Source organism: Phodopus roborovskii, unplaced genomic scaffold (assembly GCF_943737965.1).
Source record: "Phodopus roborovskii unplaced genomic scaffold, PHOROB, whole genome shotgun sequence".
NCBI lineage: Eukaryota > Metazoa > Chordata > Mammalia > Rodentia > Cricetidae > Phodopus > Phodopus roborovskii.
Genome location: NW_026126480.1, coordinates 54,815,197 through 54,934,776, shown reverse-complemented (window position 1 = coordinate 54,934,776; position 119,580 = coordinate 54,815,197). Strand labels below are relative to the sequence as shown.

Genomic DNA, 119,580 nt, shown 5'->3' with positions numbered 1-119,580 from the left:
TCCTAATGGTGCCACTCCCTATGGGCCTATGTCAAACTGCCACAGTGGCATACCTCTGTAAGATCCTTGTTGCCCTTAACAATCCATTCAGCAAATGTTATGACTATCTCTGGCCTTTAATCAGCAATGAATGGCAAGTGACAAAACCTATACCAAAACCCCAAGCAAAAATGGGAATTTGTTAGCTAATGTAATGGAAAATGCTTTGGGTATAGCTGGGACCCAGGAGCACAAGCAATGTCATAGATTCATTTTCTTGGCTCTGCTTTATTTGGAGGGGAGAGTGGGTTGGGTTTTGAGTAGTCCAGGTTGACCTTGAACTCCTGATCTTCCTGCTTCCACTTCCTAAGTACTGGAATTATAAATGTACACTAACAGAAAATTCCTCCGCTTTCCCTATGTTGTTCTTACTCTTAGGAAGTCTCTTCCCTTAGGGTAGCAAAGCTGGCCACCAGCATCCCTGGTTTTGGCCTTTGGAATTCTCACAGTCCCATGAAGTTTCCAAGCTCATGTTTACTGTTAAACCATTTCTGCCCCTGAACTATTGCTATGGCTCAGACTGGCCAAGTACAAGCCTCAAACCCACTTTTAGAGTTTGAGGTGTGGGGTCAATCACACTGGAGCCTGCAAAGTTGGGAAGCAGCCTCCAGAACAAGAGTGACAGGGCCTGTGCACAAGGAAAGACCCCATCTCCTTTTTTGTTTTTTTTTTTTTTTTTTTTGTTTTTTTTTGTTTTTTGTTTTGAGACAGGGTTTCTCTGTATTGATTGAGAGCCTGTCCTGGACTAGCTCTGTAGACCAGACTAGCCTCAAACTCACAGAGATCCACCTGCCTCTGCCTCCTAAGTGCTGGGATTAAAGGTGTGAGCCACCAACGCCCAGCTAAGAGCCCATTCTGCTGCTGTGATAAAACAATGTGGGGAGGAATAGGTTTATTTTGGCTTACACTTCTAGGTCACCGTTTATCACTGAGGAAAGTCAGGGAAAGAACTCAAGCCACAGTAGAATACAACCAGCTAGCTTTCCTATACAGCCCAGTCCCACGTGCCAACCCAATCAATAGTCACGGTAGTCTCTGGCAGACATGGTCACAGGCCAGTCTGACCTGAGCAATTTCTGAATTGATGTTCCCTCTTCCCAGGATTCTTTGTTACATCAAGTCAACAACAACAAAAAAGCATAGTACTTCATCTCATGGTCACACCCTGTATGTGCCATGTCCTCTTGGTCTCAGTCTACCCGGGCTTCCTCCTGATCCCCATGGAATGTCCTTCCTTTTCTCCACCGAACAAATTCCAACTCATCCATTTAATACCTGCTCACATGTTCCCCTTTCCTTGAAGCCTTGCTAACTCTCTTCTTTTTTCCTCCACCTCTGGCAACAAATCTATCTCTATGGTTCTTCTTAAGATTTAAAAAAAAAAAAAAAAAAAATGATCATTGGTGTTTTGCCTACATGTGTATCTGTGTGAGGGTGTCAGAAGCCCTGGAACTGGAATTACAGAGAGGTATGAGCTGACATGTGGGTGCTGGAAATTGAACCTGGGTCCTCTGGAAGAGCAGCCAGTGCTCTTAACCACTGAGCCATCTCTCCAGCCCTGTGGTTCTTTGTAGTGTGTGTGTGTGTGTGTGTGTGTGTGTGTGTGGTGTATGTGTGTGTGTTTTCGTGGAGCATATGTGAAGAGGACAACTTCTTCCCTTCCACCATCCATCATGTGTGTTCTAGGTACTGAACTCAGGTTGCTAGGCTTGGTGGCAAGCATGTTTATTTACTGAAGCATATTGCAGGGCCCCCCTTTATCCTTCTTTTGATTGTCAACCACTGGTGGTGATGCTGTCCTGAGGACTTTGTGACATCACACCCATGTTGATTTAGAATTGCTGCCCTTTCACCTTGGGTTATTTGTTCCAGAGGTTGGCCTAGCTTGCCCACTGTCTTGTCTAGTCCTGAGATAAAGATCACATGCAAAAATGGCTTTTGGGGCCAAGCATGGTGACTCATACCTTTATTAGCACCTGGAGACAGAGGCAAGCAGGTCTCTGTGAGTTTGAGGCCAGAGCCTGGTCTAATCAGTGAGTTGCAGGACAGCCAGGACTATATAGAGAGGCCCTGTCTCAGAATACAAACAAAAGTCTTTTTAGGATGGTATGTTGGCACACATCTGCAATACCACCACTCAGACAGTGGAGGGAGGATTGAAAGTTTGAAAACAGCTTGAAATGGGAAGGCTTTTCATGATAATAACAAGGGACCTAGGAAGTCCTAGGCATGGGAAGTCCTGAAGGCAAGCTCTGCTCATCATATAACTTATTTCCTATGCCAGTGACAGCCATGGGGCCAGAACACTCCCAAAGGCTTCTGGGAGGAAGTGCCTGGGCTTGTCCCTATTAGGACAGGACTGTCACCCCTCTGGAAAACCCCATGGCACTGGGCTAGAGGCCAAAACTCAAACTTAAAGGAAAGTCCCCCTACCACCCAATTCCCAAGGAGGGCTCCATGGTAGAGGCCACCATCTGGGGGAGACACCGTGGATGACTGCATCTGGAACCCCAACCTTGGATGGTCAGGTTCTCCAAAAGGGGTGAAAAGGGAAGAGGGGAGGACAGGGCTTGGCAGGAGTCCTAGGGAGGAAGGAAACACAAAACAAAACAATCAAGGAAAAACACTCCAGCCAAGGCCTGGGATGGGCTCAGGTCCCAGACACTGCAGGTGGGGCTGGGCTGGGGCTTCCCAGGGGTGAATACAGCTCCTCCATCACTCCCAGAGTGACCTAAGAGGGGAGCTCACATACCTCCTGAGACCTCCATCCCTTCCCAGTGCTTTCTCTGGATGCCCCCAAGGTTTGTCCCTGTTATCTGTCATCCTTCCTCTCAGGGTCCTGAGTCCCTAAGGCGTGGAGAGCTGGCTGCAGCCAGTGGAGAGAAGAGGGATTTCATGTTGGTCTCTTCATTCTGGCCACTCTTTGGGGGTGGTGGCTTCTGGCAGTATTCTGTAGGGCCCATCAGGTCAGGGCCCAAGATGAGGGCAATTTCCAGGAAGAGGTGGCAGGCAGGGGAAGGAAGGACTGAGTCAGTCTATGTGGTCATCTCCATGGGGGAGGACACTGTAGGGCTGGACCTGGCAGGCCCATCCTGGGTCAGGGAGGCTGTGAGCTGAGACAAAGGCCAAACCCCCTCTTCTAGTGTAGCCACAGCCCTCTTCTGGACCCTGCCTCTCAGCCACCCCAGTACTCAAAAAACCATCCCAGTGGACATGTTCTATAGCTCAGGATATCTAACTTGAACACAAGGGCAGACTGGGAGCTATAGACACTTACCTGAGTGTGTTTGACAGAAGTGTAAGCCTCCCAGGCTGTCCCCAAAGAATTAGGCCATTCCAGCCTCCACCCCTCCACACGCCTGGTCTTTACGTGTTGCCTGAGGAATTGTGTAAAAAGTTAGCTTAGTAACTAAAATCTTATTTTTTTTTCTTTTGTTTTGAGACAGGGTATTACTCTGTAGACCTGGCTGGTCTGGAACTCAATATGTAGCCCAGGTTAGTCTAGAAATCATGGCAATCCTCCTGTCTCAACCTTTTGAGTGCTGGAATTATAGGCACATACCACAGTGCCCAACTGGAAATTCCATTGTATAAATGATTAACTGTGAGATTCCAAATGGCAACACCAGGTATGTATACACAACCCCATGTGTACACAATCCCATCCACTGGGAATCTCCTCTGTGAGTCTGTGTCTCTAGCCTGTTCGTAAATGGAGGAAAAGCTGAGTTGTCCTGCTCAAGCACTCGCACAGGCAGAACTCAGGGCCAGGCCATCCTGGGTGCAGACCAGGTCATTGTTTTCTCAGGATAAGAGCAAGAACCAAGGAGCCATCCAACCAGCATGGACAGCCTGTGCTAAAGGATTTTCCCATCCAGGCAGGGTGGCTGAAAACAATCCCCAGAGCACAGGTGGCAGCTTCAGTCTGCTCTGCTGTTCTCTACATACCCCCTCCAGCCCCGCCCCCATTACCTCCACTACAGACTGGCTGCTTGCCGGCAGGCAGTCCGGCACTGTGGAGGAGAGCTTATGATTCCCCCAACCCTCCACTCCTGTTAGTTCCTGCTTTGTTGCCAGCTCTAGTGCTGGAGGCTGGAATGTCTCAAAACATCTGGACACCAGCTGGCATCTGGTGAGGGTCCTCAAACTTTCATCCCCTGGCAGGAGGCAGAAGAGAGCGAGTGTGTGGGGAGAGGAGAAAGTGGGCTTGGATCCTCCAGCCCTTCCATAGTTGGCACTAATCCTTTTGTGGGCTTAGAGCCCTCTGACCTAAACAGCCTCCAGCAGGAACCACCTCCCAACGCTGTTACTGTGGGGTAAATCTCCAACAAATGGCCTTTTGGGGGACATATTCTCTACCCCTATGACAGTGTGGCCCAGGTTCCTTTCCAGGACTGTGCTGTTTTCCTCTAAGCCACCCAGGCCAGTCCTGACCTATCCTGGGGCACTGAGCAAGGGGTCCAGCCATCTGAAGATTAAATCCCGCCAGGTATGGTGACACACACATTCAATGCCAGCACTAGGGAGGCAGAGGCAAGGAAGATCTCTCTGAGTTTGAGGCCAGCCTGGTCTATGTAGAGAGTTTCAAGCATAATTGGGGCTTCATATTAAGACAGTGTCTCACTGGGCAGTGGTGGCGCATACCAAGGCAGAAACAGGTGGGACTGTGTGAGTTCAAGGCTAGCCTGGTCTACAGAGCTAGTTCCAGGACACAGAGAACCCTGTCTCAAAAAACAACAAGGCTGGTAGCTTAAAAGAATAAAAACTTCCCCACACAGAGGCAGACATATACACATATACACATAATTTTAAAAGAGACACCACACAAATTCATTACCATGTTGTATAGGTCAGAAGTCCTGTGACATTAAAGTCAAGGTGTTAGCACAAATGTTCTGAAAGCCCCAGAAAAGTTTGCTTGTCCTTATCTTCTCCAGCTATTGGGGCGTTTAGAGTTTCTTGGCTTGTGGCCTTTCTTTGACCTCTAAGAATAGCACCATAGTATCTTTCTGGCTTGCCCTTTTCTTCCTTTCATTAAAAAAAAAAATAATTGTTTATTGGTATGTGTAGAGGTGGGAATGAGTTCTCCCCTTCTATCCAGGTCTTCAGGCTTGGGGATAATGTACTCTAGTTCATGGGGATAATGTACTCTAGTTCATGGGGATAATGTACTCTAGTTCATGGGTGCTTAAGTAGCATGTGTGAGGCCCTGGGTTCCATCCTCAGCATGCATAGGCAGGATGGATGGTGCAAGTCTGTGATCCCAGCACTCAGAAGGTGGAGGCAGAAGGATCAGAAGCTGAACCATTTCATTGTTAACTCCCACCCCCTATCGATTTTCTTGTTTTTGACACAGGATCTCACTCTGAAGCCCAGGCTGGCCTGTAATTCACTGTAGCCCAGGCTGGTCTCAAACTTGAAAACTTGAAGTAATTACTCTGTCTCTATTCCCTCCCCTCTAGTGCTGGGACCGCAGGCATGTACTTGTAATTAAACTTGGCCCATTGAGAACAATCTTTATTTCTTCAATAATTGACTGCAGAGGCAGGTTCAAGGCCGGCCTGATAAACATAGTGAGTTCCAGGACAGCCAAGGCTATGTAGAAGAACCCTGTCTCAAAGCAAAAATATGAAGACAAAACCAACAGAAACCCAGTAACAACAATAAAACTACATTGAGCCAGGCACAATGACCTTTAATCCCAGCACTGGGATGCAGAGGTAAATTGATCTCTGTGAGTTTGATAGGGCTTTCTCTGCATACTGAGCTTCATCCCAGCCAGAGCCACAGAGTGAGACTCTGTCTCAAAATATAAATTACAATGATTTTTGTGGAGGTAGGAGGCATGCATTTTGCTGTGGTTGGACATGGAGATCAGAGAACAACATTTAAAAGTCAGTTCTTTCCTTCTTCCACTATGGATGCCCCAGAAATCAAACTCAGGCTGTGATGCTTGACAGCAAGCACCCTTAGCTACTGAGTCCTCACTCATAATGACCCTTTTATTTTTGGACTTGAATTAACTTTATGGCTGAGGAGAATAACTTTGAACTCCTGATCCTCCTGCCTCTACCTTCTGAGTGCTGGGATCACAGACTTGCACTATCCATCCTGTCTATGCATGCTGAGGACAGAACCCAGGGCTTCACACAGGCTACTTAAGCACTCACGAACAAAATAAAGTATATGCCTAGTCCAGATAATCTCTATTCTAAAGTCAATTGATCAGGCATGGTGGTTTACATATATAATCTCCACTCTTTGGGAGACTGAGGATGGAAGACTACTTAAGCTCAGGAGTTCTTATCATAATTCCCCCTTCCCATGTAACAAGCAGTCATAGGTTCCAGAGGTTAAAATGTGGAGAACTTGATCTAGAGATGCATGTGTAAATGTGTGTGTGTGTACATGCATGTGTGACTGGGGATTAAACAAAGGGACTTACAATACAGGGAAACTCATGGATCGCCTCAGAACTGTATTTCTCTGCACAGAACATGGACATCTCTAGGGAAGTGTGACTCATAGTCCTTCCCATTCTCCCCTCCCTCCTGGCTTGACTGACACATTCCCCCACCCCAGCATTCTTCCCTCCCATACACATACCCCCTTCCTCCATTTGCTTTCTGGAAGCCAAGCATTCTGGTTTCTTTCCTCCCAAAACTGTGCACCTTTTCTTTTGCCTCACTCTTTTTAGCACTTATCCACCTGAAAAGGGTATATCCTGTGCCTGGGACCTTGAATTTCTTGCATCTTGACCCCTCAGCCTGCCTAACCATAAGTAGACACTCAACAAAGTTACTGCACTTACAAAACGGAGCAATGACAAGTTCCCCCTGGCCTACCCTTCAATAACTGTTTCTGATCCTGTGTGCCTGTATGAATGAAAAAATCTCTGTACTAGCCCAAACCCACCTCGGAAATCACCTAGCAGAACAGCAAACGCAGGCATGCCCAGTCTCTTTTCTCGGTCTGTCTCAGTGTTTCTGTTTTACTCTGCGCTGCCCTCTTCCCGAATCTTTCCCTCTCCTAGTTTAGAGCAAACTCTTCAAAGCGCTCCTGAGTTTATAAGGCGCTTGCAAAACCCAATTCATTCCCCTAGAGTCGCAGAATACACTAGTGCGGCCACCTCCCGGGTCTCAGAGTCCTTCTGGCAAGGAAACCCATCCAAGGAGATTTCTCAAGAATTCTTTCTTCCGGCCTTTGCTGGCGCAGCGCTTCTTGTAGCCTGAAGTTTTGACTCCAACATGCACAGCTGGCGTCCTCGAATCCATCACTGCAACTCGTTGGCAAGTGCCCTGAGCTGCTGGAATCTAGGAGCAGCAGAGTCTGCAGAAGGAAGAACCTGGGCGGTGCCGCGGTGGGTGGGGATGTGTGGGAGGGACTGGAAAGGAGCAGGCCGGGATTGGCTTCGGGCGTTGGGGGCGGGGCTTAGGGCCTGAGGTCCTCACTGTAAGTTCCCAGGCCCTCCCTGGTGCTCTATCCCTGCCGCGAAGCTCTGCAGCCTTGCCGGCGCTCCTCAAGGTGAGTTTGGGCTGAGGTTTATCAGGCCTCAGGTGGCTTCTTGGAGAGTTCCATCCAGGGTGGCGCTTGGTCCTGGCCCAGATCAAACCCCTTAACAGGCACCTAGGTCCCCACCCCCGTACTCATGACCTCCCACAGCGCTCAGGGCCCGCGCTGTCAGTTTCGTAGCTCCCGGCTGCTTGCAGTGTTCTGTGCTGGAACTCCAGGACCAGGGAGCATCTTCTTCTTGGCCCGTGTATCCGCTTGGGCTGGAGGCTGTATTTTTAGCGGATGGTGAGGTGTTCTTCTATCTTTAGCTGCAATGTTACTGAAACGGATCTGGGCCGCACTGGGCAGCACCTTGGCTGGGAAACTGGAGGGGTCGGCGCGGGAACACGAGCCAGAGCTGAGCAGCCCGACTCGCGGGAGGGCGGGGGCCTGCACGTCCGAAACCTGGCGGTGCGCCAAGCAAACACTGAGACCACACTCAGGCCGGGAAGCTCAGGCAAGGCTCCTCCCAGAGCTTGGGGACCAGGACAAGGTCCCCGATCGTCGCAGTTCTACTCTCACCATGGTCTGATTGTGCGACCCAGAAAAAAAAAGGCCCTATGGATGATACACCTCGGGCACTTGAGCGCACAGCTCCTCGGAGGGCGTCAGCCTGGAGCCGGTGTGCTCCGTGGGACCCTAGAACGCTGGGTGATAGCGGGGGAGCGCGCGCCACCTAGCGACCACGGATCCTAGCGCTTCTCTGCACTGGGATCCAGGGAGGGAGTCTGCTGTAGGAGAAAGATTCTGTCACAGCTGGCAAGAGGAGACCCATGCCTGGGGGCTGAGTTGGGTTCGGTTTTTTGTTCTTTTTGTAACCAAGGAGAGCTGAAGGGATTGAGAAAGCCTCTGCAGATATTTGCTGAATGTCCTTTGATAGTGATTGTTCACACATCTATTTATGCAGAGCCTCTTGTTTCCAGTATAGCAATGGGTCAGTCAGCCCATTTTAAAGATGGGGAAGGTGAGTCCAGTCCCAGAGAGGAAAGGTGTGTTGCCCAAGGTCACAGAGTCCCAGGTGGAACTAGATTCCAAACCATTCCTTCGGGCTGGCAAGATGTCTCAGTGGAAGTCACCTGCTGAGCAAGCTTAAAGATGAGTTCTGTCCCCAAAACATGTAAAGATGGAAGGAAGGAACCAACTCCACAAAGTTGTCCTCTGACCTCCACACACATGCCATAGTACATTATAAGCTTGTGCATGAGCTTGTGTGCTCCTGCGCAGACACACATATCACGCATATACTCACACAATAACAATAAATAAAACTTTTAAAATTTTGTTTGCCTGTTTTTTAGAGACATTTTTTTAGTTCTTAGAGGCAGGCAGATCTCCAAGTTGGGTTGTCCTGGTCTACAGAGTGACTACCAGCCAGGACAGTCAGGACAACTGGTTATACAGAGAAATCCTGTGTGTTGAGGGGGGAGGGGGAGGGGGAGGGAACAAAAACAGAAAACAAACAAAAATCCTTTTTTAGTAAGCATTTAAGGGAAGGGACAAAACTCACACCCAGAACTGGGCATGGTAGCATTCTTTTTTTTTTTTTTTCTTTTTTTTGAGACTTGAATGTTCAACAGGGACTCACTATGTAGCCTTTGCTGTCCTGGAACTCACTATGCACACCAAGCTGGCCTTGAACTCACAGAGATCTGTCTGCCCCTGCCTCCCAAGTGCTAAGATTAAAGACATTCAACACCATGCCAGGCCAGGTGACACACTTTGTTTTGTTTTGTTTTGTTTTTTGAGACAGGGCTTCTCTGTGTAGCAGCTTTGGCTGTCCTGGAACTCCCTCTGTAGACCACTCTGGCCTTAAACTCACAGAGATCTGCCTGCCTCTTCCTTGCCAGTGCTGGGACTAAAGGCATGTGCTACCACTGCCCAGCTTCAGGTGGCACATTTTAATCCTAGTACTTGAGAGGTGGAAGCAGGCAGATGTCTGTGAGTTTAAGGCCATCCTGGTCTACATAGTGAGGCCCTGTGACCAAAAAAAAGAAAGGAAGGGAGAAAGGACAAAAGAAAGTCATTAGTTTTGAAGTATGTATGGAAGGAGGGTAGTTTCCATGAGCATCCAGAGTGAGCAGGGCTAAATATTCTCCATGACCAGAGGGTATCTGCCTCCAGGAATTCATTTTCTCTGAGGGAGGCCCAGTGTTGCTGTCCAGGGCACCCACAGAACTGGGATGGTTCCCATCTGCTCCTCCCATTGTTGAGGAAGCTCCTCCTAGCAGCCTTGTCCTAATCAGAGCTCATTCTTGTAGCTCTGACAACTTGCAAGTTGGGGAAGTGGCCGCCAAAGGATATGACTACACAGAGGAAGCCTGTAGACTTGATAATTTCTCTTCTGTTCCCCATCCACATCATTACTGGTATGGCCCTCTGCCTTGAAGCTACATGGCAAGCCTTGGTACCAGTGCCTTTTCTTCTAGCTGGATGGCCTTGATAAAGTTCCTTAATATCTCGGGGATTACACTCCAGTGGCTCTCTAGGACAGTAATGGCACTCACCACAACGTGGCTTAGAGAGTTAGTGTATAAGGAACCCCCCTGGCAGGCTAGAGCCTCTGATCCTGTGGTTGCTAGGATGCTGGTTGTTATTCCCAGCTTTCTCTTGGGTGGTTGTTGCTGGCCCCACCCTTCCCTTCAGCCTCTGTTCTCCTCACATCTGGATTTGGGTGGGTACATCTGGCTCAGAGTGAGACAGCTGTCAGGGACGCCCAATTTGCTGTGGAAACACCCAAGCCGTCTTGGAGCTCTAGTGAGATGGAGTGAGGGTGGGGGCTCTGGGCAGATTTCACCAATCATCCCAACTTACCCTTACAGCATAAATCAGTGATGGGATTCCAAGACTTAGGGTGCATTTTCTTCCGACAGCTCCTCTAGGATTAGCTGGAATCTACCACGAGAGTCATTCCTTTGTTTCCTGTTGGCTACAGGTGCTAGCTATGGAGGCTAGGGATGTCCAGCCTCCATGGTTCAGCATGACTGGCCTAGGGTGTCCGGCCTTGGGGTGGAGTTTCCTGAGCAAGGGCCTGTGCTGGGATGGTGTCACTTAGGACTGTGCCCTGCCTGCATCCTGCTGCCTTCTTCCTGCCCTTCCTGATTACCCTTAGCCTACCCAGGATGGAGACTGAGGCAGAGGAAATGGGGGTTGTTTCTTTTGCTCAGGTGTGGGCTGGCCTAGAGGTGGCTTAGTGTTGGAAAATAGGCTCCTCTGACTTCAACTCTGGCCCTGCCCCTGGCTGTGATCTGAGTTTGGATAAGTTTCCTTGCCTTTTGTACTGGATTCTGCACTTGGAGTCCAATGAGCTTGTAGGGGATCAGTCAGGCCCTCCACACCCCCCCCACCAAGGGACTGAAGGGTTACTTGCTCCACTCCTGCATGATGCCCATTCACAGTGTGCTTTTCCACCTTAAAAATAGTTCTGCTTTTCTTCCCTGGCTACAGAAACAATTAAGAAACTGATGGCTGAGTTTTTTTTTTTTTTTTTTTTTTTTTTTATTTTCATTTACTTGTGTTTTTAGACAGCACCTCAAAAAAAGAAAACTGCATTTATATAAAAATGAACAAGTGCTCACTGTAACAGCACATTTACTAAATCAGAACAATACAGAGTTGGTTAGTGTGGTCCCTGTGCAAGGGTGACACTCAAATTTGTGAAGTATCCATTATTATTATTATTTGTTCTTTGAGACAGGGTTCTTTGTGTATACCTGGCCATCCTGGAATTTTCTCTGTAGACCAACTCAGAGACCCCCATCCGCCTGCCTCTGCCTCCCTAGTGCAGGGGTTAAGTCGTGTGCCGCCACCGCCCTGCGCTCACTCTCTCTTTTCCCAAGATTTCTTATTTTATGTGTAAGTGTTTTGCCTATATATGTTTGTGTGTTCCTTTATGCATGATACCTGCAGAAGCCAGAAGAGAGCAGCAGTTCCCATGGTTACTTATGGTTGTGAGCTGCCATGTGGGTGCCGGGAACTGAACTCAAGTTTCCTGGAAGAACAGTAAATGTTCTTAACCACCAAGTCATTTCTTCAGTGTCCTCCACCGTATTTTTATTTTTTTAAGAATCTGGGAATTGACCTTTAGTTCCAGCACTCAGAAGACAGATACAGACAGTTTCAGTCAGGCAAGGTGAGACTCAGTCCCCCTCAAAAATGTCTAAACAAGAGAGAGGTCAGCCTGAAATTATACCATCGCCAGCATTTAGGCCAATACCCCTTCACACACATGTATATTACAGATCACCTGCTGGGAACACCTTTCCTTCCAAAGCAGTGACCATACACCACCTCCCTTTCAACTGTTATAACAACCTTCCTGATGCTTTCTCATTTCTCATGTTAAGACAGGATCCTATACAGGCTGGCATATATGGAGTATGGATGTCAGGAGCATTGATTGGTCAATGCTTTTAATAAATGACACCCTCTTGGGCCTGGAGAGATGGCTCAGTAATTAAAACACTTGTTGCTATGCAGAGGTTGGGTTCCCAGCACCCACAAGGTGACTCACAACCAACTGTAACTCTAATTCTAGGGCATTTGATGCTCTCCTCTGACCTCTATGTATACGAGCCATGTATATTGGCGCACTCATATGCTTGCAGTCAAAGTACTCATATACATAAATGAAGCTAAAAAAAATTATTGGCATCCTTTTGACCACTTTTCCACATTTTGCTTGCCTCTCTCGTAGTGTCTTGCAGAAATCCAAACTGTTCTTGATCCTTTCCATTTGTTTCAGTTTGTTTCTCGTGCTAGGTAGGTATGTACTCTGCCAGGAACTACATGGCAGCCCCGAAAGTTTTAATATTCAAATGGGGATCATAGGAGGTTTGTGGTAACATGTTGGCAAAGCTCTCAGAAGAATGCCAATCCCAAAAATGTATTGTATATCCTGCTCCATCTCTCTCGAAGCTGGGGCTGGGAGGAGGGGCAGGGGGCAACGAGAAGTGTCAGACAAATACACAAGACTTAGCCTCTGCTCCTCATCAGACAGATACACTGGACTCAGCCTCTGCACCTGACCTGAGGGAGGAGGAAAGGGAGACCTCCAATGGGAGATGATGGATCCAGTATGAGGCATTGACATTCAGCATTGTTGACTGTGTTCCCACCACTGTACCAGGCCTGGGTCCTCCGTTGAGTAGGGAGTTGATACCTATGGTGAGACTAACATACAACGAGGCACTTTCCGTGTGGCAGAACATAGCTGATGGAGGTCAGGAATAAGAGTGAATACCTGGGCATGAGCAATGAGCAGAGCCAGGAGTTTGTAGGTGTCTAAGGACTTACTGTTAAGATTCTGGGTCTCTGTTTCCCTCTCAAGAGACTTGGGGAGGGGTGTTGTCTCTTACAATTTTAATTCCAGCACTTGAAAGAAAGATAGGTTGATCTCTTTTTAGTTTCAGATCAGCCTAGTCTACATAATGAACTCTAGGTCAACTAGAGCAATATAGTGAAGCTATTTAAAAACAAAAAACAAAGGGGTGTGGGTGGCCCACATCTTCAATCCCAGCTCTGAGTTCAAGGCCAGCCTGGTGTACAGTAAGCTCCAGGATAGCTAGTGCTACACAGGGAAGCCTTGTCTCGAAAAACAAAAAAACAACAAAAAGACAGAGCCTCATTACATAGACCAGGCTGGCCTCAAAGTCAGAGATCTGTCTCTGCCTTCCTTGTGCTACAATTAAAGGTGTGATCCACCAAGCTCCACGTGAGAGTTGACTTTTTAAAAGTCATTATTACTATTATTGTGCTTTTATGAGTGTGGGCACATGCCACTGCCTGCATGAGGTGGTCAGAGAACAACTTTCAGAATGCAGTTCTCTCCCACCGTGGCCTCTGCACATCAAACTCAGGTCTATAGGCTTCTACAGCAAGTGTTTTACCCATTGCGCCATCTCACTGCCCCCTTTCTCTATTTTTTTCCACTTTTTTTTTTTTTTTTTTTTTCAAGGCAGGGTTTCCTTGGACAGCCTGGCTGTCCTGGAACTAGCTCTGTAGATCAGGCTGTCCTCGAATTCTCAGAGGCCAACCTCTACCTCCTGAGTGCTGGGATTAAAGGTATATGCCACCACCACTACCAGCTATTTTTCTTTCTTTTTGTTTTGTTTTTTCAAGACAGGGTTTCTCTGTATTGCTTTGGAGCCTGTCCTGGAACTAGCTCTGTAGACCAGGCAGGCCTTTAACTCCCAGATATCCGCCTGCCTCTGCCTTCTGAGTGCTGGGATTAAAAGCGTGCACCACCAATGCCAGGCTTTTCTCCATTTTTTAAAGACAGGGTCTTAAGTATCTGAGGCTGGTTTCAGTCAAAACTTGGTATGTAGCCAAGGATAACCTTGAATTCCTGATCTTTTCTACCTTTCAGGTGCTGAGAATACTAGCTTTACACATGCATGCATGTGTTTATAGAATGCTGGGGACTGAACTAGGGCTTCCTACATGCTAGGCAATCACTATAACTGAGCTACATCCCCAACTCTTTTTTGTTTGTTTTGAGGCAGGGTCTCATGAGCCTAGGCTGGCCTTCAACTCTTGATCCTTCATCTTTGTCTCCTGAATGTTGGAATTATTGACATGCACTTCACCTCAACTTAACCATTGCTTTTTGTCTGTGTCTTTCTGTCCCTGATTTATGTGTTCTTTCATTTCAGGTTCTCAACCCTGGACTAAGAAAAGAATCGTGGAACAGAGGAAAACACATCACTGCTGACAAGACCTCACCTTTCTGCCTTCCATTCTCCAAAAGGCTTTCTTCCTTTTGGGAAGAAAGTGAGGTGTATCCACATACCCTGTCTTCGTTGGCCTTTAATCTAACTTTTCTAATTCCTTGGGACAACTTTGACCACTAATCTTTAGTTTTTGTGTGGACATCTGACTACCACCCTCTGGAGCCAGTGTTTAGGGCTGAGGGTGCTGAGAGGGTACTGAGGACTGAGCAGCCAGGGCTGTGTGCTGAAGTCACCATGTCCACCAAGGTCCCCATTTATCTGAAACGTGGCAGCCGCAAAGGCAAGAAAGAGAAGCTCCGGGACCTGCTGTCCTCAGACATGATTAGCCCACCACTTGGGGACTTCCGTCACACTATTCACATTGGCAGTGGTGGTGGTGATGACATGTTTGGGGACATCTCCTTCCTGCAGGGCAAGTTCCACCTCCTTCCAGGAACAGCAGTGGAGGCCGAGGAGGATGGCAGCTTTGACCTTCCCTTCCAGTTCACCCGCACTGCCACAGTATGCACGCGCGAGCTCCCTGCTGGGCTTTCACCTCTGCTCAAAAATGCCATCTCCCTTCCTGTCATTGGTGGTCCCCAGGCCCTCACCCTGCCCACAGCCCAGGCTCCCCCTAAACCCCCTCGTTTGCACCTGGAGTCACCACAGCCTTCTCCAAAGTCCTCCACGCAGGAGGCAGGAAATGTGGACATCTGGAGGATTCCAGAGGCCAGCTCGTCACACAATGGGATGAGCCCAGAGCCAGAGGCTGAGGAGCCTTTCCTGTCCCATGCCAGCTCCCTGCTGTCTCTGCACGTGGACCTGGGGCCTTCTATCCTGGATGATGTCCTCCAGATCATGGATCAGGACCTAGGCCATGTACAGATCCCCACATAGGACTCTTGGCTGACCAGACAGGTCACCCAAGCTATGGTGATGCCTGGAGATATCTATGGACATGGCCCTGATACAGGAGTCAGGAGCCCAGGTCCCACCTATGGGTGCTGGCCAGTGACTGTCATTTTGAGCCTTCACTTCCCTCCTCCCAATGGACAGTGTGCATCTTTGCTTTCCTTTAACACTCCCAGAAGACCCATGCAAAAGTTGCCCCAGACACTCATGAGCCTCTTAGGTCATTTGGACTCTCACTTCCAATTGTCTCCTTTCCCTCAAGTCCTATTCAAGGGAGACTCTGTCAAAATGAATTCCACCCCCTTTCCAATTACCTTCCACTTCAGCATCATTTGATACCCTTCCCAGCTGTCTCTGTGTCCTGGTCTGGGGGCATGTTGTCTATAACCAGACATGTTATACCTTGTGTCCTATCCGATCCCTTTTTCACATGACCAGGGAATTCTGGTTGCAATAAAACATGCTGCTGCTGGTGGCTCAGCATCCTGTGCCCTTGTTCAAGGTTTCCTTCCAAAAGTGGGTAATCCCAGCACTCGGGAGGCAGAGGCAGGCAGATCTCAGTGAGCTTGAGGCCAGCCTGGTCTACAGATTGAGTTCCAGGACAGGCTACAAAGCAATGCAGAGAAACCCTGTCTCAAAAAAAAAGTAAGCTATTCCATGAGCAGTAGGCTTATATGAGCAAAGCCACACCCTAGAAGATTCCAGAGTCTGGGCCTTCCCTTCAGGAGGTTGTCTTAAGTCTGCACCCACAATGAAAATGAAACAAGAATAATCTGCATTGGATACTTTGTTGCTAAGACAAAATACCTGATCAAAACAGCTTCAGAGAAGTTTTATCTTGGTTCACAGTTCCCAGGTACAGTACAGCCCATCACAAAGAGAAATATGAGAGCAGGAGCTGGAAACAGCTGATCATGCTGTGTCCATAGTCAAGAAGTGAAAAGCACTTTCTTTTATTCAATCTGGGACCCCAGCACATTGGATGGGCCACCCACAGTGAGGGTTTTTTCATTGCCATTAACTAGCTCTAGAAATTCCTTCATAGACCCCCCCCTCCAGACTCTAATTTTATCAAGTTGATCACCAAGATTAACTACCACACTGACCAAGTGTCCATGGTGGCTACTGGACACTGACTTAGGTATCTTGCAGGGAGGGGCTGGAAGGGCTGGATATATGGTTCACTAGATAAGAATGTTGGCTGTTCTTACAGAGGACCTGGGTTCAGTTTATATGGTACTGTGGATTGAACCCATGACTTCTTGCATACTAGGTTAACACTCTACCAACTGAGCTACATCTTTGCCTTTCAAGTAATGCTATAATATAGTTTCTATATTGCAAAAGATTGAGATTAACTAGTAAAGAGAATGGACACAGGAATGAACATAAATTCTGTACTTGGGAGTAGATGTGATAATAAGACTTTGCATTTTCTAACAAAAAGAGATGCTATGTATAACTGGCCCTTTGTATCCATGGGTTCTACATTCATGAATTCAGCCAATCATGAGTATAATATACTTTTTAAAAATTGCAGGAGAATAGAAAGATGGCTTAGAGGTTAAGAACTGGCTGCTCTTCCAGAGGGTTTAATTCCCAAAACTCACAGCACAGCTCACAGGTATCTGTAACTTCAGTTCCTGGAGATCTGATGCCCTCTTCTGGCCTCACCCTGGCACCAAGTACACATGTGCACAGACATACTTACAAACAAAACATAGTTTAAAAGTTAAAAGAAAATTATACCTGAGGGCTGGAGATATCTCAGTAGTTTAGATTATTTGCTGCTCTTCCAGAGAACACATATGGAACACATTTATGCACATACACACAAATCTTTTTTAGTTTGTTTTTTGAGACAGGGTTTTCTGTGTAGTTTTAGAACCTGTCCTGGAACTCACTCTGTGAGCCAGGCTGGCCTTGAACTCACAGAGACCTGCCTACCTCTGTCACCTGAGTATTAAAGAATGTGCCACAATGTCCAGCTTGAGATTCTGTCTCAAAAACCAAAACAAAAAATACAAATAAAAAAAGACAGTGTATCACAGGGACACTTGACATTGTTGGTTGTTCAATAATGCCTCTTTCTACTTTAAGACTTCCTTTGATTATGGTATCTGAGGGATATGGGACCTATACCAGCTAAAGAGGGAAGGGCCTTACTTCTACCCCTAGCTCTAGCTACCTCAATGTAAGGAGGTGCCTTAGCTTAATTAGTACAAAGCCTCGGGTCACCACTCTCACATGGCAGCCCCACTTGTGGCTGGTATATGACACAGGGGTCCAAAATCCCAACACAATAATGTCCTCTTCAGTGGCTCCTCTAGCCTTAGCTGGGTGAATAAGGATAAGGATGTTAAGAATGGTTGCCTTTCTTGCTGTCCCCGACACCAACAGACAGAGGCTACCTCAGCTCTGAAGCTGCAGGTGAGAGAGTATAACAGCCCTTAGCTCTTTGCACTCTGCACCTGGTTTTGTATGACAATTTGACAACTGAGGAAGCCTCAGTTGAGAAAATGCCTCCATGAGATCCAGCTGTAAGGCTTTTGTCAATTGGTGATTCATAGGGGGGGCTTAGGCATAGTGGGTGGTGTCATCCCTGGGCTGCTGGTCCTGGGTTCTATAAAAAGGCAGGCTGAGCAAGACACAGGAAGCAAGCCAGTAAGCAGCACCCTCCATGGCCTCTGCATCAGTCCCTGCCTCCAGGACCCTGCCCTGTTTGAATTCCTGTCCTAATTTCTCTTGACAATATAGAAGTGTAAACCAAATAAACCCTTTCCTCTCCTCCCCAATTTGCTTTTTTGGTCATGGTATTTCATCACAGCAATAGAAACCTTAAGTAAAGCTGGGCAGTTGTGGCTCACGCCTTTAATCCCAGCACTGAGGAGGCAGAGACAGGCAGATCTCTATGAACTCAAGGTCAACTGGTCTACAGAGCAAGTTCCAGTTACACAGTGAAACCATGTCTTGAAACTACCCCCAACCCCCCAAAAAGAAACCCTAACTAAGACAAAGGAAGAGGCAATTGCAAGCGTAGTAGGACAGGGAGGCAACAGTCCATGGGCCATACGGTATGGTAGACTAAATGAGAACAGAGAGTAAATCTCTATTGAAACAAAGGTCATAGTGACTTTGGTAGGAGCTGTTTCAAAAGGTCTGGTAGTAACAAAACACTCAGTACGAAAAGAGCTTTAGAAACAAGACAGAATAGGAATGAAAAGTCTGTTTTGAAAGAGTGAGAGAGAAATGGGGTGAAAATGGAATGCAGATGAGCTTGAGGAAGTCTTTTTGGGGGGGACACGCTTGATTATAGGTTTAGGTAACTTGATACTGAAGGAGAAATAAACGGAATAGAAGTGAGAGGAACAATCACACCAATAAAAATTTTCAATACGGTGAATGAGCTTAGGAATAGCAAAGGGCTAGTGGGATGTCTCAGCGGCTAAGGGCACTTGCCACCAAGTCTGACAACCTTGACTACTATCCCCCAAACCCACAAAGTGGAAGGAAACAACAGACAACTGCAAATTGCTGTCTGGCCCCCACACATGTGCCATGGCACACGTACGCACACAGAGTCATACACACCAAAGGAAAGCATTAAAACAATGTTTTTTTTTTAAACAGCTCTCAGGAGAGAAGAGGTAGGTAGGTACCAGTGAAGTTCAAAGACTAGGATTACTGACAGGAAAGTGTGGTAACTGTCAGAACGCGAGAGTAAGGCCAAAGAACATCCTTTTGTGGGAGTTTATTTTTAAAACCGATCCATGTTTGGGAACAAAGAGGTACCTAGAGACTTTTCACTGCCCAACTGTCCCTCCCTGTGAGTCAACCATGTGGCTAACAGTCATCACCTGTCTACGTAGCCTTTTCACCTACCCTTCTTACTTTTCAGCCACGGCCGACCTCCTTTCTGAGGCTCCGCTAAATGGAGGAGGCACAGCTTCTAGGAGAAGCAGAACGCGAGTCCGTCTCTTCAGTTGCGCCTGCGCACTAGGCTCCCTCACGCTCGGTTCCCAGCTCTTGAGGGGGTGGGCCAGTGCATGCGCGCACCCTCGGTTGCGCCTGCGCAGAGGGTTGAGGGCCGAGTGCCCAGAGTAGGCTTAGCGCCTGCGCACTGCAGGCTTCGGGGCCTCCAGGCCTGAGGGAGAGGAGCAGGGAAGATGGCGGCTGTGGTGGAGAATGTAGTGAAGCTGTGAGTGGCCTTTTATTTTTTTTCTCCCTCCTGGACCAGAGGTCTTGTAAAGGGGCCTGGGACTAGAGAGGGGGGTGCAGGAAGAGACAAGACAGAGAGAGGACATGCCCGGGAAGTCCTTGCTGAGCGACTCCTGGTAGGGAGGGCAACGGCAGACTCCAGAGAAGACGCCGGGCTTCTTTTGGAAACTTGTAGAGGCCGGGAGGGGGGCACACGGGAGCCCCCGACGGGCGCTCTCCTCGCGGGCCGAGTCCCGAGCGGAGCTACGGGCTGTGATCGAGAGGCGCACGGTTCCCGGCCCCTCTCCGGAGACGCGTCAGTTTTGCGGAGCCGACGGAGGCCGGGTGGCCCCTGGAGGTCGCGGTCCCTTCCCCGCCCACCGCCCTCTGAGGCTACCGGCTCCTCGGTTCCTGCTGGGATCCTAAGACTTAAGCAGTCCGGTGACATTAACTAGAAAATCCGGGGTACCGGAGACTAAAAGTATTATTGGGAAGAATTGGTCCAAGAGTACATACGGAAGGGAAAGAACTTCGGGGAGTGGGGAACTAGACCGGAACCTGATGGCCTCCTAGTCCGCAGGAGTCCCTAGGTGGGCATTCTCTGTACCATAGATGCCATTGTGCTGATGTTAACGGTTGTTGGGAAACTGGGTTATGGGGATTGGCCTCTTAGCCGCTTCCCATGAGTTAGAGATGTTTGGGTGTTTGATGCGTTTCATCCTCTTTCCTCCTTGAAGGAGAATCCGAGCGAGTTTTGGAATGGGATGGTTATGCCCATTAGACTTAAAAATGACCTTCTCTTTCTTTAATGGCCATGTTGGGCGTGATACAAGGGTGGAAAAATTGAAGTATTCAGCCGTCCAGTCAAAGCTTTTGGATTCTCAATGACAAAGTTAAAGGTTTGGGAACTACTCTGGGGGACTTTCACAGTTTCTCGTTTGTCTTTGTCATGGGCTGACTCCCAGTCGTCACAAGAGCCCCCCCTCGCCTCTAAGGTTAAGTTACTTCTCCCCCGCTGCTTGGAGCCTTTTTCTTCGAAAATGCTTTCCCATTTCCATTAAGCTAAGTGCCTTCTCTTGTGGCTTTTTTTTTTTTTTTTTTCTACTTTGCTTTTGGCTTTATCCTGCTGCCTCTTTCAACCCCCCCCCCTCCCAGCACTATTATCTCTCTGATCTGCCCACTCCAGTTTTCCCTGCCCTCTTCAGGCTGGCATCTCCCTCAATTCTTAACATTTTTATAGTTCTCCTTCTGGACTCAGATGTTAGTTCTTTGTTATCCTGCCTTTTTCTTTGTTGACTTTCCCTATTTCAGTGTGTGTGTATATGGGGGTTGGGGGTGGGTACACAAGTTTCCTGTGGGGGGGGGAGAATCACAGCTTTTACCCTGGAAAACTTACTGTTCTAGAGGAATGTGCTTACCTAGGCTTTCAGAATTGCATGTTAATGGAGCTCTTCGTGTTGAAAGATGGTCTTCCAGAAAATGAAGTTGCCAACCCATTGGTGTAGAATTTTAAGTGCTGGTTGCCCATTCCTCTTTAGCCAGCCACTGGTTCCTGAGTGTGAGCTTGCTTCTCCCCAGTTAAGGTGCAGAAGACTATGGACCACCACTATTTCTTGACTCTCAGAGCTTTCCCTTACAGAGGGGTCTTTTAGTCTCACACCATTCTCACCCTGGAAAGATGCTTTTGTGGTGCTTTTGTTTTGTTTTGGTTTGGTTTGGTTTTGGTTTTTTGGGACAGGGTTTCTCTGTAGCTTTGGAGGTTGTCCTTGAACTCCTTCTGTAGACCAGGCTGGCCTCAAACTCACAGAGATCCACCAGCCTTTGCCTCCCTAGTGCTGGGATTAAAGGCAAGAGCCACCAACACCCAGCATTCTGGTGACTTTTTTGATTATAATGTGCTTGCATCTTCTGTCAGCTGACATCACACATTGAGAGCAAGACCACTGGCTCATCTTTTCTTTCACTTTGTCCTGTGAGAAGACTTCCATTTTATTTATTTTATTTTATTTTTGGTTTTTCAAGTCAGGGTTTCTTTGTATTGCTTTGGATCCTGTCCTGGAACTATCTCTGTAGACCAGGCTGGCCTTGAACTCACAGAGATCCACCTGCCTCTCTCTGCCTCCTGAGTGCTTGGATCAAAGGTGTGCACCACCAATACCCGGCAATAAGACTTCCATTTTAATGATCTGTTTTTCTCAAATATGATGTCATGATTGAAATAGTCTTGATGGTGGTCTTATTAGAATAAATACTAGTCTAAAATAACCATGGCTGTTAACTAGTTTTAAAACTTCATGAGTTAGGTAAATAGAATGTCCTTAGTTCCATAGAATAACAGAAGCTTGAAATTTTTTTTTGCCACAGGAGTCTTAAATTTATAAGTATATTCCCCCTTTTGCTCTCCTAACACACACACACACATACATGCATGCATGCACTCACACACGCACGCGCACACACACATACAAACAATCACTCTCTCACATATGCTTCATTTCTGGCCATCTTACCTACTAGACCACTTGTTCCACCTTCTAGAGCTGCACGTAACATGCAAGAGCCCTGACCGGACATCTCAGTCATTCTTCCAAGCCTCAGCCTCCTTGCTCTAGCTTTACAGCCTTTAGCCCCAGTGGGCTGGTCCTTCTTTCTGTTTGACTTCCAGTGTCAGTATCAATTCCCATCAGCAGAAACAAACAATTCCCATCAGCAGAAACAAAGGAGCTGCTGCATTCAGCCTTATCTATCCAATTTTCCTGTGTGGTAAGGACACGGCTGCCTCCTAAAGGCAGCAGATGTGAGCTTACTCTCTTTTTGTGCTGTGCTTTCCAACATATTCGTACCTTAATTACAGTCATTATTGCTCATTGAATTGAGTCAGGCTGTACGTGTAGTATTGCTGTATGTGGTGTGTGTTCTTTTCATTTGCTAGGAACAAACTAAGCTATGTAGTGGTCTATTGTGACTGCTCAGTGAGAGTCCCCATCAGATTCTACATTGGGGCTTGTTGACATAACATAGCTGTAGTGGTAGGTATAAGTCTCTATGACTTATACTCCCTTCTGCTTTTTATGCCTCCTTACCCTTACTGTCACCATCAGAATTCTGGCTGGTTGGAGTTCATCTAGTCTAACTGCCCCTCTCTGTAGGAGAGAAATGGAGGTTCACACAGGTTAATTGCCTGTCTGTGTCTATGTGGTAACTGTAGCCAAGCCAGTCTTTTTACTCTCAAATCCATCCTAATGTGATCTTGATATCTTCATGGGTAATGGGGATGCTATGGGAAAGAAGTCTCTTCTGCACTCAGTATGTCTGTTTTAAAGGTTTATTGAAGGCTAGGAATATAACTCAGCTGGTAGAGTACTGCTTAGCATACAAGTGATCCTGGTTTGATTTCCTAATACTACATAAAACAGATAGAGGCAGGAAAATCAGAAATTCAAGGTCATTGTTAACTGCATATTGGGTTTGAGTCCAGTATGAGCTACACACACCTCTACTTTAAAAAAAAAAAAGAATGTTTGGCTGGGATATAGCTCAGTGGTAGAATACATTTAACATTTGGGAGGTCCTGAGTTTAAACCCCAGAATAAGAACAAAATGGCTGATTGATTAATTATAAAATAAGTCCTTTCAGTTAGTTTACTCTCCTTTACCAAAACAGTGTTGGGTCACTGAACGTGCTTGCAGTTTCCTATTTTCTTAAATACTTAGGGAATCCCCTTCAGAGTTCAAATCAGATCTTCTAGGACCAGAAAACTCTGGGTGTCAGCTGTGTCAGTTAGGAAGGACCTGAGATGGGCCTTTTAGTGTAAACAGGCTTTCTGTTAGTACTGGTGCTTTGTGAAAGCTTTGAGGGACTCAGGGGATTTCTCTCCTTGGAACACTGCAAATTCTTCTTCTTTTTTTTTCCCTTTTTGTTTTGGTTTTCAAGACAGGATTTCTCTTTGTAGCTTTGGAGTCTGTCCTGAAACTCACTCTGTATACCAGACTGGCTTCGAACTCATAAAGATCACCTATCTGTTCCCGCCCCCCCCCCCAGCACTGGCAGTAAAGGTGTGCAGAAACTGCAAATTCTTGCTTGCTCACCTTGTGGATATATGAATATCCTGTCATATCCTGTGACACCTTTCAGCACTGTGGTCTTCTCCCCCTAGTTACCTCTGGATTGTTTGTACATGAAGAACATTTAATTTTTTAAAAAAATGTATTTGTATGAGTGTTTTGCCTATATGCATGTGTACCACATGTGTGCCTGGTGTCCTCAGAGGTCAGAAGGAGGAATTAAATCCTATGATTGGAGTTAATGGATGGTTGGGAACCACTATATGGATGCTGGGAGCCAAGTCCAGGTTCTCTAAAATAACAGTTCTTAACTGCTGAGCCATCTTTTTTTTTTTTTTTTTAAAGAAATGGTTGCACCATGTAACTCTCTGGTGGGCCTCAGACTTACAGAGAGCCTCCTGCCTCTACCTCCTGAACACTGGGATTAAAGATGTGTGCCACCAAGCCCAGCTCAATAATAGTTTCTTGTGGTTTTGTTTTGTTTAGTCTTATATAGTTCAGGCTGTCCTTGAACTTGCTGTTTAGTTTAGCATGACTTCTGCTTATACCTTCCATGTGCTGGAATTACAGGTGTGTGGCACCATGAGTGGCTAGTTTGGGTTTTGAAGCAAAGTTTTGCTTAATCAGCTCAACTGGCTATGAAGTCAGGATAGTATGTTTGTCTGAGTCTTTCTATTAGAGGTGTGTACCACCATGTCTATTAAGAGCTTTATTTTTTAGAACTGAATAGCATTTTGTGAGATCGATCTAGTTTACTAGAAATCTTGTGGTAAGTCTTCTAGCTCTTGTTCTCCCCATGTGTTAGAGGAAGTTAATATATACAGTAATTCTGCAGCTAAGGTTAAGAGAAGTAACGTGTTAACAAGTATGAGTCGGGCACATGAAAACCACAGAATGAACAGTTCATTTCTTCCCTGTTCCTCCCTCCCCCATACTAGGGATTGAATCTGGACTGGAGCTTTGTGTGGACTGAGAAGCACTACCACAGAGCTATTTCCTCCTTCCTTTTCACTCTATGTGGATTAAGATTAAAGTTTGAGCCAGGTGGTGGTGCAGCCCTTTTTTTAATCCCAGTACTTGGGAGGCAGGGCCAGGTGGATCTCTGTGAGTTCAAGGTCACTCTGGTCTACAAATCAAATGCCAAGACAGCCAGGACTGTTACACAGAGAAAACATGTCTCGAAAAACAAAGACTTCAGTTTGACTTGGGAGGCTGAGGCAGAGGGATTTCTTTGAGTTTAGTGCCTGGGCTTCAGAATGAAAGACCTTGTCTCAAAACAAACAAATATTTGAAAAGGCTATGTCTGATTCTATACATGATAAAATCATGCCTTACTCACGGTGATGGTTTATTATTTATTATGCAGGGCTGTGGCCCAGCTCATGGTAACTTGTCTTTCCTTGTGTGATGGCTTGGAGAAGGTTCTTTATGCCCCTTGAGCAGAAAAGGAGATGAATAACAGAAGAGAAAGTCTCCCAGACTCCTGAATCTTCTAGAGAAGCAGTTGACAGGGAAGGATGACTTGACACCCCACCCCTCTATATCTTACCTTCCTGCAGCCTTGGGGAGCAGTACTACAAAGATGCCATGGAACAGTGCCACAATTACAATGCCCGCCTCTGTGCCGAGCGTAGTGTGCGCCTGCCTTTCCTGGACTCACAGACTGGAGTAGCCCAGAGCAATTGTTACATCTGGATGGAAAAGCGACACCGAGGACCAGGTAAAGTTGCAGGCTTCAGGAAAGTGACTCGGGAGCACAAGGAAGTGTCTTTTCTCACTTAAGTGGGATAGTGTGAAGTTCCTCTATTGCTCACACTGGTAGAGGAATGTGGTCTTGTGTTAAGTGGAGAAGATGAAGCAATAGTGCCTTTGTTTTCTGGCCTCTGAAACAGCTCACAAAAACCACAGACTTATTAATTGTGAAGACTCGGCCTTTGCTTAGGCTTGTTCCTCACTAGTTCTTATAACTTAAATTAACCCCTATCTGTGTTCTTTTATGTGGCTCCGTTACTTTTACTCTGTACTGCCCATCCTGCTTCCTCAACACCTAGCTGGCGACTCTGCTTTCTTCTCCCAGTCCTGTCTCTGTTCAGAAGGCCCGCTTGTGCCTCTTGCCTAGTTATTGGCTGTTTAGCTTTTTATTAAAGCAGTCACAGTGACACATCTTCACACAGTGTAAAGGAATTTTCCACAGCACTGAATCAAGTACGGTCTTCTAGAGGACTAAGTGACTTAAGTTCACATCTGTTTTTCTTTTCTGTGAAGTATCTCACCCAACCCAGGCTCACATGTTCTTTACCACTCCCTTGGTTTAGAGCTCAGTAGAGTATTTGCTACCATTTCTAGGACTGGATTAGGGTTTGATTGCTCTTTTTTTCCTTCCACAGGATTGGCCTCTGGACAGTTGTACTCCTACCCTGCCCGGCGCTGGCGGAAAAAGCGTCGAGCTCATCCTCCTGAGGATCCCAGGCTTTCCTTTCCATCTATTAAACCAGGTAGAGAGGCTGGAGATGTATCTCAGTTGCTAGAGTGCTCGCCCAGTATGCACAGGGCCCTGGGTTTGATTCCCCAGCTTTACATAAACTAAACATGATTGTGTATTCCTACATAATCAAAGCATTAAAGAGGTTGAGGCAGGAGGATCAGAAATTCAAGATCGTTCTCTTCTACATAGGGAGTTTAAGGCCGACCTGGGCTACATGAGAGCCTCAAAATAACAAATATGAAATTAGCCAGGCAGTCGAGGCATATACTTTTAATCCCAGCACTTGGGAAATAGAGGCAGGCAGAGCTCTGTGAGTTTGAGGCCAGCTTGGTTTACAGAGTGAGTTCCAGGACAGCTAGGGCTACACAGAAACCCTGTCTTGAAAACCCAGAAGAAGAAAGAGGGGGGAAGCTGGGCATTGGTGGTGCATGCCTTTGATCCTAGCACTCATGAGGCAGAGGCTGGTGGATCTCTGTGAGTTCAAGGCCAGCCTGGTCTACAGAGATAGTTCCAGGACAGGTTCCAAAGCAATACAGTGAAACCCTGACTTGAAAAACCAAAAAATAAAAATAAATAAATAAAAAAGAACAAAAGCAAACATGAAATTGTCTCAAAATAATATGGGCTAGAGAGATGTCCAAGTTCTTCCTGTGTGAGCTAAGGCCCTAAATTCTAATCTAGCGTTCATATGAAAAGCTGGTGTGGCCAGCATGTTTCTGTAATTCCAAAACTGTAGAGCACAGAGCTGGGGCTTGCCAGCTGCCAGCCTAAATCAAAGTTCCAATGTCTTTCTCCAACATGTGTGCCTACATGTGTTCATATACCACATAGATGTATATCACACACATATGCACAATAATCATGAGCAAGTAAATACCCCAAGTAAGGGGCCCACTTCCTAAGCAGGGCCATGGTCTACCACATGGCAAGAAGTTTGCTGATAGCCAGGCATTGGTGTTCCACACCTTTGATCCCAGCACTTGGGAGGCAGAGGCAGGTGAATCTCTGTGAGTCTGAGGCCAGACTGGTCTACAGAGTGAGTTCTAGTACAGGCTGCAAAGCAACACAGAGAAACCCTGTCTCTCAAAAAAAAAAAAAACAAAACAAACAAACAAAAAAGTTTGCCGATCACCTGCTATTCCCAGGCTCTGTGTTAGCTCTTGCACATACTAAATTAAATGAGGTATGATTCCATCCTTCAAAGAACTCACTGTGTTAGGGAAATCAGGTAAATAGCTGTATTCCAGTGCTGGCGGAACCAAGATATAACAGAAGTTAGTAGCTGACTGACTTAGGTTATCTTAGGCTCATTTTCAGCCCTTCTGAGTTTACTTTCTTCTAATTTGTTCCAGACACTGACCAGACCCTAAAGAAAGAGGGGCTTATCTCTCAGGATGGCAGTAGTTTAGAGGCTCTGTTGCGAACTGACCCTCTGGAGAAACGAGGTGCTCCAGATCCCCGTGTTGATGATGACAGCCTGGGCGAGTTTCCTGTTACCAACAGTCGAGCACGGAAGGTATGTTATCCCTGTGTCTAGAGGACTTTAATAAGGACCAGCCTCTTCCTCCTGGGTGGGGAGGGTGCACCAAGTTAGCAGAACTTTCTAAGATCCATGGTAGAACCCTTGCTTGTTGGTGTGTGAGCCCTGGCACAAAAAATAGAAACAGCCGAAACAGAAGCTGAGGCTGCCCTGCAGTCCTGTGGCTCTACTGACCACTGCCTCTGCTGCTGTCTAGTCTCTCACTCCTCTCCCACTTCTCAGTACAGGCTGAACTCATTCTCTTTCACACAAGGATTTTACAAGGATTTTGTTAGAAACTTTAGGTGCCTGGTGTTACATAGGTGAAGCACACCTGGCTCACACCTATCAACTGGAAAGTTAATGCTAAGTTTAAAGATGAGAAGAGCTACAGATAAGCCAGGTACTGTGCTAAGTGCTTTTCCATATGCTTCCTCCTGAACAGCCTTATGAGGTAGGTCCTGTGGTTCCCATTTCACAGACAGGGAGGCAGAAGCAAAGCAGTTACCACTTCCCTCAGCAGCAAAACTCATTTAAACTAGGACTTGAGTATTGGGAGCAGAGCAAGCAGGACAAGGCATGGCTGCCTGGGATACCAGAGAGAGCTTTATGGAAACAGAGATGGGGGAAAGCAACTTGAAGAGGCTCCGAGGAAAGGAAGCAGGAATGGGATTGTAGGGTGAAGAATGATTATAGGTAGAGTTAAGCTCCAGAGAAGCTTCTGGGCAATTCCAGGTGGCTAATTGTATATCATGAGGGAGTTTTTGGATGTGCTTGACTTCTGCTCATTCAAATCTTCTGGTCCACTCAGCGGATCCTTGAACCTGATGACTTCCTAGATGATCTTGATGATGAGGACTATGAAGAAGATACTCCAAAACGTCGGGGAAAGGGAAAATCCAAGGTAAGGAGCCAGTATGCTCCCTGAAGGATGTATCAGGCTGCTCCAGGAAGGCCAGGCTTTGTTTCTTGTAGTTGCCTTTCTCTTCTTGCCTAGACACCTTAGTAATGGCATCATTATTTTGCTGTTCTTGGCAGAGTAAGGGTGTGAGCAGTGCCCGGAAGAAACTGGATGCTTCCATCCTGGAGGACCGGGATAAGCCCTATGCCTGTGACAGTGAGTGCCTCCTGAGGGGTGGGTAACTCTTGTCTTGGACCCTGCTCCTGCTCTGGATGTGAGAGTAAGGGGATCATGTTCTTGCATTGAGTGGTAAAAATAAGCCTGGGTTCTTACTCTGCCTGCCAACCTCTGAGAAGCCCTGGCCTTTGCTTCATAGTGGGTGGGACCTGCATGCTCTGGGAGAGATTTCTGTGGCTTCTGGGGTGGGAGGATGAGGGAACTCAACAGCAGGCAGGGTTGGCCTCATAGTGGGCAGCATCCAGATCTGCTGACCCATCAAGGCAGGGCACAGGGGGCCAGCCCTGAGGGTCAGTGTCTGTTCTCTTTCCCTTTGCTTTGGCTCACCCTGCTTCCGTGCCTCCAGCCTGTACCACCGCTGCTGGGGTTCTCTCTCATTTGCTCTTGTTTTCCTGCTGTTGCTGCCCTGTCTCAAATGTACCAAGGCCTTCTTCTCATGACTTTTCTTTCTGTCTTTCAGATAGTTTCAAACAAAAGCATACCTCGAAAGCGCCCCAGAGAGGTAGCTCTCTCAACTTTTCAGCCTTGTGGTTTTCCTGTCCCTTTTCCCTCTTCCCTTGTTCCTCCTGCCTTTCTCGTTTCCTGTGACGCTAGCTTTGGAATCTCTGCAATGGTATGATGGTAGTGCTGTGGAGCCCCAGTTGTGCTCCACTCTCAGAGTCCTAGCAGCTGCCTTTACCATTGCTGTCTCCCATAGTCTTACTTGGCCTAGTGTGTGGGGTACCTTCAAAGTCTTAACAGGAACCCATTATTAATAGATTCATCTGATGCTCCCCCAAAAGACACCAGGTGGTCAGCGAATATTCCCACCATCATACCACCACCACTCCCGTCCTCCTCGTTCCTTTCTGCTGGCCCCCTTGCCCTCTTGGTGTCATCACTCAAGATAAGATGCCATGAATCTTCCCTTGCTGGTTGGCAGGGGCTGGACAGGACACTAGTATGGGAATGTATCTCAAATTCTTTGGGAACAGTTATTCTGGCTGGTCAGTTGGTAGGTGTTCCCTAAGAAACTCACCCTCAGCCCTTTGCCTATTCAGTTGGGATTGGCTGCATGATATACATGGGGTGGAATGAGTGTGCCACATTTATATAGCAGAAAAAGAGTCTGACATCTCCTTATTACCTTTCCCTATTTGCCACAAGGCAAGACCATAGAACTTTCCTTACCTGGAGCTCCCAGACAGTTGCTATTCCCAGGGCTAGTTTTTGCAGTGTGGGCTGAGTCCTTCCAAAAACAAAATCCAATCCAGAGAAATATTAATAGCTGTGGGGTTGTGTTTTAGGGAGGGAAGAGAATCCTAGAAACTGGAGAGGTCCAGGACCTGATGCTCTTGGATAAGGGGAAGGAAAGGGCCATCACTAAGGCTTGTCCCAGATTAGAAATGCTGGAGACATAAGTATTTTTCATGTGCCTCAGATGATGCTTTATAGCTTGTCAAGAGTGGGTGAGTAGCGCCTTCGTGTCCTAACATTTCTCTGCAATCTTCTCCCACCCAGTTTGTGGAAAACGCTACAAGAACCGACCTGGCCTCAGTTACCACTATGCCCATTCCCACCTGGCTGAGGAGGAGGGAGAGGACAAAGAGGACTCTCAACCACCCACTCCTGTTTCCCAGAGGTCTGAAGAGCAGAAATGTAAGCTGAGGGGTCAGGATGGGCAAACCCTCCTTGGGGAGGAGCTTGGTTCTGCCTCATCTTAATGTACCAAACTGTGTTGACTCCCAGTAGGAGCCTTTACCTATTGGGAGGAGTGGATGAGGAATGGGCTGGGAGGGGAGGCAAGGGGGGCAGGAGAAGGGATGGGAGGGAGAACTTTGGTTGGAATGTAAAATGAAATTTTAAAAATATTTAAAAGTCTTCCTTGTAGGGAATGTGGGGTAACCCAGAATTCCCTTGAGTGTCTTCAAAATTCCTTTCTTTTTCCCCTATAGCCAAGAAAGGACCTGATGGATTAGCCCTGCCCAACAACTACTGTGACTTCTGCCTAGGGGACTCAAAAATCAACAAGAAGACAGGGCAGCCTGAGGAGCTAGTGTCCTGTTCTGACTGTGGCCGCTCAGGTACCTCCATTCTCAAAGAGCAGGCTGCATTCAGTGCCCAGGAAATTCTTGGCCTGCTTACTTCAGTGCTGTCTAGTCAGGCAGCCTCCCTTACCCACTCCCCACCCGGTTTCCAGCTACCTGTTTGACTCACCTCCCCCACAGGGCATCCGTCCTGCCTGCAGTTCACCCCTGTGATGATGGCGGCTGTGAAGACCTACCGCTGGCAGTGCATCGAGTGCAAGTGCTGCAACCTCTGCGGCACTTCGGAGAATGACGTGCGTGCCGTGCCCTCTCAGCCTGCCTGGCTCTCCCCTCAGCTTCCTCCCAAGCAAGCTTTCTGTCAGAGCAAGCGAGGGCCTCCCCACATGTCCTTCCTTAACCTCTCCCTGGGAACTTGACCCTTGTTTTTAAAAAATGTGTTTCTTGAGCACCAACAGTCAGTGTTTTTGGCTCTCAGGTCACTAAGTAAGATAGAGAAAGAAGACCATCCTTTTATCAAATTTGTATACTTGGATAACAGAGTTTTGTATGATATACATTTATAAGCCGAAGAGTTAACTGGTTTCCAAAGCTAGTTCCAGGACAGGCTCCAAAGCTACACAGAGAAACCCTGTCTCAAAAAACAAACACACAGTTAGTTAACTTGGTAATGATAGAGGTTTCTAGTTAGATTTGGTTTTGGAGGAAATGAAGTTGGTGTTGGAGTTTTGGTAATACAAAGAGCCAGTCCAAAAAGGTATGGAGTGAGTGTATTTCCAAGAAGGTATAGCCAGTGCAGAGACCTTGGGGTTGACAAGCCAACTGTAACAAAGCCATTGCTACCACTAGATGTTTTCTGTGTGAGGGAGGTGAATCAGAGAGATGAGCATCGTTTCATCTGTGGGGTCTTGTGTCCTTTTGTGAGCAGTGAGGAATCCTGGAGATTGACTTCAGCACCTGGTGCACATCAAGCATGAGCTTTGCTGCTGAGCTCCACCCTGTGCTTGGACCTTGGGGATGTTGTCAAGGCCTTTTATTGGGGGGGGGTTGTATGATATCATCTGTCTCATATTTTCAGAAGGTAACTGGCAGCTTTGTAGAGAAGGGCTTGTAGGGAAATAGTAGGCTTTGTGATCAGTTAGAATCTGGGTAGGTTGAGATGGGCAGGTCCCTTTTTTAAAATTTCATTTCATGTGCATTGATGTTTTGCCTTCATGTATGTCTGTGTGAGGGTGTCCCTGGAGCAGGAGTTACAGATAGTTGTGAGCTGCCACTGCCATGTGGGTGCTGGGAATTGAACCCTGGGGCCTCTGCAAGAGCAGTCAGTGCTCTTACTGGCTGAGCCATCACTCCAGCACCTCTACATCTGTTCTTAGCAGCTACCAGTCCCTCATGGAAGTAGCAGCAGTATCATAACTTAGGTGCATAAGCCTTTGGACCCCTGTTCTTTCTCCTTACCTTCTGCAGGACCAGCTGCTCTTCTGTGATGACTGTGACCGTGGCTACCACATGTACTGTCTCACCCCATCCATGTCTGAGCCTCCTGAAGGTAAGTGGCCCACATCTACTCAAAATACTTTATCCCAGAAGGATCCATAACACCCAAGTAAAACATTGACAATGAATTTGTGACTCATTACAGGTCTTAATTTTGTGGGTTTCAGCAGTTTTTGTTTGTTTTTCTCAAGACAGGGTTTCTCTTTATAACAGCCCTGGCTGCCCTGAAACTCACTTTGTAGAGCAGATTAACCTCTAACTCACAGAGATCTACCTGCCTTTGCCTCCCGAGTGCTAGAATTAAAGGCGTGCATCACCATTGCCTGGCATTTTAATTTAAAGAACTTAATGTTTGCACTTTGTCATTAGTGATACTTAGAGATACAGAAAATTACCAACAGGAAAAAGAACTAGCTGAGCAGAGAACAGTCAAAGAGAAAGCTGTCTTCCTTCATGTAGTCCAGAAATTCAGTTGACAGCTTCTCTGACATGACACTTCTATTGTGTTTCTCTCCCACTCTGATGGATTGTTTCTTTCCTCTCTTCCCCATTTGGGAGGGAGTTGACTCTAGAGCCTGGGGTATCTTTCTGCATCTCTTGTGGTTTACTTAGTAATGGTCCAAGTTCATGGAAGGTGCTTCAGCAACACAAGTGGTGGCATCAAGGAGTGGTTCTTTTCCACAGGTCCCTTCCAACTGTGTTTCTGTGCCTAGCTCCTATCTGTCTCTAAGGTAGTAGTTCTCTGTCTGTGGGTCTCAACCCCCCATAGGGGTCACATATTGGATATCCTGCATATCAGATATATATGTTACAATTCATAATAGTAGCAGAATTACAGTTATGAAGTAGCAATGGAAGTAACAATGGAATAATTTTATGTTTGGGGGATCGCTACAACATGAGGAGCTGTATTAAAGGGTCTCAGCATTGGGAAGGTTATAAACCATTGCAAGGGTCTCAAAGCTTGTCTAGGATAGGAGCCAGTCTTCAGGTGGGAGTAGTTTACTGTTTCCAGAAACTGATGTGTAATGTAGGTCAGATTGCAGAGAATGAGGCCACTAGCAAAGCTGGTGAGCACTTTAACAGCTGCAGGGGTGCACATTGCTACGGAATGCCACATCCATCTCCAAATCAGCTTTGAAGAAAGTAGTGTCTTGTGTTTTGTTTAATGATCAAATAGCACCTTAGAGACAGAACTTGCACTGATGGCCCAAGGGCTTTCCCATTAACATTTTGTGAGACACTGGGGTAGTGGAGAGCTGCAGGCCAAGCACTTTCTTAGATAGAACATCAGGTGGCCTTCTGCTGTAGGTCATGGTTGGCATTAGTATGCCTTATGGGCCACATCTAGCTGTATATAGCTTGCAAGTCAACAGTGACTTTTACATTAAACAAGTTTTGTTTTGTTTGTTTGTTTTGGTTTAGTTTGGTTTGATTTCTCTGTAGTTTATAGTCTGTCCTGGAACTGGTTCTGTAGACTAGGCTGGCCTCAAACTCACAAAGATCTGCCTGCCTCTGCCTCCTGAGTGCTGGGATTAAAGGCGTGTGCCACCATCGAGCAGCTCTTAGAAGTGGATTTTTAAAGGAACATGAAGATAAGAGACTATGTGGCTCATAAAGCTTAAATATATAATGCTCTGTTTGGCTCTTTGTTGGAACACTTGCCAACCCTAGCATATTGGCCTTAGGGTTAGAAAGTCTCTTTCATACTTTTGGATTATTTTAATTTTTTTTCTTGTTTTCTTTCATTTTCTTTTTTTTTTTTTTTTTTTTTTTTTTTTTTATGGTAGTTCAGATAGAATCTAGAGTCTTGTACATGCTGGCCAAATGCCTTCCCACTGAGCTATATCCTTATATCTCTATTCTTTTAAGAAAATCCTGTTTGAGGCCAACCTGATCTACAGAGAAAATTCTAGGACAGACTCCAAAGTGACACAGAAAATCCCTGTTTCGAAAAACCAAAAGAAAAAAGAAAGAAGTAAAGAAAATTATTACGAGAGCTGTTGCAGCTGAGCCATAGCACTTATTTATTGGTCAGAAGATAACATTTAGAAGTCAGGTCTGCTTTCTCCATGGGTTCTGGGAATCATATTCAAGTCCTCAAGCTCTGAGCCATCCCTCTGTTCCCCACACTTGTATTTTCTAAGATAGGGTTTCACTAAATTGCCTAAACTAGCCTTGAACTAGCTCTGTAGCCCAGTTAGCCCTTGAACTTGCAATCCCCATGCCTTAGCCTCTAGAACAGTCAGTGCCCTTAACTGCTGAGACATCTCTTCAGCCCCTAAGATCTATTTATTTTTAGTGTATGTGTATGAGGATTTCGTCTGCATGTATGTCACTGCACTACATGAGTGCTTAGTGCCCTTGGAGGTCAGGAGAGGGGACATCAGATCCCCTATAACTAGAGTTATAGATGGTTGTAAGCCTCCATGTGGATCCTAGGAACTGAACACAAATCCTCGTAACTGCTGAGCCATCTCTTCAGTTCCAAAGTTCATAGCTTTAAAAACCAAGCAGTTTCCTTCAGCTCAGGAGAACCATGAAGTTGCTGCTACAGAACTTACTCTGCCCTGCCTGGGGAGAGGTGTGAAGAGTTGGAATACAACAGATGGGTTTCTTGTGGGATCCACCCTAACCACTCTGCTTCTCTGTAGGAAGTTGGAGTTGCCATCTCTGTCTGGATCTGCTGAAGGAGAAAGCATCCATCTACCAGAACCAGAACTCCTCCTGATGTGCCCCCTGCTGCCCACACATCTAAGGCTGTTGCTCTCCTTCCTATACCTTGGTTTTCATACCCTCTTCTTCTTTCACTCTGGTAATCCTGCCAACCTGCCTTTGGCAACAGCACAGGGAGGTGGCGACTCTGACTGCCTCTGGTCCCAAGCCCTCAGGGAGTAAGAAGCAGCATGCTGCCCCAGGGCTGACCTGTGGGCCCAACTTCTCTGCTCTCCAAGAAGTGCATTCACTCTGCTTGCCTTGGGCCCAAGTCCCTGGTAAACACAGGGTTCAAATGGGTTCCTCTAAGAAGGAATATGAGAGCAGATCACTTGTCTCAAGCTTGGCCTAGCCGCCCCCACCCCTACCCTCACCCCCACCCCAGAGTTTCCAGAGTTTTACCCCAGGGGTGAGCCAGGCCTGGCCTTTGCTGGAGCAGCTGGAATGATCAGGCTGAGGTGGCACTTGCTAGGACCTTTTCATACCCCTTGTTCTGCTTCACTTTGCCTCTGCCAAAGCAGTCCTGTGTCTTTTGTCATGCTACATGGGGTCCTGTGCTTTTAATTGGGATGCTCTCAGGCACCTCCTGGCTCTGTCCTGTTCTACCCAGTCCCACAAAGAGACAAGCAGCTTCACCTGTCCTTCCTGTGCTTGGCTGGCTCGCTCACAGGTTGTCTCTGGCAATCTAAACATTTCCCATCCTCAGAACTTTGAGTCTTCTGCCTCCTTCCTTATTCCCTTTGGTTTTGTGGAAGAGAGGGACAATGTCAGGGGGCTGTGCCAGCAGCTTGGGGCCATAAGGAAAAGTTGGATAATGTGCCTGTTTTTTAACTCGATAAAAAAGCCTACCTCCAAAATCTCCTTTTCGTTCTTCCTGGACCTGGGCATTCAGCCTCCTGCCCTTAACTGAATCAGGAGCCTCTGCCTCCTGCCTGTGTATCTTGACTCTGGGTCACAGGGAGGTCCCCTTTCCTTGCACGCTAGCTAGCAGCTGGTAAAGTCTTCACACCCTGATTTTTATGTTTCCTGCTTAGTGGCACTGACATTAAGTAGGAGGGGACAGTTCATGCCAGAACACTTTGGAATGGCCTTTCTCCTTGGCTGTGGGCAGGCCCTGACTTGTTTTCTGCAAAGTTGAGGCCCCCTCCTCCCATCTTTAGTTCCTGTATTCAAAACATTAGTAAAAATAAACATTTTTACACAGAGGCCTCTAATGGATGGTTTGTCTCCTAACTGCTTGTTGAAAAATCCTTTCATTTCCTCCCCCCCCCCCCAAACCAGTTTCTCTGTGTAGCTTTGGAGTCTATCCTGGCACTCCCTCTGTACACCAGGCTGGCCTCGACTCAAAAAGATCTGCCTGTCTCTGCCTCCCAAGTGCTGGGACTAAAGGCATGTGCCGCCACCACCTGGCCTGAAAAGCCATTTCATTTCAAACTTACTTTCTTAATTAGAGTGGTTTTTTGAAAAATTGAAACAACCTTTTCTCCCAAAATCAAAATTTTTGCTGAGCTCCACCATATAAAATTTTTGTTAGTTTTGGTATAAATTCAAGCTTACAACCATTTATTATTATAAAGAAAAAAATGAAGCTGTTTTGATTAATACAAAAAGTGAGTTAAAATCAACTTTAGCACCCTATTTATTTCTATGCCTTGGATGGTTGGGAAGACAGCTGTGTAGATGGAGGTGTGGCAAGTCTATGGCATTGTGATGTCAAGTGTTGAAAGTGGGCATCAAAGCTTGTTAATGGTATAAATGCAAAGGAATTTTGTTTTGGTTTTGTTTTTCCGAGACAGGATTTCGAGACAAGCTTTGGAGCTTGTCCTGGAACTAGCTTTGTTGTAGATCAGGCTGGTCTCCTCCTGCCTCTGCCTCCCTGGTCCTGGGATTAAATGTGTGGGCCACCAACACCTGGCCAAATTCAAAGGAATTAAAGGAGGACCTGGAGGCCAGCTCAGCAGGCAAGTCTGCTTATTGCTTTTGCAGAAGTTAGCACTCATATCCAGTGGTTTACAACCAACCATAAATCCAGTTCCGGGGGTGGGGGGAGTGGGGGGGTCTTATTTCCTTTGGCTGGGCTGGTCATCTTCATTCAATGTGCAAAATCCCCACACTCTGGGCTCTATACATATGCAAACCAGTTATGTCTTCCTGGGACAAAGAAGGCTTTTAGATGATAAGGGCAGCCAGGAAGAGAATAACCTCAAGTCTTGTCATGTGATACGCCTTTTCATTGCCTGCAGTACTGCTAAACCAGAACTGTCCATAACGTAGCCTTCTAGCATTCCCAGGCTATTTATATACTGACAGTAAGTCACACTAGTACTTTTGTGGTACATAATGGATCTTGTATGGCTTGCTTGACTATATATTGACTTTTTAAGAATTATGTGAGCTGACCATGGAGGCACAGGCTTAAATCCCAGAAATTCAGAGGCAGGGGGAGGTGGACCTCTGAGCTCAAGGCCAGACTGGGCTACAGAGAATTTCAGGACAGCTAGGCTACACAGAGTGACATCCCCTGGAGCTGGAATTACAAGTAGTTTTGAGCCACTGAAATGGATGCTGGGAAGTGAACTCTGGTCTTTGTGGAGGTTTTTTGTTTAGTTTGAAGTGTTTTGCCTACATGTATGTCTGTGTACCAAGTACACAAGATAACCTGGAACTGGAGTTAAACGTGGTTTTGAGTCACCAAATGGATGCTGGGAATGAAATCCAAGTCCCTTGAAAGAGCAGCCAGTGCTCCTAACAGCTGAACCATCCCTTCAGTGCCTCAACTCAGGTCTCCTGTCAGTAGTACACACTCAAACTGCTGGTTTTAATTCTGTATAACTGGGAGATGGCTCAGGCAGTAAAAGCACTTGCCATGTAAGCCTGTCCACTTGAATTCTGTCCCAGCATCCCAGTTAGGAATCTGGGTGCTGTATTATGTGTCTGTTATCCCAGTACTCTTAGAGAGACATAGGAGGCAGAGACAGAATCTAACATCCAGCTGGATTGGAGTGTGCCACACTGCAAAACCCTACCTCAACAAGGAAGAAAATTTCTCCCAAAGATTGTCCCCTTATTTCCATGCTAGTACCATGGCATGTGTGACCTACACACATGCACATATTTGATTTTGGGGTGGGGGTGGGGCTTTGGGTTTTTGTCATGTAGCCTAGGATGTCCTCGAGTGTGAAGCCTCATGCTTGCCTTTTTTTTTTTTTTTTTTTTTTTTTTTTTTTGTTAAATCTGATTCACTTAAATACTTGTGTGTCACCAGATTTTTCTGGTACATCCTGAGGTCATTGTTGCCTATTCAAAAGCTGAGCTCTGCATTTGGTAAATTGGCAGAGTGCTGTGGGCTCTGAGATGTGCTCTACATGTCCTGCTAACTGAGACATAAGTAGAGGGAGCCAGGCAGCAACTGAGTACTTTTGAGGGCCAGGAAAGAAATGTGCAAATGAGACCGCTGAAATAAACTTAGGAGGAAATGCTGGTTTTCCAAGAAGCACTTGGAGAAACTGAAAATACAGAAAAGTAGGGTCTGGGCTAACCAAATGTTAAGGAAGGAAATAACTTTGGAGGCACCAAAACTGGTTTTAAAAAAAAAAAAAAAAAAAAAAAGGTCTTTTCCCGTTCCCTCAGGCCTGTTTCTAGCAGGTTAGTGAGACCGAAGGCCAGCACTGTCCATGGTAACTGAGTTTTGTGGGTTAAAGCTTACATGCGTTCGTTTTCTCATTTCATTTTGTTTTCAAAACAACTTTGGGAGGGCCGGTATCCCTGCTTGGCACCCCATGGGGATGGGGTTGAAGCCACCTGGGTCACTGCCTTGGGACGCCGGATAATCGGCTCCGAGGCCGGGTCCTCCCGCTAGACCCTTGGTCGGGTTCCCGCCCCTCAGCGCGGGAGGCTCCTCCTCCAGGGGGCCGACGAACCGCCACTTCCTCAGCGTCCAATGAAACGCAGTCGGGGGCGGGACAAGTGAAACTGGTGGCCAATCAAGCTTGTCAAGGTGGGGCTGCTGAGGGGCCCAGCCACGGTTTTCCCAGCCTTGACAGAGTTCGGCGCGCGCGGGTTCCTGTTGTGTGCGCGCCTGCTGCCCGTGCACCTCCTGGGAACGCTCTGCCCTCGGGGTCTCGGCGCCCGTCCCTCTCTGGTTCTGCGGTAACCTAGCACACCCGGGCCCAGGAGCCTGGCTGGGGCAGGAACGGGAGGCGCAGAACAGCGCCTGGAGGTGGGTGCGGAGCGGGAGTCCGGGCTGGCGGGCGGGCGGGCTGGATCGATGCCTGGGTCCGTCTATCCGACTGACCCGCGGTCAAGGCGGGGCGAGCCCGGATGCAGAGGCAGCTGGGGCTGCCTGCTCTCGACACCTGCTCCCTGATATCCCTCCAGACTACCTACCGCCGGCGGGAGACATTCCTCCCCTTTTTGCTGCCCGTAGCCTCCTCACACACACACACCCGTCACCCTTTGTCGCCTTGGCACCCTCACTCTCCTCCCTGCCCTCCACTGCTCTTCAGGCTGAACTATTGACTAGCCTTACCATCCCGCCTCGCCAGCACCAAATCAAGCCCCATCCATTTGGCTTTGTCATCTGTATCATCTCACCTGTTCACTTCAACTCTGTCCATTCAGTCTACCACCCGTCTCCACTCAGCAGCAGCACCAAAATTCAGCCCAGACCTTCCTCCCCCATCTTCTTCAGGGGTTTCCTCCCTGGCCACTCTGAATGCCCTCTACACCTGCATTACTCAGCGTTAGCCCCAGGCCTCTGTCATTGCTCCTTTGTTGTCTATACAGCTGTCCCCTGACAGTCCTTATAGCAATCCCCTGATCTCTAGTCATATTTTTCCACCCCATCAGTGACAAACCCTAACCCAGAATTCCCTCTGCCTCTGACCAGAGACACCGTGCCAGATCTGTTCTGGCAGTCTCCCTCAGCCTATCTTCCAACTGGTCTGGTCTCACCTACCTGTGTGCATCCCAGCAGAGTGCCTTGTCCTATAACGTCCTGTGGCACCCTCTCCCACTTTTGTTCCCCAGCAGGTGCCCTAAAGAGTCATGGAGCTGAGCACAAAAAAGAAGCTTCACGCCCTGTCCCTGGCTGAGAAAATCCAAGTGCTAGAACTCCTGGATGAATCCAAGATGTCCCAGTCAGAAGTGGCCCGGCGCTTCCAGGTCTCCCAGCCCCAGATCTCGCGTATCTGCAAGAATAAGGAGAAGTTGCTGGCAGATTGGTGTAGTGGCACAGCCAACCATGAGCGCAAGCGGAAGCGTGAATCCAAGTACAGTGGGATCGATGAGGCTCTACTCTGCTGGTACCACATTGCCCGAGCCAAGGCCTGGGATGTAACAGGGCCCATGCTGCTCCACAAGGCCAAGGAGCTGGCCGATATCATGGGCCAGGACTTTGTGCCCAGCATTGGCTGGCTGGTCCGCTGGAAACGCCGAAACAATGTGGGCTTTGGGGCTCGCCAGGTCCTTGCCCCTCTGTTCCCTCCTGAACCACCTCCCCCTGAACTACCATTCCAGGTCCAGCCACCTCTTTCCCTTAAAGACTTCTCACCAGAAGATGTTTTTGGCTGTGCTGAAGTGCCCTTGTTGTATCGGGCAGTGCCTGGCGGAGTGCTGGCATGTGATCGCTTGCAGGTACTGCTGTGTGCCAACAGCAGAGGCACAGAAAAGCGAAGGGTATTTGTGGGTGGGCTCCAAGCTGCCCCAAGATGCTTCTTTGGGATCAACGGTGAAGCACTACCCGCCTCTTACCACCCTGATCTCGCCATCCCTTGGTCAGAATGGCTGGCACAGTTTGACCAGGACATGGGACAGCAGGGCCGGCAGGTAGCCTTGTTACTGGCTGCGGGAGTGTCCATGGAATGGGCCTGCCTTCCTGAACTCCACCATGTGCGACTCCTGCCTCTCTCTGCCTCCAGCACCACACCCTCCCTGCCTGGCTCTGTGATTTGGGCCTTTAAGGCCCATTACCGTCACCGTCTGCTGAGCAAACTGGCTGCCATGCAGAATGGGAGAGGAGGCCCCTCACTGGCTGAAGCCAGGGCCAGCATCACAGTGTTAGATGCTCTGCATATGGTGGCAGCAGCTTGGGCCAAGGTGCCTCCTCAGCTCATTTTGAGCAGCTTCATTCAGGAAGGGCTTGCTCCAGGCAAAACACCACTGTCTCTGGACAAAGACTCAGAGATGTCACCAGTCCCAAGAGGGCTGAGTCAGGAGGAGTTTTCCCACTTTGTGGACCTAGAGGATGAGGACCCACGGCCTAGAGTATACAAAGAGGAAACTGGTACTGAAGACGTTGGGAGGGAAGAAGACTTGGAGTCCCTGCCCACCAAAGCTGACGCCCTGAGAGCACTGTGCACCTTGAGGAGGTGGCTTGAATGTAACAGCACCTCTCCAGAGCCCTTTGGAAAATTCTATGATTGTGAATTGGAGGTGGAGCAGCTGTGCTGTGTGTGAAGAAACGTGGCAGCCTGCAGAATTGTCCTCTCCTGTTTCCCATGGAAACCTCTCCAGAGGCAGACTGGCTCTTTCCTGTGGAAATAGCGTTTGGAGGGTGTAGAAGGGAAGGGAGTTGGGACAAAAAGTCTAAGGTCAGTTGCCTTAGCCAACTGAGAATCTGGGCCATGTAGCTTCTAAGCAAGCTCTGGGGGGCAGTTAGTCTAGAGAGGCTGGAACCTAGAAAGTGAATTATTTTTTGTTTGTTTTTTGAGACAGGGTTTCTCTGTGGCTTTGGAGCCTGTCTTGGAACTAGCTCTAGTAGACCAGGCTGGTTTCGAACTGAGATCCACCCGCCTCTGCCTTCCGAGTGCTGAGATTAAAGTTGTGTGCTACCACTGCTCAGCAAAAGGTGGACTTCTAACAGATGACCCCACCCCTTAAATTTTGTGTCAAAACCAAGTCTGTTTCTGGAAATAAAATTTTTAACCAGAAAGGGTCAGAATGTGGATTTTTCTTTTTTCTTTCTTTATATTTGAAATGGGATCTCATGTAGTCTGTGAACTTGCTGTGTAACTGAAGATAGTTTTGAATGTTTTAATCTGCTTGCCTCCCACTCCCGAATTCCATGATTATAGGAATTTGCCACCATACCCTGATTGATGTGGTGCTGGGGATTAAACCCAACCCAGGGTTTTGGGGCATGCTGAGCTAGTCTCTCAGGGCGTGGTTTACAGGAGAAAGAGCTGGAGTCTGAAGACTTGACACAAGGGGCCTCCTCGTGGGCCACACCTATGAGGAGGAAAGTGTGGTGCACTGGCCAGGATCTGGATTCATTCATAAGAATTTTTCATCCACTTTGGTCACCACAGTTGCTTTTTCATCAAGGCCTTCTATGCGAGAAGATTGCAAAGGGGACATCTTTGCTAAGCAGGACTGGAAAGTCTATGACTGACTTGTGCAGAGTACTTTGGCCCCAAAGCTGGGTGAAACCACTAGAGGTGAGCTGCTTTTGTTGTTTGTGTGTGGGTGTTGTTTTTGTTTTTGAGACAAGATTTCACTCTGTAGATCAGGCTGGCTTTAAACTAGAGATCTGAGGGTTAAAGACATGTGCCACTGTGCCCAACCTTGTTGTTTGTTTTTAAATTTTTAAAGTATGTATGATGGAGGAGGTGTGCGCACACACATACACACATGCTACCATGCATGTATGGAGGCCAGAAAAGAACTTTGTGGAGTTGCTTCTCTCCCTTCACCTTTCTGTGGGTTCTGGGAATTAGACTCAAATATCTAGGCTTTTGTGGCAAGTGTGCTTACCATTGAGCCATCCCACCTACCCAGTGGTGAGTTTTGATATGTAGACCACTGAATAGAGAGAAAAGAAGGATGACAGGCCAAAAGACCAATTGGGGGTGAGGGAGCACCCCAAGAGTATGGAGTTGCCACAGACTGCTCAGTGGGCAACGGGTCTGTGTGGAGACCAAAACTTGGATGACCAGGTCAGGAATGGCTTCAGCGTGACAGACAAACACAAACACACTGCGATTTTTACTTTAGAGTATTGGGTTTTTATGCAGAAAGTTCAAGGAACAGATCTTTGGCCACAGTTTAAAAATTTACAGACATTCTATAGAAATGTTAGTAATTTCCTTGAAGCATGAGATCATAAAAACATCTAAGTAAGTGCATAACCAGAAACCTCTTTCTAATTTGGCCTGCCTGTGGTCAGCGTACCAGAGATTTGGTTCACTGAGTTTAGAGAATAGTCATTGTCTCTGACCAGTAAACTTTTAACAGCATTGATAAGAACTCTTGTGCCGTTTTACTGATTTTAGAGAATAATCATTGTGTCTGATCAGTAAACCTTAACAGCATTGTTTTAGGGGCCCTAAGATCCCAAGTTTAGAGTTTTGTAGTAAATCCCACAGCAGCTTTGCAGGGTCACACTGTGGGCAAGTTCCTACAGCTTCATCTCTATTAACTTATCAGGCCTTGGGCTGTCACCTGGAGTCTCAACCTGCGCCGTAGGTTTTGTAATTGAGGGCACAGAGGACAACATCCATCTGCTGATCGCTAGTCTGCATCTCTTTCAGTTCGTGAAACTACATCTAAGTGTTCTCCAGGCTTCTCTGAACTAACAGTGGAGCTACAGGCCAAAACACCCATGACCAAAAGCATTATTGTTATCATAGCACAAAATACACCCAGCACCCGTTCCATTCAGCCAGCCAAGCAAGCACCTGCAAGGACCTGGCCACTTCTTCCCAGGGGGCGAAACCACTTGTGGTTCGAACCTCTGGAAGGGTAGCCATTCGAGATTCTTCTCAACCATTGCTACACCGTTCCCACTGGAGCTGGTGTGGCATGGAGTTTGAAATGTGTGAAGGGGGTGAGGGAGCACCTGAGTATGGAGTATGGAATGTGTGGGGGCAAGATGTTGTGAGAGCACCCAGTCAATTGAACAGCTAGTAAGCCTGTCTTAACTGTGGCTAGCTGTGAGTGTTTACAGTGTGACACTCTATGGTCACTTAACTGAGGGCTATTTGAGGTCTAGCACTCTGACCAGGTCATTCTTTATACTGGAAACTTGTTTACATTGGCAGACACCCTGTGGCTCTTATCTGTTTTGTGTCTAATTCATCCATCACTGTGGCACTAGGAGCTAGACTGTGTTCTCCCTGTGAGTAGAGAGGACAGTCTGGGGACAGCATACACTAGCATGACATATAAGAGAACAGGATGCAGATCAACTCATTCATTCATTCAGTGTTGGAATGAAACCAGGACCACTAAGTCCTTTTGCTTTTGTCCTTTGTTTGTTTGTTGTTTAAGATTTGGGAGGTTGCCTGGCGTGACACCTTTAATCCCAGAACTGGGGAGGCAGAGGCAGGTGGATCTTTTTGAGTTCAAGGCCAACCTGGTCTACAAATTGAGTTCCAAGACAAACAGCCAGGACCGTTACACAGAGAAACCCTGTCATGAGAACCACCCCCCTCCAAATTGGGAGGTTTTGCTAAAGTTTTAAGATTCATTTTTATTTATTTTTACATTGTGTACTGAAAAAAGTGCCCAATAATTTGAAACCTGCAAGTGTGCCCATATTGTCTTGTGACCAAAGTTATATAATGGATGGAAAACTTCCTCAGAAAAATAACTATAAATCATAAAAAACAATCACTGTCTCTACTGAGATTTCTTCAAGGTCTGGGTACCATCAACAAATACTAATACATCCTACTGTTATCCTAGATACAGTGATAAACAACTATTACATTGTAATGTTTACCCTAGTTACAATGATTACTAGATTCCCACTACAACTCACTTATTTCTCTTATAATTAATAATGTTGAAAACCTTTTAAAATACCTGCATCCTTGTGTTTGTTTTCAATCCTGCTACAGTATACAGAATAGTGGGTTACAGGTGTGTACTATGTTTTAAAATTTTATTTATTTTTATTTTATGTGCATTGGTGTTTTTCCATGGATGTCAGGTCCAATGGACTGGAGTTACAGACAGTTGTGAGCTGCCATGATGGTGCTGGGAATTGAATCTGGGTCCCCTGTAGTAAATCCCATGCCTCTGGAAGAGCAATCAGTGCTCTTACCTGCTGAGCCATCTCTCCAGCCCAGGTATGTACCCCTTTACTGAGTTCTTTTGTTTGGTTGGCTGATCAGTTTTAGTTTTTCTTGTTATTTGAGTAGGGTCTCACCATGTACCTCTCATTGGCCTGGGACTGACTATGTAAACCATGCTGGCCTGGAACTCACAGATCCTCCTGACTCTGCCTCCCGGGTGTTGTGATTAAAGGTGTGTGTGCAACTCCTTGTCCAGCTTTTGCTGGCTATGTCTTTTTTGGGGAAAATGTCTATTCAGAGCTGGGTGTGACACTGTGTCTCAAAGAAAGATAGATGGCTGTATATCTAAGGACTCTGCTCATTTTCATCTCGTTTATTATGTTTGGAGAAGTTTTCACCTTTCAGACTTAAACACACACTATGTTGTGTGCCAGCTCACTTCTAGAAAAAATGTGTAATTGCTTTCTCCGGACACAAGGGGGCACAAAGAAGACACAATGTTAGCTTCTCAGAGGCGGGCTCCAGGAAACAATATGGTTCCCAGTTCTCTGGGGAAGCCAGACCTTACTGTCTGGAAAAAAGCAATTTTCTTTTCCTGGTGGCTGGAAGTTTTCCAGTTCACCTCTTTACTGGTGGAGCCCCCTGAGGTTCTTGACTCAGTTTCTGAGTCTTGGATGCAGCTTCCCCATGCCTGACAACTCAAGGGTAGCATGCTATTCCCAGGCTCTCCGAGGCTTTCAGCTATGTATGTAATAATTATCTGGAATCTAGTTGCTTATAGAGAACAGTGCTATTAGAGTACTGGCCAGAGAGGAAACTGGGACAACCAGTTTTCTTTCTTTCACTCATTTTGTTAAACCTTTTTTGTTTTTGTTTTTTTGAGACAGGGTCTCTTATCTAGCCAAGGACAACCTTAAATTTCTGATCTTATTGCCTCCACCTACCTAGTACTAGGGTTACAGGTGTAAAGTCATCGAGTATGTGATACTCGATGCAGAGTTTTTTACATAAACACAGGTCCTCTACCCCCTGAGCTGCATCCCTAGGCTCCAAAACCATTTCTTGGACAATCCTCTATGCAACTCTAGTTTCGATGAAAAGCAATTAGGAGTGGAATCTTTGCTCCATGGAGTTCATGATTTAGAGGGAAAGATAGAATCACACGGAAAAGACACTCCGGAGGGGAACATGTAATTACAGATCGAGGAAAAGGGGTGGCATGAAAAACATGCCAGTGGCTCTCAGTGTGTTGCCCACACCTTCAGTCACATCTGAGAACTTACCCTCCAAACACCTGAGTCAGAAACCCTGAAATTTGACTCAGCAAGCTGTACTTGAACAAAACCCACCAAGTGCTTCTGAACCATGGGTACAGCCCAAAGAAACTGTAAGATGTCTCAAAGGAGCTTAGAGCTGGAAGGTGATGGGGAGGTACACCCTCAGTGAGAAGAGCCTGTGCGAATGTCTTGTGGTAGGAGAGAGCCAGGTGTGTTTAGCAGAAGTAAGTTAAGACCTTCATCACCAGGTGGTCATGGAGCACACTTTTAATCCTAGCACTTGGGAGGCAGAGGCAGGCAGATCTCTATGTGTTCGAGGCCAGCCTGGTCTACAGGCTCCAAAGCTACACAGAGAAATCCTGTCTCAAAAAACAAAACAAGAAAAACATTCATCAACAGCAAATGTCTAAGGACCTTCCCTGCTGGGAGAAGGAATGCTAAGTAATGAGAAGTCATGAGAGAGTAAAGTGACTGTTTAGGTTTTTGAGGCAGGGTTACTCTGTAGCCCTTGCCTTGTAGACCAGGCTGACCTTGAACTGAGAGATCCGCCTGCCTCTGCTCCCGAGTGCTGGGATTAAAGGCCAAGTTTTTTTTTTTTTTTAATATTTTTATTATTTTGTGTGGGGATGTTTCCCTCCCAAGTATGGATATGTACTCACATGCAGTACCCACAGAAGTCAGAAGAGGGCACCAGATCCTGCAGAGCTGGATGTTGTGAGCTGCCCTGTGGGTGATGGGATTTGAACCTGAATCACTTCTTAATCACTGAGCCATCTCTCCAGCCCTTCAGGCAGTTTTAAAATCTAATTTGGCAACTGAGATGGATAATAAGACAAATGTAAGGAAGGATGTGGGCAAGGAGAGACATTCTAGGAAGGAGCCAGGACTAGGGGTTGGAAGGTTCAGCAGACATGTGTGGTCAGAGCAGAGACAGAAAGGGACCATCAGTACTTCATCAAATGAAACTTTATTGCATGTATCTGTTCAAGAGACAAGTACATCCTTACCACAAGACTCACAGATTAATGACTCAGAGGAGCAAAACAACTAACCATGAAGCATCACACAGAGCTATGATTGAGGTAGGCAGGGGCTGGGGTTCCTGGGTACTCACAGTCAGGGCTGGAAGGGCCCAAGAGATAGAGCTCTGCCTGGGTCTGAGAGGAGAGTAGGCCACTGGAAGGACAATAACTACACCCCACTGAGCACTCCTGGGACATGAGGGACCACAGCAGGAAGTGGCCAAGAGAGAGGACCACTTAATGGGGCAGGACAGCCAGGAGCTAGGGACCTGGGTTTCCCTGGAGGTAATGGAAACCACTGAAGGATTCTGTACAGGAAGGAGACAAGTCATTCTCCTGTCTAGGGGAATGGTTTGAGCCCCATGGCTGGGTGGCACCAGGACAGTGACTGGTCCCTGAGAGCTCTTTCAGAGGGGCAGTTGTGACATGGTGTTCTGGCTTATTTGTATGTGCCTTGTGCCCCTGCTTTCTGAAATGAGGTGGACTGGAGATGAGTGTGACTTGGAGCTGTACAGGGCCAGATTCATCGGTTTCTTGCAAGTTGGTTCCTTAACTCTCTGGGTGATGTATGGCACCTCTTGCTTTTATACCTGCAAGCTGGGTTCTTTAGCTTGATTTTCCAAGCTGCTGTCAGCCATGACCCTGCTGTGGAGTTGCTGGCATGGCGTGGCATGGCCTGGCCAGGCTCATCTCCACAAGCTCAGCAGATATTCATAGCTAAGGAAGGTGGCAGCATTGACAGGAAAGGCACGGGCACTATTGAGGGTCATGCCCTTGAAAAAGACTCCTATTCCCTCCTGCTGGAAGCTGCTTGCCATACAGTCCAGCATCCCCCGGTACTTTCTCCCCTTCAGCCCGTCCATCTGCATCCGGGACTTGATCACATCAAAAGGCGTGGCTGTGATCCAGGAGGCTATGCCTGCAAAGCCCCCTGCCACCAGTACTGTGGCAGAGCCTGGGGCAGAGAAGTCAGGGTGGAGTCAGTCTATAACAGAGCATCTCCCCAGCCCTTAGTCCCCACCCTAACCTCTGCTGTACCCCCACCCCACCCCACTTACTGGGATTTTGGCCTTCTGGTGTGTACTGGCGACATAGCCCTTCATAGGTGACAAAGTACATTCCCAACGTAGGGGTGTCCCTCAGCACCAGGGCCCAGGATCCTCTAAACAATCCCTGTGGTCCTTCTTCTCTTAAGATGGAGGCTGCACAGTGTACAGGACCCCGGTACCGGGGTTCAGAACTCCCTATTTGCATCCTTGGCTCTGTCTGGTTTTGTAGCCGGACTTTGATGAGGTCAAAAGGAGCCAGGCAGTAGGCCTGTGGAGAAAGACATGGAGGGGACTGGGTGGAGCTTATGCCTGGGAAAATCTGCTTATCATCACAATAGTGCAGAGAGGCTCCTGCTACCAGCTCCTAGCCTCCCACATACATGGCTTGGTTTGGCCAAGTATCTGGGTACAGTTGAGAACAGACTGCCTCCCTTACTATCAGGCCTGATAAGCTCAACACTGATCCCTCCCCCTGAGATAGCAGGATAGCAGACACAGGAGCTCAAGGACAAGTAGGAGTGGGCTTCTGGGCTCCCTGACTCCAGGGAGGAGCAAGTTTGCAGTGGCTGGTTCAGCCCATAAGCATTAAGGGTGAGGAGCTGATGCTGCAGATGAAGGCACCGGCATTGTTCTAAAACAGACCTAACATCATAGCGTCTCCTTCCTCCCTTCAATACCATGCCTTTGAGGCCCTAGGGAAGCCCTCCCTGCTTCTGACCAAAAAGACTGTTAAGGATGAGATGGTCAGTAAGGTGGGATTTCATAGGCCCTAGAGTCCTTGGAGAGCCAGGATGCAGACCTGGGGTGGATTGGCCTGGGCTGGAAGGATGTGGGGAGGAGGAGGTCACCACACCAGTGAGGTGTGTATCTCTGTCAAGCAGCTAGCTGGTCAGGGTGATCATGCATTTAATCTCAACATTCAGGAGGCAGAGGCAGAAGTAGGCAGATCTGTGAGTTAAAGGCCAGCCTGGTATACATAGCAAATTCCAGGCCAGCAAGGGCCACAAAGTGAGGCCCTGTCTCCAGAAAAAGTGGTAGCAGCTGCTGAAGCTCAAGTGAGGTTCCATCTGGGTGTGTTGGGATCATGCCTTCAAAGAGAGTACAAAGAGTTCAAGACTAGCCAGAGCTACACAGTGAGTTCCAAGTCAGGCAAGGCTGTAGCAGAATGAAACAGTCTCAATAAAACAGTCATGGGGCTAAACAGATGGCTCAGCAGTTAAAAATACTGGCTACTCCTACAGAGGACCTAAATTCAATTCCCAGCACCCACATGGAGCCTGTAACTTCAATTGCAGGGGATCCAACACTGCTCTGTAGACAACAGGGTTGTACATGGTACACAGACATGCATGCAGGCAAAAACATCCATATACATAAAATAAAAAATAAATTAATTAAAAAACACTTATTAAAAAAAGAAGAAGAAGAAAACAACCAGGGCTGGAGAGGTAACTCGGTAAGAGTGAATACTGCTTGCCGAAAGGACCTGAGTCTGGATCCCAGCACCCATATGGGGCAGCTCACAACTGCCTGTAACTCTAGCTCCAGGAGATCATATACGCTCATCTAGCCTCCACAGGCAGAATTTAAATTTAATTTTAGGATTAAAATTACTCTTTTTTAAAAAAAGAATCAAAACAGCTGGGCATTAGTGGCGCACACCTTTAATCCCAGCACTAGGGAGGCAAAAGCAGGCAGATCTCTGTGAGTTCAAGGTCAGCCTGGTCTACAAAGCAAGTTCCAGGACAGCCTCCAAAGCAATACAGAGAAACCCTGTCTCAAAAAAAATCAAAGAAAATACCAGATGATGGTGGCACACATGTTTAATCTTAGCACTCAGGAAGCAGAGGCAGAGGCAGGTAGATCTCTTGAATTCAAGGCCAGCCTGATCTACAGAGTGAGCTCCAGGACATCCAGAGCTATACGGAGAAACCCTGTCTTAAAAAAACAAACAAACAAAAATCAAAGAAAACTGTTCACAGTGTCACATACTATCATCTGAGCCTTTAGGAGGAGGAGGCAGGGTCCTGGCTGGAGATGACTTGTCACTGGTGTGCATTTGGTGTCTGTCTGGCTAGAAGCACATGTATCCTGATGTTCAGCTCTAGACCTGGTTGGTAGAGGGGCTGGCAGTGGGCTTTAGCAGGTACAGCCCACACTGCACACTTCTGCCTAAGTGGAAGGCGGAGCCCCTTTACAAGATGGGGCTGATGCTCCTCCCAGAGCAGCCAGCAGGGCTGAGCTGAAACTTTCAAGGGGGTGGACTCGCAACATGGAGCTCCAGGCCTGAGTCAGGAACCATGGAACATAAAGGGTTACTAGTTAGGGCAGCTTTGATCAGGCCACAAGCAATGTGCCACCAGAAGCTGTCAGCTCCTGCCCTACCACATCACCGGTACACAAATGGCTTCAAAACCCTGTTGACAGATGATCCAGTAGACCCTGGCTTCTAGCAGGTTCCTGGACCAAGTCACCATTTATGGACCTAACAGTCTCTGGTTCTTCCTTTCCAAGAGATGAGGAGAAAGTAATTGAGAAGTAGTGTCTGACTAGGCCTAAGTCAAGTCACTTTCCTGAGGGTCTTAGGTCTCTTACTATATTTGAGGGGTACAGGCCTCAAGGCATCAGAAATATGTGGGCACATGTCAGTATAATAAAGAGACATAAAGCTTGGTTTGGTAGCATATAACTAATTCCAGAATTTGGGAGAGAGGCCAGAGGATTGTTATAAATTTGAGATTCGTCTGATCTACACAGTGAATTGCAGGAGGGGGTTGGAGAGATGGTTCAGTGGTTAAGAAAACTCATTGCTCTTGCAAAGCACTGGAGTTCTGTTCCCAGCACCTACATGGTAGCTCAAAACCATCTGTAGTAACTTTCGTTCCAGGAGATCCAAAACCTTCAGGCCTCTGCAGGCACTGCACACACATCACACACATGGTACTCATACATGTATGTAGGCAAAACACTCATACACATAAAATTTTAAAAAAGGGGTCTAAAGAGATGGCTCAGCAGTTAAGAGCACTGGCTGCTCTTCCAGAGGTCCTGAGTTCAATCCCCAGCACCCACATGGTGGCTCACAATCACCTGTAATAGGATCTGATGCCCTCTTCTGGAGTGCATGAAGACAAGATAGCTCACTCATATACATAAATAAATATTTTTTTTTAATTTTTAAAAAATAATTTTTTAAAAAATAAATGGATGAAGCAAGAGTGGGGCAGGCGGTTCACGCCTTTAGTTCCTGCACTTAGGCAGAGGCAGGCAGATCTCTGAGTAGGAGGTCAGCCTGGTCTACAGAGCGAGTTCCCAGGACAGCCAGGGTTACACAGAGGAATGCTGTCTACAAACAAGACAAAATAAAACCTACAAACAAATAAGTAAAAGGAGGTGCAAGAGAAGGAAGAAGAGAAGAAAAGCCAGGACTCTCTGGGGTCTCTTTAATCATTAACCACTGGCATGCACACCCTGACTTTGTCCTCTGATCCTGCTCTCTGCCCCATGAAGTATCAGTGGCATCAGGGCAGGTACCCATTAGAGGGTCACCCAGGAGCCTATCTGGGGTGTAGGGTTGAACTGGCATCTGTCCCTTTGTCCCTTTCTGCTCAGATACTCCCTTTAGCTCAGGTCCCCTCTAGGGCCTGGAAGCTCTTCTAGTCTCCACCACATCCCACAGAATGGGGTGACTTGATGATTGGCCGACCCTGAGGGCTTAGGCAAGGCTCAGAGATTATGGTTACCCATGTACTGCAAGCAGAGGCCTGGCTGAGCAGGTAGAATGGACTAGGACCACCTCAGGATTACTTCAGGGTAAAACGCAGCTTTACTATGGATGACAGTTCCTCAGGATCAAAGATCATCATACTGCATAACCTTCCCGCAACTCGGGCTAGTAGATCCTTCTGAAGGTAGTCAAGCCCAAGAGAAGACATTAGCTGCGTCTACATAGCAGTTTCTTCACACTGCCCCCAACTCTTTGCTTTTTATCTCCCTGGTCTCCATGACCTTCCACCTCCAGGCCAGCACAACATGGCTAGGTCAATTAGAGCAATGATTACAAGTACTCCTTAGGAAGGCCTTTCATGCACTGCTGGGAGCCCCAGGTGTGTGTGTGTGTGTGTGTGTGTGACTTGGATCCATCACTGTGCCACCTGAACACATGCTCATACATGACCCTCTCACCTGCAGGAGGCCCCCAGTACAACCTGCTATGAAGATGTTTGTGTAGCTGGGTGGCTGGGCCCGTCGCTCCTGGTGGGAGGTGGCTGTGAGTGCCAGCAGGGTGTTGCTATACACTCCAAACAGAACAGAGTTGACCAGGGCCACACTGGCAATGGGGAAGCTCATTCCCTTGAAGAAACCCAGCACCTGCAGAGCAACATAGTGATACTGTACAAGGCATGGTAGGCCTCCTCATCCCATGTCCAGTGCCCAAGCCCTGTCCCAGGCAGGCAGAGCAGATGGGGGAGGCTGTGAGGAACCTCAACTCCACTTTTGGGGTGCCAAGTGACTGCCAGGCAGAAACAGGCACTATGTGCCCAGATAACTCCTACCCCCAAGAAGTGGGCTACCTACCGACTCATGGCGGTAAGTCTTGAGTATGCAGTCCACAATGCCCTGGTATGTATTCTGGGTCTGTAACCGCACCTGGATGGAAAGGACTGGGCATGTGAGGCAAATGGGCAAGCTAGGGCAGCTAGCTCACCCACACAGCAGACGCTGGCAGGCACATGGGTGAGCCAGCCCAATTAGCTGGTCTCATAGCCAGGTTCCAGACAGAGCATCTGCTCCTCAGGTACCTCTGCTACACTCACCTTTATAGTGTCAAATGGGTGCCCCAGGACCAGACCCACAGCTCCTACGGTGACAAGATGACAAGAAGGTGCCATAAGTAAAGGTCTGTGTGTCAAATCTAAGGAGTAAGTCTCCACTAGAGGAAGGAGGGATTCAGGGAGGAGCAGGAAGGCTGAGTATATTCAGACACCCATAACCCACATTCTTGGGGCTCCACAGAGATTCCAGCTGCCCTACCCCAGCACACCACACCTGGCATTGGGCCACAAAAGAGCTGGGATAAAGAAAGCAGATCTGTACATGAGGAACTGTATTAAAGGAGCAAAGCATTAGAGGGTAGAGAGCCACTGATCTAGAAGGAATGGGTCTATTTCTAGCTGTGTCAGCTGTTCTGCCTTCCTCTCAGAATTCTGGGGCCTTGAATGAAAACAGGCCCTGCTGGCCCCTTCTGCCTTCTACCTGTCAAAATTATCAGTGCAGAGCTGGAAGCCCTTCTCAGAGTCCTGAGGCCCTAGGGGAGAAAGCCACCAACTATATATAGTCTTATTCGCCACAGAAAATGCTGAAATGTGGGGTGTATCACCAGGGGCATGTTCATGGTGTCCGTTCTTAAGGCCCAGGAGTGCCACCCATTGCCAGTTAGGGCAGATTTCCAAAGGGGAAGTCAGGACAGCTGATGAGGTCAAAGGTGAATGGTCTGGGAGAAGGGGCTTGGGTGAGGTTCCCTGGCTGTCAGGTCCTTAGTGTTCTCCGGTAGCATGGCCTTGGGATGCAGAAGTAGTCTCTTCTTGTCTTCTTTCCCCTCTGCTTCTTTTGCCATTCCCAGAAGGCTCTGGGAACAGGTAGCTGCTGGGTACTCCAGAGGGAACAACTCTTGACGGCCCATCCTCCCCGAAAGCAACCCACCCTTGGGGGTGATATGACAGAAAGAAGAAGAATGTCTCACCAGAGATCCAGCCAGCCACGAACTCCTCCACAGGCATTGTATGGGCTCGGGTGGGAACTGGTGTTCCAGGCAGGGCCGCAGAGAGGACTGTTGCAAGTGAAATCCCCACCCCTTTTCCGAACCCGATAACCTCCCACTAATGTTTAACCCTGGCTGGAGGGTGAGAAGTGGCCCAGTGCCCAGACCTCAGGCAACCATTAGTGACAGTGAGCCAACTTCAGTGACCCTGAGCCTGGAAGAGGTCTACGAAGTATGAAATCTCTAGGGACAGGTTGACAGACACAGCTAGCCTGAGTCTTGTCCCTGGACAGTGACATCCATACTGTGTGACAGAGGATGGCAACTGAGTCCTAGCCTGGTGAGCCTCTCTAAGGCTGCTTTATTGAGTGAGGAGCAAGGGCCAGCCTGACGAGCCAGTCCAGAGCAAATTCCCATTCATTCCTAAGGAGCACAAGCCTTATATCTACCAGGACATTCCATAAAGCTATGTAAAGTAAAATGTGGCCACCAGGTGGCAGTCCTGTGCTACAGTGGCCTGCAGCAGCCACCTGAGCCTAAGGCAGGATGAGATCTAGCCGAAAAAGAGAGGCCCCTGCCCCCAGAAGTGACTCACCAGGCCCTGAAGCCTGTTTGTCCGCTCTCTCCGGAGTTGTTTACAGCCGTGAGTCAGAACCGCTGCCTCCTCTTCCCCAGGGGAAGGAACAATGGGCTTTTGACTACACAGAGGCCAGCCCTACACTGCATCAAAACCAAACCCTGCTCTCCTGGCCTCTGGCCTCTGCTTCCAGATGCCAGACCAGGGAGGCCCTTACCAGATGCCAGGGCCTAGATTTTGGACTTCCCTGTCTCTAAACTGCAACAAACAAATTTTCTTTAAAAATTAAAAAGAAAGAGGCTAAATCGCTTCTATGCTGTCTGAGCCCTCCTGGTACCGCCCTTCCCTCTGACCTCATGTCCTGCTTCCTCCTCCACTGTAAACAGTCAGAGAATTTCTGCCTGAGGCCCTAAAGCTGGCTTGGATTCTTCTTCATGGATGTAACTCTCTGGACTCCTTCAAGCTGAGGCTGAAACATCACCTTCTCAGTGAGACAACCCCCACAAATCACCTCATGGGCAACTGAAATCACCCTGAAGTCTGCATCCCTCCCTCCTCAAGCTTGTCTCTGACCTGTTTCATGCAGCCAACTGGTTGTTTGTGCAATCAAGGGCCTGTAGGGACTTTATCCACTAACATGCTTAAAGGATTAGAGAATGTGGTACAGGGTAGACATAATGCATATGCATGCTAATGAATGGTGAATGGATGAGAGTCAGTGCATCAACAGAGGAGTGGACAAAGACAGCGTGGTACATGCACACAATGGAGTTTTAAGGTGCAGAGAACAACAAAATGACATCATTTACAAGAAAATGAATAGAACTAGGAGATCACCATGTTAAACAAAATAAATGGGCCTCAGAAAGACCATGATCAAATTTTCTTTCATGTGCGAATCTAAAATTAAAAGTAAGATGGGCAGTGTTGGTGCACACCTTTAGTTCCAAAACTGGGAAGCAGAGGCAGGCAGATTTCAGTGATTCGGAGGCACCCCGGTCTACAAAGGAAGTGCCAGGACAGTCAGGTTAACACAGAGAAACCCTGTTTTAAAAAACAAAACAAAACTTTACATTTTTAAGATTTATTTTATATGCACCAGTGTTTTCCCTACATGTATGTGTTTGTACCATATACATGCCTAGTACCTGTGCAGACTACAAGAGGGCACCAGATTCCCTGGAGCTGAAGTTAAGGATGGTTATGGGCTAACATGTGAGTGCTGAGAATCAAACCCAGGTCCTGTGCAAGAGTAGTACATGCTGAGTTCGAGGCCAGCCTGGTCTACAAAGAGACCCTGGAGGCCCCTTGAGCAAGCCTGAAGCTGTTGGCTGGAACTCCTTGCCCCAAACCTGTTGTTGGTACTCTTCCCATTTTGATAACACACACGTTGTGACACCACACACCACGTGGGGAGGAGCTAAGCCTAAAAATCCTGTAATTTTCCACTGTGCTGTAAGTCAGTATTTAAGCCCATTCCATCCCCTCAATAAACGGCATTCGGCGTTCGGCGTTCCGACATTGCCATTGAATGAATGACCCGCTGTTTTGTCTCTTTATTTCAATCTTTAGGCCTTTGTCCGATTCGTGGAACAGATCGTAGCGCGGGTGCTACAAGTTAGGGCTACACAGAGAAACTGTCTAGAGAAAAAAAAAGCAGCCTCAGTATTCATTTATTTTTATGTGTGTATGTTTGTGCACCTGAGTGTGTATATGTGTCCCACCTGTGTGCATGAGCTCTTAGAGGTCAGAAGAGGGTGTCAGGTCTTGTAGAAAGCAGAATGCAGTCACAGGGGGTTGTGAGTTACCACATGTGTGCTGGGAACAGAACCCAGGTTCTCTGCAGGAATAGTCAGTGCTCTTAACCAGTGTCATCTCTCCAGGACCATGTTTTTAAAACACTAATTAATTGTGTGTTCCAGAGACAAAGAGCAAGAGTGTGCACACTTGTGGCATAGCCCTCATAGAAGCAAAGGACAACTTTTGGGAGTAGGTTCCTACCTTCCACCTGGTTAAAACAGGCATCTTCTCTTTCTGGTGCCCCGATGCATGCTCTGCCTGCTTTCAGGTGATTCTACTGTCCCCACTTTCCATCTGGCTGTATAAGTGTTTTGACTACAGATGCCTGACATCGTGTCAGCTTGAGTCGTCAGGAGTGTGGCAAGCACTTTTACTCACCAAGCCATCTAGAATAAATGTGTGTGCACATAACACACATGCACACATGTACATACATACACAGAGAAGACATGAAAATAGGAGAGAGTCTATATGGGGAGGGAAAAGTCTAAAAAGTGCCGGAAAAAGAGGCAGTGATGGAGGAGGAAAGAAAGACAAAAGGATCTACAGTTTCTCTCAGGTGTGGTCCAGGATTAGAGTGCTTGCTTCAGGTGCAGAGGCCCTGGGTTTAACCCACGTCAACACACACACACACACATACACACACACTTTTAAAGTATCCAGCACATAAATGTTTCCATTCAGAGTCCATACAACATGTTCATGAGACACACAGGAAAGGGCTTGGCCCACCATGTCCAGCACATAGTAGGTGAGCAGGAAGTGAAGACCTTCCCTTCTCATCCTACGGTGTTGTTATCTCCTGTAGCGGTACTGTAACTGTCTGTTAATATTTATTGTGGGTTTTTGTTTTGTTTGAGACAAGAGTCTCATATGGCCCAGGCTGACTGGCCTAGCAATGTGGCCAAGTGTGGCCCTGAATTCCTACTGATCCTCCTGCCTCCATCACCCATGTACACTAGGATTACATCGCTTACCGTCATGGTTGGCCCACCTACTGTAGTTTTAGGTTTTTTGTTTTTTGTTTTTTTTTTTTTTTTTTTTGTTTTTTTGGTGTTTCATTGTACAACTCTATCCTGGAAATCAAAGCTGCTTCTGCCTCTGTCTCCCTCTGCTGGGATTAAAGGCTTGGGTGCCATCAAGTTTAGTCTTAAATGAATTAAATTGAAAAGCACAACAAAACAAAAACACTGAAGACCAGCCAGGAGCTTACATCCGCTTTCCAGCAAGGAAATCAGGTGACAAAGGGAACTCAAGTCACTGTTACCACCTGGAACAATCTTGTTCCTGTGACTAGAGGAGGGCCCACGGACTTGTTTTTCTCCGCACATTCCAGGACTCAGACACACACAAGCTGATTATGTCAGACCTCGGGGCCAGGTGATTTTGCATTTATCTCTTTGGGACGGCAATGCCTCTACGTCTTGGAGGTTATGTGTCTATGACAGCCAGGCTTATGTGACTGCACCTTGGAAGCATAGCAAGTCCTGTGTTTCCTACAAACACACACAATATGAGGGTAAAGGTATTACTGAGAACCATTCAGCCCAACTTCTTCATGTTACAGGTGAATGCAGATTTAGAGGGCAAGGGCCCTGACTCCTGTCCAAGGCCAAGGGACAGTCTCCCTTAGGGGATGGAAGGGCGCTTCAGTACAGTCCCAGGAGGACTGTGCGACAACACACACTGCTCAGACAAGCATTGGTCCCAGGGAAGCATCTCCATTTCAGAGAGGGGCCGGATTAAGTCACACATAGAGGTAGCGGCACAGCTCGCTTCTTGATCCTTGGTTTTCATGGCCGCATCCTATCAAGGGTCTTGTGCATTGAGCAACACAGGTCATTCAAGTAGGCGGCTGTGCGGGACACAACAAAGGGTGTGGCTAGGGTGGGCTCCCGCCAGGGGGCTTTCAGATGTACAGGACCCCTTGAGTTGGGGGGCGGGCTGGTGGAAGGAGCCTAAGGACGGAACCAGTGAGCGCGCGTGCGCCGAGGCTCCGGGCCCCGATTGGCTCCCACGGTCGGAGAGGCGACGCCTCGGTTCCGAACTTCCTCCCACCGTAGCTTCCGTAGGTCGGCGTACCGACCCTTAGTGGGAGTCTGAGGCTCCCCTGGCGGGCGTGGTGGTGGGTCCAGAGTTGAAGTCCAGGATCGGGTGGCGTTCTGGCAGAGGCAGCGAGCTCTGCGACCCTGCGAAGTGAGAGTGCGGCCACTCCCTGCCCGGGTCCCCGCCCTAGTCGGGGACGCGCCTTGACTTGCCTGGGCATCCTTTGCAAGCGACCTGCGATCCCTGCACCTGACGGTCACTACCCTGAACCAGCACCACCCCAATCTGCACTCGGCCGAGGGTCACACTTAATCCCTGTACATAGATTAAGACCTGTAGACCGAGCCCGGGACCCCTTTACTTCTTGCCTAAAAGCTTGAGGAGACCATCTGCCTAGGTTCCTACTGCGGATGGATGGGGCAGAAGGTAACACAGGGCAGCCTGGCCCTGCGGAGCGGTCCCATCGAAGCAGCGTTTCCTCCGTGGGAGCCCGAGGTAGGTCTCTACCCTTTTTTTTTCGTGTCTTCTGTACCCTTTTTGGTCCCAGCCCTGGGGACGTGGTTCCGGTTTGTTCTCTTTTTCGGTAAGTTAATGTTATAGTAAGTAAGAAATAAGATGTAACAAACTCAAAGAAGTGAAAGGACTTGGCTGGGTTCTGTCTCTAGCTTAGTGACCAAGCCATAGTCTTCTTGAATCTTCTCTCATTTGTGAAAATGCGTGTGTTCAAATGAAGACACACGAATAGAATGTGACATCACTCGTTTTTAATTCTCTTCCTCTTTGTTTTATTGGAAGGCAATTTGGCCCCAGAGAGGTTGTTAGGTCCCAGACTATTGGAACCAGCCAGAGTGATCATGAACTTGAGCCTTCAGGGCCCTGTTTTCCTGCCTATAAAATGGATCTGAACCTCGGTCTTTTGGAGGAGACTGTTTGATCTCTTAAAGTAGCTGTTGGAGCAGAAGAGACCAGAATCTAAAAAGTGTCTTCCTTGTGTTAGCTGTACACCATGCTCAGCACATTTACAGGCTTCACTGGATCGGTGGTGACTTTTGAGGAAGTTTTTAACTGTTTTTACAGATTTACAACTGACACAGAGTCCCACTGGACTCAGCCAATAAGTGGAGAGCAGACAAGGATTTCAAACTGGGAATTGGAGCACCTAAACTCAGTGTTCCTTTGCTGGGCCTGTGGTACCCTGTCCTGCCAAGCGTCTCCCACTGGCTCTGGGCTTCAAACCCCAGCTTGTTATATGAGAAAACTTGGCTATTTGAGTTGTTTGGGTTTTTTTGTTTTTTGTTTTGTTTTTTGTTTTCTAGTCTACTTAAAGCTTTCTGCAAAAGCCACAGTATTGATCCTTAGAGTTCTGAAGAATCCAACAAAGCTGAGAATCTGCTATAACCCGGGGTGGCCTTAGATATGGCCATTGCCCTCTTAGTCTGATCCAGACAGAGTCAGAAGGTCACTAGTTGGCCTTGCTCCCGGCCTGATAGGGAACTGTGACCTCAGGATGGGTTGTCCCTGTCCTACTTTTCCACCTGAGAAATACTATTGGGCATACAGCAATATAGATGCTGCAGAGGAAGTCGGGAGGGGGTTTTTATGATAAGCTATACTTTTAGGGTCTTAGGGGGTGAAATGGGCTGGTATCTGGACCACAGTTTCTGAGTAATTTGAGTTCTCAAAAAGTCCACGAAGGCAGCACTTTTAATTAATTGTTTATTTTTAAGATATTGGGTCTTGCTATGTAGCCCAGGCTGGCCTAAAACTTGAAATACTCCACCTTCAGCCTTCTGAGTCCAGGGCCTACAGGTGTATGCTCCCATACCTGGCCATAGGCATTGTCACTGTTAATGGGATCTTGAGGGGATATGTCACTGTAGCTCAGGTCATAAAAAGGTGGAGAGTGCCTTATTGGCCTGGTGGTGGGTGTCCGTCAACTGACCCTTCTGTTCCAACAGCTGATGTGCTGGTGTACCTGGCTGATGACTCAGTGGTGCCACTGGCTGTGGAGAACCTGCCCTCCATTAGTGCCCATGAGCTGCACCGTACACTCCATGAAGTCCTACAGCTCCCAGATGTGGCCCTGGAGGCCTTTGCACTCTGGCTTGTCTCCCCTCTTCTAGGTAAGGTCTGGCAGGGGTGCCGGCTGGGGTGGAGGGGGGTGGGAGGGTGAGAAGGACAGTAACTGATGCAGAGAGAGGGCTTAGCTATCAGAACCTGTGGCCACTGCCTTTCAGGGAAAGATGGGAGCTGGTGTGTCCCAGAGCCCTGAGGAGGTTGCTGCATGCCTTTTTTCTTGTGCTGGTACACTACTGCTGGTGTCTTGACCTGACCTTCAGAAGAGCAGAAGGCCCCCTTCTTACAGAGCGTGCAATCTGGGCCACACCCTGGGAGTAGAACTTGAGTGTTCCCCCATGGCTCAGGTCTGCCCAGGAGTGTGAAGTCCTGATATCAGGAGCAGTGGGCTAATGGGTGTCAGGACCAAGACTGACCAGCGTCAAGCTTCTGGGCTGCTGGCAGTAAGGAAGATACAGACATGGCTCAGCAAACGGTCCTGGACCGGGACGCCTTTGCTTAGGCGTGGGGCTGTGAGAAGAGGAACATGGCTTTCTCCACCCTACCTGGTTTCTGGCCCTGTGACCACACACTTCCTGCCCTTGGAGGCTGGCGCCTCAGAGTGGGATGGGGATGGAGACAGGGTTTTATAGACTCTGGGCCGGTGAATAAAGTCCCTCATTATGGTCGCTGAGCCTGTTGACATAGAAGGAAAGTAGCTAAAGGAGGATCATTGTCATCATTTGAGGAAATAAATCAGTGCTGGCACCAGCATGTTTTCTGAACTTAAATTTTCCTTTGAGGGCTGGCAAGGTGGGTCAGTGGGTAATGGCACTTGCTGCTAAGCCAGATGGCCCTAGTTTGATCCTTGGGACCTATGAGTGGAAGGAGAGAACAAGTTCCTCAAGTAGCACTCTTGACTTACACATTCATGACCGCACAGGTACACACAATAATAGTAACAATATTTGAAATAATAACAATTATTATATTATTATTATTTAGGTTGAGCCTGTACCAAAGTATGTCTTTGAAAAAAATTCCCCTTGAGGGGAGGGATACAGCTCAGTAGTAGAGTACTCACCTAGCCTATGCAAGGCCCTGGGTTCAGTCCCGAGTCTTAAAAAAGAAAGTGACTATTCCCCTTGTTGTGGAGGAAGAGGGTATTTGGCCTCAAGAATTTGAATGAGACTTCTGGCCCCAGGGATTAGAATTAGTACCTTCCTCTCCTAGGGTCTCTGCCTCTATCCTGTAGGAGGAGCTCCAGCCCCAACCCTTGCTCCTCCCTGCCCACTAGCTTCCTGTATTTGCTGTCCCCAGGCTCACGCCCACCCTCTTCCTGATGGCCCAGCCCCTCTTTTGCCCTCTGAGCTGCTGGTCAGGGCTGTGGGCCCCTTGGTTATGTGGAAAGCTAGGGATAGCAGGTCCTAGTGGGTGGCCCCTATTCTGCCACAAGAGGCTTCCTGTGCTGCTAGGCAGCCAGCTCCTCCTCCACTTTCTCCATCCCACTCCCTCACATTCCCATAGCTTCCTAGTGACAAGAATTGAATGCATTGCCTTGTGGTGCAGCTGTCCAGGAGGAGAGTGCCTGAGGCTGCAGTACGCTTAACACCCACGTTCTTCCCAGGCTGGGGTAGGAGGCTGAAAGTCTACTTCAGACCCCCAGGACACTTCCCCTCCACACACACCCATACTAAGCAGAGCAGTGACCTGCCTTCTCAGCTGTGAGTGCCTATGAGATATAGGCTTCATGCTCCTCATTTTGGTAGGTTTGGCCTTCTTCCCATCATATGCATAGAACTGGCTCCAGGATCTGTTCATCTTACTTGGATGATGGTCACTAGGGAAGATGGTTCCACCTCAAAGTCTGAGGCTGTGGTGTTGGCATAGCCCTAGTCTGATGACTTGGGAGTAAAGGTGTGAGGAGCACATTTCTGTCCCCAGGTCTACCACCCCACTCTGGACTTTCTCAGTGCTGGGACAGCCAGGGAATCAGATGTGTACTGAAGGGAGGCTTGGGAAGCTAAGCTCTGGTCCCTTGTAGCCGCTGTGTGTAGCCCTGGAAGTTGCCATCCCTCGGGGCATTAGGTAAAGGAGTAATCTTGTAGCTCCATAGCCCCATCTTATGAGCCTGTGGATAGTGGGAGGGTGGGAGAGGTGGAGGAAAGTAGACCCTGTCTGGGAAACTTGGGTCAGAAAAATAGGACAAGAAAGGTCTGGAGCTGGATGCAGAGGTTGGATGGAAGAGGCTAAGGGCTAGAAGCCCACTTGGAGGCTGGGACTGCTAATCTGGTCAAGATCTGGGTCCAGAAGGAAGGTCTAAGTGGTCCAAAGAACCATTGGTATCTGTCTGGCACACATGTGGTGGCACCTTTACCATATATCTCAGCACATCCCTGAGTGAGCCGGACACCACCCCGCCTCTCAGGCAACATCTCAGGGGACCACCGTTAATAGTTCTTAGGGCCCCAGTGTACCAGCTGCATCTGCCATGCTGTGAGACAGGTGGCCTAACCCTCTGAACCTGGGTCTCTCCAAATTAGAATGGAGGTCAGGGCTGCTCTAGGGTGAACACACTTAAATTGTCTGATGTGGCTCTGGGCCTGCTCGGTTGTTGGTTGTGACTGTCCTCACTGTTGGCGGGCAGTATGATGAGTGATTAGGCACCATTGGCATGGTCAGCAGCTTCACAGCCATCTTCTCTCTTACCCTGCAGAGGTGCAGTTGAAACCCAAGCACCAGCCCTACAAGCTGGGCCGCCAGTGGCCAGAGCTGCTGCTGCGCTTCACCGATGCCTCCGATGATGAAGTGGCCATGGGTCAGTGTTGCTGGGGCAGGGGCTCCATCTCCCCGGCGTCTGTCAGCCACCCCTGACAGAAGAACTTAAGGCATACCTGAAGGGAGCCTTGGGAGGGCTAGGCTGGGAGAGGCTGTGAACAGAGATGCACTGTGTGCTCACTGTCTAGTCAGCACCCTCCATTAGGAGGCCTTTCTCCGGGGAGAAGAATGAGGTTGGGAACTAGGGTGGGCCATTTAGGGCAGGGCAGGGTGGGGCTGTGTAATGCAAGTGGACCAGGCACTGACTCTAGCCCCTGCCCCCAGATGAGCCTTCCCTTCAGTTCCGAAGGAATGTGTTCTTCCCAAAGCGCCGAGAACTCCAGGTAAGGTGCCCAGGGCCCGGTCCCCCGAACCCCTAGACAGTCATACCTTGCCCAGTTCCTCTGAGCCATCATCTTCATGCCACACGGGCCTGCAGATCCATGATGAGGAGGTCTTGCGGCTGTTCTATGAGGAAGCCAAGGGCAATGTGCTGACTGCTCGATACCCTTGTGACCTGGAGGACTGTGAGGTGCTGGGCGCCCTGGTGTGTCGTGTGCAGCTTGGCCCTTACCAGCCTGGCCAGCCTGTTGCCTGCACTCTGAGGTAAGAACAGTGAGACTTGAGATGGGTACCCAGTGGGAAAGTTGCTGTGCAAGAGTCTACCTATAAGGGGTTCTGAGTCCTGCAAGCTGGGGCAGTCCTGAAGTCAGGCCTCTGATGCACTCATGCTCACTGGGTGGCCTTGGTGAGTTCTCTACTATTCTGAGCTCCCTTTTCCTCATTCTGTGGGCAGTGGATATTCATGAAATGATGTCTAAGAGGCATCCTCAGCACAAGGGGCCACAGAGACATGTGGATGGAGCCCAACTCTAGCTGAAGTCTGGAGGGAGTTGTGCTTTTATTCTTTTAAAGTCACAGCCAGGAAGTAATTATGTGACATCCCCCCTCCCCCCAATAACCACTAACAGCTGAGCTAATCTCTAAATCCCAAGAATAGAATCTTGTTCCCCAGATACTCACCAAGCTTCTGCCTGCTTCTGGTTCATGTCTAGAAAGACAAGAATTGAGTCTGCCATAATAGCAGACCGGGTCATTCTCTGCTTCCGTAGAGGGTTAGAAATAATTCCAAGGACAAGATCTGGTTCACACCTCTAATCCTAGCACTTGGAAGATTGAGACTGAATTACCATGAGTTCCAAGACAGCCTGGGCTAAAGAGTTGTGAGCCAGGCATGGAGCCTCATGCTGGCAGTTTCCATAAACACCCAGGGAAGATCAGGAGTTCAAGGTCATTCTTAACTACATAGTGTGTTTGAGGCCAGCCTATTTCTAACCAGAGCTGCTTGTTTTCCTAGTCCTGCAATGCATGGGTAAATCAGCAGAGACCCCATGCTGATGACTGGAGCTTGGCAGGACTACCTGGGTTCAAAGTCCCCTGAAAGCCTACAGCTGAGCTGTCTAAAGCTGGTGGCCATGGTGTCCTGAACCTCAAGATGAGCAAGTCTGTTCTTCTTGTACCTGAAAAGAAGCCCAGCCCTGGGGCTGGAGAGATGGTTCAGTGGTTAAGAACTGGCCTCTCTTCTAGTGATTCTGAAAGTTCAATTCCCAGCAGCCACATGGTGGCTCACAACTATCTATAATGAGATCTGGTGCCCTCTTCTGGCACCTATTCTGGCCTGCAGGCAGAGCACTCATACCTTTAAAACAAACACACACACACACACACAAAGAAGCTTAGCTCAACTCATTTGTACAGGAAATTCCTTTGTTCACTCCTGTGACATGCAAGCCCAGGTCAGGGTGTCCTGGGCTGAGCTCAGCTCTGTTCCACACCCTGTGCTCCTTGCCATTCAGCTGTTGTCTTCTTGCCTCAAGCATATTATTACCTTGTGGCCAAGAGGCTGTAGCAACTGTTGCAGAGGAGAGGTGCCACTTTGCTTACACAGCTAGCGTCCCCAGGCTCGCTCTCGTGGCGTGCACATAGCTTATTCGAGGTCCACCAGGAGGAAGGAAGTACAGTGGCTAGGCCACTGATGGGCTGCGGCTGTGTCTTCCATGGATGCCACTCTGAGCCTGCAGGGTTTCCATGACATGTGGGAGCTGGTCGGGGATGGGACACGGATGGTGAAATGGGTTCCTTCCTGGCCTTTTCCTTGGAGCAGCTGCCCCTCCCCGTGGTCTTGGTGTTTAGATTCCAAAAACCCAGCAGGACTCCTCTCTGGAGAAGGTGACACCATGGAGGTTTACAAAGTTAACCTAAAGCTGAGGGCCCTGTTGGGCTCTTTCTGAGCCTGGGGGAATGTATGGTTCTGTTGTAGACAGGGCCTATATGTAAATGCTGGTTTTGAGAACTCAAACTCAGAACTCTGCATATGATCTGCTGGGGTGCCAGTTCTCTGCCAGCTGGAGGCCAGGTGGCCTGTGTTGGAAGATGGTCACTGTTATAGAGAGGCCTCCTGCCCTCCTGTGTTCTGGGTGCATGGGACTTTTTCCACCAAAAACTGATATGGATGGTGTGAGACTCTGTGCTGGCTAGTTTTATGTCAACTTGACGTAAGCTATTATCATCTGAGAGGAAAGACCCTCATTAGAGAAAATTATTCCAGACGATCAGGCTGTAGGCAACCCGGTAGAGTGGACCTGGGACTAGGCTGTGAGCCTGGGGCTCTAGCGGCTGCGTAAGGAGGGTGCCCTATTTTCCAGGAATCTATAATGACATGGTTAGTATTGGGCCATTCTTACCTTGCTGAACAGGACACTGAGAGAATGTCTTAGTTGGGTTACTACTGCTATGGTGAAACATCAGGACCAAAAGCACTTTGGGGAGGAAAGGGTTTATTTGGCTTGCACATCCTGAATCACTTCCATTGAGGAAAGCCAAGGCAGGAACTCAGACCAGGTGGGAACCTGGAGGTAGGAGCTGATGCCCAGGCCATGGATGGGTCCTACTTACTGCTAACTGCCTTCCTCCTCATGGTCTGCTCAGTCTACTTTTGCTCAGTCTGCTTTCTTTTTTGTGGTTGTTGTTTTGACAGGCTTTCTCTGTATTGCTTTGGAGCCTGTCCTGGAATTTGCTCTGTAGACCAGGCAAGCCTCAAACTCAGAGATCCTCCTGCCTCTGCCTCCTGAGTGGTGGGATTAAAGAGATTAAAGGCATGTACCACCATACCTGGCTTCAGTCTGTTTGCTTTTTTTGTTTGTTTTTAATATTATTTGTTTATTATGTGTTCAGTATTCTGCCTGCATGTATCCCTGCAGGCCAGAAGAGGGCACCAGATCTCATTACAGATGGTTGTGAGCCACTATGTGGTTTCTGTAAATTGAACTCAGGAACTTTGGAAGAGCAGGCAGTGCTCTTAACCACCAAGCTGTCTCTCCAGCCCTAGTCTGCTTTCTTATAGAACCCAGGACTATCAGTCCAGGGGTGGCCCCATTCATAATGGGCTTAGTGCCCCCCCATCGGTCACTTATGAAGAAAATGTCCTACAGGTTGGCCTACAGCCCAATCTTATGGAGGCATTTTCTCAATCAAGGTTCCCTCCTCTTGGGTGATTCTAGCTTGTGTCTAGCAAGTGTATCACGCCATTGATATCATTTGGGTGGAAAAAGTCTCATTCACTCAGAAAGCTCAATTGTTCAGCCTCAGGACTTGGACATTGCCCTGATATCTGCAGACTGTCCTCTGCCCTTTTCTGGCTTCCCATCCTGACCAGAGCACCTCCCAAGCCTCCCTGCTCTCCCCTGGTCCTGAGTGTCCAGGGTTTTCCACAGCACCCAGCACACAGTAGGTATTAAAAATGTTTGTCCCTTCTCTCGGGTGAAGATTGGTCCTGGTGACACCCTGTCTGTAAAGTATTCTCTTCAGTTTCCTGGGCGAACAATGGTGCTGACGGGGAGGGGGCAGGAGAGCAGATCAGAATGTGGCCTTAGATGGTGACCCTAGCCTGTCCTTGTGTGACCTCCTCCCCCAAGTCCGGGGCCTAGGCTTGAGGAGCTCTGCAGATAGGCAGGTGCTCCTGGCTGGCCTCACAGTGTCCAAGCCTGTCCTGATCACACGTGTGTCTGCTGCTCTGGACTCCCCCACGAATCCCTTGGTCTGTTATCCCCTCCATGTCTTGGATGTTATTACAAGATCCCTTCCTCTGTGAACTCCATTTTTGTCTTAGAGAGGAAGAGCATCCTACCCCCAGCTCAACAGTGGGTCTTGCATGTCAGGCAGGTATGGCCCTGAGCCACACCGGGGACAGTGGGGAGTCTCTGCAGTTCAGCACCTCTGTCACCCTACTGTGTTGTGGGCTATCTGTACACTGTGTGCAAATATATTGCTGTGATTGGTTTAATACAGAGCTGAACCACCAGTAACTAGGCAGGAGGTATAGGTGGGCAGAGAAAGAGAGAAGAAGTAGGAGATGAATCTAAATGGGAATCAGACACCAAGGAGACATGGAGGGAGTCGGACATACAAAGTGAAGGGGAGGTAAAAAGATTAATAGAAGCAGGTTAATTTAAGTTATAAGAGCTAGAAGGACAACCCTAAGCTAAGGTTTCCGTGTTGTTATTTGGGAGCTGGTGGTCTGGTGAAAGACTTGGCCACACTACTGTATAGCAGAGGGCCTTGAGGGTTGCTAAGCCCTGCCACCTACCAAGCCTTGTCCACCCTATGAGCAAGGTACTTAGCCCCGGGAGCTTAACTCCCCTAGAAGAGCTACATCTGCCCCATTTTCCTTCTCCTCCAGGGAGAAGTTGGACTCCTTCCTCCCTGCCCACCTATGCAAACGAGGCCATGGCCTCTTTGCTGCCTTTCGGGGCCGTGGGGCCAAGACTGGATCAGGTGAGCAAGGTCTGTTGAATGCCTACCGCCAGGTAAAGGAAGCCACAGGCCATAACAATGAGCATGAGACCACCTTGGGCTCCCACTATCGCGCCTACCTCCTCAAGTGCCATGAGCTGCCCTTCTATGGGTAAGTGGTACATCTCCAGAGCTCCTGCCCCCACTTTACCCTCCAGACTGCCCCCATGCTTCAGTGTGGCCACAGGAGACCCACCTGTGCCCCAGTACCACCATCCTTGTCCTAGTGGAATACCTGCTCTTTCTCCTGTTTCCAGCCAGCACTCCTTCCTTGGCCCTCTCCTACTCACCCCGTCCACCTATTGGCCCGGCTGATTGCCCTTTCAGCTAGTGCGCTTTGTTACACACTGTTACACACGCAGTGTGTAACAGATAGTTCTCTCTTGCTGGGCATGCCCCACACAGTGAAGAAGCTGCCCTTTGAGTGGGAAAACAGAGGCTGGGAACCACTGTAAATAGCAGCCAGGAGAGTAGAGGAGCTGGGAACAGTAATCTAGACACAGGTGGTGTTCCAAACTTCTAGCCTGTAGTCTGGACCAGTCGTCCTTTGCTGGGATGCTGGCTTCAGTGGAGAAGGTGGGAACTTGGTTTTGGATATGCCGGCTGAAAGATGCCTATTAGATGCCTGAGTGGCGATTCCTGGTTTAGGGCAGAAAAAGTGATTGGTGAATTGCTTCAAATCTGGAGCCCTGAAAATGGCCAGGAAGATGAGTGGAGAGAGGAACAGTGTGGAGGACACTGTCCAGGCAGGGGTGTCTCTTCATGCCAGGTGCCACATGCTCCAGTCCTCCGTCTCCCTTTCCATTTCGTCCCATTGAGCGCATCTTTGTATCTTTGTGCTGTGGTTTGGCCTTAGCCTGCTGGAAGTAGGAGAGCAGGTGGATCTCTTGAGTTGAGGCCAATGGGTCTGCAGAGTAAGGAGTTCTAGGACAGCCTGGGCTATTACACAGAGAAACCCTGTCTCGAAAAAACAGGCTGGGGGTGGGGGGGCTGTGATTAGTTTTTATGGAGTTTTACTGGACAATGGTGCAGGAGATGTAGGCCTAGCACGGCTGCCACTATTCTAGGCAGCCCTCACTTCCCTAGTGCCCCCGGCAGGTCCCTGCTGCTGAAGGAGGACAGTGCAGCAGGCTCAGCCTTCCCCCTCATCTGAGGCACCCAGGCTCCTCGGGGTCCCTAATGCAGCTGGCTCTTTCCAGGGTTTGTGCTTTCTTTCTGCCCACAGTGCCCACCCTGTATTATCCAGGTCCTCTTTCCACCCGTTCAGTCTAGTCCTACACAGCAATCAGGTGTTGCCACCCCCAATACCTTCCTGTTTCTGCACCTTACTTCCCCCATCCCCCCATCCTATCCCCCATTCTGTCCCCCCCAGGGCAGGTTTTCCCTTCAGTCACCCAAACAGTTTCTGGGTACCCAGAGTAGTGTTTCCGTGTGTGCTGGATGCTGGAGGGAGCAGCTGACAGACACGAGCGCCCTCTCCAGGTGTGCCTTCTTCCATGGTGAAGTCGACAAGCCAGCCCAGGGCTTCTTGCATCGGGGCGGGCGCAAACCAGTGACCGTGGCCATCAGTCTGGAAGGTGTACATGTCATCGACAGCAGGGAGAAGGTACCACCTCAGTCTAGCTCCTCGGGGTGGCATTCGCTCGCCCTTGGTGGGGACAGAAGGATCCGTGTCTCCTTGGTTCCCCTAGACAGGCATCCTAGGGACAGTATTGAGTAGACTGTAGGTGACTTTGCATCCCTCAGATGTCCCTGGAGTTGTGCTCAAACATTCTGGGACCTTCTCTGAGTCTGTTCTGGTCCTGCTCTTCAGCAGCTGGGGTTCTGACTCTGAGTGTAGTGTCTGGCAGCACCTTGCTGCTGCTCCTGGCCAGTGGTGGAGACTGGCTGGCCATTTTCCACAAAGATCCCTGCTGGGAGCTCCCTGGGCTGGCCAAGAGCTCCCTGGTTTGGTGTGTGCCTTACCTCTGGCTTGCCATGTAAACTGTGCTGTCGGCTGCTTTCCTTGCTCTGTAGTTGCCTGCACCTGTGCCCTGGCATGCCGATCCCAGCTGTTCTCAAGGCAGAACCCCTGCTGGCCCTGGCCATCAGGGGCCTAACCTGCATTGAAGAGTATAGATTCCTGGTGTCTTGCTAGAAGAGATGCAGACTTAGCGTGGAGACCTGGGGCTCTAGTCAGTGGTAGGATTCTCACCTTGTGTATATAAGGCTCCTAGTTCAGTTCTCAGAGCCATAAAGCAAACAAGAAAATAAATATCCTTTAATCCCAGCAAAGGGAGGAAGAGGCAGGCAGATCCCTGTGAGCCTGAGGCTAGCCAGTGCTACATAAGGAGACCCTTTCTCAGAAAGGAAAATATACCAGTGTGAAGAGGCAAGCACCCTGGTTGAGTTGTCCCCAGGTAGAGCCTGATGGGACCCAATGGGAAGTAGAAGATTAAGCCTTATCCTTTGTTTCCCACTGCCCAGCATGTGCTGCTGGGCCTGCGCTTTCAGGAGCTGTCTTGGGACCACACTTCCCCTGAAGAGGAGGAGCCTGTCCTGTGGCTAGAGTTTGATGGTGACAGTGAGGGCACGCCTGTCAACAAGTTACTGAGGATCTACTCCAAGCAGGTAGTGATGTGTGGTCACGCACACTTAGACAGAAAGGTTGGGTCCAGTGGATCCCAGGATGGAGGCTGGAGTGTTCCCCAGGGCCTGGGAGCAGGGTGTCAGGCCTGAGCAGTCCCGGTGAGCTCTGAATCCTCTGGTGTGGTGTGTGATCCCAGACAGCTGCAGGCTGGCCCTCGAGGGCCAGCCCATGATGTCTGCACAGCCATGCCATCACTGTGCCCTAGAGAGTACAGCTAAGGGACAGGGGCAGAGAGGCAAGGCCCCAAGGGCTGTGTTAAGGAGACCCATTCTTTCTGCCCACCACCCATTCTTCTCTTCCTACTCAGACCGCGTCAGAGCTGTCGCTGCTCTGAGCCTTTCTGGGAACTGTTCTTGCCTCTCTTCCAGGACTCCTATCATTGAAAACACATGTCCTCTCCCTCTGTTCTTCCAAAAAATTGAGTACCCAGATACCTACTAAGCAACAAATAGAGACACAAGTTGTATTGAGCCCTTTACTATGTAATGTGGCGGCCACTCAGGGCGACTGCTTTTCACTCAACAACATGCTTTTAGATTCATCCGTATTGTGTGCTGTACCTGTTCATTTTTTCTCTACTTTTTGCTGCTGAGGATCAAACCCACGACCATACACATGAGGCAAATCCTCTATCACTGAATGGCCCCCACCCCCAGGTCCTATTCATCCCTTTTTAAAATTGTTCCGTGGTCAGCTGTACAGGTGCACAGCTCACCCGTTGAAGAGCATGTGAGTTGTTCCCATTTTGACTTTTACCGGTAAGCTGCACTGGTCATTTCTGCATAGGGTTTTATGTGGATACAGACCTCCTTTTTTAAATTTTCTGCGCATCAGTGTTTTGCCTGAATGTATGTCTGTGTGAGGGTTTTGAATCCCCTGGAACAGGAGTTATAGTCAGTTGTGAGCTGCCATGTGGGTGCTAAGAAATGAACTCAGGTCATCTGGAAGAGCAGCCAGTGCTACCAACCTCTGAGCCAGCTCTTCTTCAGCACCCCCCCCCCTTTTTTTTTCCTTTCTGAAACAAAGTTCGATATGTAGTCCTGCTCTCCTGGAACTTTCTCTGTAGACCAGACTGGCCTCAAACTCAGATCCACCTGCCTCTGAATGCTAGATTAAAGGTATATACCACTAAGTCTGACTGGCTTTTCTTTCTCTTTCTTTCTCTCTCTCTCTCTCTCTCTCTGTGTTTCTGGAGACATATTTTCTCTTCAGCTCTAGATGTCCTGAAACTTGCTTTGTAGACTCACTGACCTCAGACTCACAGAGATCTGCCTGCCTCTGCCCTCTGCCCTCTGCCTCTGCCTCTGCCTCTGCCTCTGCCTCTGCCTCTGCCTCTGCCTCTGCCTCCGGAGTGCTGGGATTGCAGACATGAACCACTGTACCCTGTTTATGTGATGCTGAGGATGAGCCAGGGCTTCCTGCATGTTAGGAAAGCATTCTGTGATCTGAGCTACATCTCCAGCCCTGCTTTTTTTTTTTTTTATTATTATTATGTACATTGGGAAAATTCTTGTGTGTATGTCTGTGTGAGGGTGTCAAATCTCCTGGAACTGGAAATACAGACAGCTGTGAACTGCCATGTGGGTACTGGGAATTGAACCTGGGTCCTTTGGAAGACCAGCTAATGCTCTTAACTGCTGAGCCATCTTTCCAGCTCCCTGGTGTTTGTTCTCACTATATAGCCTTGGGGCTTAGTATATAGGCCGTATTGGCTGTGTGCCTTCTGATTAGCACGTCCCTCCTTTCTAGACCTTACCTCTGAAGTCACATCAGAGACTTCCCTGCTTTCTAGGCCTTAGAAAGCCTGCTTAGCCAAGCATTGGTGGCTCATGCCTTTTTATTCCCAGCACTCAGGAGGCAGGAGGATCTCTGTGAGTTTGAGGCCAGCTTGGTCTACAGAGCTCCAGAGCAATACAGAGAAACCCTGTCTCTCGAAAAACTGAAAACAGAAAAAAAGAAAAAAGAAAAAAAAATAGGAAGAAAGCCTGTCTATTCTCTCCTCTCCTCCCCTCTGCCCTCACAGAAGCAAAGGCTTTCGGGCTGTATGTCTGCATGGTGTCCCTCAACAGTCGCTGCTATGTGGCCTCACCCCTACCTCTCTCCCCTCCCCAGGCTGAGCTGATGAGTGGCCTTATTGAATATTGCATTGAGCTGAGCCAGGCTGCTGAGCCCAGTCTGCCCCAGGAGAGCACGTCTGGCCCTCAGGAAGCTCCCAGCCCCTCTCCACCTCCCACTCAGCGCCCCAAGCTTCGGAGGCAGGGTAGTGTGGTGTGTAGCCGGATTCAGCATCTCTCCACCATTGATTATGTGGAAGACGGTAAGCCTCTGGTGGTGTGCACACACGCACACACGCACATGCGCACACGGACTCCAGAGGGTGGGAGAAGAGCTGAGGCCTCAGCCCTCAGGGACGTTTCATGTGGGTCCCATCATACCGCTCTACTGACAGACATGTCCATTGTAGTGTCTTCCAAAACATGGAAAACATGAAGGAAACTTTTTGTGTCTTTTAAAGTGTAAGATGGCTTGGTGGGTAAATATGCTTGTCGGGAAGCCTAACAGCTGAGTTAGATCCCTTGAACCACAAGATAGGAAACAGAATGGACTCTGACCTCCACATACCATGTCAGGCATACCTATATATGCAGACACACACAAAGAAAAAACATGTAATTAAAAAGAAGTTAACCATGTGTGCTGGCATGCCTCTTTGATCTCAGCACTTGGAAGGCAGAAGCAGGAGACGCTCTGTGAGTTTAAAGTCAGGCTGTTCTACCAAATCAGGTTCCAGGCCATCAGACAGCTTCACAGTGAGACTCGGGAGTGTGTGTGTGTGTGTGTGTGTGTGTGTGTGTGTGTGTTTGTTTTTCTAGACAAACTTTCTTGGTGTAACAGTTCTAGCTGTCCAATCTAGCTAGCCCTATAGAGACCAGGTTGGCCTCAAACTCACAGAGATCTGCCAGCCTCTGCCTCCAGGGTGCTGGGATTAAAGGCGTGTGCCACCACTGCCTGGATGACACCCTGTCTTAAAAAACAAAACAAATTAAATGCACTGAGAATTGAGCCTAGAGCTTTAGTCGTTTCAGACAAGTGCTCTGCCCATGAGCTACATCTCTAGCTTGCTAATATCTCGTTTTTGAGCGGTGACTATAGATATAGTAAGGACAAATTCGAACGCTCCTGAGAGTGGGAAGGGTTCCAAGGGAGGATTATTCCATCCAATATCTTTCCTTATAGGTGTGAGTATGTACACCTAGAATTATTCCAAGATAAAAAGTGTTTGGGGGGGTTAGGGACTGGTGAGATGGCTTAACAGGTAAGGAGACTTGCCGCCAAGGCCAAAGACCTGAGTTCCATCCTCAGAACCCGCTGATGGAAGGAGAAAGAAACTCTACAAAGTTGTCCTTTTAACTTCCACACATGTATCTGTGGTGTGGGAACCCTATTCCCCCAAAACATAAAATAGTTTTTTGTTTTTTTAGACAGGATTCCCCTGTGTAGCTCTGAGCTTTCGATCCTGCCTGCCTCTGTCCCCCTAGTGGTGGGATCAAAGGCGTGCGCTACCTTCCCTTCCTGGTTTTTGTTTGTTGGTTTGTTTGTTTGTTTGTTTTGGGCATTTCCCTGTCTCTATTCTAGACTAGATTTAAACTTGAATATATAACTGATGACTTTGAATTCCTAGTCCTCCTGCCTCTACCTCCAAAGTGCTGAGATTACAGTTAAGTGCCATTACACACAGCTAAAGTCATTTTCATAATCTAAAAAGGTGCATTATTTACTCAGGTGTGGTGCATATAATCTCAGAGCTTTAAGTATCTTGAGCTGGGGAGGTGGCTCAGTGATAGAGAACTTGCCCAGCATGAATGAAAACAAAGTTTGCTTATTATAACAAAGACCTGAATTTGCTTATATACTTAAGGGTTTTTATGTATATGAATATTTGCTTTCATCTATGTACGTACATACATAACCTGTGTGCCTGGTGTCCACAAAGGCCAGAAGATGGAGTCAGATCCTCCCCACTCCCTGAAACAGGAGTTATAAATGGCTGTGAAGGGCCACGTGGGTGCTGCTGAGAGCCAAACCTGGGTCCCTTACAAGAACAAGTGATCTTGGATGCTGAGCTCTCTGGCCCCTGAAATGTTATTTTTAAAGCCAGGCGTGGTGACTACACCTGTAAGCCTACCACTTGGGAGGTAGAGGCAGTGGGATCAGAGGTCCAAAGCCCCCCTGAACTATGTAGCAAGTTCTAGGCCAGCTAGGCTGTCTATTAATTTTTAAAGCTGGGTATCCTGTCACATGCCTTCATCCCTAGCACTCAAGGACAAAATTAAGCAGATATCTCCAGTTTGAGGACAACCTGGAATGCATAGTTCCAAACCAGATAAGGCTTCATACTAGACCCTGTTGGAGTTTTATGTTGTTTGTTTGTTTGTTTGAAACAGGATTTCTCTATGTAGCCTTGGCTGTCCTGGAACTCTGCTCTGTAGACCAGGCTGGCCTTGAACTTGTAGAGATCTGCTTGCCTCTGCCTTCTGAGTGCTGGAATTAAAGGTGTTCACTACCTCGACCCTACTTAGTTTAATTTATTATTTTATGTCAGTAAGTGTCTGCATGTGTGTCTGTGTACCACTTGGGCATCTGGTACTGGAGGAAGCCAAAATCAGTATCTTATACCCTTGGAACTAGAGTTACAAATGGTTGTGAGCCACCATGTGGTTGCTGGGAATTGAACTCAGGTCCTCTGGAAGAGCAGCCAGAGCTCTTAACCACTGAGCCATCTCTCCAGCCCCAACATTTATTTCTTTTTAATGTTAGTATATTACACACTGTCTTCACTGTAGCTTTTACTGACCCAAAACTTGAAATGACCCTCAGACACCCTGGCCTTGCATTGCATGTAGTTGTCATGCTTTTGTTTGGCCTGAATGCTTGAAGGGTACTAGCTGAGTATTTTGTAAAAGGTGTGGTGCTGGAATTGGATGTTTTCCCTCGTGAGTTAATGGGTTTAGGGATGGGAGTAGGCAGACCAAGGTGTCATTGGCATCACGCCCTGACTATAGCCACTGTCCTCCATCATCTGTTTGGCTTCCCACCTGTACTTGTCTTGGTGACTCAGCAGAGCCAGTCTGGAGTCATCTCTGTCTGGGGTTGGTGAGGGTGACCATGGTTCCCTGTCCTGCCATTGATGATGGACCAGGGGTGGAAACGGGATCAGAATGATGACAGATCTGGGGGGAAGCACAGTTCAAACAGACTCCAGAAGAAGCTGTCCCAGTGGAAGCAGAGCCCACCCAGCCCACTCAGCCTGTCTCTCTCACCCTCACAGGCAAGGGAATCAAGCGGGTGAAACCCAAGCGCACCACGTCCTTCTTCAGCCGGCAGCTCTCCTCCAGCCAGGGCAGCTACACCGTGGTACAGCCCGCTGACGACAGCCTAGAACAGAGCTGAGGGAAGCCATGCCTAACGTCAGGTGCCCCAGTCACTTTAGTCCCAGAGGCTGTGAGCCTAGGGCTGTGCTGTGCAGGGTCTGCTGGAAAAGTGATGTCCAAGCCTGCCCTGACCCCAACTGGGAAGAGCTGGCCTGCAGCCCTTTCCACAGCCTGCTCTTCCTGAACTCCAGGCCCAGCAGCTGACTGAGACCCCAGCTGCCCCTCTGCTCATCCCCAAGTGGACTGTGTCTTCTCTCTGAAGGGACTGCTGGCGGTTCCAATGGCAGGTGACTGAAGTCAGAGCTCAGGACCTGCAAGTTCAGTGTTTGCCTTTGGTCTCTGGGACCTTGGTGACCTTATCTTCTATTCCTTCTGCTGACATTCCACCCACACCGCCAGGACAGACTGCCACCTTCTCTCCTAGGGTGTGCCAGACTGGAGGGAGTCTCTTCATGCAGAGACTGAGCAGTCTAGCTGCCTTGCTGTAGCCTGTGTTGTCAGTCTCTGTGCTGAATGGTGGCTGTCCTAGGAACTGGCTCCACACTCCACACAGGAAAAGCCCTCCTCTCAAGCCCTTACACCTCCCTGGGCTTGAATGGCTCTGTCACATACCTGCCAGTCCCATTGTTTTCCTGTGATCTGGGTCTCAGGGTTTAGATTTTCATCTTGTCTCATCTGCTTTGAGTGGTTATAGCCTAGGACCTGGGACTCGCTCGATACTTTTGCTAGCCTTAGCCCTGCACTGGGCTTCCCTGAGGCCAACCACACTAACTCAAGCCTTCTCTCCTAAGGGTATTATAAAGGAGGTCCAGCTCTGGCCCCCTGGCAGCAGTGACTGCTCTAGAGAGGAGTGCTTTCCAGGCCCTCAGGTCCCTCCATGGTTTGCACACAGCTCTTAGTACTTCCTGGGAATTCCCATGGGGTCCCAGAGACACAGAGCTTAGCTTTGTCTTCACAGTGGAAAGCCACAGGCATGCAAAGTCTCACATTTCTCCTAGTGAAAGCAGCTTGCCTGCCCAGGGAGGTCTCGGCAGCAGAGAGAAAGAAAAGGCTGGCTTCACTCTTGGAATGTCTGTCTATAGGGTGATGTCACCTGCCATTTGTCAATCCTTTTGGAGTCATATGCCTTCCCAGAGCTTCCAGCCCACTCTCTTGGTGATAGCCTTGGTCATTTCCACTGCTGTTGATGGCTCCAAGGCCAAGACATGTGTGTTTATGTGAGTACGCAAACTATGCATTTCCATTAAGCTTCACTTGTGCCTTAACCCTCCGGGACAGAGCACTGTGAGTAAGTGTCCCAAGTGTCCTCAGTCTTTCCTGTCACTTGACTTATTAATAAAATCAGTGCCTACCACACTTAGGAATGGTTTGTAATGTGGAATAGCCTGTGTGCCTAAAATATAGTGTCTCAGGACTTCACAGTAAAGTCTCATCTGGTAGCTTCTGGGGACAATTCTTAGTCTGGGAAGAGGTGTCTAGGAAGACCTGGGCTCAGTGGGTCCAGGAGGAGCTCTGTGGATCCTTTGCCATCCCTTGGCCTCCCAGCCTTCTGGTTACCAGGCTGTTTCCCATGGGAACTATGGGAACACTCAGTTTGGAGGACAGTTTGGACACTCAGTTTGGAGGACAGGGACAGTACCAGACCTTCTGTGGCCCCCACAGCAAGCTGCATAGGCAGCAGTGATGTGAGCTTTGGCCTTGTGGGGTGAACACCAGAAATTGCAGGTTCAGCTTCTCAATGAACATTTTCAGATTTAAGAAGAGGGGAGCCATGTGTCCCTGAGGCATTGATTTTGCAACTGGGACATTGCCTTGATGTCTACCAACTAGAGTGATGGCCTGTCCTCTATGTGACCCTCTGCCAGGGCTGTTTCTTGATCTTTCAGCCAGGTTGATTGACAATGATGACCTCAAAAGATTCTGGGTGCTTCAGTGCCTGCTTTGTGGGCTGACAGCTGTTAGCAATCTTTCTTAGCACCTTAGACCTCTGCATCTGAGGACCTGGGAGGGAGGATGGGCAGAACCATACTGATGGCCTGGTACACCTTCCTCCTACCCAGGCCCACTGTTCCCTACAGTTGTTTTTTGGTTTCTCTGTGGCTTTAGAGACTGTCCTAGAACTAGCTCTTGTAGACCATGCTGGTCTTAAACTCATAGAAATTCCACTGCCTTTGTCTTCCAAGTGCTGGGACTAAAGGTGTGTCACCACCACCCTGCATTAGCCAGCTTTTCTAACTTAAATTATCCTGTTTCTCAACAAGGGTTGGTGACCCACGCCTTTGGGAGGCAGAGGCAGTTGGATCTCTGTGAGTTCAAGGCCAGCCTGGTCTACAGACTTAGTTCCAGGACAGGATCCAAAGCAATACAGAGAAACCCTGTCTCAAAAAGAAAAAAAAAAAAAAAATTCTGTTTCTCTCACCTGTTTGCTTTTTACTTTTCCTTAAAAAAAAAAAAAATTTACTTATTTCTATTATGTTATATGCATTGGTGTTTTGCCTGCACGAATGTCTGTGTGAGGGTGTCAGATCCTGAAGTTACAGACTGTTGTGAGCTGCCATATGGGTGCTGGGATTTGAACCGGGGCTCTCTGGAAGATTAGTCAATGCTCTTAACCACTGAGCCATCTCTCCAGCCCCACCCTCCCTCTTTCTATGTATCTTTCTTTGCTTCTTGATGACCTGACCGCCTGGGTGGCTGGCTCCTGGCATCCTTCTCTCCTCCTTTTCGCACTCTTTAGATTTCTCCTCATATTTATTCACTTTGCCTGGCAGCCCCATCCTTTCTCCTGCCTAGCTATTGGCTGTTCAGCTCTTTATTTATTGGACCAGTCAGGTGTTTTTTTTTTTTTTTTTGTTGTTGTTTTGTTTTGTTTTGTTTTTCTCGAGACAGGGTTTCTCTGTAGGTTTGGAGCCTGTCCTGGAACTCTATTTATAAACCAGGTTGGTCTCAAACTCACAGAGATACTCCTGCCTCCGACTCCTGAGTGCTGGGATTAATGGCATGCACCACCACCGCCCAACCTCCAATCAGGTGTTTTTGACAGGCGCAGTAACACAGCTTCAGAGTTAAATAAAACATAAAAAAATGCAACACATCTTTGCATCATTAAACAAATATTCCATAGTATAAATAAATATAACACATCTTAAACTAATATTCCACAATAGTTCCCTGCCACCAGAGTCAATTTCCTGTTGCTACTATGACGTTATCATTACCATAGTGGTCCAGTCCAGCCATTCAATAATGCATAATTGTGCAGGTTTGAAGTCACAGTCTCTAGCTAATGAAGGGATGGGCAGGGAGCACTTCTTCCTAACTTCCAGCGTCTGAGGACACTCATGCCTTGGCTCTTGGCCCCTTCATTCTTAGATCTAGTAATGGCAAACAGTTCTTAAATCACACACTCTGACCTTTCACTTGCCAATCTTTCTGTGACTTGGGGCCTTGTAATGATGCTGGAGACGGTGCTGTCCCTATAGTCAGTAGTTGGTGTCTCTATTTGCCTTTGGCCATTTTATTGGTTACTTGTCTTATTGCTGGGACAAAATACCTGACAAAGCAGTTTAAAGGTGGGTTTGTTTTGCTCATACTTTCATGTCCAGCCCATCAGGGAGGGAACCTGTGCAGAAGCTTGAGCAGTGGACCATCAAAATCAGGAAGCAGATGCATACTGGTCCTCAGCTTGTTTTTTCCTTTTACTCACTCTGGGACCCCAGGCCATAGGATGGGGCTGCCCAACCACCTCACTTAAGCAAATTTAGAAACTGCCTCGTTCACAAGCATACTCAGAGGTTTCTAATCAAATTGATTGTTAATTGTTAGAGCCAGGTAGCCTGGAAGAACCAGAGCCTCCAGGATTCAGACTTCACAGAGGGCATCTCTGTGCCCACTCTTATCTCTTGCCCATCCTTTACACTGCCTGGGTATTCTACAAAGCTCCCCTCTTCTTTCCCTTCCCACCAGCCCGCTCCCAAATAACCACACAGAGATGTCTTATTATGAAAGCTCAAGATAGTGGTGGTGCATGCCTTTAATCACAGCAGAGGCAGGTGGATCTCTGTGAGTTGGAGGCCAGCCTGGTCTACAGAAAGAGTTCCAGGACAGCCAGTGCTACACAGAGAAACACTGTCTCAAAAAACACACACAAAAAATAAAAGCTCAGCTAATAGCTTAGGCTTGTTTCTAACTATCTGTTATAACTTAAATTAACCCATTTCTATTCATTTATGTGCTGCTATGTGGCTCATGGCTTGCTACCTCATCTCCTATATGTCCTATATGTCATGCTTCCTCTGTGTCTCCTTGCAACTCTGACTTCCCAGAATCCTGTGTGCCTGGAGATCATGCTTAGCTATTGGCCATTCAGCTCTTTATTAAACCAACCAGTGTGACACATCTTCACAGTATACAAAAAGGTTATGTAACAACACAGGGTCTTCCTATGTAGTTCTGGCTAGCCTAGAATCACTACACAAATCAGGCTACCCTCAGATCGGCCGGTATCTACCTTCCTGTGCTGGGGTTGGTTAGAGGCCTGTGCCACTGCAGCCAGCAACACTGCACTCTAATTGTCTGACCAGGCTCTGTCACACTCCCTGCACTGGGCTGGCTGGACTGGCTGCCTTGCAGGGGCCAGGGACCAGGTAAAAGGGATCTGGCCATGTGGAGTTCTGGCTCATGGTTACCTCAGAACCTTGGTAGAACTTGATTGTAGCCCAGTTCACTTAGGTCCTACCCAAGGAGCTAATCCTGGTCTCTGGTTGTTTCATGGTATAAGTGCACAATATGTCTCCTGTACTCACAAGCATCACACAAGACCTTGAAACTCTCTCTGTGCCCACTACTTGATGGCAGGGTTGAGAGCATTGTACCCCACCCTGTGCTAACCAGCTGTACCTTGACAGAGAATGGAAGCAGGAAGGACAGCACAAATGAGATTGAATGCTAAAGGTGCTTAGGGTTTGGAGCCCAGATCAATTCCAGGCACCCTTGAGATAGCCAAAGAGGACTTGGGGAGGACCTACATAGGGAATGATTCCATAGATGCATTGGTGGCCAGTTCTCCAGTTTTCAGGCCATGGCTGCCCCTTCACACACTGCTACCTGACAGTTTTTTTTTTTTTTTTTGGGTTTTTGGAGACAGGGTTTCTCTGTATTGCTTTAGAGGCTGTCCTGGAACTAGCTCTGTAGACCAGGCTGGCCTTGAACTCAGAGTGATGGGTGTTCTGCCTACTGAGTGGTGCTCAGTGGTTCTGTGGGTGCTGAGTGCCCAAGAATTGGGCACTGGAGTGGAGCTGTGCTGGCACACTCCTTTAACCCCGGCACTGGGGAGGCAGAGGCAGAAGGAACTCTGAGTTTGAGGCCAGCCTGGTTTACAGAGTGAGTCCCAGAGTAGGCTCCAAAGGTACATAGAAACCTGTCTTCAAAAACAAACAAGTTGAGGAAGGCAGAGAGGTGAGTGACCCCAGCCCCTTGAAGAAAAGTCAGCCTACAACCAAGTTGTCCAAGGGTAGGCATATCAGTCAACTTTTTAGGGGAAGTGAGTGGAGCTGGGACACAGATCACCAGGAAAACACAGGACACTTATGAAGATATACCAGAAAAGGATCAGTGACCAGCACAAGCTTCCAGGAGCACATCTGCACCCTCCCCCAAGCTCAGCTTCAAGGTAAATGGAACAGGAGCATGGCAGACATGAGCAGCCTGGCCCCAGGCTAAGAGTAGATTTCTGTACAGATCCGCACTGCCATCCTCATCCCACTTGGGAAGCCCTTCAGAAGTTCCTGGCATTTCCACCCTGCTCAAACTCATCCCACATTTCAGAGAACACAGGTGGATTATCCAGCTGCATCTTTAATTGTGATAAAGGGCTGAGCCTGGGTCTCACAGGTTCAATTTCAGTGCCAAGCGGTGAATGAAGGAACCATTTTTCTTGTGCTCTCAGAGGAACAGCAGGCTCAGCTATGACCAGCAGGGGGCAGCTGAGCCCTCCCTTTCTGTTGGGTCTCATGCATCATGAGCCAGCATTTCTGGTCTGGCCTGGACCAACAGGCCAGGAGCAGGAGTGCCTCAACCTACAGAACCCACACTCTGACTCTTGATGGCCAGGGCCTTCCTCCTGCCTCTGGGTTCTGGAACCCCAGTATCCTTGAATGGATTCTACTTTGAAACCTGTTTTTCTATAAAATGACAACTCAGTCAAAATATTTAAAACCACACACACACACACACACAAAGATTAAAGCCAGCAGGACTTTCGAGAAACCCAGAGGTGGGCAGACCTTAAGGATAATCACCACCCTTGTGTTCCCACCCCACACCTTCCAGCTTCCCAGCATCAGGGCCTCCCCAAGCCGCATTTACTGAGCCTCCTTTTTCACTTTTTAATACTGCCAGGGATCAAACCTAGGGCCTTGTGAACCCAGGTGAGCACTCTGCTGCTGAGGAACTCCCTTGATCCCAAATTTAAATTATTTTACATAAATATGACACAGTAGACCAAAGTTCATCTCTAGGACTTCTCTGCCTCCTGCCACTGGCGTTTGGGTGGTGGTGTCAGTAAGGACACTCACCTTCAGCCAGTGAATACTGGCCTCCTATACAACAGCAAGATCAGCAGAGGGTTTTCCCTCTGCCCACTGTGCAACTGGCAGAGGTCCTGGCTTTGACTGTTTATGGATGGCACTCAGTCCAAAACAAGGTTGTAGAAGGTTCAAGAACAGTTTACGGTACCAGTATGTGTGTTCCCTATAGTGGCAAGCACATCCTGGGGTGAGGACATTCCTGTTTAAGTGACCTATGTGCACACAGCTGGTCAAGAAGGGGGAAGGTGTAAGGATTCAGGCATTATGCTGACCTGCCCCTGTCACCTGGCAAAATGTACTCAGGCAGTACCCTGGTCAACCCAGTGTTCCATGGCAGCTATGTCACTGGTCATTACAGAGTCTGCACACAGGTGCAAAGGATCCTTTAAAAAGAAAACCCCCAGCTGGAGAGATGGCTCAGCTGGTAAAGGCTAGGCTCACAACCAAAAACATAAAAAAGAAAAACCCCACCCACTTCTGCTCTTTCCCAGTGCTCCTCTGAAGAGGCAGACAGGACTTTTCCTGCCTCCCTCTTCTCTCTCTCTCCCTCTTTCTCCCTGCCTCCCACCATGGAACCCACCCTTTGGGTACTCCCTCACCCAAAATTCCTAACAGAAGGGCGGGCTTTTGGAAACCAGTGGTGAAATATGACAGGATGTGAGCAGATGGTCCCAGAAGGGCTGCTGCCAGAGTTTCTGGTGTGTGGACTTAGGGAGGGGCTGGGAAACGGTGCACCAGGGAATTGAGGAATCTAGGAAAGCCAGGCCTTGTCAGTAGGTAAGCATCAGAGGACCGTGGGGGTTACTGGAGGCCTAGGGTAAAAAGCCTGTGAGCTGGACACCCCAATTCCATCTGGAAGGGCTGAGAAAGGGTGACACTGACAGGTGAGTGAAAGAGGCCTGGAGCCCAAGAACCTGGGGCCAGGTCAGGCTAAGTGCTCCGGAATGTAGGAATGTGGGGCCTGCCAGGAACACGGTACACGGAGCTCTGAGTGTCTGGGGCTGACATCAGCCAACTTACTTTTTGCAAGTCATGGCAGGAGGCCTAGCTTAAAGGGTTCCCAACCCCCAGAGGCGGCAAAGGGCTTCTGAGATGAGCCCACAGACCTCCACACGCCCAGGAAAGGGGGTCTCAAACCTGAGCCGCCTCTTGGGGTGTCTGATGACCCCCTTCTCCTTTTCCTGCCCTTAGACCTGAAGTGGCCAAGAAAATAAGGGCAAAGAGGCAAGTCTCCTTGGCCTTACAAACCTGGACAACAGAATCCGCCGGCCCCCTCCAGTGACCTCTCCCTCAAATCCCTTCTGCCCTGCCGCAGGCAAAGCCTAAGTGAGAAGTTTTATTAGAAAGGGAAGGGGGAGGTAAAGAGACAGAGGACAGAAGAGGGAGACAGGAAAAGTCCTGTCGGTCCCAGGGTAACATGGGGAAGAGAGGTGTACGAAAGAGCGTAAGTGGGCGGGGCCTTACTCTTAAAGGGGTCCTTTGTACCTGCATGCAGACCATGCAACCATGTAACCCTGGCTGACCAGGGTACTGCCTGAGTGCATTCTGCCAGGTGATAGGGGCAAGCCAGCATTATGCCTGAATCCTTACAATGGGGTGCAGCAGACCTAAACCAATCTACAAATATTTATCAAGAGCCTCACAGGATTCAGGATCACCTTTAGAAAACATAAACTGTGAAGTCTCCCACACCAGGGCTACCTCCTGCCAGAGCTCTTGTGGGGCCCGAGATCTAGAATACAATGGACAGAAACTCCACTCCCCATAGGGCAACTTCAGGGGGCACAGATTGATAACTAGGGCCTGGAGTCTCACTGAGAGGTGACTTTGTGGCCCTGGTGGACAGGGAGCTACTGGGTGACATGTTTCCATAAAAACAATATGCTTCCGGATTTGTGAAACGGGGTGGGGGAGAAGAGCACCCCCTCCCTACCCTCCAGCCACACAGGAAGAGCATAGCAGGCTTGGGGGCAGGGCCTGGATTCTTTTCCTGCTGAGGCTGCGGCAAGGCCAGGAGATTAGGAGAGGATGGCTTCCTGCCACACACAGTGACTGCGCAGTTTCCTGATCCACACGTCTCAGGGCTCAGTGTGAAGGAGCCCAGGCTGGGGTGGCCTCTAGCACCAGGAACTGGGTCCATGAAGGATGGGGGCTGGAGTTCTGGAGTTTTCTCTAGTGGTAAAAGCAATGCTGGTTTGGCCTTGCCTTCAGGGCACACCTGAAGCCATCCCTTCCCTAGGTTGTGGATCAACAGGGCCGAGCTGAATTCCAAAGATGGGGAGGCCAGTGGGGTCTGCCATGTCCTTGAGAAAGGGCTTGGGAGAGAGAGGCCCCCACCTAGAACCAGATGTCACAAAAGGGGTCCCTTTCTACTCTTTGCCCTCTAACCCAAAATCCCATGGTAAGGACACCGGCTCTGCAGTCGGCGCCATTCAGCCCCACCCTTCTGCAGTCGGCGCCATTAAGCCCCACCCAAAGCCTTGTTTACAGTCTCCAGAAAGGCTATGTTTGATCTGGGAAATCTGGCTGCTGCAGTTGATGCCCTGCCCTTGTCCTTGAGCATGGTGGAAGTCATCTGTGCAGAGGGAAGCAAGTAGAACCTGGGGAGGGAGTGTGTGTGTGGAGGGAGGGGTGTGGGGGGGGAGGGTGTGTGTTCACCAAGAGTGGTCACAGCCCCTGTCCCCAAGTCCTCATCTCTCCCCTCAAATACATTGTCTTCCCAAGGAAAACTGTCCTCAAGACCAGGAACCTCCGATCCTGCCATATTGCCCTTGGGGACTGGGGACAGTCACTGGGCAGTTGCAGACATGAGCACACAAGTGCCCTGTTTATGTGTGACCAAGCAACCAGACTTTATACAACCCTAGTTTTGTGTGGCACCAACCAGCCCTAACCTACTCTTTAAGAAAAAAGTCTTAAAGTTGTTCCTGAGACGGAGGAATGGCGTTTGAAGGACATTTTGAGACCAGAGGTGAAGAAAACTCCACGGTCTCTGGAGGAGACTGAACAATCAATGTCTAAGTGCCTCAAAGAATGACAGCACAGCTTGGTCCTGCAATGCCTCAGGGGAAGTCTCTCAGGCTTGGTTTCATAGACGCCTCCCAGCTTTTTAGAACATTTTAACAAGCAACTCAGTCACCACCCTCCATCACCCACGCCTGGAAATGTTGCCAGGATAAAGCAGAGGGGACAAAAAGCGACATAGTGGTAAATGCCTGTAGTCCCAGCACTGGGAAGATTAGGGCAGGGGTATTGCCATGATGTGACAACGTCTGGAAGTAAGTAACGATTTTGGAAATAAATCAATAAGAGACTGATGGGTCAGACCTTGGGGAAGGAGGCTACGTGACATAAGAACCAGGCTAAGTACGCACCAGTTAACAAGCCAGTGCTTGCCACATCATCTGTACTGCTGGTCATATGAGGGAGTCACCAGTTTTCCGGGAACGGGAGGGTGCAGTCCTCGCCCGGCCACGCTTGCAAATTCCATCTGCCACAGGCACATCCCTCTCCCCCAACCCCCATCTCCACCACTCCCCGGTTTTCCCCTCCTGGTTGTTAAGGAGGCCTGTTGTCCCGGGGTGGTTTTGTTTGTAGTGTGGGTGGTGAGCCTGGGAGGAGACTTCCGGGCAGGTGTCCTGCCAGCTGCTTTTTTTAATTCAGTTTACTTGAACTGTCCTAACAGTACCCCCCCCCAGCTGGAGAGGGGGTGGCATCAGAGCCGAGGAGGGCCCCTCATTGACACTTTTCAAAACCACCCCAGTCTCTCCCTGCTCAGCTTTGGGAGAGGTGCTAAGGTTTGAGGACAAGGTCTAATTTTGAACCTGGGCTGGGCCCCACCCGAAATGAACAACCAAGCCTGCACCACAGGCCATAAACTGTCGCATAGAAACGAGGCTTTAATCATTTTTCTAATCACCCCACTCCCAAAAGGAAAAAGATTTTAAAAATTACTTATCTGTGCAGGCTGCCCTGTAATCATCTGCATTTCATACACACACGCATTCTCTGTGTGTTTGGCACAAAAACCTTGCTTTTACCATGGTTTGTGATCACCTTTCCCCCAAACACTAGCTATCTCAGACCCAAACTAAGTGTCCTACCCTAGGGTGCTGGCCTACCTCTTCCCCTCCCCCCCCGCCCGCCCGAGCCTGAGATGACGTCACCGGGCGAGCAGGAGGCGGCAACGCCCGAGGAGTCACGCGCCCGGCCCCACCCCCACGCCTCACGCGCCTCCGCAGAGATCCCTCCGCCACCCAGTGGAATTTTCCAGGCGCTCTGCCGGCCCTTCTTTCGAGCCTCTGTTGGGCGTGGTGACCTGATGTAACCTGTACTTTTCCTTCTCCCCTGCCTGTCAGTATGGCCCCCCTCAGCCTCCCACCCGACTATTCTGGAAGAAGTCAGACCTGCCCACTCAGGCAGCAAAGGAGAACAGTCCTTGATGGTGTTCCCCTCCCAAATATCTTCAGACTTGTCCTTCATCCAATGACGCACTGCTGAGGTGCTGAAAGGGATCATTGAGCAATCAGAGGGAGTGGCCGTCTATGGAGGCTGTGACCCGCCCCTCGGGGGCTCCTTTGGAACTTTTTTTTTAAGTGTCCGTGGAGGAATCGTCCCGTTGAGCGATGCCTGGGTGACGCGACCCAAGGCTATAAAAGCAAAAGTTGTGTCCCTCACCAACAGGAGTTAGTGAGAAGAAGGGCTCCCTTTTGGGTTTAGTGGTGGGGAGGAGGAAGTGGGTAGTTCAGGACTGCAGATGAGAGATGACAGAGCTACAAGCAGCCACTAGCATGGGGGTGGGAGAAGGGCCTTTAACTAATAAGGAGGCAAGGTGTTGGGACAGTGGTCGTGTGGACGGCAGCTTCCAAAGCGCCTTCAACAACCCACACAGGGGCAGTAACCTTAAAGACCAGGCTGGCCCTGCGGTCCGCTGGAGTGGGGATACTTGACCTCCAAGAGGGCACAAGTCTCACGGGCCTACATGGGCCGTGTCTAACTTAGTGACAGAGCAGGTGGTTAGGACAGGTGGACTCGGGCCCTTGAGGCCCTGGATGTCAAGAAATATAAGCAGTAAAGGCAGGGTTAGGTGGGCAGTGGGGATCAGCTTTAAACTTGACAATACCAGCAGAGCCCTTTTTTTGCAGATAGGGGTTGTGTACCTGCCTGGGGATGAGGCCTGTTATGAAAAGTGGACTTAGCTTCACGGGGCTGACAGCTCTGGCCCTGGGTGGTATGTAACTTGGGCTTGGCCTGACAGCACCCAGCTCTGGGTGTGAGGGGTGGCCTGAGGTGTGGTTGTCGAGGAAAGGAGTTATCTGTAAAGTTTGCTAGGATGGGGCCACCGAGACTGAAGGCGCGCATCTTGGGGCCACGTTGATCACAGCTTTATTTTTCAGGTGGCAGTCCCCCTCCCTGGACTTTTCCTAGGTTCCGTGGGCCCCTCTTCTGTGATCTCTTCCCCTTCTCTCCCTTCTAACTCTGAGGGTATGGGTTCACTTAGAACCTTGCCTCTGGTCATCTGGTAAGCCTGGGGAAGGTAGAGTTGGTGGCGGAGTCTTCTCCGCATCTTGGTATTACTGGTAAAAGTATTGCTGGCTGGGTGGGGAGGATTGGTGTTGATTAGCAGAGGGTGGGGCTTGAATGTGGACCCTCGGGTGGGCTCGCTCGTGGTTTCAGTCACCCAAATGCCTCATGGACGTGGTTTATTGCTGTAGTGTTCATCATGGCAAGCAGATGGCACCAGGAGAAATGCAGCCCCTGCCAGTGTGAGTCGTAGCAGTGCAGGAGGGCACACCCTGGAGGAGACAGCCACCTAAGTCGATGCCTACACAGTGAATTCCAGAGGCTTAGGAAGTTCTGCGCTGCCATGTGTCCAGGAGGCCATCGTTTAAGTGGTTCAGATCAGCTAATCAGCTAATGGGAGCTAATCAGCTAATGGGGGTTGGGACGGGCAGATGCTTCCGGTTGGAGGGGCTGTCGGCAGTGAATGTTCCAGATGAATGAATGTCTTGTTCTGGGAGCACCAGTCTCCGGATGCATGAATGCCAGCCAACATCACCTTTCCTGGGGGTAGAGGCATTCGGCTGCTGCATCTTCTAAATCAAGCCTCCAGTCTTTAGTTCTGTGCTACGAACTTGGCTTCCAGAAGATTGCTTAAGGTGTAGAACACTTTAACTTTGTCCTCAACACAGCACGATGCCTTGTAGATGGTGTTTGCCGGAGGAGCCCGGTGACCTCGCCCACCTTCCCTTCAGCCTGCCTGCCTCTGCATTGGTCAGAGGCATTCATAAGTGTGAAACTTTTGGGCGTTAGGGAAAGCTGTTCGATTTTAAATGATGGAAGTGGAGGAGTATTAGTGAAGCCGATTGTTAAATGGGTGGGTGTTGTGTTTTAAAAGTACGAAGGGCACAAGTTTTGTTGTCTAACTTGGTCATTGGGGTGGTGTCTGGTAAGTGGTGCACCGGCCTACAGTGGTGTCTGGGAATTTCTTTTTCTGTGGGTTTGGTTTTGGTACTGGGTGGTGTGCTACTGTTACCCCACTGAGTGACAGCACCTAGCAGCCACTTGTTTCTGTTCACTAGTTTCTCACTTGGCCTGACCTCACTCAGCTCTCAGTCCTGCTGGGATTACAGGTGTCATCTAAAACTCCATCAGTTTTACTGGGTCAGGCTTCAGAATATTTTTGGCACCAGAGGTGGGACTTGCTGGCAAGAAAACAGGGTTCAGCTTGGCATTGGTCTCTTGGCCAGAGGCTTGATGAGGGGTTGGGAGTGCTGGAAAAGTGCAATTGGAAATGGGGGTTGATGGGAAGAACAGTTTGGGAACTAAAAGCTCTCATAACATGTAAAAGTTGATGCTAAATCCTTAATGTGGGTGAATGAATTGTTGAGGCGCAGCAACAGTTCCCTCTAAGACAAGGGGGAAAAGCAAAATTGTTTTGCTGTTAAAAAGACAATGCTGAAGTGTGGGGTGGGACGGGGATGTTGGGAAGGGCTTGTAAATGCCTACATTGTGGGCTCTTATATATAGCATTGGCCTTTGTACTAGAGGTTGACAGACTCGGCTAGGTTTATAATTTAAATCATATCAGATACTGTGGTTAATTCTAATGCTGTTCTATCTAAAGGGATTTTTAAGAGTCATGCCTTATGATGAAACATCATTTTTGGGATTGGCCGGAACACTACAGGGGTTGTTATATTTGACTAATAAATCAGTCATTGTGACAAGGGGACATAGCTTTGCACTTACTATGAAATTATAATGTTTGGCAGGAAACCTGATCCACGTACATTTGCAAAGGCTTCAATGAGTACATTGTGTTTTTAGCTTGAATGGTGCTTTCAAACAATCCCTGAGCAGAGGGGAAAGAAACTAATTGTCAAAAGAGTTTGGGAAATAAAACTCAAACCAGGTGTTGCCGGGGACATCTTCATAGATAATGTAAAAAATGGCTCTGAAAATCCTTGGTGTCTGAAGTGGTAAAGGTAGCAGCCAATGGCTTTTTCTGTTGTCTTTTCCCTTAAAATCAAGTCGCCGCCAGCACTCGTTGTCTTCTGGGTTGGTGATATTTTTGTGTTTTATGTGATTTAAAATGGTGTGACTAAGGAATGGTCACTGTCATTGGAACACCAAGGAGTGTTGGTCACCTTGGAATGGGGAAATGTGGAGACTTGTCCCAGATGGCCACAGCACCCTCTTGTTCTCTGTACTAAAGTGTTCTAAAGTGTACCTGTACATAGCCACTAATCATTTTTCTCCTTTACAGCAAAATAAAGGTTTGAGATCAAAACTAAGAACTATTGTATGGCTGTTGCATTTTCGACCTCTGCCACTTTGCCTGCTTTAGTTAGGCCTGGACTCACTGTACCAGCTGTAGCATTGAAGCCCTTAAAATAGGTATCTAAAACTGGTCTGGGCAGCCTGTCGGCTTGGAGGAGGGAGGGGCTGCTCGCTGTTGGGGGCTGGTAAGGGCTGCAACTGTGATGCTGAAGCCAATGGGATAGGGAGTCCTCTGAACATGATAATCCAGAACATTCCAGGTTCTATTTCAAATGGTATGGTTTTGTTTTGGGGAAAACTGTCTTAACGATGTGGTCGGAGTTTTTCAAAATTTTTCACTCTTTTGGAAGTTGGTGTGAGCTTGAGAATTGAATATGGACATGTAATTCTCATCTGCCTAAGGAGTTACTGTGGGGAGGGTGTGGGCAGGAGCCCTTGGAATCCAGGGAGTGTCTGCAAACTTTATCATGCCTGTGTATCATGGAAACCAGCTTGTACATTAATTGGGCTGTATGTGTCATTACAACTGGAAAACATTGTTGCTTACAAGCTTAGAATAGCATATGACCAGCCTCTGCTAGGACTGGGGCCTGCTGGCTAAAAGTAGAGGGTGGCCTGTGGCTCTGAAGTGAACTGTGGTCTTGGTGAGAGTGAATTTTGAACTAGAGTTGGGTGGGGTCCAAGCAGAAGGTGGGGGGGGGGTGTCTACCGTTCTCCCTGAGAGCAGTGAGACTGGCTGCTGTCCCAGCTACTCTGTATCAACTTCTTCCTACTTGTCAGTGACCTCTCCCCTATATCAGAGTGGGGTGTCTCGGGAGCTTGTGTCTGGACTTGTGACACTACCCAGAGTAGGAGCTGCTGCAGATGAGAGCGAGCGGCTCCTCTTTCTTTTTCGTATTTTGAGACAAGGTTCACTAGCAGTTGCCTCCTAAGTGCTGGGACTAGAGGTGTGTGCACTGCCGTGCCCTGTCTACTTGCTCTTTCTAGTCTGGTCTATCCTGGCCTCTTCCTGGATTCTTACCTGTCCTCTGCACCTCCATCTTCTTTCTAGAACCCTTAGGTTTTATACTATTAAGCCTCCTGATGTTCTGGGGTAATGGGCTGGTTAGAAGTGGCGTAGAGACAGGATAACCAGAGGCTGAGCAACCCTGTGTGCAGAGTTGGAGGACTGTTGGCTTGGGTTTTGTTACTTGTTCTGAGACAACCTAGGTTGTTATAGAACTTAAACAATCCTCCTCCCTCCCTCAGCCTCCAAGGTGTTGGAGATACAGACATGAGTCATGGTGTCCTGAAAGGTCTGGTCTTTGCCCTGGGGTCCTAAATTATTGGATGACCATATTCTCAGGAATCCTCAACCTCAAGTCTGGGTATGGGCTCATTCTTTGAACTCCCAGAGGCAGCAGTTGACCTGGAATCCAGTGGTGCTGACCCTGTGTCAGCAGAGAATGAAAAGCAAAGAATGTTTTTATGTTTTGTTTTTTTTTTTAAACGAGATAAACGGGACTGAACGCAGCTATTGGTTGACTCTGTTTAGATGTTGCCTGCTAGAAAAAGGGATAACACTTTAACCCTGACTTCTGCCTTTGGGTTTGTCTTATGACCTGTAAATAGACCAAAAGGACCTTTAATGTGGGCTAACCTGTGGGCATTTGCCAAGGGCTGCAGAAGCATTAACTCTGGGTGGCATCCATGTCTTAGCTGCTGTGACTGAAGGAAGAAATGTAGGGACTTCCAACAGGTTAATGTTTGTATGTTCATCTCAATATGGGTGCAAACTGGTGTTGTCACGTAGAAGAGAACTAATAAAGCCAAAATGAGTTGTTCAGATGGGATCCTGAGTCCTTCCTTAAGCAGGGTGTCCTCACAGCTCCCTGCCCTTCCACACCTCCTCTCTCAGTTCCCAACCATGAAGAGGATTTACTGTAAATGTGCAAATAAGCACATGAGGAAAATGTCCATTTGTGTTCCATTAACAGGTGTTATTGGCATATTTGTTTCAGGTTTTCCTTTTCCTGGGCATCAGCTATTTGTGCCTTTACATGAAAAGTGGCATTGTACTTAAATCCTATCTTCTACTTGTTTCCCATGATGCATGGTGAAAATCTTGTCTTGATAGCCAAAGCATCTTTGTGGTGGTAAATGCTGTTACATGATTGTGGATTTAAATCATTTCACTTAAATACTGACGAATGGGGGAAGGTCAGAGAATGACTTCCAGGAGTTGGTTGTAGGGATGAAACAATCAGGCCTGTGCAGCAGGTGCTTTCCCCTGCTGGGCAGGCTCACCTGCCTGCCTGTAGCTATTATTTTCCTTTTAGGAGATGATGACTCGACTTGGAGCTCAAGCTTCGTATCTCTTGCTCCTTTGAGATACCCACGGCACTTTCTAGAAGGAAATGACTGCCAGTCTTCTTAACATTAGGTTCATATTGCTCAGTTGCTGTCCAGAGGGAATTTTTGAGTTACTGTTGTGTGGGCACCTCTGTGAAGATGGTGTGTGTGTACTGCAAGTGGTATGGCCCGCCAGTGTGCTTTTGTGTGTATGCCATTTGCTATGGTTACCATTAGCAGGTTATTTGAATGTATTCATTGATTGCTACTTTAACATTTTTGTGATAAGATGCACTCAACAGAAACTTCAGCCATTTGTAAGTGCAGTGGTGTTAAGCAGATTGAGTTGGTCAACTGACCTCCAGACCTTGCAATACCTGAAGCTACCTACTAGGCAACTTAAAATGTGGGGCCACTTTTCCCAGTCCCTTTATGTTTCTATGAGTGACTGTTCTAGGTGCCACATGTACATAGACTCATATATTATCTTTTACATTTATTTTTACTGTGTAGGCATGGTGGGGGGGGGCGGTCAGAGGACAATCAGCAGGAGTTGGTTCTCATTCCTCCATGTAGATCCCAGGGGTCAATCTCAAGTGATCAGGCTTGCACTACCAGCAACTTTATTCACTGCAAGCCAGTATTTTTCTTGACTAGTTGTTTTGCTTATACAGTATCTTTATAGTTCATCTTGGTTGTGTGATTTTCTTGGCTTTCATACAAGCTAAATAATGGCTATTTGTATATTTTTGAGTATCTGTGTGCTGATGAGCACACTTAGGTTGCTCCTATCCTTGGGCCTATTGCTGTTATGACTTCTGTAGTGGGGATGGTACACAGACACATCCTTCTGGGGCTATTTTTAGTTATTTAGGATACAGCACAACCATCCTGGTGGATATAAGGTGAAATTTCATTGTGGTCTTCCATCCCATGTACTTACTGATATGTAGATTTGAGGAAAATGTCCATTTCAAGTCCTTTCTATGTTTAAAAGGTTATGGATTTATTACCATTGTTGACCTGCAGAGACTTGTGTGTATTCTGAATATTAAGTCTTATCAGATGTGATTTGGCTAATAGTTCCCCCATTCCATAAAGTTGCCTTATGGTCTGTTAAGTTTTTATAGTTATATGTATTGTTTTTTGTACGTTTATGCTGTGCACGAATTCACTCATAGGCCTGTCTGTGCCAGCACTCCTGAGGGTCAGAGAACAACTTGGGAGTAGACTCTTCCACTCTGGATCTGAGGGATTGAACTCAATTATCCATCAGGCTTGGCAGCAAGTGCCTTTACCCATTGGGCCATCTCTGCAGAACTTTCAAGTTTTAATTTTTAATGTGGGTTTGCTTTGGTTGCCTGGACTTTGGGCATAATATCCAAATCATTGCCAAATTCAACATTGTAAAGTCTGTTGCTCCTTCAGTTGTTGCTGTTTAAAAAAATAAAACAAAGAAGAAACAAAACAAAACACTAACTAGGCAAATACTCTTTACCACTGAGTTACATCCTCAGACCTTATAAGTGCTTTGTTGTAATCTACATTTCTGTAATTATTGGCATTTTATGTCTCTGGCCTTAATGACCCTGCACTGTTTGTGTAGTTAGGAGGACTGGCTTTGACCAGTTCTGTCACATCTATTCCCCTAATTTTCATCTTAAGTGTTATGACCAAGATAAGTCTGACTGTAACTGATGTTGCTTGGAGTTGCTTCTCATTTTCCTTCAACTACTCATGCCTGAGCTTGATCTGTGGACACAGATAACCTCTCATGCAAGTGGATTCCTTCTGCTGCTAGGAATGATGGTAGGTAAACTATCCAGTTTTTCCAGTCTTTAATAATTATGTGTCTAAAGCATTGGGAACTTCAGGCTCTAGTTTTTGTTTTTACAATCTTAATGCCTTGCACTGTTTAAAAGCTGGTAGGAAGATAACTGTGACACTCCATAAGTATCCCATCTATTGTTGAAACTTGAACACACAGACTGGGCTAATCTTAATCTTTGGCTCATAGTGTGGCTCTTTCATTTGCTTCCTATTTTTAATAATTTGTCAACACGTTTGACTCTTGCATCTCTAAAAAGCCTTATCCAAATGAGTTTTCAGAGCATTTATTTTGTTACTTTGTAGAAGAATTGAATTGCCTATAATCTTCTGGAACTGTTTCAGTTGGATAGAATTAATCTCTTTCTGCTGTGTACAGAATTCATTGAGTCCCCATGATGGTAACTGGGTTGCCTCTTTCCTCAGAATTAGAGAAGTAACTCAAAACCCAGAGGTGACCATTATTACAGATATGCTGTATCCTCCTGATCTCTTGTTCCTTTGTCTTTATGGGAGAGAGGCTGTATCATTTCCTTATGTATAACGTTAAAGTGGCACTGCCCACCATCTCATGATGACAAGTGTTTGCTTAGTAATAGTGTCCTGTGAACGTTCAGCTACCACGTTCTTACCCTGGCTGTGCCACAAGTTAAATTCTTGCCAGTGATGGAAGGGTCCTCTCTAATGTTATGGACTTGACAGTTGTACCATGAGATCATCTTCACAGGCAAGTCCTGTGCCTCAATGTCTGAGTGGGTAGCAGTTGTGAGTCAGACAACTGTTGCCCTCCAAAATGATAGGCAGGCCTATGTACCTGAGTATAAGAGGCATGGATTTAGGTCTTATTGGGCACTTTATATATGACACTTCACATTTCTAACAGTTGATTGCTTGGCTCTGTCACATATGCTCAGTGACTCATGGAGACTACCTGGTATGTTAGATTCTTGTCATCTGTATAAATTTAGTAACTGGCTTAGTTACCATAGGGACCCCATGGTCCAAGACAAAAGAATGTGATTTTTGCCGAGGTATAATTGTTTTAAGTTATTGTAATGTACCCGTGACACTGTAGCTCATTCTCTGCTTATTGCATAAGAGTAGTTCTTGAAAGGGAACCAAAATCTTGCATATAATGGTAAATCTGGACCAATGTTTCAGTAGATACTGTTGTAATGGATGGGGCTGTATAGTACAATTGTGGCAACTTTTATAAATGACTAGTCATGAAAATACTTAAAGCCCAATATCATCTTGACATCCCTCTCTGATGACAGCTGTCCTTCATTAATTATATGGAATCCTGCAAGGTGTACTATATTTATAATTGCTCTGTAATGTTTAATCTTGTCATGTAGAAATAGTAATTTTGATGCTTTTCCTACTGATGCCTTTAGGCTATTTCCAGGGTTTCCTGGTCATTGCAAGCAGTGGTCAGTGAGTTTTATTCCTTGGGAAACTGGTTTGGGTATCAGAGCCAGGCCTGAAGGAAGCTGAAGGTTCCCAGCTGGCAGTTCCAGGCTTTCACATAGGCTCTGTCTCCTCCACTCTGGAATCTGGAACTCTTGGTTTTGTTCGGTGGTTAGCATTTCTGCAGCCAAAAACAACTCCTGGTCTCCCACTAGCCATGGAGTTCTGTTAGGACTGGTGAGTGCCTACCACTACACATTCCTACCAGAATTCTCACCATCAGGTTGTGATGGAGTGACAATGGATCTCCAGTCTCAGGCAGCTTCCTGGTTCTCACCCCAAGCAGGTGGGAAACAAAAGTCAAAGCAGGCAGGCACGAGAATGCACACCTCACAGCAGAAGCGGGGAGACCAGATGTTTAAGAGCAGCTTCTGCAGCCTGGGCTATAGAAAACCTTACCTGAAAAGACAAACTATTCTAAAGGTAGCCATGATACTTGTGAAAAGTTGCATTCAGTCTAGCTTGTTTCTGAGCTGCTGTTGCCTCCAATACACCCACGCCACTTTCTAGGTTAAGGACACTGTCCTCTAAGGCCACCAGGTGCCCTGAGAACAGGTGTGAGCTCTCTCTGGCCCTTTTTTTGCCTCTCAGGGTCCCAGAGTGTTGTACACTGGACAGTGGAGCCAATTTCTGCCTGGCAGACTCTTCATCTCCAGAAGGCCATGCTGGGTTCCTCCCGTCACCATAGTGACCAGCACACTGTCCCTTCTGCTGTTCATGTGACCCCACTGTGTGTCAGGGTGAGTGAGGCCTTGCTTACTCTCTGTTATTTTGACTACTCAGCAAGTTTCCTCTAATTTTTGTTAAAAGTTATACTCTATGTTAAAATTGCAAATGCGTAAATGACAGTGACTCTTGCTTTCCAGATAATTCTGTGGGTGCATGGTGCAGTAGGGGTACAGGCTCACCATACCTTGTCTTGCCTTCTAGGCTGTTGGGCTAACAGAGCTGTAGGTACATTTGAATTGTCCATTCCCACTCTGGGGAACAACTGGGCTATTTCAATGAACACTGAGTTCATATTACTAAATGCTAGATATCTGTTTAATGTGTCTTCATGTGTGTAAGCAAGTATGTCCATGGGAGAACTTGGACACAAAGATGCTACCAGCTAGCCTTCTGGAACATGGTTCCAATTGGCCTTTTCCCACACCTGTACCAATATTTGTCCCTAAACTTGGTTCTTTGTCCATGTGTGACGTGAAGGATAATTTTTAGTTATAGTTTTGATTGGTATGTTTACTGATTTGCAAGTATTTATATGTTAAGGAAATTAACCATGTTGCAAATACTTCTATTACTAACCTTTAAATTTTACATTTTGTTCGGCATTTAAAATATACACATGTACTCATTGGTGTTTTTCTTGCTTTGTGCATTTTATGATGAGCTCAGAAAGGTTGATGTAACTCAAGACTACTCTTTGGACTTAATTTTGTTGTAATGAGTGATGAGTGGACAGGAAGCCTTTCTTGATACACCTAACAGAATAGCACAGCCATTGGGCACTGGTTGGTGTGTTCCTATGTCAGTTCCAAGTCTAAATGTTACAGTCCATGCCTTGATATATAATAAGGACAGTCCTAACTTGTAACATACCCTTTCTACAGTTCATCATGTGATTATTTCACTTTCCTTGTGGTGTCTTGATTTTCTTCCTGTACAAGAGTAAGGTATGTCTTTTCATTTTCTACCAGTGGCATAATCTAATCTGACTTCAATATTTTCACACTTGTTTTATGTCAGTGCAGTGTCTAGACTAGAGGGCAATGCTGTCAGATCGGCTCTCCCGCCACTCAGCTCTGGGACTGAGCATGGATTGGCAGGCTTGGCAACAAGCACCTTTACCTGCTGAGCCATCTCAGTGACCCTGACTTTGTATATTATCAAAAGGTGTGTGATTGGGCCAGGTATGGTGGCGCATGCCTTTAATCCCAGCCTGGTCTACAGAGAAAGTTCCAGGACAGCCAGGGCTGTGTAGACTCTGTCTCGAAAATCAAACAGAAAGGTATGTGATCATCTGTGTTAACCTGTACGGTTAAGTTAAGAGAACCACCTTGGTCTGTCCACCCCTGCAGCTAGCTGTCTTATCCTGCCCCCTGCAGGTCCTTTCTCTTCCAAAACAGTTACTTCCATCAGAATACTTTTTAAACATTTCATTTGCTTTGGGGGTGTGTGTGTGTGGGGGGGAAGTGCCGTGAGGCACATGTGGAGGTTAAAGGACAACTTGGAGATGTGTATTCTTTCCTTCCATTGTGGATATTAGGCCATCTTGTCAGACTCGGTGGCAGGTCCCTGTAACTGCTTAGCCATCTCAGTGGCCCCCAGAGCATTTACCCCCCCCCCCACCCATACAGGGTTTCTCTGAATTGCTTTGGAACCTGTCCTGGAACTCACGCTGTAGACCAGGCTGCCCTGGAACTCACAGAGATCCACCTGCCTCTGCCTCCTGAGTGTTGGGACTAAAGGCGTGTACCACCAATGTCTGGCCCCATAGAGCACTTTTCTGTATTACGTTTTGGTATGCGCTTATTGCCATTGCCCAGTTTGGTGGCCTTTGTTATTGATATGCACCATAGCATACTGTTCTGATAAAAATGCCATGTCTATCTGGACTTTTGGTGGAATGAGTGGGGATGGTAAGCCTGTTATGACTATGCATTTACTGAGTAATAAGGGAGGAAATGGACTTGCGCTTGCTAAGCTTCTGAGGCTACAAAGCTCTTTGTCTTGAGCCTGCCACTGTGAAGACCTTGTCCAGTGGGACGCGTGGAGGTGCGTTCCTGGGCTTCTAGGAGAGGCTGTTGGTCACATCCCTAATTGCCCATCCCGGTAGGGGTGTCCTGTCATTCCTAAGGTGACCCACCCTTCCTCCCTGAGCCTCATTGTGTGCCTGGAAGCTAGAGGGCAGGGCCAAGTTTATTCTTCATTTCCCTTAAGGGACACTGGAAGGTCAGAGTGTCTGCCTCCTAGAAATGTGGGGTTTGTAATGGTCCAATTCTCTTTGGAATATTTTCTGGCTTACTGTTCCTAAAGGGCAGAGAGAAGTTCTTTCTCAAGAGTGAAATTACTGGCCCAGAGTTTAGGAGCCATTGGAAAACCTTAAATTGTAGTTGTCAGGTGTGTCCCTTACGGATGAGTTCAGCCATTTCCAGCAAATGTTAGGTAAATAGCTCCCCTTGGCCAGGCAGACCATCTTTGATATTGCTCTTCCCTGGTTTTAAGAATGAACAAAGTCTCTGTTTCCTTTTGGTTTGGTGCTGTGAGTGGAGCTAAGATTCACATCCAGCTGTAATTTCTGGAAGTGTGTGTGTGTGTATGTATGTTATAGAGTGAGAAAGAGTTAGACCAACTGGTGCTCTGTGGATGCTCTTGTCTGTCCTACACAATGTTTTTCAGGTTTGCAGTCTGTCTTTTAAGGCCTCATGCAATAGTTTTTAATTTTGAAACAGGCCTGGCAGTCCTTGCTGTCAGCTTGTCATGCACACCACACTTTTCTTCTGGATCCATTTGATGTTCAACCAGTTAAGCTTCCAGAAATTGCTTTGGTATACAGTATCAGGTAAGAATTTAATTTGGTTGTTTCAAGATGGTTCATTTTCTCAACACAATGAATTATCAGCTAAATAATGAGTGTCTTTGGTGTAGATGACTGGAGCTACCTTTACCCAAGACTATCCCAGTGCCTTTCTTAATCTGCACTGTTTCATTACATCATGATAAAGGTGTCTGTCTATGTGTGCATCTCACAGAAAATGGTGCTGATGCCGAAGTGAACAGTGATCCGTGTTATCACAGTTTGTTCAGTTCACAGGCAGCTGACCACTCATCTCACGTGTTCAGGGCTCCTGGCTCCTGATGCCAATGGGCAGGCATTTTCTTTATCAACACTCCTACTTCAACAGATACAAAGGTCAGTCAACATCCCACTGGTAGCCGGATCTCTCAGTAAACCTGGGTATACCAAGGCCTCGTGTAAATTCTGGGCATTCATGAAACTTGTTCCTTGAAGCAGATCGTTTGCTGCATGGCTGTGTGTGCTTTTCTGTAAAAGTGACCGGTGGTAACACATGAAAAGACGTGTGCCACACACCTGCCCTGGAAGTGTACACACTGACCTCACCACTGCCGCCACTGGGGAGACAAGCAGCATGCTGGCTAAAACCACAGGGATTTTGAGTCAGAACACCAGCTTTCACCCTGGCCTGTCTTGTGTTACTTCATGACCCTCCTTCTGCCAGAGCTGCTCCATCTATAAGGTTAATCATCATCTACCTCAGATGTGAGTTAGGGCTAGTGAAATAACACACTGGGCTTGGCGCTCTTAACATGGGATAAGCCTGTCCTGGGTTTCCAGTCTTGGGAGGTTATGTCATCAGTGGGACCCGCTCATCTTCCATGCATCTGTCCTGTCTTGTTTGCATTCACTATAATAACTAAGAAGCCATGAATATCACAAGCAGGTTCCACACAGCCCTCCAGCGGCTCCACACCAGCCCTGGGAGCTGCTTTGCAGCTCCCACTCAACTCATGGTGCTTTGAGAAACCTTTTTTGTGTTTAGTCCACAGGATAAGTGGCTTGATCTACTTATAGGGTTTTACAGTTTAAATGTATTTCAATGTTCCATTTTTATTTTTGATAAAATTATGATGCTTTTAAATTATTTGGGGGAAAATTGAGTTATGAAATAGCTCAAAGTAGAAATCATAAGATCTGGAATTGTGAGGTACTCATTCTGTTGTTGGGTATATTATTTGATTTTGCGGGGCTGTTGACTTAATGCAGGCGGAGGTTCCATCCTATCCATTCCTTCCTCTAGCCCCTCATTTTCCCACCCTTTGAGTTTGCATGTTCTTGGTACCTCTGTAAGTGCAATGCAACATTTGTCTCCTGGTATCTGTTAACTGACAGGGCATAGTATCTTCAAGGCTCATCTATATTGCAGTGTATGGTAAAATTTTATTCCTAATTGTGGCTAAATAATATCCCACTGTATTGATTTGCTCCATTTTGTTTCTCCATTCCATTGGAAGTTTGGAGTGTTTCTGTTTGTTGCTGGATGTAGACAATGTTGCAGTGAACATTTGTGTTCAAGTCTTTATGTGAACATGTTTCCATTGTTTCTGTACATAGGAGGAGATACTGCCAGATGATACAGTAGCTTGGTACTTACTGTTTTAAGGAGCTGCCAACTATATCCAGTGCTGTTCCAGTTTTCATGTTATTACTAATATCCCAGCTCTTGACACTCTCAACCAGCCCTGGTTATTGTCTGACTCTCTGGCCATCCTGGTGGATATGAAGAGACAACACAGATGAGGGCAAACACCCTTCAATGCACTGTCAGCCAGGAGCATGTCTGCCATGAGCCCTATCTGTGCTGGTCCTTTGTTTTTCAAGTAGAGGTGTGTGTGTGTGTGTGTGTGTGTGTGTGTGTGTGTGTGTGTGTGTGTGCTCATCTTTTGTTGTTTTTCAAGTAGGTGTGTGTGTCTGTCTATCTGTCTGTGCTCATCTTTTGTTGTTTTTCAAGTAGGTGTGTGTGTCTGTCTATCTGTCTGTATATGTATGTCTGTGTGTATTTTACTGGAAATTAAACCCAGGACCTCTTTTTGTTTTCGAAGTGTGAGCCACCACAACCGCCGCCACCACCTGGCTGAACCCAGGGCCTCTTGCATGCCAGGCAAACATTCTGTTCATGAGCCATATTGGTAGATAGTGTCTTAACACAATTAATGCATATATTGTGTGTATAGATGGTGTGGGTACAGAACAACTTGTGGGGGCCAGTTTTTGTTCTCCGCCATCAGGGATGAAACTCAGGAAGTCAACCTTTGATGGCAAGTGCATTTACCTGTTGAGCCATATTACTGACCCAAACCTATGTTCTGCAAGCCATTTGGAAACTAGGAATGTAGCCCACATAATGAAGTGACTGATTGTAGAGGAAGCAAGCACTTGGCTTGCTCAGATTTCATGCTGCTGCTGTGTCCCAGAGACCAGAGGTCTTGGGCAGGGAAAGGCAACACCTTTGTGACTGACCCTGCTGTCTGCTGTGCCCTGTGACATTGGTCCTGGGAAGACATCCACTTATTTACTTGATTGATAAGAAAAATCTTAATTTTTAAAAGCCATAATGGATTTATTCAGCCTTTCTTGTACTTTTTTTTTTTTTTTTTTTTGAAACTTAAGAACAGCTTTATTAGGAAAATGCAGATAATTGTATACTATCATGAACTGCTGGTTTGTAGAAGGACCCAGGCTGCCTTGATATGCTGGAAGACTTGGGCTCCATTTGTGTGCCCCTCATTCTTTCTTCAGACCTAACTTCTAGAGTTGAGTCATTTGGGTTCCATGTGAGACCCTGGATCCCTGAACCAAGTGTGTTATTGCTAATCCTCTGAATGTGGACAATTTCTGTAGCCGGCAAGGCCCTTAGGACTGAGCTGTACCATCATCAGGGTGTCCCCATGCTCACTCTGAGAGGTAGGTGAGTATCTGGGGTGGTCATGAGATACTGGAACACTATAATGCTACAGCTGTAGGATAGTTCTGTCTTTCTTCAAATGGCAAATTTTGGAGCTTAACCAATGTTCCAAAAAGAGCAACTTTCTTCCCATCCTTTCATATTCAAACCTTGACCCTGTAGACAAGACGATGAGTTAATGTCCAATACTTCAAATGCTTTGACATCTGAGACACAACTGAGTTGGGGAATAAAGCTCTAAGTACAAGATTGTCTCCTGAGAGGCACAGCACATGGGGACGTGGGCTGTATGTACCAGCCGGTCTCAGCATCACATTAATGGTTTCATTAATATTAATCATTCACCTTGCCAAACCTAATGGCTTGCCAAACCTAAGCCATTCCCAGGCCTACAGTTTTGTTTGTGTGAGAGTCTCACTGTTCAGTCCCTACTGGCCTGGAACTTGTGGACCAAGCTGGTCTTTTCTGCTGTCTCAGTGCCGGAGTTACAGGTGTGTGCCATCACGTCCCACCAGCCCTGGAGTTTATTTTACTGACTTTGAAGGCTACATGGACTTCAGGATGCTGCTAAGGAAGGTTGGGATCTAGTTTGGCACAGCCTATAGGTGTTTCTCAAGCTGTTGGTGTTTTAGTTTTGTTTGGCTTTCTTACTTGTTCTTACTTTTGTCTCCAAGTAGCAGGACTACAGGGTGCCACCAGCCTGTCTACATTTCTTTTTTTTTTTTTTTTTTTTTTTTGGCATGTATGTATATGAGTTTGTAAGTCTTTGCATCACATGCATGCAGTGGCCATGGAGGCCAGAAGAGGGCATGGCATCCCCTGGAGCTACAAATGGTTATGAGCTGCCATGTGGGTACTGGGATTTGAACCTGGGTTCTCTGGATGAGTGGTTACTGCCCTTAACAGCTAAGCTACTGCTCCACCATCACTACCTCCAGTCTACATTTCTTAAATTACAGTGTGAGGTTAAGGAACACAGTGACTGGGCTGGAGCGGGGCTAACATGCCTCCTGCTCCTCTATGGAGGTTCAGGCTCTTTGGAAGTCATTGTTCTAGGGTTATTGGGCTATTCAATATTTCTGTTTCATTTTAAGTCATCTTTATAAAGTTTGTTTTTCAGGAAAATTGTCATTCATGCATGCTAGTGTAGTTTTGTTTTTTTACAAATATTAATTTGACATCCTCCTTAAGAATGGCCTTTCTCCTGGTTTAATTCCTGGTTTTTCTTTCTCTTGAATAGACTTTGAAGACATCCAGTTTGGCCTTTTCCCAGAAGCTTTAGAGGAAGCAAGGAGCTCTCTTTGGTTTTTGCTTTGTTTTGTTTTGGTGCAGGGGATGAAACCTAGGGCCTTGCCTAGGCACACACTCAGCTCTGTCCCCAGACCTCTGCTAATGTGGAGAGTTAGTTCCACTTGGGTTTCATTAATTCTCCTTTCCTGGTCTCCTTGGATTTTTTTTTTTTTCTTATGTTTAACCTATTTATGCCCATCCAGGTCACAAACTTCTATCAACAGAAAGGGGAGGTGGCAGCTGTGGAGTCTTGCTCTGGTTATGGCCTTTGGGTACAGGCAAGGCTCTCAGTTGCTGATTGATGATGGAGCATCTCTGAGGAGGCCACTTGAAACCACCAGGGAGCAAGTGCTTGAGGTATCCAGCAGGGGAAAATAATGAACTGTTGGCCATGGTTTCATCAGTATCCCTCTGCCTAGACACTGAGCAGACCTGTGAACACAAGGTGACTGGCCCTACCATAATTTTCACAGGGGCAGGCCTCAGATGGTGAGGCACAAGCCAGGAGTAAAGGTGATGACAGTTGCCCTCTGGTTACCAAGACCATAGGGTGTCCGGAAGTGAGAATAGAAGCCTCCCCAGGTTTAGGAGGCCTGGGGTCCTCAGCTGAGTGCCTGTCACAGCCTCAGCCATGAGGGTGACAGGTGTGATCCCTGGGCTCCTAAGGGTCTCTCTACACTAAGAAGTAGATTTGCTACCTCTGCTCTGTTTGTGATCCTAGTTCTGCTTTGTGATTTAAACTTAGCCCTCCAGCTTCCAAGGGCTTGGCAGTTTTTATTTCTTGGCTCCTGAAGTCTAGGTGTAATGTGTAGTGGCTGGAGGAAGTGGGAATGCAGTTTCTGTGTTATAAAACATATGGCTGGCTACCTTTCTTTTTTATTTTTTGAGACATGGTCTCAACTGGCTTCAAACTCAGATCTGCCTGCCTTTGCCTCCCATGCGACACAGCATTCCATTCCCTCTTTTTGTTTTTTGTTGTGTTTTTTTGATTTTTGTAGCCCAGGCCAACTTTGAACTCATGATCTTCGTGTCCTGGTCTCTCAAGTGCTGGGCTTGTAGCACAAGCGTATGCCATCATACCCAGACACTAGTGGTTATAAATGTCCCATGGATATCAGGAGATATTTTTGTCACACTGGATAAACCCCTCCCTGTGTTGTGCATCCTTGTGAAGTGAAAGGTCTGATCTGTGTTCTATTAGTGCTGCATGAGCTGCTGAGGTGCCATCCCAGCAGCTACAGCCCCCATGCACCCACACACACACTCAGTCTTGACTGCAGTGAACTGAAGTCTCTTACCCTACTGTGGTTGAACTTATTTGGGGCATAGTCACTCATACTGAGATGGTGTGCCCTTTGGACTGAGTACGTTCCAGGGAGTGGCCTTGTCCCTACTACCTGAGCCACATGAGCAGGTGCCAGCATTTATCACTCCTAATAGAGTAGTGACTCCATTATTCCCTGGTCTTCCTTTCCTGATGGCCAAAGGGAACGACAGGTCCTTGGACCTTTCTGCTCTCTGCTTTCTGGATGGGTCTCAGGCCATCTTGAAGGCTACTTCTGTCCCCCCTTTTCCATACTCTCACTGTGTGCTCATTGGCTGACTGCAGGAGCTCCTAGAAGTCATTTCAACCCTTGCCTTTTAACCAGCAGTCTTGTTCTTTATGTGAGTCAACTCTTGGGGTTCCTGCAGTCACTCCTGAGGGTCCTGTCACTACCGTGTTGAATTAATGCTTTGCTCATCTTACAGGGTATGTTCTGACTTCCCAATTCCATGGGCTTGTAAGGTCCAAGCTTTAGGAGTCAGGTTGGGACTTAGATGACCATGCCTATTTCCTCTGCTGCTACAGTAAGTGCTCTTTGCCCAGTGGGGAGCTGAAGGGAGGCTGGGAGAGAAAGGGGTACCAGCCAGAGGGCTGGGACATGGGGAGATGGGGAAGAGGATGGAAATGGTACAGTCTGCAGGGGTCAGACTATGTGATCCTCCATAAACCTCAGTGTGTGTGTATCTACTATGTGTTTGTGTGTGTGTGTGTGTGTGTGTGTGTGTGTGTATATATATATATATATATATATATATATATATATATATATGCTTGTGAACCTATGGTGTATGTGTGTGCGCATGTGAGCCACTATGCGTTTGCATGTGTGTGCATGTGAACCTGTGGTGTGGGTGTGGTTATGCAACGGAGCTGGCTGCTCAGATACCTGGGCATGAGTTGAGAGGATCCTGTTCTCAGCATGGCTGGCCCAGGTGCTCTGGGCAGGTTATAGCCCTCAGACCCTCAGTTTTTCACCTGGACATAGGTTCCTGAGCCTCTTCAAATTCACAGAAGGGATGTGGGGTCCCCATGACAGGAAGAGGACTGCAGGGTTTACAGGGGTGCTCACCCTGTGGCTCTGGGACCTTAGTGACTCCCTCACCGGAACCTGAACGGCATGCTAGAGACCACAAGAAAGCTGGGGGGGGGGGGGACGATGCGCTGCTTCCTGCTTGACTTCATTTCCAAACCATGGCAGTGCCCTGGAAGGAATCCTGCTGGTGACCGCAGGCTCAGAGAATGGAAGGCAGGTGGGCCCATCGCATGATGCAGGTGGCTGGGACCCAGCAAACCTGGAGGATCCATCCACTGCACTGAGCTGACCCAAGTGTTGAAGGCTCCCTTAGTTCTTAGATCGTTTTAATTGTGAGTTATCAACATAAAGTTGGGAGCTGTAGGAAAAGTCTAAAATGAAAGTAGCATCTGTTTGTCCTCTCCTCCCTGGCCCCACCACACAGAGGCAACCCCTCAGGTGACATAGGACCCTCTGGAAATGTCACGACTCATGCTGTCTCAGGGCAAACAGGCCGTGCCTTTAGCTGACCTTTCAGGTCTGATTTCATGTTCTTCTCATCCGGGTGGGGAACATGTATTGGGAGGCAAGGGGACTTGAGTGCCCCAGAGCCTTTGGCAGGGTGTCAGGACAGGCAGGAGTGAGCCTGGGAGGGGCATGGAACCGCCGCAGGTGTTTCTTTTCCTGACCGCGGCTCATGGCCGCGCTCAGGTTTTGCTTTTCACCTATGTCTGTGAGAATGTGAGCAGGAAAAAGCAAAAGGCACTGGTGGTGGCACGCCCATGCTTCTGGGCCGGGGTTCGAGTCCCCGCAGTACCTGCTTCCTTTCTGCTCCGGCTTCAGGCCTCTCTTCCCTATCCCCCAAAAGACTTGGCAATTCCTAGGAGAGCCAGGGACTCCTGCTCCCCTCTCTGTCCTTTCCTCCTGCAGGCTCCCCTGGGCCCTAACTGCTACAGGTCTCACCTCCTGGAACCCCCAGCCTCTGGTAACCCCAAGCCTACTTCTGTCTCTATGGGTAGTTCATTTACCTTTATGATAGGGTTCCAGTCAGTATTTGTACCAGTACTGTGGCTTAGTGGCAGATGACTGACCTAGCACATGCCAGGCTGAATTAGAAGAGAATGTCAAGCCACAGTCACTCCTGTGGTTTGGGAATTGTCTCTCAACTTACTGAGCCAAAGCACAAGCAGGTGGATCTCTGAGTTAGACAAGCCTGTTCTACATAGCAGGTTCCAGGACAAGCTAGAGCTATGCAATGAGACCCTGTCACAAGAATTAAATAAATGTTTGGTGGTCATGGTGCACACCTTTGATCCCAGCACTCCGGAGGCAGAGGCAGGCAGATCTCTGTGAGTTCGAGACCACCCTGGCCTACAGAGTGAGTTCCAGGACAGCCAAGGCTATTACACAGAGAAACCCTGTCTCAAAAACCAACCAAATAAATAAATATCAGGACTAATTACAGAAAATGCCTCCAAGGTGTAGTAGAAGAATAAGTAGGGTATATGTAGACACCATGCCAACACACGTGACGAAGGGACCTCGAGAAAGCAGGAGGCCTCTGAGCCACATAAGAGCTTGCACTTCCAGCCTTCCAGTTCAGTGTGATGACAAAGCAAGCTCATGGCTTTCCTCACCTTGGCATCAGAGCTGAATTAGGCCGAAATCTACTCTGTCCTCTCCCCAACAGGTTACCAATTTCCTGAGCTCACGGTGACCTTCAGCACCTGGTTGCTCTCTAGTACCTTGATTCCTTGGTTGTCACATTCTCTTTATGTCTCTTGGCCTGACTGTTCTGCTGGGTCTTCGGCTCTGGCTTTCCCCTGCAGCCTGGTTTGTGGTTGATGGATACACCATTTGGAACTCTTTCGATCCTTCAGGGACCCTGCGCATGGGAGGCTAGAGGCTGAGGTTCACTTCCAAAATTGCACTCCATGGCACTCTTTGGAGACAGGCTCTCCCATGAACCCAGAGCTCACCAACTGTCTATGCTCTGGGAATTCACCTGTATTCCTGGCCCCTCAACGCCCTCCCATGTACCCCAGCATTGAGGTTACTGACACGGGAACTTGACCAACTATTTGGGTAAAATCCAGGGATTCCCAATTAAGGACCTCAAGCTAGTACTGCTGGCCCTTGCTCTGAATGAAGCTTCTTAGCATACATTCCTGCGTACTGTGTTTGAAAACAAAGGCAGAGAATAATGGAGCCTCAGAGAGAGTGCATGGTGGAGACAAGTACCTAGAGGCTGAGGCAGGAGGATGAACATTCCTGCCCAACCTGGACTACAGAAGACAGATGTCCTGGCTAGTTTTATGTCAACTTGACATGTTAGACTCATCTGAGCAGAGGGAGCCCTCAATTGGGAATATGCCTTCCCATAAGATCTGACTGTAGGCAGACCTGAAGGGCATTTTCTTAATTATAGTGATTAATGGGGAGGGCCCAGCCTATTGTGGGTGCCACACCTGGGTTAGTGGTCCTGGGTTCTGTCAGAAAGGGAGCTGAGCAAGCCATGATGAGCAGGCCAGTAAGCAGCACCCCTCCAGGACCTCTGCATCAGCTCCTGCCTCCAGGTTTCCACCCAGTTTGAGTTCCTGCCTTGGCTTCCCTCAGTAGACTATGTGTAAGCCAAATTAACCCTTCCCTCCCCACACTGTTTTTGGTCATGGTGTTTGGTCACAGCAACCCTCACCCTAAGACAGCAGTTCTGTCTCAAGAGCTGAAAGAACCGTCCTTTTTGAACCAGGTCCTTTTGGGGTACTGGCTTCATAGGAGCCCTAAATTTGACGTGGTGCTACATTGTTCACTGCTGACATTTCACCATGTGACAGAGCAAATGAATAAAGGTCTTCAGGCTGAGCCCCACTGCTCTGCACCCTCAGTAGTACTGGGGTGAAGCCAGGGTTTCACCATGCTGGCCGAGTCTCAGGCACAGCCGCACCCCTCCCCCCCCCAGCTGTCTTAAGAAAAAAATGAAAAACAGAAACGGAAGACCTGGCTCAAGCAAGAGGGGACGAAATGGGAATCGCAGCTTCAGCCCAGCCCAGCTTGCCCGGCCTCTCCCTCCAGGCAAGCAGTGCTGCCACGTTGATTCTGCAGAGGGCGCCAGTGCTCAGATGCAGGCCTGTGACCCCGCTGCTGCTCCCCATTGACTCTTAGGGGCCAGCGTGCTTCCCCACTTGCTGACTCTTTGAGGGCTCTCCCCAAGGAACTCTAAGATCACAACTTGGACCTGCAGGGTCCCTGGCTGTGGACATCCAGTTGCCAATTAATGAGATGGGAGAGACACCAGGGTGGCGTCACTCTGAGCAGGGGCGGGAGTCTCCCGGGCGGAACTGAACCGGCACAGTGCCAGCCTTGGCCTCCTGCACCTGTGGAATCCCAGCTCCTACCTTCCGGAAAGACCTAGTCATGATGCGGTACACCTCTCCATGAAACAAAGTACAGTTTCCTGGTTACCATCTGGAGGGAGTGCAAGGTTCGCAGCCTGTATTTTTTCTGCTGCTGGAACTCCAGCCACAGGGCTAGCTCTGACCCTGGCTTCTAGCTTTAGGAGCCTGTCCACTGTGTGAGCCCCCAATCTAATCCTGGTCAAGATCCTGTCAATTAGAAATAACTGTCCTGGGGGGTTGGAGAGATGGCTCAGCACCTAAGAGCACTGACTGCTCTTCCAGATAACCCAGGTTCAATTCCCAGCACCTAGAGGGATTTGATGCCTTTGTCTGACCTCCACAGACACCTGGCACACCCGTGGTGCACATACATAGATATGTACATACATACAGGCAAAGTTTCCATATGTGTGAAATTAAATGAAAAGGAAATGACTGTCCTACCTACAGGCAGAGTCGTATCGTCCGTCCCCCGTGCCCCCCGTGTGTCGTCGTACTCCCCTACCCCCGCCTCCAGGAATGTCCTGTCCAATTTACCCAGCAACTCATCCTTCCGGACTTAATTAAAGTCCCACACACTTTAGCGCTCTCGGAAGCCGCCCTCAGCTGGTGACAATCCCTGACGCAGGATTAGGAGCCTTAGACACAGTCACGTCAAGCTTCGCCACAGATATTTATAGTTGTGTTTAATGCCAGATGAAGCATTTCTTTTGCCCCAAAAGCCTATTCCAGAGCTATGCTGGTGAAGATACAAACCCTGGGGAAACATCTGGCTGGGAAGGATATGTTTGTACTTTGACACACACCCCCCCCCCCACACACACACCCAATTTTGTTTTTCTTTGTTTTGTGAGACAGGTTTTCTCTGTGTAGCTTTGGAGTCTGTTCTGGAACTCAAGCTGTAGACGAGGCTGGAGTAGCCTCTAACTCACTGAGATCTGCCTGCCTCTGCCTCCAGAGTTCTGAGACTAAAGGTGTGCACTTCCAATGCCTGGGCTGCCCCCGTTTTCATTGTTTATAAAATGTACCAGTTGTCACAATGTATTGAATATAAGCTTATTTTGTTCATCTTTTGCCATACTGGGAATTCAACCCAAGGCCTTGTACCTGTTAGGCAAGTACTCTGCCACTGAGTTATATTCCCTAGCCAGCTTTTAGTGCCTCAAGACAGGGGCACTCGCTTGCCTGACTTTGAGCACAGTCCATAGTCCAGACAGATCTTGATTTTGCAATCTTCCTGCCTCCATTTCCTGCGTAGCTGGTACCACCAAACTCCCTTATTACAAGCATGTTTAAAATAACATTTTTTGTTTGCTTTTTGGTTTTGGTTTTTTGAGACAGTGTTTGTCTATAGCATGTGCCATCACTGCCTGGCTAAAAGAACACATTTCTTTTCTTTTTTTTTTCTTCCTTGTCTTTGTCTTTCAAAGACAGGATTTTTCTGAGGCTTTGGAGGTTGCCCTGGAACTAGCTTTTGTAGACCAGGCTGGTCTCAAAACCAAAAATAACAAATTTCTTAAGAACTTTCTATATCAAGTCTGATTTTCTAATTATCATTTCTCTTGTGTGTGTGTGTGTGTGTGTGTGTGTGTGTGTGTGTGTGTATTTGGTTTTCTAACTTTATAGACCCCATATGCATGCAGGATCCTGAGGCATAGACATGGGCATTGGATCCCCTGGAACTGGAGTTATAGACAGTATGAGCTGCAATGTGGGTGCTAGGACTTGAACCTGAATCCTCTGAGAGAGCAGCCAGTGCTTTTTGTTTGTTTTGTTTATTCATGACAAGGTTTCTCTGTGTAGCCCTTGAATTTAGAGCTCCACCTTCCTCTGCCTTCAAGTGCTGGGGTTAAAGGTGTGAGCTACCATACCTAGTGCTCTTGACCCCCGAACTACCAAGGACTGCCTATGTCACTCTGGGAGGCCTAGATCTTGTTGTATAGATAGACTGGGCACAAGGGCTTTTCCTCTATTAATGCACAGACCCAATTTGCACTTCTTTTGTAGTTTGTGCTTCAATGTTAGTGGTTTAAAAGTTTAAGGTAAGTCTCATTACTAAAACTGATTTCTTACCCTTTTCTTTCATTAAAAAAAAAAAAAAAAAAAAAAAAGCAGACGAGGCAGGAGGGTCAGGAGTTTGAAACTAGCCTGGGCTATAAGGAAGACTCTGGCCAAAAACAAACAAACAAAAAGGCAAATTGAAAACAATTATCTCAAGCTTAATGGCGTGTGCCTTTAACCCCAACAGTCTGGAGGCAGAGGCAGGTGGATCTAAGTTTGGGGTCAGCTTCATCTATAGAGCTAGTGCCAGGGCAGTCAGGGCTTCACAGAGAAACCCTCTCTCTAAAATACAAAGCAAAGCAAAACAAAAAACAAAAAAAAAAACAACTAACCAATATTTTTTAAACACAGCTTTTATTAAAGAAACTAAATACATTTTTATTCTGTGCATATTAAATGTTCATATATTTGAGTGTGTTGTATATACACACACAGACATAATTTTCATCATATGCTTTTTGTTCTGACTGGTTGTGTGTCAACTTGACACAGGCTGGAGTCATCAGAGAGGAAGGAGCCTCAGTTGAGGAAATGCCTCCATGAGATTCAGCTGTAATGCATTTTCTCAATTAGTGACCAATGGGGAAGGGCCCAGTTCATGATGGATCATGCCATCTCTAGTCTGGTGGTCCTAGGTTCTATAACAAGCTGAGCAAACCAGGGGAAGCAAGCAAGTAAGCAACACCCCTCCATGGTCTCTGTATCAGCTCCTCCAGGATCCTGCCCTGTTTGAGTCCCTGCCCTGACTTCTGTCACTGATGAACTAAGACTGTAAATGGAGTTTTTAATTGGTCTAAGTAATAAAAACCCGGTATCAGACACAGAGGAAAATGCTGAGAGATCAGAGAGAAGCAGCAAGCCACTGCCACACCTTACCTGCTTAGTGTCTCAGCAGGCAAGAGTTCCTCCTCCTCCCTGCTTTTATCTTGTTTCTGCTACCTCATTTCCTGTCTGTCTGTACAGACCTCCAGACCTCTATGGTTAGCTAGTCTCTGACCTTCAAGACAGACCGGCTTTATTTGTACAAGCTATCACCACATAAGATGCATGGTGTGTGAACATCATTTTGAGTATATGTCAGGATAACTGTAGCCTGCATACTGTGTAGACTTCCCTACATTATTCTGCTACGTGAAGGCCCTCACTTAGATCTTTGTTTACTCCCCTGGGAGGAATGCCTCTGTGGCCTGTCTGCCTGAAGAATTCAACAGTGCTTCCTTTCCCTAGCATAGCATAGTCAAGGACATTATGCAAACAACCCTATTGGACTCTGAGACATTCTACCCCACACAGAGCACGTCACATGAAAGTGATAAGAACTACTCTGTGTTTATTATTGCTTCTCTGTCCTGCTTTGAACCCTGACCTACCTTGAAAGAAAAGCTTCAGAGCTGGGCTCCTGAGTCCCTTGTTCCTGTTAAATCTCAAATTTGACTTTGATTCCTCAGCACCATTCACCGGTGGGTCTCCATAATAACCATAGCTTTATTACACCTGTAGGAAAGAAGACAGTGATCCAAGGACCATTATTTTATTCTTTTATCTATTTGTATAATATATACTTATCTATTTGTATGTGGGAGTGATACTTGTGGAGATTGTAACAGGCCCCCAGACCATAGCTGAGGCCATGATGGAATACCACTCAGGCCTTAAAACTCAGCATGTAGACAGCACATGACAAACAAAACAAAAGAAAAGACCTAATGTCCATAGTTCTGTGAAAGCATAGTTCTGCTGCTGGCTAATTGTTCTTGTTAATTGAAGCATGTCAACCCAGAATATGGCTTTGTGCTTAAAAGTTTACCTGAGAAAGCCTTGGGATCCCAAACACCCAGGATAGTTGCCAACTGGCTGATGATAATTTATTTTTTGAAGATTTATTTATTTTTTTATGTCTACAGTATTCTGCCTGCATGTATGCCTGCACACTAGAAGAAGGCATCTCTGGAAGAGCAGCCTGTGCCCTTAACCTCTGAGCCATCTGTCCAGCCCCTAATAAAGGCTTTCTATTGACTTAAATCCATGTCTGAGCAGTATTTTCTGATGGACACCCCACAACAGAGGTCATAGGAGGTCTTGAGGGAGTCTATTCTTTCCTTCCACTGTGTGGTTCCAGAGATGGAACTCAGGCTTGGCAGCAAGCGCCTTTATCTACTGAGCCATCCTGCTGACCCAGCATTTCAATTTTACATGAAGGTATCTTCATTTTACTCTTGAGTGTTAGGGTCCTGGAGAAGTCCCACAAAAGACCACCATCCAAGTATGCAATCAGCAAGAAAAAGAATGCCAGCATAAGCCAGGCGTTGGTGGCACACACCTTTAATCCCAGCACTCAGGAGGTAGAGGCAGGAGTTCAAGACCAGCCTAGTCTACAAAGCTAGTTCCAGGACAGGCTCCAAAGCGACACAGAGAAACCCTGTCTCAAAACAAACAAACACACACACAAACAAAAACAACAAAAAGAGTGCCAGCATATTGGAGCTGCATACCTGACCCAAAGGCAAAATGGTAATCCTTTTAAGCACAACTAGGGGAGTTTCAGGGACAGTTTGTTCATCTCAAATGTAATTGGGTAAGCAAGCATCAGCCACATCAATTCATTTCTGATTGGCTAGGGCTAGCAGGGACTGGCTAAAGCTGTAGTTTTTCCATCTTTGAGCATGTCTGGACAAGTTCTAGAACCTGTCCCTATTTGGTCATTGCCTTGAGGGCTGTGGGGGCTGGCTCAGGCCTGGTACCTTATCTCCCTCATTTCTGTGTGCATGCTCTCTCTCTCTCTCTCTCTCTCTCTCTCTCTCTCTCTCTCTCTCTCTCTCGTTCTTTTAGGAAACTGAAACTCAGGCCCAGTTGTAAAATGGGGAAAGTTCAGACATTTCATTGAGTGCTGGGATTCCAGGTATGTGCCCATTCCTGGTTTATTCCATGCTGGGGATCAAACACAGGGCTTCATGCATGCTAGGCAAGCAAATCAATTGAGCTACATCCCCAAATGCCTTCTTATTTGGGGGTGGAGGGTGGGGACAGGATCTCACAGTGTAGCTCTCTGATTGGCCTGGAACTCACCATATAGACCAGGGTGGCCTCAAATTCACAAGGGTTCAACTGCCTCCCCTGTACTAGGATTAAAGGCATAGGACACCATGCTGGGTTCTTTTTTACATTTTTAGTTTTTGGATTTGTTAGTTTCTTATTTAAGTGTATTTGTGTTTTGACTGCATGTAAATATGTGTATGTACCATGTGTGTGCCTGGTGCCTGAAGAGTTCAAAAGAAGGCTTCAGATTCCCTGAGGATGGAGTTAAAGAGGGTTGTGAGCCCTCACGTGGCTGCTAGGAATTGAACCTGGGTGGTCCGCTAGAGCAACAAGTGTTCTTAATTGCTGATCTAATTCTCCAGCCCGGCTTTTGATTTGTTAGCCGCAGAGACAGGGTTTCTCTGTGTAACAGCCGTGGCTGTCCTGGAACTCATGTTGTAAACAAGGCTGGCCCTGAGCTCACAGAGATCTGCCTGCCTCAGCCTCCCAAGTGCTGGGATTAAAGGCGTGCACCACCAATGCCCAGCCCTCTTTTAACTTTTTTTTTTTAAGACAAGGTCTTCCGGCTTGCTTAGAATTGTAAGCAATTCTGCCGCCTCACTCACACACACACACACACACACACACACACACACACACACCAAGTGAAGGATTATTGGTACACACCACTATTCCTAGTGTCCTATTTGGTAATTCTAAGTAAACAAGACAATAATAGATCCTGGATGGAACCTGGAGATTAGAGAGGTAGACTTATAAGAAGCCAGTGCATTACATCTCAGGCAGCCGAACTAGTCAGCCATGGCAGTTGAGCACTTGAGATCTCAGCAGGAAGATTTCCAAATGTGTTATGATATAATTTTCAAGCTAAACACATGACTGTCAGCTAGGTTTGGTGTTGGATCTCTGTCATCCCAGGACTCAGGAGCCTGAAAGTGGAAAGTCATGTTCATGGTTATTCCTGACTACACAGTCAGTTCCAAGCCATTCTGGACTATGAGTCCCTCTTTCAAAACAAGACAAAGCTGGGCGGTGGTGGTGCACACTTTCAATCCCAGCACTCAGGAAGCAGAGACAGGTGGATCTCTGTGAGTTTGAAGCCAGCCTGGTCAGAGCTACATAGTGAGACCCTGTTTTAACACACACACACACACACCACCACCACCACCAAAAATCTCTCAATATTTATATTGACAAAGATGTCAAAGATTACTTTACCCATCAGAAGGTAACTCCAGTGAAATGCTAATGTAAATAGAACTGGAGAGACAATCACTTAGAGGCAGTAAAAAAAAAAAAAGTGCTGGGGGGCTGAGGGATGGCCCACAGTCAACAGTCAAGAGAACTTGCTGCTCTTCAGCTTCCAACATCCATGTCAGGCAGCTCATGACCATGTAACTCCAGACACAGGTGATCCAACGGCCTCTTATAGTCTGTGAGGGCACTGCATGTACATGCACAAACCCACACACAGACACAAATGCATACACATAAATAAAAGTGAGATTTTTTTTAAAGTGCTAGAATAAGATATTCAAATTATATAGAAAAATAGCCAGTGGTAGCACAGCACCTGGGAGGCAGAGGCAGGTGGATCTTTGTGAGTTTGAGGTCAGCCTGGTCTATAAGAGCTAGTTCCAGGACAGGCTCCAAAGCTACAAATGTCAAAAACCTAAAAAAAAAAAAAAAATTACCCCCTGATAAACCCTGAACCTTGGTCACCTTTTGGATTGACAGGGCTAGTTACATTCCATCAGTCCCCTTGTTGTAATCTGGACTCCTCAGGACTCCTCAGTGGTGAATGAGATACCTTCCCCAAAGTTCCAGAGATCTCCCTTTGGCCCACCTTGAGATTGGCGTTCATCTTTTTTTTTTCCCTTCAGGTTTCTCTATGTAGTTCTTGCTGTTCTGGAGCTCACTCTATAGACCAGGCAGACTTTGAATTCAGAGATCCACCAGCCTCTGCCTTTCCAATTCTGGAGTTAAAGGTGTGGGCCACCATGTCCGGTTCCTTATTTTAATTTGGTTATGGTATTTCACTTAGTGAAGAAGTATTTAATCTCAAAAGCTTTTCTGCACTTTCTGATACTCTTGGTATCTTGGGCTTTCAGAGTTCCCAGTCAGAGCTGGGCCAATTCTAGGCTAGTCACACCATTGGTGGCAGCTGTGTGAACTTGGGCGTTGCGTGGGCCTTTCACACAGGAGACCATCTCAGAGCAGAACAGACCAGAGCTCCCTAAGGTCAGGGAATAGGTGGCAGGCAGTGCCCTCATCTTCACACCTTGAAGGACATGCTAGGCTGCTGCTGGAGACAAGCATAGTCACATGGTTAAGGCCTTTTCAGGCAGCTCTAGGCTAGAGCAGCAGAGAGAGCAGCCAAATCCTTCCAGGCCTGAGTAGCCCAAGGGAGTCCTGAGTTTATCCAGAAAGTCATGGAAGGAGCAGGACCTAAGCTGCTTATGGAGGCAGACAGTGTGGCCTCAAGGAAAAAAGTAGTGGCTACATCGGAGACAGAATTGGGGGCCCAAGGCTAGGGAGGAGAGTGTCACCTAGGGAAATGGCTTTACTTGGGGAGGAGGGCTTTCCCCGGGAAGGAGCAGAGAGACTATGGTACAATCAGCAGGAGCTGAGCCATGGAGGACTGAATCCATGAGGATGGGAAGGGGACCCTGTTTCTTTCCCCCCAGTTCCTAGAGTTGGCACCTTCATAGGATTCTTTGTTTTGTTTTTCTGAGACACTTTTTTTTTTTTTTTTTTTTTTTTTTAAGAAAGTGTTTTTCTGTGTAGACTTGGCTGTCCTGGAACTAGCTCTGTAGACCAGGCTGGCCTCGAACTCAGAGATCTGCCTGGCTTTGCCTCCCGAGTGCTGGCACTAAAGGCGTGCGCTGCCATATGGGCCCAGCTTCACTGGCTTCTTCACACCACTGATTTACCCTTTACCCCAACTGTCATCCCAGATCTGGTTTCCTGGAGGGGACAGCCTGACATGGCTCTCAAGTCTAGGAAGATCTGGCTCTTTGAGACCTGAGCATGACTGCAGATTCCTTCTTCCTGGACCCAGGGCAAGTAGGGGAGGTGTCTGGCTTTGTGCAAGTGGCCCTAGTGGTGTCTACAGTGACAGGAGTCACTAGGAGTGGGGGATGTGCAGCCTGGTGTCACCTGTTGAGATCTAGCAGATGACAGGGCCAGTCTTACAGATCTCAGTGAAGGGTGGAGTAGGAGGCTCTTGGTTCTACCACCGGCAGGCAGGGTTCTGCCCTTGCAGCACATAGAGTTCCAGTCTGGGGAGGAGACCTTGGAGCAGAAAGGGGCTCTAGAAGGAGTGACCCTGGAGTCCCCAGACCAGGCTCCACCACACACATGAGAAAACTTGAGAAAACTGAGGCCCAGAGGAGCCTTCAAACCCAGAGTGGCCAGGAGGGACTGGAGAGAGAGGAATTTCCCAAATTTGGGAATGGGTTGCAAGGCTAAGCTTGAGAGTAAGACTTAGACGGTAGTGTCCAACCTTTTGATACTGTGACATGAAGTTGTCATCTATAATTGTGTTTTGCTACATTCATAGCTATCCTGGGATGCATGTGGCCAGTGAACTACAGATTAGATGTGTCTGCTGAACCTCTGGTCTACCTTCTAGCCAGCACCAGCTCATACCCTTGTGGTGCCTCAAGTGGGACCTCAGCGCCTCGAGCCAGCTCCATGTCCAGCTCTCTCTCTCTCTCTCTCTCTCTCTCTCTCTCTCTCTCTCTCTCGATATTTCTCTCTCTTTTTAAATATTTTTATTTTATTTGTTTTTACAGGCACCAGTGTTTTGCCTGTATGCATCTCTGTGTGAGAGTGTTGGATTCCCTGGAACTGGAGTTACAGATAGCTGTAAGGGGGAGCCCAGGGTGCTGGGAATTGAATCTGGACACTCTGAAAGAGCAGCCAATACTCTCAACCATTGAGCCATCTCTCCAGCCCCAAACCTCACTATTTCTTGTCCAGAGCAGCTGGGTTTGCTGCCAATGACACTTGCTCCTCCTGTATCCTTTGCGAACCCTTCCCTGGCTGCCCAACAGGGGTGCTCGACATCCCTCTGCAGTGGGGTTCCTAGTGGTGGAAGGGCACATCCTTTTTTGCCAGCTTCTTCCTCAAAACTTGGGGCCTTGGGAAAGGTTTAGGGGCTTTGCTCCATTTGGCGCTCTGGACTACGGTTTCCAAGAAGCCAGGCGCGATTTCTTCCCTTCTTCATCCCTAGCTTGCATGGCTTCTGTAATGCTTGCAGTAAGTCAGCGCTAGCCTGAGCTAGGTGAAGCCTGGTGGACAAAATCCTGGGGAAGAGGAGTCTGGGGTTCAGTAAATCCAAAACATTAGTGAACTTGGATTGTTTTGGGCCTTAACCGGCTCTCTAGGTTGTTTTAGGGTTATTTTCACATCGCCCTGAATAGAAAGATTTAGGCTTTTCCAGGCCCTCATCTCTGCTCCATAGGATCAGGGATCCAGACTGAGCATATCCTGGACAGACTAGAAATACCTCTGCCAGCAGGGGTACAAGCCTTTAATCCCAGCACGTGGGAGGCAGAGGCAGGTGGACCTCTGTGAGTTCAATGCTGGTCTCTGTCTGGGACTGCTATTTAGCTCCTCTATTTAGCTAAGTTCACACGAAGCTCTGTCCCAATTCATCTAAAGCACACAAGAACTGAATCAAAGCCCAGCACTTGGGAGGCAGAGGCAGGTAGATCTTTTTAAGTTCAAGGCCAGCCTAGTCTATAAAGCTACACAGAGAAACCCTGTCACAAACAACAACAACAACATGAAAA

At 47.9% G+C, this 119,580-nt stretch overlaps 5 protein-coding genes, 1 long non-coding RNA gene and 1 other non-coding gene across 8 annotated transcripts; 6 read left to right on the top strand and 1 right to left on the bottom strand.

Annotated features, from left to right (window-relative positions):
- The first annotated feature begins 11,157 nt into the window (after positions 1-11,157).
- On the top strand, positions 11,158-11,263 carry LOC127229000 (U6 spliceosomal RNA). The gene has a single exon (XR_007835091.1). It is a non-coding gene; the product is annotated as a U6 spliceosomal RNA (small nuclear RNA).
- Positions 11,264-14,221: 2,958 nt separating this feature from the next.
- On the top strand, positions 14,222-15,698 carry Cdc42ep2 (CDC42 effector protein 2). Its single transcript, XM_051193709.1, has one exon. The coding sequence runs from the start codon at positions 14,553-14,555 to the stop codon at positions 15,192-15,194; it is 642 nt and encodes a 213-aa protein (XP_051049666.1). The 5' UTR covers positions 14,222-14,552; the 3' UTR covers positions 15,195-15,698.
- A 3,572-nt stretch (positions 15,699-19,270) lies between these two features.
- Dpf2 (double PHD fingers 2) lies at positions 19,271-36,055 on the top strand. 2 transcript variants are annotated; one of them, XM_051193707.1, is made up of 12 exons: positions 19,271-19,407; positions 25,031-25,191; positions 25,859-25,966; positions 27,309-27,472; positions 28,287-28,379; positions 28,514-28,592; positions 29,074-29,115; positions 30,114-30,251; positions 30,548-30,676; positions 30,821-30,933; positions 32,105-32,186; positions 34,789-36,055. In XM_051193707.1, exons 1-12 carry the CDS (start codon positions 19,376-19,378, stop codon positions 34,863-34,865), a joined length of 1,218 nt encoding a protein of 405 aa, XP_051049664.1. In that variant the 5' UTR covers positions 19,271-19,375; the 3' UTR covers positions 34,866-36,055. The 2 variants fall into 2 exon arrangements, with proteins under 2 accessions (XP_051049664.1, XP_051049665.1); XM_051193708.1 differs by lacking the exon at positions 29,074-29,115.
- Positions 36,056-38,748: 2,693 nt separating this feature from the next.
- Tigd3 (tigger transposable element derived 3) lies at positions 38,749-41,780 on the top strand. Its single transcript, XM_051193705.1, has 2 exons — positions 38,749-39,068; positions 39,892-41,780. Exon 2 carries the CDS (start codon positions 39,896-39,898, stop codon positions 41,303-41,305), a length of 1,410 nt encoding a protein of 469 aa, XP_051049662.1. The 5' UTR covers positions 38,749-39,068; positions 39,892-39,895; the 3' UTR covers positions 41,306-41,780.
- A 5,313-nt stretch (positions 41,781-47,093) lies between these two features.
- Slc25a45 (solute carrier family 25 member 45) lies at positions 47,094-54,764 on the bottom strand. The gene is made up of 6 exons (XM_051193704.1): positions 53,957-54,764; positions 53,031-53,074; positions 52,792-52,863; positions 52,399-52,584; positions 48,223-48,481; positions 47,094-48,119 (listed from the first exon to the last, which is right to left on the bottom strand). Exons 1-6 carry the CDS (start codon positions 53,991-53,993, stop codon positions 47,851-47,853), a joined length of 867 nt encoding a protein of 288 aa, XP_051049661.1. The 5' UTR covers positions 53,994-54,764; the 3' UTR covers positions 47,094-47,850.
- Positions 54,765-58,485: 3,721 nt separating this feature from the next.
- Positions 58,486-77,541, top strand: Frmd8 (FERM domain containing 8). Its single transcript, XM_051193703.1, has 10 exons — positions 58,486-58,892; positions 60,356-60,520; positions 63,169-63,270; positions 63,555-63,613; positions 63,709-63,875; positions 68,008-68,232; positions 69,603-69,726; positions 70,587-70,730; positions 72,862-73,066; positions 76,079-77,541. The coding sequence occupies exons 1-10, from the start codon at positions 58,808-58,810 to the stop codon at positions 76,198-76,200; spliced, it is 1,398 nt and encodes a 465-aa protein (XP_051049660.1). The 5' UTR covers positions 58,486-58,807; the 3' UTR covers positions 76,201-77,541.
- A 9,751-nt stretch (positions 77,542-87,292) lies between these two features.
- On the top strand, positions 87,293-90,562 carry LOC127228719 (uncharacterized). Its single transcript, XR_007835047.1, has 2 exons — positions 87,293-87,998; positions 88,165-90,562. It is a non-coding gene; the product is annotated as an uncharacterized LOC127228719 (long non-coding RNA).
- The last annotated feature ends 29,018 nt before the right edge of the window (positions 90,563-119,580 follow it).

What these genes read in the sequence shown, in the direction of transcription:
- Dpf2 (XM_051193707.1), top strand. Translation starts at nt 19,376, where the DNA reads ATGGCGGCTGTGGTGGAGAATGTAGTGAAGCT. An exon ending in GCGGCACTTCGGAGAATGAC is followed by an intron (nt 30,934 to 32,104) that starts GTGCGTGCCGTG and finishes TACCTTCTGCAG; the next exon opens with GACCAGCTGCTCTTCTGTGA. An exon ending in CATGTCTGAGCCTCCTGAAG is followed by an intron (nt 32,187 to 34,788) that starts GTAAGTGGCCCA and finishes GCTTCTCTGTAG; the next exon opens with GAAGTTGGAGTTGCCATCTC.
- Frmd8 (XM_051193703.1), top strand. Translation starts at nt 58,808, where the DNA reads ATGGATGGGGCAGAAGGTAACACAGGGCAGCCTGGCCCTGCGGAGCGG. An exon ending in GCTTGTCTCCCCTCTTCTAG is followed by an intron (nt 60,521 to 63,168) that starts GTAAGGTCTGGC and finishes CTTACCCTGCAG; the next exon opens with AGGTGCAGTTGAAACCCAAG. An exon ending in CCTGTTGCCTGCACTCTGAG is followed by an intron (nt 63,876 to 68,007) that starts GTAAGAACAGTG and finishes CTTCTCCTCCAG; the next exon opens with GGAGAAGTTGGACTCCTTCC.
- Cdc42ep2 (XM_051193709.1), top strand. Translation starts at nt 14,553, where the DNA reads ATGTCCACCAAGGTCCCCATTTATCTGAAACGTGGCAGCCGCAAAGGC.
- Slc25a45 (XM_051193704.1), bottom strand. Translation starts at nt 53,993, where the DNA reads ATGCCTGTGGAGGAGTTCGTGGCTGGCTGGATCTCTG. An exon ending in ACCCATTTGACACTATAAAG is followed by an intron (nt 52,864 to 53,030) that starts GTGAGTGTAGCA and finishes CTTTCCATCCAG; the next exon opens with GTGCGGTTACAGACCCAGAA. An exon ending in ACCAGAAGGCCAAAATCCCA is followed by an intron (nt 48,120 to 48,222) that starts GTAAGTGGGGTG and finishes TCTCTGCCCCAG; the next exon opens with GCTCTGCCACAGTACTGGTG.
- Tigd3 (XM_051193705.1), top strand. Translation starts at nt 39,896, where the DNA reads ATGGAGCTGAGCACAAAAAAGAAGCTTCACGCCCTGTCCCTGGCTGAG.